The sequence below is a fragment of the Peromyscus eremicus genome, chromosome 7 (genome assembly GCF_949786415.1).
Source record: "Peromyscus eremicus chromosome 7, PerEre_H2_v1, whole genome shotgun sequence".
Lineage (NCBI taxonomy): Eukaryota > Metazoa > Chordata > Mammalia > Rodentia > Cricetidae > Peromyscus > Peromyscus eremicus.
The window spans coordinates 104,878,227-104,998,760 of NC_081422.1; the positions used below are offsets into that span (position 1 = coordinate 104,878,227).

The 120,534-nt window shown below is 41.6% G+C and overlaps 2 protein-coding genes across 25 annotated transcripts in view; both read left to right on the forward strand.

Annotated features, from left to right (window-relative positions):
* LOC131915694 (uncharacterized) overlaps positions 1–903 on the forward strand; it is a 5,469-nt gene extending 4,566 nt beyond the window's left edge. Inside the window, 1 exon segment of the mRNA XM_059269096.1 lies at positions 1–903. This exon segment is cut by the window's left edge and continues 3,797 nt beyond it. Coding sequence (XP_059125079.1) covers positions 1–818 — 818 coding nt within the window. The 3' untranslated portion in view covers positions 819–903.
* A 5,665-nt stretch (positions 904–6,568) lies between these two features.
* Lrrfip2 (LRR binding FLII interacting protein 2) lies at positions 6,569–117,211 on the forward strand. 24 transcript variants are annotated; one of them, XM_059268770.1, is made up of 19 exons: positions 6,569–6,824; positions 8,139–8,210; positions 29,886–30,032; positions 49,871–49,957; positions 58,325–58,369; positions 61,831–61,899; positions 79,751–79,795; positions 81,139–81,255; positions 83,918–83,989; positions 91,422–91,592; positions 98,530–98,622; positions 100,783–100,875; positions 106,320–106,421; positions 106,655–106,793; positions 108,651–108,700; positions 112,276–112,396; positions 115,077–115,156; positions 116,317–116,421; positions 116,984–117,211. In XM_059268770.1, the coding sequence occupies exons 3-19, from the start codon at positions 29,943–29,945 to the stop codon at positions 117,092–117,094; spliced, it is 1,590 nt and encodes a 529-aa protein (XP_059124753.1). In that variant the 5' UTR covers positions 6,569–6,824; positions 8,139–8,210; positions 29,886–29,942; the 3' UTR covers positions 117,095–117,211. The 24 variants fall into 24 exon arrangements, with proteins under 24 accessions (XP_059124753.1, XP_059124761.1, XP_059124759.1 ...); XM_059268778.1 differs by lacking the exon at positions 106,320–106,421; XM_059268776.1 differs by lacking the exon at positions 100,783–100,875.
* Positions 117,212–120,534: the final 3,323 nt, after the last annotated feature.

Sequence of the window (120,534 nt, forward strand, 5' to 3'; positions counted from 1 at the left end):
TAGTCACAAAGAAACTGTTGGAGGAAATCTTCCCAAGGTATGGGATGCCTCAGATATTGGGGTCAGACAATGGGCCTGCCTTCGTCTCCCAGGTAAGTCAGAAGGTGGCCAAACTGTTGGGGATGGACTGGAGACTCCATTGCGCATACCGCCCCCAGAGTTCAGGACAGGTAGAGCGAGCTAATAGGACAATCAAGGAGACTTTAACCAAATTAACGCTTGCAACTGGCACTAGAGATTGGGTGCTCCTACTCCCCTTGGCTCTTTACCGAGCCCGGAATACTCCTGGGCCGCACGGCCTAACCCCTTTTGAAATTCTCTATGGGGCCCCACCTCCAGTCGTGAAATTTCTCCATCCTGATATCTCATCTTTTGCTACCAGCCCCACTTTAGGGGCACATCTACAGGCCCTCCAGCTGGTGCAGAAGGAGATCTGGAAACCCTTGGCTAAAGCCTACCGAGAGCAGCTGGACAAGCCGGTGGTCCCCCACCCTTTCCAGATTGGGGACTCCGTTTGGGTTCGGCGCCACCAGACTTCGAGTCTAGAGCCACGGTGGAAGGGGCCTTATACTGTCTTGCTGACCACCCCCACTGCACTCAAGGTTGACGGGATTGCTGCATGGATCCACGCCTCTCATGTGAAGGCTGCCGGGGAGGCCGACTCAGCAGGATCCAGAGAATCAACATGGACAGTGTGCCGCACACAGAACCCCCTAAAAATAAGGTTGGCCCGCGGCTCCCGCGGCTCTTCTTCCTCCCCCTCTTCTTGCTCTCTGTCTACCCCCAGGGGATTAGGGCGGCAGAGAGCCCGCACCTAGTCAAGAAACTCACTTGGCAGGTCATCTCACAAACTGGGGAGACGGCCTGGCAGACGACCGCCCTCCATACCCCCTTTACATGGTGGCCCCCCCTAACTCCTGATTTCTGTCAGTTGGCATTGAATTCGGGATTTTGGGGGGTTGAGGGCATTAAGCCTGATGCCTTAAACTCCTCCATCCACCCGGGGGGGGTGCATTGGCCGGATCCGGGATGCCGTCACCCTCAAGCAAGATGTATATTCGCCCAGTCGGACTTTTATGTTTGTCCGGGGGATGGGAGGGGTTGGGCCCTCGCAAAGAAATGCGGGGGGGAAGGAGATTTCTTCTGTGCCAAATGGGGCTGCGAGACCACTGGCGCAGCATACTGGAGTCCAAGCTCAAGCTGGGACCTGATCCAGACCAATAGAGGTTTCAGGAAGGTTACAGGCAAATGGCCTTGCTCAGATGGGTCCCCCGAGGTCAGCCGATTCAAGCCTGGGCTTTCACTCCCCCTAAATATAACTTTCACTGGCCCGGGGAAGGCTGATAGAAACTGGCAACGGGGGCACACTTGGGGACTCAGGTTATATGAATACGGGTATGATCGGGGCGTAAGGTTCACTATCAGACTTAAGATTGAGGAGGCCTCCGCCCCCATGGGCCCCAATCAGGTTCTCTCTGACCAGAAGCGCCCCTCCTCACCTATTCCAGCACCCCCGAAGATTACCCCTCGACCCGGTTTGACTACTAGTCCAGGTATAACTCCAGCCACTACCAAGCCACCCCGACCAGGAACCGGAGATCGGCTCTTGGGTCTGCTAGCAGGGGCTTACCAGGCCTTAAACTTAACCTACCCAAATAGAACGCAAGAATGTTGGCTATGTCTGGTTTCCCAACCTCCCTACTACGAGGGGATAGCAACCCAGGGTAATTATATTAACGCCCACAGTCCCCCTCCAAGCCAATGTCTAGGGACAGCCCAACATAAGCTCACAATCTCAGAGGTGTCAGGACGAGGACTATGTCTAGGGAGCATCCCCCGCACCCACCAACACCTGTGTAACCGCATCCTGTCTGTAAGCGATGTCTCTGGTTATGTCACCGGCCCTAATGGTACCTATTGGGCATGTAATACTGGGCTCACCCCCTGCGTTTCAGTCTCGGCCCTCAATGCTACCTCTGATTTTTGTGTGCTCATCGAGTTGTACCCAAGGATAGTTTACCATAACCCAGAGGAGATTTACTCACACTTCGAACTGGGAAGGGACCTCCATCGATATAAAAGAGAACCGGTGTCCCTAACCCTGGCAGTATTACTAGGAGGGCTGACTATGGGAGGGATAGCGGCCGGAGTAGGGACCGGTACCACAGCCCTGCTGGAAACCCAGCAATTTAGGCAGCTCCAAATGGCCATGAATCAAGACTTACAGGCCTTGGAGGAGTCAATAAGTGCTCTAGAAAAATCCTTAACTTCCCTTTCTGAAGTAGTACTACAAAATAGAAGAGGCCTAGACATTCTGTTTTTACAGGAAGGGGGATTATGCGCCGCCCTCAAGGAAGAATGCTGCTTCTATGCCGACCACACTGGGGTGGTACGAGATAGTATGGCGAAATTAAGAAAAAGACTAGAACAGAGACAAAAATTCTTTGAAGAGCAACAGGGATGGTTTGAAGGATGGTTCAGAAGGTCCCCCTGGCTCACCACCCTCATTTCCACCCTACTGGGACCCCTTCTGATCCTATTATTCCTCCTGACGTTTGGGCCCTGTATCATAAATAGACTTGTCCAATTTATCAAGGAACGCATCTCTATTGTTCAGACTTTGGTATTAACCCAGCAATACCAAAGGCTCAACCAGACGGAGCCCGAGTCGCGCCACCAATCTTCCCCATGAATGGAGGATTCCATTCCTGAGATAAGAAAATGGGGGAATGAAAGACCCTCAGCCTCCCCGCCTAACATAACTTAGTTTAGCTGTTCTTGAATAAAGCCTGAGAGGTACTGAGGAGCTCAGTTAAAGGTCAGAAAAACACCCTGTACCCTAGACAAAGGCGTGGGCAGGCTCGGGGAGAAACCACGAGCTGTCCTGGGTTTGAACCTGGCCTCACTTGAATCATCCAATCAGAGCAGGCCTCATTTGCATCCTCCAATCAAAACCCTGTAACCAGGCTTCTTGTTTCTGTACCCGTGCCCTACCCTATAAAAACCCTCTGCTCCAGCCCGTGGGCGCGCCAGTCCCTTGAGCTTCTCGAGAGTCTGTGTCGCCCCGGGTACCCGTGTTCCTGAATAAAGCCTCTTGCTGTTTGCATCTGATTCGTGGTCTCGGTGTCTTCCTTGGAGGCAAGGGTCTCTCCTGAGGGAAGACTGCCTTCGGGGGTCTTTCACCGTATAAGCAGAAGTTAAAAAAAAATCTTTCAAATGAGTAATTTTCAATTTTGTTGTCTGTCTGGAAATAATTGATTAACAGATAGGCTCTCACTTGTTAGGCAGGCTGGCCTAACTTTCAGTAATCCCTTGTTTCAGCCCTTCAAGTGCTAGATTACAGGAGTGAGTCACTGTGGTGGTCTGAACGAGTGCTCCACACTCATGTATGTGAGTATCTGGTCACCATTTGGTGGTCAGGTTTTAAAAGAAAATTAAAAATGCACACACACACACACACACACACACACACAATATTAGACTTACAAAGTGGCAGCCTATTTTTTTCTTGTGTATGTGAATAATGTGCATTTGTGTTCACATAACTTGTGGGTGTTTGCCACCATATTCATCGAGGCAGGGTTTCCCAGTGGAACACAAAGCTCATGGATATGACTTGTCTGGTTAGCCATCCTGCCCTGGAGACCCTGTCTCTGCTTTCTAATGCTAGCATTACAAATGAACTCCACACTTGCCTGGCATTTATGTGGATTCTGGGCATACGAACTCTGGTTTTCATGCCACATCAAGTGCTTTAGTTGTGGACCCATCACCTCAGCCCAAGCAGCCCATTAAAAGATCTTTCTATTCTTTGAAAATTTCATATATGTACATAATGTATTTTGATCTTATCTATCCCCACCCACTACCTCCCTCTACCTTCCCCCGGGAACTCCGAATCTATTCTCCTTTCAACTTTAAAATTACCAATTATTAGTTTTGATTTATTTTTATTATTTTTAATTATGCATATATGTGTGTCTCTGTGTGAATATGTACATATGAGTGCAGGTGCCCAGTGAGGCCAGAGGTGGCAGATTTCCCTTGAGCTGGAGTTACAGATGGTTGTAAGCCACAGAATGTGGGTGCTAGGAGTCAAACTTCAGTCCTTTGAAAGAGCAGTATGTGTTCTTAACCACTGAGCCATCTTCCCAGGCCCTGAGTCCAATTATTGTTGGCCATCTGTGCATAGGTGTGGGGCCAGCCACGGGGGCATGGCCACATCTACAAAACAGTTGCTCTCTTTTCTTCAGCAGCCAACAACGGTCAATAGCTCTTAGTTACAAGGGTTGAGCTCTCAGGGGTTCCTCCGCCATCCATGCTGAAGTTTTGATTGGCTTGATCTTGTGCAAGCAAACACAACTTTTAGCAGCTTATTTTTAATGTTTGAACTAATGATGTTTCCAGATATGTGTTCCAAACAAAGAAACATGGTATTGCTTTTGCCAAGACAAATTTGTCTAAAAATATGAAAAGAAAGAGAGACATGAAAAACACATTAATGCCATTAAGAGAAATTTGTGTTAAAAATATATCGATTTTCACCTATTACAATAGTAGAAACAGCTGGGTGGTGGTAGTGCATGTCTTTAATCCCAGCACTCAGGAGGCAGAAGCAGTCGGATCTCTGTAAATCTAAGGCCAGCCTGGTCTACAAATGGAGTTCCAGGATGGCCAGGGCTGTTAACAAAAGAGAAACCCTGTCTCAAAAGACAAACAAACAAACAAACATAATAGTAGAAATTAAAAAGTATAATACCTGAATCAGGCAAGTAAACACAGCAATGAGTATTTGTTATTAAAAAAGGAAAAATTTTATTTCTTGGCATCATCAAGGAAAACTATGATTTGTTGTGGAAAGAATAAATATGTACAGATTCAGCCATCTCATTCTCCAAAACTGCATAAACATTTGCAAAAATTTCCTTCATCTATTAATATGTCCCCAGAGCAGCCAGCCCACACAGACCTGGGGCAGTCACATGTCAAAATATTCCATAAAGATCTGGGAACAGATATTTTTGGCAGAAAGAAACAGTTAATGTGCAGAGAAAGACTGCCTACGATACAATCCAGGGTCATAGACTGAGTCAGGAACTCCTTGTAATGTCAAAATGTTAGTGTTAGTCTACAACATTCTCCGCAATATTTGGATCATTTGATCTCAGACTCTTACAACAAGAGGAGCAGCTGTTGTTTTTCTTGCCAAAGAGATGGCAAAATATGAAGGAGCGGTAAGAGTGAACTTCTAAAGCTGCTTCAGAACTCTACCTCAATGCCTATTTTTACAGAAAAAGAAAGCTAGGTGTGGTGGCGCATGCCTGTAATCCCAGCCCTGGAGAGGCTGTCGCCTTAGCCGACCTGGTGAGTTCCAGGTCAATGAGAGATTTAATGTCTTAAAAAAGAACCAAGGAGTATGGCTACTGAGGAACAACACCCAAGGTTGTCCCCCATGTATGCCAAGTGTGTGTGTGGACAGACAGACAGACACACACACAGTTTGTCTTAGCACACTTTCCCCTGTGTGCTGAACCTCCAGGATTGATGCCATAGTGGCAGCCCCAAGAACGTTAAAGTTGATCAAGCCTTTGATGTCTCAGTGGGAATGGGCCACCCAGAAAGTCCTTCCAGAAGCCATTAGACAAAATCCTAACCTGGAATCTGTGGGCTTCTTCGTGGGTTTCTGAAATCTGCAATCTTTGTAGGTGGGAGGTTGAGTCCAAGAGCATTTTGTGCCCTTTCCCCCAGAAACCTGCTCAGCTATCACTTCCTGCCAGAGGTCTTCTCTGATCATCTCCCCCAGCCAGAGACCTCACCCTCAAAATTTTCTCCTCATTGCTTGCTGCTCTTTCCACGACAGCCTGTCATTACCTTGTTTATCTGCTCAAGTTCATCTACTCAATTAGAAGGTAAGTTTCTCCGAGAGCAGGATCTGGTCTTCCGGTGCCTTGAACTTTGAACCTGCTGGGTTTCCAGACACTTTGGGATTGAAGGACAGGTCCACGATGTGGTATGTACGTGTGTATGTGTGTGAACGGGTCTCAGTATGGTGATTCAAACTCCCGCGCTCTGCTACAGGCTTCAGGGTACCTGGGACCACAGGTGTAGGGCATCGTCCCTGGCTTTATGGTGGGAATGGAACCCAGGCTACAGGTGTACTAAGCGAGCACCCGATCAACTGCGCTACAGCCTCAGCTGGGAGTTTATTTAAAATCAGGTATTTTCATCTCGTTCAGCCACACCCACCCTCCACATCCTTTTCTACAGTCGGCGCGCCAGGTGTCTCACTTACCCCAAGCCCTCCCGCCAGACCGCTTAGAGACCAAAACTACGGTAAGTACGGCCTCGAGAGGCTCCGGTACCAACTCTCGGGACCACGCCGGGCCTGAGCGAGAGCGAGTCGCCTTCCCTGCCACCCGCTCCATCATCCGATGCGACCCCGGCGCTCCGCGGTCCAGGCTGTAAGCCTATGTGTGGCGCGCGCCCGTCCACCCGCCGCCCGCCACAAATACTTCCGGGTGAGCGGGTCGCCGGCCGGTGGCCCCGCCCCTCTGCCCCGCCGCCGCCGCCGCCGCCGCTGCAGCCGCCGCTCGGGCTGCGGCTCATCCCGGGTCTCGTCCGCCGTCCCGGCCGCGGCGCGAAGGGCACCCTGAGTGTGACTGCACGACCGGCCGCGGCGCGAGGAGCCCTTCTTCTGCCTCCCTGCGGCCCGCGCGGTGGACGGTGTAGGGACAGAGTGTGGCCGCCGCGCCCCTTCCCCGCTCCCGGGCGGTCGCTCCGGCCCTTCCGGGCGGCGCCGCAGCCTCAGCCCGCTCCACACGCAGGTAAGAGCAGGCGACGGGCCCGGCTGTCCCGAGGAGCTGCCCCGGCGCGGCTCCGGACTGGGGTCGCCTAGCGGGTCGCCGGCACCCGCTTCTCCGGCCCCCCGCGAGGGAAGAAGGGGTTACGCCCCTTGGACCGGGCATCACTTGGGACAGCTGGGTACCCCAGCTCCCGTTCCTCCCAGCGCCACACTCCCTCAGATTCTGTCCTCAGTCTGTCCCGGGAGGAGCCGCCGCGGGAACGGTGTCAAGCCGGTGGAGGGCGTAGCTTTTTTTTTTTTTTTAATGAGATTCCCCCGTTCTCTTGCTTCCTTCTTGATCTGAATTGAAGCGCGGGCTTAACAGGCTCAGGGCAGGACGGTTAGGGTTAATGCTTGACTAATACGGGGCGTTATTTACACCCACATTGTGAAGTGGAGTTCCATAGTTCCTGTCAGGCCTGGTTTGCCTTTGCTGTGGATATCCAGCAGGAAGCAGGGGACATAAGAAAACCCAAAGGAGAAAAGTTCAAATGTTTGCTTTATGTGTTTTTTTCCCCCACCCCGAGACGTACAAACAAAATGCTGGAATACAGCTAAAGGGCATTCTAAACTTCCATTATTTGTAGCTCTTTTTCATTTTTCCATTTAGTGACTCAGCATTTTTGCCACACAGTTTTTGTACAGTAGGTTGACTCAAAACTGTGTAAGGATAACAGAGTGACTGCTATTTGTGTCGTGTTATCACAATGGGAAGAGATGCAGTAAGGGACCCAGGAGATGGAGTGCAGGGTTTGGATGGATACATTCTAAATCAGTGTTTGACATTTGCCCCCCACCCCCCAGTGTGTGCTCCAGGAGTAGGTGTGAAAAGCTGCAATTACTGGAGAATGCATAATGTTGCAAGGAGAGTTAGTTGGCCAAGTTTACCATGGCTTGAATGTCTTGCAGAGTTAGCCCGATTTAACCAACATCATGCTCTGTTTAACAACTACAGAGAGACGATGACCTCGTATTTAATACACTCATACCGAACAAGAATTTCGGAAAGTGTGATTCATGTAGGAAGTTAGGTCACACTCAATGTGTGAATCATTGATACAGATCTTCACATTGAAATAGTGGAAAGCCAAGTTTGTTTCTCCTCATTTAATTAGATAATTTTTACTCCTTTTATAGCAAGGGATGTATAATGTTTGGTTCTGTTTGTTGCTCTGTGGTTATTGTCATGCACTACGGTATGGAAATAAAACTTGCAGAATGTTTTGATTTATAATTCTTTGTTAGTTACTAAATGGACTGCTGCAATTTAACCCCCTCCCCCCCTTTTTTTAACCAGATGTGGGAAGACAAATGAAGGGGTTTAGATGCCAAATAAATGTCAGTGGGAAGGAGAGCTACCAACACTAAGGTACGAAAAAGTACTGTGGAAGAGTCTGTTCTATATAAAATAGCTTTTTGAGTGGGAAGCTGTAGCACTTGGCATTCTATCCTGAAAAATGTTGAATGAGACTATACTAACTTCTGTTCTGTTCTGGAAGGAATTGTGTATTGAAGTTTTGGTTTATTTTCAGAATTGACTAATTTCAAACTAGAAGTAACTTTATTGCAGCAGTGTAATTTCATCATTTTAGTCTTTCACAATGAGATGCAAAATAACTTTGAATCCTATAGTTCTTGATAGTGATGACCTTGTTTACCCGTTTTGTTTTTGTTTTTAGAGACCTGCCTATTTTACTTTGATTGGCAGTTAGAAGTCCTGTTGATCAATTGGAAAGTAATACCAAGTTTACTTTATTGTTGTGCCTTAAGACAGACATTCCTTTAATTCTTTGGCTACATTTTGGCATCTTTTTCACTTTGGGTATCCATTCTTATATTCAGAGTGTTCCCTAATGTTGCTTTTTGTTTTTGTCCAGCTGATAGGATGATGACTTAAGAGTTTCTGTTCCTTGTAAACAGAGATTTCCCTTTGGAAAATCCCTTGTGAAAGCCTTCATCGGGAACAGTCTTGATGCATAAATACATAAGGGAACTCTTTTTAGGTTAGGATTAAAGCATCTCCGTAATAAAGGGAAAAGAGAAAATATATTTGGCAAGGTATCGCTCTTTTACAATACAAAATTTTTTTTTCATTAATTTAGGAAGAAGGAGGGAGTGATTTCTTGCAAAAGTCTTTGTGAATTGCTAGCCTGTTTCTAGAGTGAAAAGGAGCAGAATTGATATGATGATGAGATGGGGTGATACTTCTTATGCATGGTGCGGGCATTGGTGAGGGTTGTTTAAAAGGAAATAAAATTCTTCTGTCCTTTTTCAAGGAGTGCTATCTGTTGTCCCTATAAAACAATGTGGTTTGTAGTCTTTTCCTTTTAGATAGTTGTTTTCTCTCTGGAGAGCGAATGGAATCGATCCCTTACCTGGGAAGACATACTACCTTATCCAGCTTGCAGATAAAGAATACTCTGATCATCATTCAAAGCTCAGCTTTTAAAACCTTAGAGGGAATTGAATAGAGCAGAGTTTTCTCTGTGAGTAAACTGTCTTAGTCCTTTTCTCCATTTTCCCCCTGAAAGCTAATAGATAGGAGGACTATCTTGGAAATGAGTGACTGACATTGCACTCTGCACTTTAACCTTTCAAACTTTTGGTCAACAGTAAATTAGTCTAGACTTAAAAACAATTATATTTTAGACTAAAACCATAAAATATAAAACTGGGCTTATGTGCTATATGTTTTCGTTTGTTCAGTTATTTGCTTATTCTGTGGTTGGCATGGGGAGCTAAGAGAGAATGCTCTTTCTTGGGCAGTCACTGAGACTTGCAACCTGCGTGTGCTCTTGTTTTAGTCTAGGGGTAGGGAAAGAAATAGGTAAAAACAGCGACTGTGGAAAGGGGGACAATGACATACAGAGGAAGAAATGCTGGTGGTGTGGGCTCAGTGACATCTGTAGACCTTTCAAAGATTGATAGAACATGGACTTCCCATACACCTATCTCCTGTCCAAGCTACCATGGTTAATGGGCTTTTTGTTTGTTTCCTCCTCTGAATTCTCAGGTACATACACAGTTGCATGTGTTTACAAGTGTCGTTTACCTGTATTGTATCTGAGATATTTTTTCTGTATAAGCACCTACTCCAATCTCATTTTACTGTAAAAAGACTGGATTTATTAATTTTTTATAGTTTTACTAATTCCCTACTAGTAAACATTAGATCATTTTTGTTCTTCTATAAACAGTGCTATAAGAAAAACTTTTAAACAAGTATTTGGCAGTTTATAAATATATCTGTGGAATGTAGTTTTGAATATATGACTGTGAGGTTGATACTCAGGTTGTGAACATGAGAAATTCATTTTATGCTAGACTTTATTTTATAATAGAAGCTAATGTTTTCTCAGCCACAAGAGGGGGAAGAATTAAAAATTACTTTATTGTGAACTGGGTTCATATCATGCATCTGTTGTTAGCATTTGGGAGGCTAAGCCAGGTGATTGAGAGTTTGAGACTACCATGGTTTATACAGCATGTAATAAGACCTTGTCTCAAATAAAATTGCAAATGTGTTTTATAAGTCAACTTAAGATAATTTGGAATATGATTAATTCGAACTGGTAAATGTCAAAATACCATAGTTGAAGTCTGGTGTTGACAAACACAAACCACTTATATTTGGTAAAATGGCTGTACCTTATAGGCTTGTTTCAGAGTTTATGTTTTCTGTTAATTAAAAACTTTTATATAGCTGGGTGTGGTGGTACACACCTTTAATCCGAGCACTTGAGAGGCAGAGGCAGATCTCTGTGAAGTCTATATAGCCAGGTCTAGGCCTGCTAGGGCTACATACAGAAAACAAAAAATAAAAAACAACTTTTATATAGTTTGTTTTTGCTCTGCTAAAGTTAACTGGTATTAGTCATAGGAGAAAGAAATGACCCACCGTTTCTTCATTTTCCATATCCTAGTTTGTCTGTTTAAAGTAGAATACATGATGGAACCCAGAAATTCCTTTGCAATCCAGGGCACTGTTGGTGGATTCCCTTGTCAGAGCAGGAAGTAGGTATAGATTTGGACTTTATTCTGCAGAGTTGGTGCTCAGACTAAGGGAGTTTCAAACTTTAAATTTGGAGTTCTATAGGTGACTCACGCCCAGGGTGAGGTCCAGGAGCCTTTGTCCTTTTGAAATGAGAGACCAGAGAGAAATAACTACCGAGAGGCTCAAGTGTGGTGAAGCTGGAACTCCTGAGTGGCACTTTCCCTGGATGGTGTCCAGGGTCTATTTTGAGGCTCTGTCAAAACTTGCCTGACAGATCTACCACATAACCGTAATCTGGCCTGGCCCTGCTGCAAGTCAGGAAGGCCTGCGGTTTAGGGAAAGTGGTAACTGCAGAAGAGGGGGTTATGAAGATCATTTGCCTCCAGAAGAGTGAGGCCACGTTTTGGGGTGAAAATCTGCTGAGCGTGTATATTACATAGCCTAGCATCCAGGTGTTTTCTGTTATTTATTTATTTACTCATTTTTGGAAAGTTTGATTGCAGAGAACTAAAGAGGAATTTTTTAGAATAATGTGCATGAGGGGGAAACATAGGATTGTCCCAGCTTAATGTTTTATAATCTGGTTCTGGGAGCACTTGCCAAGAATCAGTCAAAATAATTGACTCTGTGTGTGTGTGTGTGTGTGTGTGTGTGTGTGTGTGTGTGCGTGCGTGCGCGCGCGCACGCGCGCATTGTTATTGCTATAGGGAGGTCATATAGTTGAAATGGTCCAATTCAGAGTCCTTCACATTTGCCACTGGGATCTTGGAATAACGACTGTTTTACAGGAGTTTTTGGTGTTCACACAGCTAAATTAGTTTCTTATTCTATTTTTCTCAAGAAACTGTTGTAAAATTGTATCTTTTATTTAATATTTTTCCATTTTATTTATTTTGTATGCGTGTGGGTGTGGGTATGTAAGTTAGAGGACAATTTGAAAGAGTTGGGTGTCTCAACATATGGCTCCTGGGGATCAAATTCTGGTTGTGACATTTGGGGCAAGCAAGTGCCTTTACCCAGTGAGCCTTCTCCTGGCCCTGAAGTTGTACCTTTAAACTCTTGGTTTTCAGCAGACTACGTAGTTATCTCCTTGTGCTGTGTAGTGCAGCATGAAAACCGTGGCGTTGTCTATGTTTAGTGAGCACTTAGGTTTAAAGTTCTTTAGGTGACCTCACTTCTTTGACTAGAAAGCTGTTGAACAACTTACTGTTACACCCTGGGACCAAGGTTCATGTCTCTGTATTTCACTGCTGAGCTGTATTACAGTCAAGGGTTTCTGAAGGATTCAGCTTGCAGATATAATTTATCGATAGTTTCCTGGTCACTTACATTAGATTAGATTGTTACATCAGGAATTTAGTTGTGGTGTCATTAGCATTTCATGATGATGCCCTTCGGGTTCAATGTAAGGAGAGCAAAATGAACGATAGTTTCTTTTTCTTCTGTTAGTTGGTTTATTCCTATCATCTCTCCCTACTTTCAGACTTTCTCCCCTAGAACAGTAAAGCAAAATGAAAAATAAAACACAGGGTGAGCTGAGAATGGTAAAAGATCGGGAGAAACCTTAGATTGCATATCAAGGTGAGGTGGTATTGTGTTCCCCGAAATATTGTGCACTCTAGTAAACTTATCTGGGTCAGAGACAGAACAGCCACAATATTAAACATAGAGGAGGATAGGCAGTGGTAGCACACACCTGTAATCCTAGCATTCCAGAGGCAGAAATCCATGTGTTCAAGGATACAGACAGGCATGGTGACTCATGCCTTTAATCCCAAAAAGCGAGCCTTTAATCCCAGGGAGTGATGGTAGAAGGCAGAAAGATATATAAGGCGTGAGGACCAGGGACTAGCAGCATTTGGCTGGTTAAGCATTTGGCCTGGTTAAGCTTTTGGCTGGTTAAGCTTTTGGCTGGTTAAGCTTTCAGGCTTCTAGCAGCAGTTCAGCTGAGATTCATTTTGGATGAGGACTCAGAGGCTTCCACTCTGAGGAAACAGGATCAGCTGAGGAACTGGCAAGGTGAGGTGGCTGTGGCTTGTTCTGTCTCTCTGATCTTCCAGTGTTCACCCCAATAACTGGCCTAAGGTTTGATTTTATTAATAAGAACTTTTAAGATTCCTGCTACATCAAGGCGTTTTTATTTTCTGAGAAGTGAACTGCCACCTCTCTGTACCCTACCACGAACAGATCACAGTTCACTTTCCCGTCGTCTTCACTTTGAACTTTGTATATACCTTAGGGTTTCTTCGTATGAGCATCACATAACTAGTTTTGATGTAATTGATATATTTAGTGCTTTTGAAACATTTAATTTTTAAGCTAATTGCAAGCAGTTTGTTATTCTTTCATAGTCCCACTTTCAAACAGAAACATTTTAACAGCTAGGAATTAAAGTATACTGTCTACAGACAATAGGATGTTAGGATACTTATTTTCCTGTTAAATGGTTTAAACAATCTATGTTGAATAAAATTGAATAAACTTAGCAAACACATGTTGTTACTATTTTTTAAATTAAGTACTCCAGCTGAGTGATTCAATGCTTATAGGGTTAAAGATAGAAAAATATTTCCGTTTCAAATGATTTTTTTCCCATGTTATGGATAATGCTTTATGTGGACAATCAAGGAAATGAGGTCATTGTCTCCTTGTCTTGCCAAATTCATCCCTTGCAATCCATCCCGTTTTATTTTTTTGATTGTGGTAAAACTTAAATAACATTACCATATTGAGTTTTTCCATTCTTTTCATTGTGAAAAATGTATACAATGTAAAATTTAAGTCTCTTCCACCTCATTTTTTGAGTGCTGAGGACTGGGTCCAGGACCTTGCACATGCTACCCAAACCCTTTGCCACCCATCTCCACCCTAACCCCTTAAACCATGTGTAATTCTACAATTTCGTGGCATTACAGTACATTCAAATTGTGGTGCAGCCATCCAAACATCTATCTCCAGAACTTTTTCATCATCTTGAACTGAAAACTGCCCATCAGACCGTACTACTCACTTCCTCTAACCCTTGGCAGCCACTTTGATACTTTTGGCTCTGTGATTTAACTACTCTGCTCTAGCTACCTCACATACTTCTGGCTTATTTCATATAGCATAATGCCATCAAAGTCGTTCATGTTGAAGCATGTATGTTTGACTTCTGTTGATTGCCATGTAAGTCTCCCACCTTGTGGTTATTGTGAACAATACTGCCAAGGACATGGGTATATGACTATGCATTCAGATCCCCAGTTGTTATTTAGTGTATATACCCTGAAAGGGAGCTGCTGAATTATGATAATTTTATGTCTAAATATTTGAAGAATCACCATGCTGTTTTCCACAGAGGCTCTACCATTTTTACATTCTGTCTACCAACACTTGTTATTTTCTCTTTTCTTTAAAATTTTTTTTTTTGGTCATAAAAGCCATATTTTTTTCTTTTCTTTTCTTTTCTTTTCTTTTCTTTCTTTCTTTTTTTTTTTTCTTCGAGACAGGGTTTCTCTGTGTAGCGTTGCGCCCTTCCTGGAACTCACTCTATAGCCCAGGCTGGCCTCCAACTCACAGAGATCCGCCTGGCTCTGCCTCCCGAGTGCTGGGATTAAAGGTGTGCCCATCACCGCCCGGCTTTGTTTGTTTATTTGAGACAGAATTTCTCTGTGTAACAGCTCTGGCTGTCCTGGAACTCATTTGTAGACCAGGCTGGCCTTGAACTCACAGAGATCCACCTGCCTCTTCCTCCTGAGTGCTGGGATTAAAATCGTGCACCACCATAGCCAGCTTTCATGAAAGCCATCTTAATTAGTTTGTGAAGTATATCTCATTGTGATTTTGATTTGTATTTTCCTAATTACTAATGATGCTGAGTATCTTTTTATCCACTTATAGGCTACTTCTATCTTTGTAGAACATACTGGCCTTGCTTTTGCCTCTTTAGTGCTGAGATTAAAGTTGTGTGCCACCATACACCATACCTGGCCCATCTCTTAATTAAAAGTTATTTTATGTGTATAGGTGTTTTGCTTCAGGTATGTCTATGCACCATGTGTATGCAGTAAGTGCTCTTGGAGGGGGGCCAGATGACATCAGAGCCCTTTTGAGCTGGAGTTAAGATGGTTGTGAGCTGCCATGTGAGCTGCCAATCAAACTTATGTTCTCTGGAAGAGCAGCCAATGCTCTTAACCACTAAATCATATCTCTAGTCCCACATCTTTTAAAAAATTAATTATATTAGTATTTATTTATTTAGTATACACATACACAGACACAGACACAGGGTAGGGGTATGTATCTGGGTGCATGTACATGTGCTCACAGCATTCATGTGGAGGTTAGAAGACAACTTTGTGGAGGTTCTCTCCTCCCATGTTTACTTGGGTTTTTAGAATCAAACTCAGGTTATAAGGCTTGGTGGCAAATACCATCACCTTCGGAGCCATCTTACTGACCTTGAATTTGTTGTTGTTATTGAGTTTTAGTTCTTTATATATCCTAGATACCAACCCTTTATTTACAAATGTTTTCTCCTGTAGATTGCTTTTTTACTTTGTTGATATGATAGTGTGCTTTGATGCACAGAAATTGAAATTCGGTGAAATCTAGTTTGTCTATTCCTTTTATTGCCTTTAATTTTGTCAAATTTAACAAGAAATGTTAAATCCCATGTCATGATGATTTTCCTGTGTGTTTTCTTTGAAAAGATTTATAGTTCACATATTTAGGCTTTGATGCATCCTATGTTAACTTTTTATGTTTTGGTTGTGAGACAGCCTTGGGCAACCAAGCTGTCTCACCAGCCCATGAGTTAACTTTTGTATATAGTGTAATCTAAAGGGTCTGACTTTATCCAAGTGTGAATTTACCAGTACCACCATTTATTGGAAAAATGATTTATTCTCTTTTGGATGGTCTGTTGGCAATCATTTGATCATGCATATAGAGATTTATATATAGGTAGGTCTGCTTTATGCCAGTAACATACCATTTTAATTACTGTAGTTTTGTAATAAAATTTTAAATCAAGAAAGGTTGAGGGGAAAGGATTCACTTGGCCTAAAATTCGAGATCACAGTCCATTATGTGGGAAAGTCAAGGCAGGAATTTACAGCCCACATTCCACCCACAGTTAAGAGCAGAGAGAAATGAGTGCATCCATGTTGCTGACCTGCTTGATAGCTTCTTCACTCTTAATAGAGTTCAGGGCCCAGCCTCAGCAGTAGATTGAGTCTTAAGATAATCCCTTACAGACAAGCCACAGGCCAACCCAAACTGGACAGTTACTCAGTTAAGACTATCTTCCCAGGTATGTCAAGTTGTCAGTTAAAATTAACCAGCATGTTGAGCTTTTGATAGAATTGCATTGAGTTTGTAGATTGTTTTACCAATTTTGCTGTTTTAATAGTGCTGTCTTTTAATCTGTGATGGTGTCTTTCAATTAATTTATGTTTCCCTGATTTCTTTTGGCAGTATTTTCAATGTATAGACTTTGCTTCCTTGGTTAAGTTTATTCCTAAGTATTTTATCATTTTTAATGCTATCATCAATGGAATTGTTTTCTGAATTTCCCTTTTAGATTGTTGGTGTATAGAAATCTGTCTCTTTCCCTTCCTCCCTGTCTCCTCCTTCCCTCTTTTCTCCAGGGGAACCTCCCCCCGCCCTTGTGTTTGTATTAGTTTTTGTATTCTCTAACTTTGCTTAGTTTTTCTGTTCCAAGTTTTAAAGGTCAGAACTACTGTGTGCAGTTACACAAACTTAGTAGCTTTAAACAGCCTGTATTTGATCTCTGTTTCTGTGTGGCAGGAGTCAGAGGTGGAGCAGTGGAGTAGGTTGAGCTGGCTTCTCTGCAGCGTGTTGAGGCTGTACTGAGGGTGTTGACTCGGCTGAGTCTCACCTGGAGACTTACCTTGGAGAAAATCCACTTCCAAATTCATGTAGGTTGTTGCCAGAATTGATTTTCTTGTGGTTTAGTGTTGAGGCTTCTTCCTCAGCTAGAGAGCACTAACTACAGGCTGTTGTCAGCAGCTCCTGGGGCAGCCTGCAGTTGTTTGTAGTTCCTGCATTCCATCAGGCCACCACAGGGAAGGCATGCAGCAAGTCAGCTAGCACCATAGTCTTCACAACGTAATGCAGTCACAGGTGTGCCATCCTATCACCTCTGCCATATTCCGTTGGATAGAGGTGAATCATAGGTGATATTTACACCATGATAATTTACTATCAATGATATTTACACCATGATGACCACTAGAGAGGAGATTCAGGGCAGGGAGCCACTGAAGAATTTGTTTGCTATAGCTGGTTACAAAAACAACACATTGTATATACCCCCTTTGTTTAAAGAAATGTATACTTTTAAATGTTACTCTTTAGAATTGCTGTTAGTTTTGTTGTGATTTTGTAATACAAATTTTTTTTAGAGATAGGGTTTGACTGTAATTTGTGCTGTTTTGAATTTACTATGTTGCCTGCACTGGCCTCTAACCCGTGGTGATCCTCTTGATTCAGCCTCCCATGTGCTGGGAATATAAGGCATGAACCACCATTCCTGGCTTTCATTTCATCTTTCCGTTCTACCTTACCTCTTTGTAACATTTTAATTTTGAAGTCAGTAATTGATGTTTTCATTATAATTAGATACTGTTTATTACTCAGCTGCATATTATATTTTGATGCTTTCTAAATTTTTTATTAAAAATTTGCATAATTTTTCTGTTTATCTGTTGCTTCTACTCACATGCTCCAACAGTTTTTCATTTTTTCCAGAATTTTCTATATTTATTAACATGTAACATAAGTAGCAACTAGTTTATGGAATATAGAAAAATAATGAAACAAAAATTTTTAAATAATAAAATGAGCATCAATATTCTCATTACTAGGCTAGGAAACTACACATGCTGGTTATCTGGGATGGTCCCTCAGGATTTCCTCCCCTGGTATCTACTGTTCTCCACCTGGTCACAGTCATAATTACACATCAGTAGCTCTTTTGGGGGCCACTGCTCCCCAGTTACTGTGGTTTCCTTCACTCTTGTATGCATTCCTACTCAATATGCAGTTTAATTTTGAAAAACTAGAAGCTTGTGCCACCTGCTCTGTGTTTTAGAACAGATTAATTGCTTTTTGTGGTGCTGAGGATTGACCCTTGGGCTTTTTTGCATGTCAGGTAAGTGTCCTGCCACGTGTGACATCCATGACTTATGTTAACCACTTTAACAATCCCTAGGTCTCAGTGACTTAATGCAGTCAAAGCTTCTTTTTCCCTCACATTTATATCCTTGTCTGCTGTAAGTTTGGAATCAGTTCAAGAATTAGCCTATTCCTCAATCACTGAGGGATTTTGGCTTTATATCTAGGGACTTTTCTATCCCTAGGGCCTTGGAGGGCCTCACTAGTGCTTTGCATCTGACTGGCAGATGCCAGGATAAAGAGAGGAAGTGTGGTAGATTTCAGAAAGTTTGATGCACACCTGGACCCTGTGCTCTTGCTCATACTGCATTGATAGAATGCAATGAAATGGCTGTACTCAGCTCCAGGAAGGATGAGACCATAACATAACTCTGGGGTCCAGGCGGAAAAGGGGAACAGCCTGGCGAATGGTTAAGCCAGTCTTTGCCACAGTGTGTCTCTTTGAGTGGTATATTGTTTGGCTTTGGAAAACTGAGTAGCTATGGAAGGAAAATCCATTTTGCCCACTGCTAACTAGATGAAGGCTCCCGAGAGTGGAAAATTGGAAGAGTCTTCCTCAAGCCCTTCATGGGTATAGTTTTGGGAAAACTTGTTCATGAGTTCTGAGAAAGACATGGCTCATAATAATCAAGCCGTCTATTGTAGCTGAAATGTTTACAAGGTATTAATAAAAACTTGGAAAAATGTGGTTAGGGAAGCAGACTGCTTGGTATGCTTTTTGCCTCTGAGCACATCATATTCTGGTTCTCGGGGATAGTTAAAGTCAAACACCCTGTTGTGAAGTAGGTCAACCTATCTAGGCATCAGAGGAAGGGACCATAACTCAACATGGGGTCAAGGCAGACTGAATTTGGATGAAAACCTTCACAAGATTTAAGTTAAAGGGACATCCCAAAGACTGGGAGTCTAGTAGTGACAGTGGTCCTCTGTTATGTTTTTTGAATTATATGGCTTCAATTTGTATTTTTTTTTTTCTGGAATAGCCATCATCCCACTAATGACCCCTAATGTTTTTTTTTTGTGTGTGTGTTACATTTATTTCTCATATGCTTAGGTCTTTTAATTGTCCTCTTTGATTTAATGAAACATTTTGATAGCTTATTGAAAAAACTTGTAAAATAGGTGAAGTTTTTTTAAAAAATCACTTTACAAATTTATATTCTGTATATGAGTGCTCTGCAAGTATGCATATGTGAGTGCTCTGCATGTATGCATACTCTGCACGCCAAAAGAGGGCCTCAGATCCCTCTTCTGGGATCTGGTGGCTGGGAATTGAACTCAGGACCTCTGGAAGAGCAGCCAGTGAGTGCTCTTAACCTCCGAGCCACCTTTCCAGCCCTGAAATAGGTGAAATTTTGAGCCCTTACATATCTGGAATGTCTTTCATAGTCAAGTTTGAGAAGAGTATGGCTTGATTGTGGGTTGTCTGTGATTTTGCTTTATGAATTTATCTTCTTGCTTCCAGAACTCGTAGAAATCGGAAGGCATTCTAACTGTCAACTTCTATGTGACTACTTTCCTAGTCTCAGAGGCCTAGCATCGTCTTACTTCCAGTGTTTGAACTCACTGTGCTAACTCACTGTCGCACACCCTGGTGTGAATCAGACACTGGTGTTGAACAGGCCTTTTCAATCTGGCAGTTGTCCTCAACCGTCCATGTAGGAAGGTGTACATGTTTCCTTGCTTCACAGCCTCTCTCTCACCCTCCCCCCCCATCTTCCTCTCCTCAGTTTCTCAGCTGTCACCACTGCAGACCCTACTCCTTGTCCTTATTTAAACTTGGAGTCTTCAGTTTGTCTTTTTTTTTTTTCCTTCTGTTTCCTGTACTTCACTTTCCACTTTGTCTGAGGTTTAAAGATTATTATTATTATCATTATTATTATTATTTTGAGACCAGGTTTCTGTATGTATAGCCCTGGCTGCCCTAGAACTTGCTTTGTAGACCAGGCTGGCCTTGAACTCACAGAGATCTGCCTGTCTCTGCCTCCCGAGTGCTGGGATCAAAGGCATGCACTGCTACCGCTGCTGCTGCCCCCACCACCGGGCTGGGATTATTTCTTACTTATCACACCATTTATCCATTTAGAGCCATAGTCTTTGTGGTGGTTTTAATGCATCTACAGAGCTCTTCAGCCAACACTACCACTGTCCGACCCGAGAAGAAACCACTCCCTGGACTCCCTCCTTTAGGCTCTTAAAGGTTGGGTCTGCTTTCTGTCTTTGTGTGCCACCTCTAACGGACATTTCCTGGAAATATCCGCAGTATGTGATCTTTGTTTTTGGCTTGGCGTGGATAGTGTCTTGGAGGTCTAACTGCATATTATATGGAGAACTTTAAGCGGTGTTTTTGTTTTGTTTCGGCCTGGCCCTCATGCCTGTCATTTAGAGATGCTGCACAGCTCTGTAGAGGCCAGACTACTTATTTCTTGTTGGAGTCACTCTCTACAGGTCCTTATGCTGTGACAGTCACTGCTGGCTATCCCCAGTTGACTCTTCTCTGCTTAGCTTTATGCATCTTAAACATTTATTGAAGTTACAGCCTCCCACTGTTACCATGCCTCAAAACTTAGGATTTATTGGAGTTTAAGAAAGTAAATGAAGTAATTGTGGTTATTCTTCTATGTATAACTGGAACTCAAGTCTTAAAATTTTTTTTATTACATTTATTTGTGTGCTTGTGCATATTTGTAGTACTTGTGTGCCATGATGTGGCTGTGTAGAGGAGTTGGTTCTCTCCTCCATGTGGGTCTTGGGGATTGAACTCAGATCATCAGGATTGGTAGGAAGTGCCTTTACCTACTAAGTCATCTCTTTGGCCCTCAGCTTTTTATTTTAAAGACATTAAAACATTAGCAATTTATGTTTGAAGTTGTGATCATATGTGTATAAATTAAACTTCAAATATGGAATTAAAAAAATCAAACTAATTGAAGTGAGGATCCCCACAGTCCCTTCAGTGTTGGAGGTCAAGACCCAGGGTCTGTTACGTGCTGAGCAAGGTCTCCAGCTGCCCTCCTACCCAGCTGCTCTATTTCGTTGTGGAAGTTTGACTGGTAGGCCTCACTTTTTCTGTAATAAATGGCCAACAGAACCAGTTTTAGTGAGGCTACTAGTTCTCGTTTATTCATTCCACAGTTACTGTACATCTTGCTGTGCACAGGCCACATGACACAAAAACACGGATAAGGCTGGGTCTTTAGCTCGGTCATGGAGTGTTTACCTAGGTACGCAAGGTGGACAAGGTACAGAATTTTCAGCCAGCTGTTCTCGTGGACTATTTAGTTTATTGCTGTAGTTTCAATGTTGGTTGTTATAAGTTGATTGTTGCTTTTTGTATGTGCATTATGTGTGTGTGATGTTCTTGTGTGTATGTGTGGGCATACACGTATGTGGAGGTTAGAGCTTGAAGTCTACCTTATATATTAAGGCAGTGTCTGTCTGTGGATCTGGAGCTCGCTGACCACTTATCTAACTAGGCAGCTTGCCCCAAGAATGTGCTGGATTACATGGGGGCATGGGTGGAGAGGGAGCCGGGGACACATCCACTCGTCCTTTACATAGCTGTTGGAAATTCAAACTTCTGTTTTCACTCTCTTACAGCAAGAGCTTTAGTTTCTGAGCTGTTTCTCCTCAGCCCAAAGTTGATGCTGTTCTGCTAGGAAGCAGCTCTGTTACAGCTGTTAATGTGAAGGTTTAATCAGCAGCATTTAAAGCTTAAAGGTGAAAATAACCTTTGCTGTTATTTATATGTACACAGTTGAGCACATTGGCCCGCTTGTTTTGTATGCCATTTTCCATCTTTCTACTGAATAGGCACATTAAATTTGCCTTTTCTTTTTCTGTTTCCCTTCAGTTTTCTGAGGCTGCCATTTATTACATCATGTTCATCAGCTGTGACTTAAAGCTATTCATGTTAGCCTGGGCCGTTTTCTGTTTTTTTTTTTTTTTTTTGAGCTGAGGATCGAACCCAGGGCCTTGTGCTTGCTAGGCAAGTGCTCTACCACTGAGCTAAATCCCCAACCCCCCATTTTCTGTTTTGTTTTATTACAGATTAAAAAGAAATTGGAAGTCATATTATTCATGTGATTTTGTTTTCTTTATTATTAATCTTTTTAATCTAGTTTTAAAAGATTTATTATGTGTATGTGTCTGTGTCAGAATCTACATGTAAGTGCCAATGCCCTTGGAAGTCATAGTTGGATCAGAAATGCACCTCGTTCAGTAAGAGATCTAAAGCGGTGTCGTTCTTGTTGCCACAGTCCTGCCTCAGCCTTCCAAGTGCTGAGATCATGGCTGTGTGCCACCACACCTCACTTATATTTGTGTTTGAAAAGGTACACTTTCTCACCTTCCCACCCTCAGCTCAACTAAAGACTAACTATATCCAGAGAATTGACTTCTGAGCTTTCCTCTGACACTTTCTCCTTGATACTCAGATTTCACAACCTTTGTTGTGATAATGATTTTCTGTCGCATGTAACAATTTATAGAAACTTACCTGTTTGAGCTTCTAAATGACACTTGTGACATAGGAATGAATTGAATAAAGAAATGCAAGACCTACACATTGAAAACATGTTGTAGAGCAAAATCAAGAGGACCAAGATGACTGAAAAGAGTCCCATCATTTTGGGTTGGGGGTTTAATATTATTAAAGTTGTACCTAAGTGACTTATAAAGCCATTGTAATTGCTGTTATAGTTCAGGGTGACAAACTGTCTTAAAATTTCTATGGAAGTGCACAGGATTCGCATGCCAGAAATCTTAAAGGAACAGGTTATAAGTTGGATGACTTACTTTTTCCAATTTTAAAACATTATACAGGGGGCTGGAGAGATGGCTCAGAGGTTAAGAGCACCGACTGCTCTTCCAGAGGTCCTGAGTTCAATTCCCAGCAACCACATGGTGGCTCACAACCATCCGTAATGAGATCTGGCGCCCTCTTTGGTATACATAATAAATAAATCTTTAAAAAAAAAAAAACATTATACAAAGCCACACAAATGAAGATGGTGTGGAAGAAGCATAAAGAAAACTATATAGATTGATGGTATGGGACCAAGTACCCTCAGATCTGCCTTTACTTTTATAGCTAGGTGATTACAGAGTTCTAGAGTTCTGTTTACTTATATTATTAGTTTGTGTGGTGGGAATGGAGCGTGTGGGCGAGCCATGGTGCAGGTTTGTGGTAAGAGAACAACTTTTGTGGACTTGATTTTTTTTTTCCTTGTGCCTTTCCATGGGTTTTGGGAATTGAACACAGGTCCACTGGCAGGCTTGCTTGGCAAGCACATATATCCATGGGGCCATCTTGGCCCACCACCTGATTTTTTATAAAACTGTCATGGTATTTTACTAGAGAAAGAGTAGTCTTTTCAACATATAGTGCCAGGACAAGTAGATTTTCACACCCAAAAGAATGAAGTTTGATCCCTAACTTATGCCATATTCAGAAGTTAACTTCATGAATAATAGAAGCAGGAGTAAATATTGTGGCCTTGGGATAGGCAGTGGTTTCTTGGATATAATACCAAAAGAAGCAACAAAGGAAAGATAAATAGACCTTCTTTAAAATAATTTTTTCTTTTTATGTGTAAGAGTGTGTTGCCTGCATGTATGTGTACCATGTGTGTGCAGTGCCCACAAAGTCCAGAAGAGGGCATCAGATCCCCTGGGACTGGAATTACAGAGGGCTGTGAGTCATCATATGAGTGTTGGGTATTGATCCTGGGTCCTCTAGTGGAGCAGCCAGTGCTATTACCTGTCAACCATCTCTGGAGCTCATGCTTCCCCCTCCTCCTTAGTAGAGCATCCTTACAGATAGGTAGGTGGAGGCCCTGCAGAGATGGCTTAGCAGTGAAGAGTGTGTACTGCTCTTGCAGGGACCTAGGTTTGGTTCAAAGCGCTCACACCAGGTGGCGCACTACCTCTTGTAACTCCAGTTTTAGGGGACCCAAGACTCTTCAGCCACCACAGGCACATGTACTTACATGTATGGAGCACATACACTCATGCACACATATATACACAAATAAAAATAATCTTCAAAAAGATGGATAGGCCGGGTGGCGGTGGTGCACGCCTTTATTCCCAGCACTCAGGAGGCAGAGGCAGGTGGATCTCTGTGAGTTTGAGTCCAGCTTGGTCTACAGAGTGAGCTCCAGGACAGGCACCAAAACTACACGGAGAAAACCTGTCTCAAAAAAAACCCCCAAAAACAAAAAAGATGCATAGATATAGTATAGGTACTTTCTCTCTTGACATTTTTTCCACTTTGATTTTCCCATTCTCTTTTGTTCATCTACAAGGCAGTGAATGGCCATACAGTACAAAAAGTGCCTTGCAAATTCTTGGTAGACTTTTTTATTTGTTTTTATTATTATTATTATTTTGTTGTTGTTTGGCTGGTTGGTTTTTATTTTTATTTTATTATTATTATTTTTTGAGATGGGAGTCTCACTATGTAATCTTGGTTGGTCTGTAACTTGCTATATAGACCAGGCTGGCCTCAAACTCAGAGATCTGCCTGCCTCTGCTTCCCGAGTGCTGGGATTAAAGGCATGCCTTTAAAATAGCAGGTATTTTTTTAAATATAGAACAAGTAAAGCTATATGACATATTTTATAAAGAAAAAAAACCCTCCATATTAATTGTGTCAAAAAATTTTAAATCAATTACATGTTTCTTTCTTGTTTTTGCTTTCAGCTTTGTTCTTTGTTACTTGGTTTATATTGTTCACTTTCACTTATTTATAGTATTTTTTTATTGTGTGTATGTATATGTATGGTATATGTGTTGTATATACACATGTGTGTGTGGTGCCAGAGGAAGATGCCTGTTGTCCTTCTCTGTCAGTTTCCACCTTTTTCCTCTGAAACAGGGTCTTTTGCTGAACCTGGAGCTAGGTTGGCAGCCATCAAACCCCAGTCATCTTCCTATTTTCACCTCCTGGAGTGCTGAGATTTCAGGTACAAGGCTACACCCAGTTATTTTTTACAAAGGTGCTAGAGATTTGAACTCAGATCCTCATGCTTGCATACTAAAGACTCTTACTTAGTGAGCTGTCTCTCCAGGCCTGTTTCTTGTTTATTTCAGTTAAGTCTCTATCTTTAACAATATGAATCCTCCCCCCCCCTTTCATTCTCTGAGATACTTCAATAGGCATAGAGAAAGAAGGCCTTTGAACGACCCTAGCAAGTGGTTTGCTTATCAGGGTGTGGAGAATGCATTTATTGGTAAAAGTACATCATCCAACTTCGGGTTCTCTATGATTGATAACCAATTATTATAAAAGCTGTCTCATACATATACACCATTACTGTTCATTTATAGAATAGCAGGGTTAGCAAGGAAGGAAATGCACCCTCACTGGCCTGTCATCTTGTGAAGATAGGAAGCAGATAGATTATCTGTTTTGTTGAGTGTGGAGAATAGTGTATGTTTAGACCACAAGACTTAAAAAGGCATTTTTACAGTTCTTAGGGTAGTCCTGTGAGTGTAGCATGAGCCTAGCAGAACCATTGTAGGCTCTGATTTTCTTTGGAGAGTGAGTTTGTGTTCAGTTTCCCTTCCCTTATTCTGAGAAGTCCTGGGGTTTTGGCTTATATAGTAATTTTTTGTCTTTCATTTCTTTATTCTTTTTGAGACAGAGTCTCACTCTATAACTCAAAACACCTGAACTTGAAATCTTGAGACACATGCCATCAGGCTTGGCTACATTTAAAAATTTTTTGTACCTTTTTCTCAGTTTCTTGATTTTTATTTCTATGGATTTTGCAAATGACTTACTCATTTTATATATTGATCTCATCTTGATATTTGTAGGATTGATGTCTTGAACTAATTCCTGTTGTTCTTCTCTCTCCCCTGACTTCTCTTTTAATTTAGGGAATTGGACCATTCTTTCCTTTGCCAATCACTTTTTTTTTTCAAGTGCATATATAACTATTTGTATGAGATTACCTTTACTTTTAATTTTTTCAAATCAAGTGTTAAAAAAGTATAATTCCACCGGGCGGTGGTGGCGCACGCCTTTAATCCCAGCACTCGGGAGGCAGAGGCAGGCGGATCTTTGTGAGTTCGAGGCCAGCCTGGTCTACAGAGTGAGATCCAGGAAAAGGCACAAAGCTACACAGAGAAACCCTGTCTCAAAAAAACCAAAAAAAAAAAACCAAAAAAAAAAAAACCAAAAAAAAAAAACCAAAAAAAAAAAAAAAAAAAAAAAAAAAAAAAGTATAATTCCTCAGTTCCCATACCTTTTGTTGACCTAGTCATTCATTCTTCTCCACCATTACTTTCCCCAGATGTGTTATTTAACAAGTTTTAAAGCCCACAGGAAAATTGGAATAGCTGTAACTGAGTACAATAAACTTGCCGTCACTTTGTCTTACTGCTGCATAAATAAGCAGCAGACACTGGCATGTTTCAACACTGTGTGTTTTAGCCTGCATATCATTAGCTGAGTTTAAAATTTGTATAGAGATCTTGTTTCTTTTGAGACAAAACTTATGTAGAAAAATCTGCACAGATTTTAAGTATACCATTGAATAATTTCTTTAGTTCTGTTTCTGTGTAGACTGGTTGCCTTCTGCTAAGGAGATTGAAAAACTTCGAGGCTGCCATCTCCAAACTCATGTTTCCCTTTATGTTCTAAGAAGTGACTTCAAATATCATAAAACACTTAATAGCCTTTTCTTTTCATTATATAAATGTCATTCACAGTAAAATGGTTATAGTTAAAAATACTTTAATTTTGCTGGGCGGTGGTGGTGCACGCCTTTAATCCCAGCACTCGGGGGGCAGAGCCAGGCGGATCTCTGTGAGTTCGAGGCCAGCCTGGGCTACCAAGTGAGTTCCAGGAAAGGCGCAAAGCTACACAGAGAAACCCTGTCTCGAAAAACCAAAAAAAAAAAAAAACCTTTAATTTTATCATAAATTATTCTTTGAGTCAACAAAAGTCTTTAGCTTGGCTAGTGCTATCACATGTGCATGCCGAAGAAAAAGACCTAAGACTGTCTTTGTTTAGTTAGAAGCCTAAAACTGTGGTCAGCACAGTGATACAGTTCCATAACCTCAGGTGCTCAAGATGATGGGTAGCGTGGTGAGGACCCATCTTCAGAGAAAGAAAGAAAAGGGGCTTGAGCATACAGCTCATTCATATAGTCCTTGCCTTATCTAGTCCCTTGAACTATAAAAGAGCACAGTCTAAAATTGTAAATAAAGATGAGAAATGGCCTGTTGTCAGTTTTGTAAGTTACATAAGTAAAAGAGGTAATTAAAAACACTTTATATAGCCAGGAGGTGGTGGCACACACCTTTAATCCCACACTCAGGAGGCAGAGGCTGGCAGATCTCTGAGTTTTGAGGCCAGCCAGGTCTACAGAGCGAGTTCCAGGACAGCCAGGGCTACACACAGAAACCTTGTCTCGAAAAACCGGAAAAAAAGAAAAAAAAAAAAAAGAAAAAAAAAAAGGTACTTTCTGGAATGCTTAGTAGTTTATTAAATGCTTGCATCTATTGTGACTCATTTGAGCTTTCATGGAGAAAGATTGGAGACCTCTAAGAAAGCTCCTCCCTGCTTTTCAAGAAACAGTTTATCAGTTGTTCCTTGCAGAGAGGAAAATTTGTTTGCTTTCATTCAAATATGATTTATCTAGATATATTTATTATAGTGAAGAGATAAGTCATCCTCAGTCTTAATTCGTTGTTGTTTCTTTGTTTTTTTGAGAAAGGATCTCACTGTGTAGCTTTGTCTGGCCTGGAACTCAGGCTGGCATCCAACTCACAGAAAAATTCATCTGTCCTCCCTCTGCCCCACCCAATTAAAGGTGTGTGCCACCAGGCCTGGCATCCACCCTTACTGACAAAGGTAAGCCAATCTGGGACTAGAGAGATGTCTTAGCAGTTGAGAGCTCTTTCTGCTTTCAGAGGATCCAGGTTCAGTGCCTGGCTCTTGGGTGGTGGCTCACAACATTCTGTAGCTCTAGCTCTGGGAGATCCACTGCCCTCTTTTGGCTTCCCCAGGCACCGAGCACACATGTGTTACATAGACATACTTCAGACAATTACTCAAATCTTAAATAAGAAGTAAGCCAGCTCCAAGTAATAAGTCCTGTCAGGAAAGATAAGACTGGCATGAATTTTCATTTGGAAAAACATTTTTGGTGGGGTGTTTCTGCTTAATTTTCTTGAACCAAGTAAATAAAAGTACATTAAAGTCACTTATATTTTTAACATAGCCTGTTCTAAGGGGGCAAACTAACTTGGGGATCTTGGTGTGTCATGTTGTGATGAAATGTCTCCAGTTTCTTCTATTGGAATTAGGAAAAAAATATTTAGACTTACTGGGCGTTGGGTTAAAGGAGCTGTTTCTCAGCCATGTATCTAGAAAAAGGGGGTGCCATATAGTTTGTCATGCATTTTCTACTCTGTCATGGGGAGATTTTTGGGGTGGGCATGATAGAAATTGAACCCAGGGCTTGACACATTCTCTGCAGCTGAACTAGACCCTCTCACGGGCACCTTCAATCTTAGGTTAGGTTGTCGTCATCATCCTTGTTATTAAATTCTAGAAGTTTGTCTTTCTTCTGTAAATAGGTGTATCTAATAACAATTGTTGTTACTTATGCCAATAGTTTTATTGGCATATATTTATTGTACATAGGAACATTTCATACATATATATATACACACATATATATATATAATATATTACTATGACTGTTCTCTCCTTTGCGCCTTCCCCTTTCTTTCCCCCATGTTAGCTCCCTTTGTTCCTTTAGACAGTTTTGCTTCTACTCTCATGTGTGTGTGTGTGTGTGTATATATATATATGTATATATATGTATATATATGTATATATATATATACTTGCAAACACACACACATAGAGGTGGATTTTTCTTTTGGCTGCTAGCTCACAAATAATGACATGGAGACTTATTATTAATTATGAAAGCTCGACCTTATCTTAGGCTTGTCCTACTAGCTCTTATAGCTTAAATTAGCCTGCTTATATTAATCTATGTTTTACCATGTGGCTTTTTACCTTTCTTTCATTCTTTGTGTTCGACTCCCCACATCTCCATGGTGTCTCCTGCGCACCTCCATTATCCTCTTCCTCTCTCTGCCTGGAAGTCCCACCTGTCTCTCCTTCCTAGCTATTGGCTGTTCAGCTTTTTATTATATAAATCACAGCAGTATCTCTTCACAGTGTCCCAATATCCCACAACACATATACATGATTTTGTGTACATAGATACATTCTTAATTGCTTGGCTGCCTGTTTTGTTACTCTGTCTTCAGCACTTGTGGTACCTGGCAATAGCCAGAACACAGATACGACGGCATGAACAGTGGTGGTTATAATCAACTGCAGAACAACAGACCTTCAGTTAGTTGTTCTGTGTGTTGTGATTTAATTGGAATTGGTTTTTAAATCACACTAAAAAGCAAGTTTGCCTTTCTGTTACTGTACAGCTCAATATTAAAGTCTTGTCAGTATATTCTAAAACTTTAGGCTGAATGCCTTTTCTGAAATATCTTTCATGATTAGAAATAGATTTTAGAAAAAGCTACATTAATTTTATATTGTTAGGTACGATTACAGCTTGATTACAGTTTTCTGAGCTAAGATAACATGTTCTTATAGATTTTTGTGAATAGCTTAGTGAATTGAAGTTAACAAGTTGGTAGTTGATATAAATTTAAATATTCTAAAGTGCACTGAAATAATTTGTAGTGAAAAAGGAGTTCAGTTACTGATGTCTTTGAGGAGAGATAGAATTGCAGTGTCATAATTGAATGTTTAACTAAGCCTTACGACTCCACAAGGAGAACATCCTAACTTACTGTTTCTGTTTATTTCAGGGTTGAACACGAGTAAACTCATTTTTCAGAGTTAAAGAATTATTTAAAAAAAACAAGATGGGGACGCCTGGTTCCGGAAGGAAAAGAACACCCGTAAAAGATCGATTTTCTGCCGAAGACGAAGCTTTGAGTAACATCGCTAGAGAGGTGTGTACTGAGGAGCACATGATGCTCCCAGGGGCTGGGGCAGGCAGGCATTTGTTTGTCAGACAGCAGCCGTGGCATGGCTGCTGGGAATAAGACATTATGGTTGGCCTCTTACATATTAATCAGTCTGTTCTGGTTAAATGTTCTTAGATTTGTATCCCTTCTGAATTCAATTTTCTGAGACTTCATCTGAGATTAATTTTTCATTATAATTATGTGGATTATATATGTTTCGGGCATGTCACTTAGGATACTTAGAAGTTTGGCGTTCTGAGAACTGTGTTATGACTCGCTGGGCCTCATAGCTCTCAGAGCTGCTGCTGGGTGAATGTTGACAGAAACTGCAATCTGAGGTTGCTTTTTGAAACATTGCAGTGGTTGGTTATTTATTTATTTATTTATTTATTTATTTATTTATTTATTTATTTATTTATTTATTTATTGTTGTTTGTTTGAGAAATGGTCTCATGTAGCCCAGGCTGGCCTTGAACTTCCTATATAGCCAAGGATGAACTTTGAATTTCTAGTCCTCCTGTCTCCACCTCTCAATGCTAGGATTACAAGCGTGTGTCATCATATCTGGCTGTTATGGTGCTGGAGCTGGATCCCAGGGCTTTGTACATGTTAGACAAGCACCACCAACTGAGCTGGATCCTGGGCTGTGCTGGAGTTTTTGTGTTTAATTCTTGTAGATACTAACAGAGCTTCTAGGGAGTTTTTGTTTCTATTTGTTGATAACTCCAGGCGGGGCGGGGGAGGGGGGATGAAGAGGGTAGGGGAATGGGAAGGGACATTGCTTTTGGATTCTTAGCAGCATTTCCTGTTGTATGTGGGTATTTAGGATAGCTCTCAGCTGGGATTTCTTCTGAGGCGCCAACTATGTTTCAGATTATGACTGTAGCTGCAGACTTGACCTTAGTAAAAGACTCATTCAGGATTAGCATTGTTTCCTTTGGACTCAGTGTACATAGTCTTTGTTTCCTCTTGAAAGCTAGTTAGCATTTGAATTTTAAATAAAAACATTTAATTGTGATTTTATTTGTATGAAATATCAGGGTAGGCAAATCCATAGAAGTTGATGGATTGTGATATCAGAGCTAGGAGCATTAAGGAGTGACTTCTCAGGTGTATGGGTTTCCTTGTGTGTATGATAATGGAAACTTCTGGACTTTGGTAATAGTGATGATTGTACAACTCTATGATTATACTGAAAACACTGAATTATATACTCTAGAAGGGTGAACTTTTAGCAGGTATATATAAAACTGTTAACAACTTCTTCAATCAGGAAAGTTGGCAGTGAGATCCTTTTGGTATTTTAATTTGAACTCTTTTGTTGTTGGTATTTCACAGTTTTTTCTTATGTAGCCTAGCCTGGCCTCAAATTCCCTATGCAGACCTTGAAATTCTGACTCTCCCCAGTCTGTCCTGCCCTACTCCCATTGTGAACACGGGGTTGTGTCACCACACCCTTTTAAAATTACTTCTTAGTGTGTGTGTGTGTGTGTATGAGTGAATGTGTGTGAGTGCGCGCGCGCGTGTGCGCGCGCGCGCCACAGCATGCCTGTGGAGGTCAGGACAGATTTTAGAAGTCATTTTTCTCCTTCTACTGTGGGATCTGGGACTCAAAACTCACATCATCAGACTTGTGCATCAAATGCGTTTACCCTCTGAACCCATTGCTCTTCTACCCTATGTTTTTTAGGGAGAGTCTCTCACTGAACCTGGAGCTGGCTAATTGGGCTAGACTGGCTGACCAGCAAGCCCTGGGGCTTCCCTTGTCTTTCCTTCCTCAGTGCTGGGATTACAGGTGTGCACTGCTTTTTTATGTGAGTCTGTGGGACCGAGCTCTGGTTTTCATGCTTGTTTAGCCAGCATTTTAGTGTAGAAGCCGCATTTTGTAGAAGAGCATTTGGAGTAACATTACCTAAAAGTTGAGTAGGAGAGTACTGAAGTAAAGAAAAGTTACCTAAAAACTGGCTATAAAATTATTTTAGAAGCCAGATATTTTTTGGCTAAAAATGATATTTTAAAAATGAAAAAAAAGTCCTTTTACAGTATTTACATAAGTTACATACTTTTAGGTAAAAATTAAAATTACTGTACTGTTTGGTTTAAAATTGGAGGTGGGTAGGGGAGAGGGTTTGGTAGTAAAAGCATTTGCCCCACAAGCCTGGCATGTTCAGATCCCAGAAATTCATATAAAGAGCCAGATGTGGTAGCACACATCTGTAATCCTTTCATACTTATGCTGAGATGAGAGGAGGAGGCAGGAGGATTGCCTGAAAGCTTGAGGGCCAGGTAGCCTGAAGTACATAGTGTAGCAGAAACAAGAGACCCGGCCTCAGCAAGGTGGAGGGCAGATCCACTCTGCCCTCACATGTGCTCTGGAGCATATGCGGATATACCACCACCACCACCACCACCACACACACACACACACACACACACACACACACACACACACACACACACACGCCCTGGAGCATGTGTGTGCACACACCACATACACAGGGGGATAAAATCGATTTTTCTAAAAATATGGGAGTATTTACCCTCCCCCCTTTTTTAAACAATTATATATGATGAGTGATACTCTGAGAAGAAATTGAAGCCACTAGAAAGAATTGCAGATAGCCATTTTTTTCTGTAAATATATTTATTATCATTTTTTAGAGTCTCATGTGTATTCAATCTCTTGCTCATAGCCATCCCTCGTTACCCCCAACTCCTCCACAGCATCCCCCATCTCCCTCCCAACTTCCTGTCCTCTTTTTTTTTTTTTTTTTTTTTAAATAACCCTCTGAGTCCAATTAGTGCTGCCTGTGTGCACACTGGTGTGGGTGCACAGGCAGCCTACCAGAAATCACACCCTGAGAACACTGACTCTCCCTTTCCCAGAACCCAGTTGGCAATAGCTCTTTAGCTAGGGGTGGGGCCTTGTGAGTGCCTCCCCCATTTATGTTGAAATGGTGACTGGCTTGATCTTTTGTAAGTCTCATAGGCAACCACAGCTGCTGTGAGTTCCTTAGTGGCAAGGGCCCTGTCATGTCTAGAAGACACTGTGTTATATCAGTCTTCCCTGATCTCTGCCTCTTAACAATCTTTTTTTTCCTTTAGGCAACCTTGATTCTTTTTAGTGGCTGTGTAATATTTCATTGTGTATGTGTTTGTTTGTTTGTTTTGTTTATATGTTCATCTGTTGGTTCTGCTTTATTGGATTGTCATCTATTGCATAAGGACATAATAGCCATTCAGGCATCTAGGAGAACCAGAAGTTTGTGGGTTTTGGTTATAGATTAACATCCTGAGGAAAAGAGTACAAAGAGGTAGATTGTGCTTAGGTAAAAAGACACTTTCTGGCAGTGCTTGATGGAGTGGCAGTCATAAGAGCTGGTCAGAGCTGATGGTGACGTTGCTACTCTGAGTAACTGATTTATTTTTAGGTCATGGTAAATAAAAGATTAAAAAAACTTTTGGCAAGTACAAAAACTTTCTTAAAATGTGAAGAATTACCATAGTCAGAAGGAATTATGAGTATTAATTCCAGCTTTCATTTAAGGCTGTAGCTTCTTTTTAAAACAAACATGAACTTTGGTTTTTTTATTTATTGTTTTTTGTTTATTTCTCTGTTTTTGAGACAGGGTCTCTCTTTATAGCTCTGGCTGTCCTGGAACTCACTCTGTAGACCAGGCTGGCCTCAAACTTACAGATCCATCTGCCTCTGCCTTGATGAAGGCATCTGACACCACCTGGTTGGTTTTGTTTTGTTTTTTAAAGACAGGATCTCCCTATGTAGTGCTTTCTGACGACTGGGAGCTCGCTGTGTAGACATGGTCCACCATACCTGGCAACGTTGAACTTCTGATATTCATTCAGCACACATTTATTGAGCACCTAATTTGTGTGGACACTGCTATGTTTAGAGGGTATGGAGCTTCTAGCGTGGAGCTTAGATTCTAGAGGGGAAGTAGACACTGAAGACCATGTAATGGATTCTTCCTCAAATTTCAGATACTTAGCGACTTCTTTGTCTTGAAAACCGGTTATCTGTGTGTGCTGTAGTCACTGGCATTCCTAGAATTGAGGAAATATGTCATATGTGTATTTATAACTTTGTTAAGTGCTTTGAGAGAACAGTAAACAGTTTTATTAAGGAGTACCACAGGGGACATGTTTGAAGGCCTTGGGAAGGCTTCCTTGGAGGAAGTGGCCTTTCACCTGAGGTTTGAAGGATGAGGGATATCCCCCAAGGGAAAGGGAGTTGTCAGAGAACTTTTTGCAAGCTTATGAGGCTGAAGGAGTGGAGAATTCAAGGACTAACAGCAGTGGCTAACATTCATTCAGTGGTCACTATTGTACACTCTCTCAGTCCTTTGGTGAACAGCCCCAGGCCTTTATACTTCACTTTTTCATCAGTGAGGAATAGAAGCCATGGGAATGTCTAGTAACGCTGCCAAGGCCATGGTGCTAGAAAGGGCTAGTGCTAGAATTTCCCATGGTTCCTGCCCTCTTAACTATGGTGTCTCTAGTTACCTCAGGGTGACAACGGAGACAGAGGAGAAGAAAGAGGAATTAGGTAATTCAAGTTAGTGGTTTGCAGCTAGGGGCTAGTTTTGTTCCTTGGGATGTTTGGCAATGTATGTAGACATTTGTATCTGTCACAGCGAAGACTGGTGTGGGGAAGGTGCCCTGTGTCTGTCACAGTGGAGGGTGGTGTGGGGAAGGTGCCCTGTGTCTGTCACAGTGGAGGGTGGTGTGGGGAAGGTGTCCTGGCAGTTGTGGGTAGAGGCTGAGGATGTTGCTAAACTTCTCAGTGCACAGCCCAAGGATTAGCAGGGATGAGGCTGAGAACCCTGATGGTAGACTCTCAAAGATTATGTTTAAGAGATTTAGTCTGTACTAAAAGCAGTGGGGGAAATGTTGACGGTGTTTTGCAGGGGAGTGACATGATCAAGAGGATGGTTATTATAGGTTGGAGATTGTATCAGAGAAGAGACAGTGGTGGTTGCTAGGAGATGAGTCATGAAGCACAGGTAGTGGGGTGGTTGTAATGGGGAGATAAGTAGTTGGTGCTTGTGAATGGCTATGGACGGGTGGCAGAGACAGGACTCTGGCGAATGCATCTGGATAGATGGTAGGGAGCGGCAGGAATGAGGGGAAGAGCATGACTGCATGTTGGCATGTGTTGTATTTCATGTGGCTATGAGATGCCCATGTGAAATTTTCAGAGGGTGATTTGAGAATATGGACAGTGAGCTCAAAGGCAAGAGGTGGGCTTTAGCAGATTCTTGATACTTGAATCTGCTGTTGGTACATTTAAGTTACTGAATGTTGTGTGGACGTCATCATCTAGGGAGAAAGGGAAAGATGGGTTCTCTTCACTTGAGTCCTAAAGAGTTCCAGGTCAAGTTTTATCTTAGACCTATTTTTTACTTTATGTATTTGATTCAGATTATTCTGTGCAAATTGGATTTGTCAGAAAAATAATTCCATATGATTCAGAATTACTCCTATTTGTAATTTAAACATGTTCTCAATGTTGGTTCACAAAATTCATAAATGATTATGAAACAGGAGTCATTTTTTCAGTTATGAGAAGTGAATGTTTTTTCATTTTTTCTCAATTAAAAATAATCAAAGTCCCTGCCTTTCTGCTTACTGATTACTTTACTAGCACATCCTCTGAAAGAGCAGGCCAAAGTTGTGACTTTACCCAGAATTTTTTCAGGTGCTTTGGTACACGAGTGGAGCCAGTCTCTGCTTCTCCCTTATCCTCAGCTGAGGAGAGAAGGGAGTGATGGAGCTGGAACACCTCTTTCTCAAGGTCTGCCCACCTCCTGCTGACTTGTCCCTGGTCCCGGGAGACCAGCCAGTGTTGCTCTCAGCACCCCACTGTCCCCGTTGGCTGCTGTCTGGAGTTAAGGGAGCATTATGATGCTAAAGGACTCATTCTGTCTAGGTGTGCTTAGACATTCATCGTCCTCACCTTTGCCATTGGCTCCTTCAGTACAGTACTGTGAACGGGAAGACTCCCCACTACTCCTGTATGGTGACTCACATTCCCTCCCTGGCTTCAGTTGTATCATTGCAGATCTAATGTTTTGCTTTTCTTGGGCTATTTATTGGTTGGTATCCAGACCTCAGTAATTAAACTTCTTAACCTTAGATTTCCTTTCAATTTGGTAAAATTGTTTTTTAAAGATTGTTTTTTACTGTCAAAAGTTCCCTGAGTAAAAAGATGGAACAGTTGTTTGATATTAGGAATTGAGTTAAATTTCCTAGAATGAATTTATTTATTTATTTATTTACACAGGGTTTCTCTGTGTAGTTTTTGGTGCCTGTCCTGGATCTCGCTCTGTAGACCAGGCTGGCCTCAATTCACAGAGATCTGCCTGGCTCTGCCTCCCAAGTGCTGGGATTAAAGGTGTGTGCCACCGCCACCCAGCTAGATTTTATTTTTTTGGTTTTATCTAATACACATTAGTGCTTATGTTCAGAAAAATTTAAATACTTGTCCTCAAGTACCAAAAGCTTCTTTTAAAAAATGGTTAATACAATACATTTCAAGATCTAATTAAGAAAAATGATATTTTACATTTTGGATTGAAGGAAAGTTGCTAGGAACATGGAGTAATAACTTTTATTTGTTAATTTGGAAACCATGGCAACACAATAAATATTATGTCTCTTAATTTGTCTTTCAGTGTTCTTTTGGCCTGAGTGCTATGGAAGAATAAACAAAGTTAACACAGTAAATGCTGAGTATGAGCTACCTGAGTTAGTCATTTTTCTTGAGTGTTTCCCGTGGTTTTTTTTTTTTTTTTTTTTTTTTTGGGGTGTGTGTGTGTGTGTGTGTGTGTGTGTGTTTGAAACACAGTCTCATTATATAACCCTGTCTGACCTCAAATTTATGATCTTCCTACCTCAAGCTTCCAAGTTGCTGGTATGGTAGGCCCATGCCTTCATACACCTAGTGAGTGAGAAAAGATTCACTCCAGGTCAGGCTGGCCTCAAACTCATAATGGCCCCCATGCCTCAGTTCTCCGATTTTGTACTTTGAATCTCAAGTATCTTTAGGTACAAAGATGTGAAATGTGGAGAACTGCTGGGCTAGTAGCTCCTGGCCTACAGTGTGTACAATGGGAGGAGGTGATGCTGGAGGAATGGGGCCACTCAGGAAGGGATTTTTCTGCTGAGGAATTGGAATTGACTTTGAGAGCTGTGGGGCCATAATCAGATTTGACATCCAGGGTAATAACCCTGGCTACCATGGATGTGTCTGGAGGAGAGGTCACAGTGAGAAAGTGGCTGTGTGCATCTTGTTGGGAGATGTGAACTTGAGGAGGTGGTGACAGGGAAAGGAGATGTTTGAGGTTTGGCAAAAGTGATATCGGGTAAGTGGGTCTCAGGGACTAAGTTGTGTAGGGAAGCTAGGGAAAAGGGAAAGAGTCTTCATTTCATCTTCTGGGTAATGGGAAGTAACAGAAGCTATAAACAGAAGGCAACTTAAAGGGGAGATTATGCATTTAATTAGGGATTTATTGAATCTAAAGTTCTTGTGGGACACTATCCATTTTTAATAGCCTATTAGGTCAGGATGGTGGAGAAAAGCCTGTCTTGGACATAAAGATTTGTTGACTTTTATCAACTGAGGTTAGTATCACCCAGGAGGGAAGACAGAATTAAAAAAGCAGGAGGTTAAGCCCAGAAACTCTGGTTCTGTTCAAACTTGAGGGATCTAGGAAAGAAATGTGTGTCCACACAGGATTCTGAAGAGGGACGTTAGAGAACACAGAGGAAAACCAAAGGCATTAGTGCTGCAGGATGCCAAGAGCTTTCAGGAGGAACGAGGCCTTAGTGATGCCAGCTTTCCAGAAAGAAGTGAGATAAGAACTTAGAAATTCCACTGGGTTTGGTGGTTAGAGGTCATTAGTGACCTTTGCCTGAGTAGTTTCAGTCCAGTGATTTGGGCAGAAGCCAGACTGTAGTCATTTGAACCAAGTGAGAAGTGAGGAGGGAGGTATGTGAAAACGTGGCTGCAAAGAGAAGACTAGATTTGAACTGGGCTGGGGACTTGTTGTTACTCACCTTTTAAAGATGGGAGAGACCTTGGATCCAAGGTTGATGAACCAGTAGAAGAAGCTGAAGACAGGAAAGGTGGACAGTTGGGCAGGGTCCTGGGTGGGTGAGTCCTGTATGGCAGTTTGGAGGGGATGTGTTGAGAGTGGTGGGCTTGGGGCAGCATTGACCCAAAACAGTGTGACTTCAGAGAGAGGAAGAGGGAGAGCATAGGAACTGGGAGGGCTGTCCTGGACAGGATGATGTGGAGGGAGGGCCTTCTTCAGGCTACCACCTGTATTTTCTACTTGAAGCACATTCTTAGACACATTTGAAAGGTTCCTTCTGTTGTGGAAAAGCAGTGGTCCAAGAGTAGAAATACTTCATGTAGGAGAGAGAAGAAAAACTATATTGCAGAACTTTCTCCTTGGAGAATGAAAACCATTTACATTGTATTTTTTAGAAACTCTCCCCTTCCGGTTTATTTAAAACAGTCTGTAGTAGTATGACACAGTTTTGAGTGGTACTATTTTGTTTCTGAAAGCCTCTGTGGTTCATTGCATACTTAGAGTATATGTCTTCAAAACAAAACAAAAACACATATCTGTTTGTGTTCACTAGGTACTCTTCATAGCTTTGTGGACCTACTCCAATTTATAGAATGCATGCATGTCTTGTGTTGGTTAACTCTTTTGCCTCTGAATTGTTAGATACTAGATTCAGACTGTTTTTAACAAACATACCTTTGCTCCCATACCAGAATAGTAGTCTCAAGTAAGATGTGCAGGAAGGATTTTATCGAAGGAAACGGTGAGCACTGCCCAGCAGACCAAGCAGGCCCTCCTTTGTTGTCTGTCCAGTGAACACAGTCTATAACAGGATTGACAGGCCTCAGGGGAGCCTCTGATTGCAATGCTGCAGGGAACCACAGCAAGTTTAACCTAGTCCCCATGCCTGGTAAACTGAAGCAGTTAGAGAATGCAAATTTAAAATGCAGAAAGCTTGTGAATGCTTCTGGTTTGAGAAGTTTGACTGTCCTTGTTTCTTGGAGTTTCAGTAGGTTGACCCTATAGTAGATAGCGGGTAGTCTCAAGGAAGGGAGAAACTGAAATTAGAATTAGGAAGCTTTAAAGACTCTAAGGTAAAAGTGCTAAGAGCTGTTGGGAAGAGGGGGGTCTGTTGGAAGGAAACCAGGGATGGACTTAGGAAGCTAAGAGGTCCTGAGACTTGGGATTAAGTGGGGTGGTGTGGGCTCCATTGCTGGAGACTGGGGACTTGGGAAGCGAAGCTGCCCACTGGTGAGGGTGGAGTTGGTTTCACTCACTCTAGGTCTACACTAGCTCATCCACTAGGTGGTAGAAGTGGAGACTTTGATTATGGCTGCGAAGTCAGTTTGTGATGCTGGATTTGAGTCCTTCTCATTGGCTCAGAGCTGAAACCACAATCAAAGATGAGGACAAAGGCTGGGCATAGTAAAAGGAGATTATCTATATCTGGGGTAAAGGAGTGGTCCTAGAACCGATAGGACCAAAACAGTGCAGTTCCAAAGAGAAGAGAACCAGGGCTCATTTGAAAACCTCCCAAAGCAAACCTCTGGTTTGTCTGAGGAGATGGGCTCAGACTTGATGGTTAAGAGTATGGACTACAGTATGAGTCTTAGGATGTGGTTCTTGGCTCTGGTATTTGCTATTAGGTGATATTATTAGCACGTATTTGTCTTCTGTATCTCAGAGGTTGATTTTGTGGATTAAAAGCAACCAGTCATCCAGCCTTGCTAGTGCTCAAGTGACGCAATCAGGGCAGTGTGAGATCTCATTTGCCCACTCTTTGGAAAGTGTGGCTTTTGTTTATTTGTTTGAGATAGAATCTTGCTTTGTTGTCCTTGCTGGATTCAAATTCCTGGGCTCAAGATCCTCTGGCCTCAGCCTCCAGACTAGCTGGGACTATACTTGTGCCCCACTGTGCCAGGTGCAAGTTTGAGTTTTGATTGTGAGGAGATTATTCTGATAATATTGTTTAATTTTAGGTAAAGTTATCCCTTAACAGACTTACTACAGTTTGAATTGGATTCTGACCTGTTTTCATAAGCGTGTTTCTCAGACTGTGTTCCTAGACCATGATGTTTAGTTAATTAGGGGTTATTTAGTAATTGGTCCAAGAAATGCTATATATTCTCTGCCCCTCTTTGAGATCCCTAATGTTTGTTACTAAATATTCTGATTTAAAAAGAAGTTCAGTCCAATATTTCCTAAACCTTCTAGGTCATAAACTCTCCTTCCTCTAGTTTATACATTAAACTTTGTAAACTAGAATTTTGTATATTTTAGTATTTATTTAGCTTGAACTCTCTCTGTCTCTCTTGCTGTTTGTCTCTCTCTTTCTGTATGTGTGTTTGTGTGTACTTGTGTGTGTCTTTAAGACAGGCTCTCATGTAGCCCACGCTGGCCTCCAACTCACTATGTCGACAAGGAGGCAGACTTTTGATCTCCTACCATTATCTCCTGAGTGCTTGGACTGCCGGTGTGTGCCTCCGCACCTCGGAACTTAGGTGGGTTTTGTTGCATTCAGTCTTATCTACTCAGAAAACATAAGGCATAAGTCAGTGGGCCAGAGAGATGGCTCAGTGGCTAAGAGCACTGACTGTTCTTGCAGAGGACCAGGGTTTGATTCTCAGCACCCACATGGTGGCTCCTAACTGTCTATAACTCCAGTCTCAGTGGAGCTCACACCTTCTTCTGGCCTCTGTGGGCACTGCATGTGCATGGTGCACAGACATACATACAGGCAAAACACCCATACACATAAAATACAGATAAAGGTAAAGCTGTGCGGGGTGGCGCACACCTTTAATCCCAGCACTTGGGAGGCAGAGGCAGGCAGAGTTTTGAGTTGGAGGCCAGCCTGGTCTACAAATCAAGTTCCAGGACAGCCAGGGCCGTTTCACTGAGAAACCCTGTCTCCAAAAACCACACACACACACACACACAAAAGAAAACAAATCAAATCAATATAATTCAGTGACCAACACATATGGCATTTTAGGATATTGCATGCTTTTAAAATCTGCTTACTGGAACGTACGATCGTCATCTTTTATCTAATTGCAAAACATTTCATCAGCTCCTGAGAATGCCCTTCTTAATTAGGAGTTCCTCCCTATCTCTTTCTTCCCTGGCAACCAGTAGTCTAGTTTCTGTCTGTGTAAATTTGCTTATTCTTGGTGTTTTATATAAATAGAGTCATGGGTGTCACTTTTCATATCTGTCGTCTTTCACTTAGCAAAGTGTTTTCAAGGTTTATCCATGTTGTAGTCTGTATCACTCTTGTGTTTGTTTTTATGGCTGAGTAGTATTCCATTCAATGGATCCTCCACATTTGTTTATCCATTTACCAGCTGTTGGAATTTGGTGATCTCTGCATTTTGACTGTTATGAGCAAAGCAAAAGGAAACATTTGTGGGGACATATGTCTTCATCTACCTTAGGTACACACACATCTAGAGTGGGTGCTGGGTTTCTGACAGCTCTGCATTTAAATTCTAGAGAAACTGCCACACTTTTCCCAAGCAGTTGGACCATTGTATACCTCCAGCAGTGCTGTGCGCATTCTGATCTCTCCACATTCTTTTTTTTTTTTTTGGTTTTTCGAGACAGGGTTTCTCTGTGTAGCTTTGCGCCTTTCCTGGGACTCACTTGGTAGCCCAGGCTGGCCTCGAACTCACAGAGATCCGCCTGGCTCTGCCTTCCGAGTGCTGGGATTAAAGGCGTGCGCCACCACCGCCCGGCTCTCTCCACATTCTTGCCAGCTCTAGTTACTTTGGCTTAAAAAATAATTTGTTTTATTACAGCCATTCTAGTAGCTGTGAAATGGTGACTCAGTGTATGTGAAGTCTTTTACCCTCTTTTTCCACCTTTCTCATTAAACTTTTTTTTTTTTTTCTTTCCAAACAAGTTTCAAAATTTGTGACACGTTTTTGGTCAAGTTCTTTCCAATAATGAGCACTGACTGAAAACAAACAACAGTAATGACTCAAAACTTCCATATTCAGACAAACAAGTGTCCACACAACATTCTTTCTGAAGATTTTTCCAGGCCAGGCTTCTATGAGATGTTCTCTTTCCACTAATTAGGTAACAAGTGTTAGAGATGAATCTCAGCCTGCCCCTGAGCTCCCAGAGCACAGTTAGTGGCCTTCCCAGCTCTGGCACCTTCTTGGAGTATAGTCAGTGAAGTGTCTTAACACACATAATTGCTGGGGACCTTACCGATGGCAGCTGCACCAGCTCTCTGGAACTGAGGACTGCCTTCCGGCTTTGCACCAGAATGTCGATGACTCTTTCTTCTCTTCAGCGAACTTGCAGGCAGTGAGCTGGGTTAGAGGCCAGTGGAGGGGCAGAGCCTGCATTGATTTGGCTTGGATGGTTCAGGATAATCATGAACAGTGAGGACAGCTACTTCTAGTGACAGGTCATTGTTTTGCTGTCCCTTGCAGCATTACCAGGACAAACATTTGATGGACAGCTCTCTCAGGAGTAGCTTCACTCAAAGCCTCATGGTGCATCTCAACACCCTGTACTTCAGTTGTGACATTGGCTGGAGAAAGGCAGCGACCATCCTGTGGTTGAGAACTCCAGTTTCCTTAACTCACAGGGACCATGTCTATACCACCAGTCCTGTAGACACTGTGGAAGGGCAGGCACAAAGGCTTGCTGTGGACAAGTTGGTGGCAGGTGTGGTTCCACTTGCATTGCCACCTTGCGAGTGACATTCCGTCCTGTGAACCAAGGCATGTTAGCACTTGACTTAGGCCAGGAATTTGGCCCAAATGCTGCAGTGTGAGGGTTATAGCCCATTTCTTAGTGTAAGAGCTGCCTTCCTAAAAGGCTGTTCCTCTTCTGGCTGTTAGTGTTTCATACCAAGTGTGTAAGCTAGAAGGTATGCTCATGTGCCTGACAACTTTTTTTAAATTTCAAAACAGGGTTTCTCAGTGTTGCCCTGGCTGTGGGAACTCACCCTGTTGACCTGCCTGGCCTTGAACTCAGAGATCCATCTGCCTCTACCTCTCAAGTGCTGAAATTAAAGGCGTGTGCCACCACCATCCAGTGGTCTGCCAATTTTTTGAGAGACCAGCTTTGAATTTGCCAACATTAGCAGCAACAATCAAGACAGCATAGGCATCTGTAATGATGGTACCTCCACCACATTTGCAGATCAGTTGGGCAGTAGTGTTAGACCAGCCCGAGGTTGGTAGATGAATCTCCTTTCCCATTTTGATTTAGGTAGTTTTCATGGCTTCTGTGTTCTGTTAGCGAATCCATTACAGAAACCTTAGAGGTTTTTTTTTTTTTTTTGTTTGTTTTTGTTTTTCCTCAGTGAGATCTCTTTCTCTGTTCCCTTGCTGTAGGACCTGAATGGCTGAGTTCAAGTGGTCCTTCTGCCTTAGCCTGCTAAGTAGCTGAGACTAACTGAGATTACAAGTTCATGCCACAAGAAATCTCTATTTAGTCCAAACTAGCCTGAAACTGGATGTGTAGCCCAGACTGACTTCAAATTCACAACTCTCCTGCCTCAGCCTCCTGAGTGCTGGGATTACAGTCACACACCATCATACCCACCTCCAGTATGGCTTTAATTTACATATTTTCTAATGACTAATGGTGTCTAGGATATTTTTAGTTTTGCCGTTTGTATATCGTTTTTACTGAAGTGTCTATTCAAATCCAGTTTAAGATTGAATTATTTCAAGCCGGGGGTGGGGGTGGGGGTGGGGGGTGGAGGGTGGGGGTGGTGGTGGTGGCGCACGCCTTTAATCCCAGCACTCGGGAGGCAGAGCCAGGCGGATCTCTGTGAGTTTGAGGCCAGCCTGGGCTACCAAGTGAGTCCCAGGAAAGGCGCAAAGCTACACAGAGAAACCCTGTCTTGAAAAACCAAAAAAAAAAAAAAAAAAAAAAAAAAAAAAAAAAAAAAAATGAATTATTTCTCCCCCTGATTTTGCAGCTCTCATTTCCTCAAATTCCAAATGTCCATAATGAGAAGTTCTGATGATAAAGGGAAAAAAAATCCCTAAGACGAACTCGCTCAGACCGTAGTACCCGTGTGGGTCTTCCCTGTTCCTAGAAGTGCTTCATTGTGCTTCCCTGTTCATTGTGATTGTGACGGTTCTGAAGTCAGGAGTGAATAGGTTCAGAAGGCTTATGAGTTTGAGGTCACCAAGAGCTAGGCTTTTTGTTGCCATTTTGTTTTTCTCTTTGCCCCCAAATTTAGTCAGAAATGTAGTTAAACTCTGTCCAAGTTGTTTTTACTTCTTGTGTCACCGTTTTTTTTTTTTCCCCCTTCCTCTTGAGTTTCTGCACCTGTTCAGTGGGTACTTGTGCCTCATATTTGAAAGCACAATAACCAACATCACTTGTAGAAATCTGGTCCTATGACCTGGCTGCACAGGAAACTTCTTAACCTGAATTTCCAATTCCTCATTTTTTTTTTTAATTAGTGTTAGGAGTTGGAGTCATTTTACACTAAAGAACATAAATGATTCAAACTTCTGAATACTTACGATTTCATGTGTTATGATCACTTCTGAATACTTACGATTTCATGTGCTATGATCACTTCTGAATTTATCTAAATCTTTTTTTTTTTTTTGCTAAAATACACACGACATAGTGTAGATGTAATTCTAAACAGTCTTATTTAATAAGAAACACAGAGCCAAATACAGAGTTAAAAGCCCAAGAGGTCAGAGCACTAGCGAGTAGCCTTTAGCTTACCAGCCGCTGCCATCCTTCCCCTGAGAAAAGAGACCTACTTCCTGTGTGTCTGTGTTTTTATTGACTTTCTGTTCTGCCTTCTCATTGGTTCTAAACCCAGCCACATGACTTCTTCGTCACTGCCTGTCTATACAGACCTCCAGGTCTCTGTGGTTGGTACTTGGATTAAAGGCGTGTGTCTCCAAGCTGGCTATGTCCTTGAATGCACAGACTCTGTCTGCCGTGTGATTGGATTAAGGGTGTGTGCTACCACTGCCAGACTTCTGCTAAATGGCTTGCTATTAACTCTGACCTGCAGGCAACTTTATTTATTAACATACAAATAAAATCACATTTTAGCACAAATAAAATATCACCATAACATAGAGTTTACTATGGTAACCATTTTGAGTGTGCATTCCTGCAGCATTAGGTACATTTATATTTTGTAACTGTCACCTTGATCCTTCTGCAGAACCTCGTTATCTTTCAGTCTCAAAACTGTCCCCGTTAAACACTAACTCCTCACTCCCCATCTTTCCAGCCCTTAGCCATCACTCTTCCACATTCTGTCTCTATGAATCTGACCTTAGGTACCTTGCATAAGCACAAGGATGTACTATTTGTCCATCTGGGTCTGCCTTGCTTAATTTAGTGTCTTTACAAGATGCACCCATGTGGTCATATCTTTTTTTAAAAATTTTTTATTACATACCAACCACGGATCCCCCCTCATCCCTCCTCCCGCTACCTCCTCCTGTCCAAACCACCCCCTGACTCATTCTCTATCCCCTCCTCCAAAAGGGCAAGTTCTCTCATGGGGGACAGCAAAGCCTGGTACATTAAGTTGAGCCCCTCTCCCCTGCCCCAGGGTCGAGCAAGGCATCTGACCATAGGTAATGGGATCCAAAAAGCCAGTTCATGCACAAGGATAGATCCTGATCATACTGCCAGGGGTCTCCCCAACAGACCCAGCCACACAGCCGTCTCCCGTTTGCAGAGGGTCTAGTTCAGTCCCATGCAGGCTCCCATGTGGTTCTATCTAAATGTTCTTCCTTTCTAAAGACTGAATAATATCCAGTCATGTGACTGTAACATAATTTGCTAATTCATCTGTTATGGACTTTTGGGTTGTTGTCACCTTGGGGTTTTTCGGAATGTGACACTGTAAACATTGATGTCTAAATGTCTGTTTGAGTCTCTGCTTTTAAGTCTTTTGTATGTTTATCTCTCAGTGGAATTACTTGGATCAAATGGTCTTTCTGTATTTAGTTTTACCGTTAGTTTGAACGTAGTTATGTTCCATTTATTATGTGTGTATGAGAGAGGTGTGTAGCAAAATAAACCTGTAGGAACTGTTCCATGGATTATATTCTGGGGTGAAAACACTGCTGTTTCTCCCTAGAAACTGCTGTCTGTGCTCATGATTGTCGACTTAAAATTTGGCATGCAGTTTCAGAGTGCACGAAGATTTTGTCTGCTGGGATGCACTCAGCCTCGGCTCCTCAGGCTGCTTGAGCAGTGTATAGGAAGAAGCAGATAAAGTAATTTTAAACCCTGTTTCTGTATGTGCAAAGTGTGGCTTAAACACTATTTCCACAGAACTAGATGGAGTAACAAAGGGATGAAAGTGTGTGTGTGTGTGTGTGTGTGTGTGTGTGTGTGTGTGTCTGTGTGTGTGTCTGAGTGCATGGTTTTTCCCTTTGGTTGTTAAAGAAATGTCATTGAACAGATTCCAATAATCTATAATTTAGGTTGTTAAAAAGTCTCATTTTAGTGTAGATTTTACAGAATTGGCCACAGATCTTGGAGAGATGAAATCAGTATTTTTGAATTAAATTTGCAAGTAAGACTACAAGTACAAAGCTAATGTACCTAGAATGAAAATTCTTACTTATTGCCATGGCTATAATTTAAAATACTTGAAAATTTTATTACTTTGTAGATTCAAATGTATTTGCTATCTACTGAAATGTAACTTAGCCTTGAAGTCCTTTTCTGTGAAGGACAAACTCTAGTAAGGAAGTGATGTCTGCTCATAGTCCATGGGGTAAAGAAGGGGGATGTAACTTGAGGCAGGAATAGGTATTTAAAAAGGCAGGGGCCAGTGTCAGACTCTGGTAGAAGACTAGTTCTTTTAGACACATCTGTGGTTGCAGCTTAGTCTATAGATTTTAATTTATTTTGTAAGCTTTTGCTACTACAAGACCTGTTTAGCAGCCTGGGGCATTGCCAGAATGGCGCAAATAGGAGTTAACTGTTACCTGTGTGCTGCTAGGCAAAACTCATTTCTTCCTAGCATTTTTGACTCCCAAACATGAGAGCAGGGCAGAGGTTTGTCATCTCACACTGTGTATTCTTAGCACCTAATATAATTGCTTATGGAATAGATTCTTTTAAGCACTGGCTGAATCTATTCTTAGGAGATTGGCATAAATATGACAACATGGAAAGAAGCATCTCCTGTAGCTATCCAGGGGCTAATCTGGATTGGAGTAAGAATGTGGCCAAGGACAGGAAATCACTACAGAGCAGAAACCAGAGAGATTTGAAAGTTCCACGTGGCACATTGAGCTGTTTATGAATTTCCTTGATATTCTGGCCTTAACCTGAATTGCACTTGTTTATTTAGGAGATGTTGGGGCATGAAAATTGTGGGGTGTCAACAGGCATGCACTTCTAAAAGATTTTATGTGTAGAGTTGTTTTGCCTGCGTGTTTGTCTGTCTGCTACTTGGATGCTTGGTGCCCACAGAGGCCAGAAGAAGGCATCAGATTTCCTGGGACTTGAGTTACAGACCGCTGTGAGCCACTATGTGGGTACTAAGAACTGAACTCAAATCAGCCAGTGCTCATAACCACTGAGCCATTTTCTAGCCTCTATTTTTTTTAAATTGTTTTAAACATACTTTGTGTGTGTGTGTGTGTGTGTGTGTGTGTGTGTGTGATAACTTGCCTAAGTCAGTTTTCTCCTTCCACCATGTATGGCCCAGGGATTGATTGTCAGATTTGGTGACAAGGGCCTTTACCTGCTGAGTCATCTCCCTGTACCCCCTTTAAAGACAAGATCTCTCTGTATCGCACTGGCTGGCCTAGGACTCACTGTGTAGACCAGGCTAGTCTTGAAATTTCATTGAGTTCCTACTGCCTCTGTCTCCTGTGTGCTGGGGTTACAGGTGTATGTCACCATACCTGGCTTATAATTTTAATATAAAATTATGAAGACACAGAGAGATAAGAGTGTATAGTATTTATGAAAGATGTAATGGGAGTAATCATCATATATTGTTGAAACTCCTTCCTGGGGGATGTAAACAAATGTCTAGCTCTTTATTGGAGAGTACCAACAACAAACCAAAGTATGATTCTATTAAAGTTAGTCAGGCGTACTTACAGAGCATGGTCAGGGAATTATTTATAGGAGCAAAGCAGCCATACCACCCCAAAGTCTCACCCTGTGGAGAATGGTGACTTCTGCAGAGGTGCTTCTGTGGAGTCTCCCTGTCAGTTAACCTTCCACAGTTTGTACTCTAGTGCTTCCTGAGACCATAGGCTCTGTGCAGTTCAGGGCAGAGCCATACTCAGTGGGGAGGGGAGAGGGAGCAGAGACTGTGTTTAAGATACGAGGTTGAGGGCTGGAGAGATGGCTCAGCAGTTAAGAGCACTGGCTGTTCTTGCAGAGGTCCTGAGTTCAGTTCCCAGCAACCACATGGTGGCTCCCAACCATCTGTAATGAGATCTGGTGCCCTCTTCTGCTTTGTGGTAGAACATTGTATACGTAATAAATAAATCTTAAAAAAAAAAAAAAAAAAAAAAGATATGAGGTTGAGGGAGTGACGGTCCTCCCCACCCCTCCTCCTGTGAGGGAATGCCAGCAGTTAACAGGTCCCATCTTGAGCTGCTCTGATGAAGATGATGACTTCTGCTCCAAGGATAATACTAGACAACATCATAGAAAGCAGTATTTTAGCTGAGTGAGAGACAATGGGAGTACTTCCTGCCAGGCAGATAGTCTATGAGGAGAGGCTTAGAAAGCTGTAGAGTCCAGGCAGAGAAGGAGATGGGGGACTGGTCCTGAGTGTGAGGAGCCTTGTTTCTGCTTTTGCCTGCTGCTTCAGCGTGTGAGTCCCTCCACTTCTTACTTTAACCACAAGCATTGGGAACCAGTAGAGGATTTCAAACTGCCAAGTGGCATCAGAAGTGTCTTTGTCAATTTTATGGCTACACAGAAGATGAATTATAGGGCAGATTCTAAAGGGATGGATTTTGGAGGTGGTTGTAGTCCAAGCAGGAGATGGAGCTTTCCTGCTGTGACTCCATTTACATCAAATGCCAGGATAGCTGATTATTAGAGATTAATGGAGTTGCCAGGATCTAGTGGGGAGATATATATAACAGGAAGGAATTATTCATGTATGTGGGCTTTTCTTTGAGGTTCTTGAGTTAATAGTGGTAGTTTTACAGTCTTATTAATGTACTAAAAAGCACCAGATTACATTCTTTAATAAGACTGTACAACTATTACTATACCACCCTGAACATACCTGCTCTGATGCTTAAATGATGTATCGATTTAAGAGGGAGGGGGAGGGATGAAGGAAAAGGGGAAGGGGCGGAGACCCTGGAACCAGCAGAGTTCAAGACACTCAGTGATAGAAAGTTTAAATACTAGCAATATTGAAAATGAAGTAGCAGCTGTTCCTCAAGTTTTTAGTCTGTAAGATTGAATTGATAAGGACAGAAATATGGGAATAGAGCAAGTTTGGGGAAATAAGGAGTGAGCTATGTATTAATTGTGCAACCAAGGCCAGCACCTAAACATAATGGCCCTGATTTAAAGAGAGAGATTTCAGACTAGAGAAAGAGGGAATTGAATGTATGGAAGTTGATTGAAGTCAGTCAAACTTGTTGATAGATGATATTTTCTTTTTCCAACCTCCTTGGAAGACATGTCCTGTTGTTTCTTGTTGCCAAGTCTGGTGTATAAGTGTTTTTGCCTTTGTATAAAACTGAGCTTTATGTTACTTTTCAGGCAGAAGCAAGGCTAGCAGCAAAGCGGGCCGCCCGGGCAGAAGCAAGAGACATCCGCATGAGGGAACTGGAACGGCAGCAAAGAGAGGTAACGAGAAGTGTCATCTTAGCCTGTGTGTGTGTGCATGCGTGCGGTGTATTGGAGTGAGGGATAAAAAACAGGTTGGATGAAGGCGAGATCTCACCATCTCGAATCTCCGTTTCCAGGGTTCAGGAGTACAGGCGACTTTAGTGAGCTACAAGGCTGAGATAATATATAGTGAAATCCCCAGGTTGGACACCCTACTTTCTCTTCAGGGTGCTGTCTCCTCCACTTGAATGCAGATCTAAGTCTTGCTCTCCTGGTCAGCAACTGCATTTTCTCTTTAGATAAACCAGTTAAAAATGAACACAAAGAGAGGAGGGGGCATTGCAGACAATAGATAAAAAGGGTGGGTTGTTAAAAGCACTCGGTCCCCAGGGTGGCAAAACTAAAGACCCTTGTATTCTTCACTTCATAATCCCAATTCTCTGCTTTCAAAATAACCAACTTAGGAAGTCTATTTGGACATTTTTCTATATTTTCTTAATTACAGCAATTGTTATCATCCTCACTGTCAATCCTGCTATATTCATAGAAGACCTCTCTAATGGGTCTTTGTGTTAAATGAGGACTGGCCTGGAAGTTTTAGAATGGAAGGTTTAGTTTGACATGACATATGTGCAGATCCAAGTAGAAACATCGCAGCGAACCTTGATCTCCCCAGATAGCTAGCTGAATCCCCATGCTTACCATTTTGAGCATATTTAGTACTGTAGAAAAATGTTCATATAAGAATGTGGGGGAAAATCCCAAACTATAAAATTAGTAGAACACCCCAAAACAACCAGTGCCAAAATATAGGCTCAGAAAGAACTGGTTTAATCAGTACTTTGGTTTGACAGTATGCAATTATAATTGGTCTTATGTTTTTCTGTAGTCTACAGATTTATATTATGCTTTTGTCATCAGAAAAGTGGAAAAAAGTAAAATAGGTAAATGGAAATTGAGCTTAGATGACATACTTGTTAACTTTTCTTTCTGACATTGACTTGGGTCTGAAAATTCTCACAAATATTTTGATACTGTATTTATAAAGGGAAAACATCTGTGGAGGATTAGTAAGCAATTTATTTTGGTGTTACTGGTAGATTTTCTATTGACAAGTTAAAAAAAGAAATTTATATATTTGTGGTCTATGCTGATGTAATTTTCTCCCCTTAGTTACAGTTTCAAATATTGGTTTGAAATGTAATGCCCCTATGCATTGTCTTTATACTCTTAAGATGTTACTAAATTATAAATAGAGACAGTTATTAATAGAAATTCTATCTATGCAGTGAACCATGTGTCTTTTTGTTACTGAACTTATTTAGCTTAGTAATTTCTTGTATTTTCAAAGTGTAAGCTTTGAGTTAACTACTATTGTGTCAGGCAAGTGTATGTGATTAAGATTTTTTTTTTTTTTTTTGAGAATGCAGTGTATTGAAAACCATTCAGTTTATAAAACTTTTGTATTCATAGCCCTCTCATCATTGCTCTGAACGGAAATGGGGACAGATTCAGAAGTGGCTGGTAGGCCAGGATTGCCTGTCCTGCATGCTGTGATAAACTGTTGAACTAATGCAACATTGAAGCAAAACATTGACTAACGGTTTGCAAAGTAGGCGCTTGGTCTGTGTGGACCTAAAGGTCACAGAGTAGCTGTTGTGTTTATAGTAGTTGAGATGAGTATTCGAGTCCAACCATTTTCTTTTGTGGTCAGTAGCCTCACTTTCAACTCATGAAAGTCCCAGATCAAGAAAGAATGAGTAAATGAATGTGTGTTTTAGTAGTTTAGGCCAGACTAGAAAATCTTAAATATAAACAAAAACATATATTGAAAGTCTAATATTTCATTTCTCTATTCAGGGACCGTGAAGATAACCATTTAAAAGAATCATTGATATGTATGTAGCTTACGTAGTCAGAGTATTAGACTTAGGAGGTTTTTGGTTTGAGGTTTAGAATGTAGTTGGTTAACCTGAGTCTTGACTAATAGCTAGGTTTGGGCATATGTGGGAGTTTGTTTCAGATGGGAGTAATTGTTACTCCTTACTACTTCTACCCCTGTTCTTTACTCCTTTCTAATGGATTCTTCCACTGCCTTCCTACCTTATTCTTCGGCTCCCTTGTTTGTGAGTCCACAGTTATCATGTGGATATTCTTGATATAAACTATGTATGTGGCTAGTAAATTTTTGGTGAAATCTGTAGTGTATGACCACACATAGGATTCTGTTGCCTATGATTCCTTTCATGTCAAATATTTCCCTTGATTCTCTTTGTGTGTGTATGTGTGTGTGTGTGTGTGTGTGTGTATACTGAAGTTTCTGTCCCACCTGGTCCTGCAGCCATTCAGTCCCACATAAACACACAGAGGCTTATGTTAATTATGAACTGTTTGGCCTATGGCTCAGGCTTGTAACTAACTGCCCTTAGGCTTAAATTAACCCAAAATTCTTGTCTGTGTTTAGCCATGTGGCTTAGTACCTTTTCTCAGCCTCTACCTCTGCGTCAGGCTGGCGGCTCTCTCTGCCTTTCCTCTTCCCAGCCTTCTCCTAGTCTGGTCACCCTGCCTACACTTCCTGCCTGGTTACTGGCCAATCAGAGTTTTATTAAACTAATAGGAGTGACAAATCTTTATAGTGTGCAAGAGCATTATCCCACAGCACGTGTGTGTCACACTTGGCTTGCTGGGATGTGAGTAGGGAGTACTAGAAACACGAAGCTCAGGAATGAAGGAAGCTGCTGTGTGTCAGCACCGTGCTGGAGCTTTTTACCTTTCTTTACCATAGGGGACATTCTCCATTTTATAGATGTGTTCTTTAGTTTTTTTTTTTTATCAACTTAAAACAAATCTAGATATACCTGAGAAAAGGGAATCATAACTAAGGAATTTCATCCATCAGATTGGTCTATGGCCATGTCTGTGGTGCGTTTTCTTAATTACTAATTGATGTAGATGTAGGAAGGCCCAGTCCACTGTGGGTGGCACCATCCCTAGGCAGGTTGGCCTAGCTGTATAAGAGAGGTAGCTAGCTGAGCAAGCCAGAGGAGGCAGCATAGTAAGCAGTGTTCCTCCACTCTGCTTCAGTTCCTGCCCAGACTCTTTCATTGATGGACTGTCCCCAGTAAGCCTTTCCTTCCCTAACTTGGTTCTGGTCGGGGTTTTATCTTAGCAGCACAAAGCAAACTAGGACCAGAGATGAGCAGGAGAGGTTTGGTGATGGAAGGAGCCCGTGTAATCATGGGCAGAGTTCAGAGTTTGAAGGTAGGAAGGAGTGCCACTCTGCTGACAGAGGTGAAGCAAGCAAGGGAGGGCCGGAGTCTTCTGGGTCTCTATGCAGTCTTGTGTAGCTAGCTTTCTGTTTCTTAGGACTCTGGTTTAAGTTGCATGCTTCAGTCAGCAGCATGTTGGTGTGTGGCTGGAAGAGTAGATGCTGTTCCTAGTGTTTTCTGGTCTGACACTGAAGGAGCAACTCCAGCCCCAGTTTAATAATAATATTTGTAGACAGAGAAGGTGGATAGGCATGTTCTTGGGGCTGTGATTTCCTTTTACTAAAACCATTTCGCCTCACTTTAAGTGAACTTTTAAAAAGAGTGTGTTTTATTTTCATTAACCTAATTTGAATATAACAAGATAATTTTCCAGGAAGTTTTTTAAACTTTATTAATTCTTATAAGAAACTCAGTCATCACATTGTAGAATCTTTGCTCCATCTGTATTGTGCCATTACCAACATTGGCCTTTTATCCACATTGAGAATATTGGGGCTCACTTAGACTAGGTAGAAGCTCTGCCACTGAGCTTTATCTACACCCTGCTTTTTGTTTTTTGAGACAGAGTCTAAGTTGTCCTGGCAGAAATAGTCTGCTGGTCATGAACTTCCTGGTCTGGGTACTTATGTTGTCATTTATGATAGTGGCCAGTCCTTAGACAGCCAGGGAGGAAGAGACGCCCAACAGTTTGGGCTAAATATGTCCCTGTCACTTAAGGCATTGTCATGCTTGGGTTGTTCAGTCCTAATAAGGCCACCCAGGATTATGACAGTGGTTGTTTCCTCGTGACTGAAGGGGATACTCTGCCTTGTATTTAGTGCCCAAGAACACAGTTTGCTGCTGTCTGTCTTCTTAGCTTCTGGTGCTGTTACTTAAGGACAAGCCACTGGCTGTTCTGTGTAGCACTGTAGATCCCCCTGGACAGCGAAGAGGGCTGCTCTTCCGTGGAAGGAAGCCCTGAGTTTGTTGTTGCTTCTGTGTGATTGGGCCTTGGCAGGGTGGGTGCTGTGGTGGATGTTGTAGTCATGGGTCTGTGGTCTGCTGAGTCTGAGGATCTGAATGCTGACTCCAGCTTTATGCTCTGCGAGATCCCTCCTTAACCCTCCCCTGTGCTAACTTTCTATGCTGAAGATGAGGGATCAGATAAGACCCTCTCCAGGGATTCCAGAGCCTAATATGGTAGCACCTGCCTATAATTATGGCACTTGGGAGGCAGAGGCAGGAGGATTGCCATGATTTTGAGGCTAGCTTGGTTTACTGAGTGAGACGTGTCTCAAAAAACAGAATTCTGGAGTTGTAACCAAGATCTTTTGTTCTAATTTCGTCACATTTGCCACATAACTGCTTTTCACAGTCAGGAGATAATTGAAAACAGCCTCGGTGCTTTGCCTTTCTGCAAGTTAGTGGTGCTGCTGAGAAAAGAGGCTTTTCAGCTGTTAAGGCATGATAGAAATTTCTTTGTGCTTTCCGTACTATTTTACCTGAACATATATTTTCAAATTGGCTTAGAGAAATGCTGTGCATTTTGGTAGCCTTAGTCATGTGCAGGTAATTAGATTTACATTGATTAGAATCAAATAGAATTGGGAATTTAGTTTTCCAGTTGTGCACTGTATTAGGGTTTTCTAGAGGAACAGAATCCATAGGATGAATGTCTATAAAAGAATTTATTAAATTAACTTACATTAAAATGGTAACGGCCTCACACTTGAGAGGCTGAGACACAGGTAGTTAGTTACTCGGTCTTTTTCACTGAGTGCTTCAGCAGCTGAGTCCTCTCACAGGAGCTGTTTTCTCGCTGTTGGGAGCTCAACAACTTGGTATTGATCTGTCCACCAGAGGGGTGTCTCACCAGTCTGGATCTGGTGCTAAAAACCTGGAAGGTTCCCAGAGAGCCATTATTCCTTAAACTATGCTGGAAGCCTGGAGAGACTGGTTTGCTGTCAGTGAGGCAGCAGGGGCAGGAGGGTAAAATCAGCCCCACAGTAGAAGGGAAGGCCAAGTTACTAAAGGCATTGGTTTCCTTCTGTCATGCCCCTTTTTGTCTGAGCTGCTGCCAGAAGGTGCTGCTCGAACTCTGAGTGAGTCTCTTATATCAATTAAGGTGGGACAGTTCTTCATTTGAGGCTCCCTACTCAGGTGATACTGATTGATTTGTGGCAAGTTGGACCATCACACAGTTCCAGCATTTCAAGTACTCAGCCATATGTGGCTAGTGGGCTACCATAATATCACACACATAAACTATTTCTGGCATCACTATTGGACAATGCTAGTTTAAAGAATGGCTTTTGACTATGAAATAAACAAGCCATATTTTTTGTGCAAATGAACTGGAAAATATGGAACATAAATTTCACTCTATAGTCTTTTTAGGTCCAATTTTCTTTCTTTTCTTTCCATTTATTAATTAATTATTTTGCTGGGTGATGTGGTGCTACACACCTTTAATCCAGCACTTAGGAGGCAGAGGCAGAAGTATCTCTGTGCATTCAGAGCCAGTCTGGTCTACAAAGCAAATTCCAGGACACCCAGAACTGTTACACAGAGAAACCCTGTCCCAAAAAACAAGAACAAAAACAAGAACAAGTTGTTGTTTTTTTCTCTATTTATTCATGTTTTATTTTATGCATAAGTACTTCCCCTGCATTTATGTATGCAGACCATTTGCATGTCTGGTGCCTGAAGTGGTCAGAAGAGGGTATCAGATTCTCTGGAGTTACAGATGGTTGTGCGCCTCTATGTTGGTACTGGGAATCAACAAGTACTGTTAACCACTGAGCCATCTCTCTAGCCCCAGTATCAAATTTTCAATAGAATTAAAAAGAAAAGCTGCTTAAATATAGGAAGTATACCAGTATTTAATAAGATTTTATTATGGAGTGTAGCTAGAGTTTTCCTGCCTGGCCCACAGTCAGGACAAATCTCTCTCACTTGCCAGTCCCACAGCCACTCAGACCCGACCAAGGAAACACAGAGACTTATATTGCTTACAAACTGTATGGCCATGGCAGGCTTCTTACTAACTGTTTTTACAGCTTAAATTAATCCATTTCTATATATCTATACCTTGCCACATGGCTCATGGCTTGCTGGCATCTTCACACGCTGTTTGTCATTGTGGCGGCTGGCAGTGTCTCTCTGACTCAGCCTTCCACTTCCCAGCTTTATTCTCCTCCTTGTCCCGCCTACACTTCCTGCCTAGCCAATGGCCAATCATTGTTTTATTTATTGACTAATCAGCAACACATTTGCCATACAGAACATCCCACAGCAATGGAGTGATTTTGATAATGATATAATTGCAAATAATAGTGATTCATGTGTCCTTATCTCTTTGGGGACGTGTTCTTCAGATGGGTTTTTGTTGGTCTGTTTTAGATACAGGGTCTTAATTATGCAGCCCTGACTAGCCTGGAACTCACTTTGTAGACCATGCTCATCTCAAACTCACAGAGATCTGATTGCCTCTGCCTCTTAAACGCTGGGATTAAAGGAATGTGCCATCACATCTGGCTAGATGGCCTGTTTAGAAGTGCTCTATGGTTGGTGGGATGGAAAGGAACGATAGAGTGAAGGGAGGATCCCACCTTGGATATCAGCTTAGTACCCCAGATGACACTGAGCGGCATGCAAAATTAATTTGCCTGTGTGATACAGGGCTTTCTAATTAGTTTGGAATCAGTTACCACTTAACACTGTATGCTCTGTTCTGCTAACTCACACGTCTCCAAGACTTTTGTGACATCACTTACGAAAAGTATAAACTGGCAATTAATGCCTAGAGATCACAACATCCTGTTGGAAATCAAGTCACCGAATCCTCATGGTATCTTTGAACAGACTTTGGGACACATTTTTATCAAGTGTAGCAGTATATACAGTGGATGTCAAAAGATGATTTTTTAAAAAATGACACGCAAAGATTGAGACCAAAATGAAGCAGTAAACTGTGGCACTTTGGTTAAATTACTGTTTCTATTCTGAGATGGATGGCCAGAGATAGCCTCATCTGGTTTTCAGCTGCATAGTGGTCTAGCTGGATTGCTATGGAGTGTTATATATAGCATTGTTTCATGTTGAAAGATAGCATTGCTGTTGATAGGTGAGTCCACCTAGACTTGTGAGGTGGTGTTTTTAGTCACAGTGGAAATTACTTTAGCAATTTGGATGTTAAAATTCTAAAAAATCAGAAATTCCGTACGGTGTCAGGTGACCATATTCTGGGGACTAGCTCTTTGCTACTCATGACTCAAGCTTTACTGTCTCAGTGCTGATGGGCAAATGTGGAAACACTTAGAATTGCACACAATTACGTGTACTGTTAGGTGTAGTCAGTCTCTTTATAATCTGCTTAAGGAATGATTTAGATATCAACCATGAAATATTTATGTTATTTCTTAGTAGTTTATCACATTAACACATGGGAGTGTATTTTCTTATTTCTTTTATTTTTCAGTTAGAATAGTAAGAGGAGGGAAAAATAAAAAACAAAAAACAAAAAAACTTCCTTACAGTGAGCACCAAACTACAACCTAAGTATTTTTAAAGCCATGTACATTCTTCTTTATACATTTATGACAAAGAAAACATTTCGTCTTGCCTGTGTAAGCTAGCACTTACAATGAAAAAAATAAACATCTGCTGTCAGTGCTCAATTCAGCATCTGTTTGCTGAGCACTATTGTGTGTTTTAGTCTCCGTATGTTGAGCTCTCTGGGCCACATGTATATAATAAGTGCTTAGACACATCCACACCTACTGAAATAAAAACACCACTGCTGTTGTGGCTGCCTTTCCACCCAAAGCATGTGATGCCACCAAACTCAGCTTTGGAACTGGTGTTGAAACCTGCTTCTTCTAAGAAGGTATTGCTGTGCTTTTGACGGGCTGATTTTTGCTCCTTTGCTCTGATAAACAATTACTTGTTCAGTGATTAATTACCCATGTGCTTTCTTCTTTCCCAGGAAGATTCAGAGAGGGCCAGGCATTCTCACCGGTCTGGCCATCACCGTCCTTATCTGGTTTGTAGTGACATATAAACCTGCCTGTAGTGCTGTTCCTCATTGGCTTCATGTAGCCACAAACTTTTAATATGTTTCTTTTATTTTTATCAGGGAGTTGAGGATACATTGTCTCTTCGAAGCCTTGGCAGTCACAGGGTTAGTATTCTAAGCTGTTAACACAGAATAGCAAAGCTTTAACAATGAGCTTCCCTCAGCATCAGTGATTATCTGAGCAATCTGACAGTGCCCACTTATGCCTTTACCTTTAACATAAGTGAACAACACTGGCCAAGCTCTTTAATAGAAAGAGATGCTATCTCTCAAATTATTGCTAGAAGCGAATCAATTCTAAAATCTTGAGTATTTTTATCTTACCACAGGTCTGTTCTTGTTTTCTGTAGAAATACCTTTGATTTCAGAAAAGTATCACAAAATGATAAGACTGAGTTTTATAGAATAACATCTGCTTTGTCCTAATTTTTAGATTTTTCCTACTTCCATATCTTAAACTGACAGTCTATCGAATGAGCGTAGCTTTGGGGCTTGTCTGGCTAATTACAATTATAATTACATGGAATTATTGACTTGAAAATTTTTCTTGCCATATGTATAGGAATTATGCTTTGACATTTTAATTAATATTTTATAATGTACCAACCTTTTAGCATAGATCATTATAAGTAGAGTGATGATTTGCTGCCTAAAATCCTGTGTGTTGTGCTGAAGCACAACCTCTCCTCTTGCTTCTTAAACAATTGTGCCTTAAAACAGTGTTTTGCATTTGTATTATTTTTTCATCAGTAAAATCATCTTTCATATCAAGGGGCGTATTTGTTCTAACTCTGATTTCCTTCTTACTTTATATGAAATGTACTACTTAAGCTGTTCTGACAAACCAGGTATTAACATTTTTATAATTGTAAATTCTCCATTACACTCCAATACATTATTTTCTTTTGGTGTATGCATTCTATTGTGTTTCTAGAATAACTTTATAAACTAGTTTCAAGTCATAAATGCTCTGTTTAGTTATAAATTGTAGATTTGTTTTTATAGTATTTACAAATATTTGAAGAAGTTTAAGATAACCAGTGGCTTAATAGGGGGCTAGAAAGCTGATTCAGCATTAAAAAGCAATTCTTAGCACCCACGTGGCTGCAACTCACAACCATCTCTAACTCCAGGTCTAGGGCATCTGATGCCCTCTTCTGGCCTCTGCAGGCACCAGAGATACACAGTGTGCACATACGTACAAAAACACTCTTTTAAATATGTTTTGTATGTGTGTGAATGTTTTTTAGAAGGAAAATGTATGAATTTGTCATGCTTGCTGCTAGAGGTACTTTTTCTTTCCTCTTTAAACAACTTTTTAAAAAAATTATATAATGAGTCTACCAACTTGACAATCAAGAGCTATGAAATATTCCCTCTTCCCTTTGTGACCGGTTTCTTTGCTTTCAGTTATAATGCTCATAGTGTGAGTTTTCACAATTGATTATTGAGATGAGCATTTGTAAATTTGCATATGACCTTGGAGAAGCTGGATTATGTTAGTTGATCTTTAAGTTTGACCTAAGTCAGGGTACTTTAAGTCAAATCTCCAAATAAAAGAAATCTGCCATTACGCTGATAAGGAACTATTTACCTGGAGTGGGTATAAAGCTACCAGGTAGATATCCCTTTAATGGAAATTGTATCAGTAAACATTAGAAATACAGTTTTAATTCTTCTTTTTAAAAATTATGGTAGCTGTAAAGATGTGTTCCCATGAGTAGAAGAAAACTCTTCGTGTTCTTTGAGGTTTGTTTTAGGTGTATTGGTGCTGGAGTTCATATCTGTACCATGTGTGTACAGTGCCTTCCGAGGCCAGAAGAGATTGTCAGATCCTCTAGAACTGGAGTTACAGATGATGTGAGCCCCTGTGTGAGTGCTAGGAATTGAACCCAGGTCCTCTGGAAGAGCAGGTAGTACTATTAAATGTTGAGCCATCTCTCCAGCCCCGACTTTTTGTATTTTTAAAAGTTAATATAGGAGTGCCAAGGATATAGCTAAATGATAGAGTTCTGGACTAGCATGTGCAAGGACCTGGGTTTAATCTCCATCACTGGAAGGAGAAAAACCTCATGTGAACTTGAAAACTAATAAAGGAGGCTGTATTGTCTTATATGTAGGTGTATGTATTCAACATATTTTACATGTATAGACCTTTACAAAATTAAGTCTGAAAGCTTATTAATAAATTGTATTTCTTTTTTTTTTTTTTTTTTTTTTTTTTTCCGAGACAGGGTTTCTCTGTGTAATTTTGCGCCTTTCCTGGGACTCACTTGGTAGCCCAGGCTGGCCTTGAACTCACAGAGATCCGCCTGGCTCTGCCTCCCGAGTGCTGGGATTAAAGGCGTGCGCCACCACCGCCCTAAATTGTATTTCTTTTAAACAGTGTTTTTTTTGTTTTTTTTTTGTTTTTTTTGGTTTTCCGAGACAAAGTTTCTCTGTGTAGCTTTGCGCCTTTCCTGGAATTCACTTGGTAGCCCAGGCTGGCCTCGAACTCACAGAGATCCGCCTGGCTCTGCCTCCCGAGTGCTGGGATTAAAGGCGTGCGCCACCACCGCCCGGCGTGTTCTTTGTTTTTAATGACTCTGGGGATAGAACCCTGTTCCAAGTGCTCCTCCAATGAGTCTGGTCAACATGTCCCAGCCCTCGAGATAATTTTTTTTCTGTTTTGTTTTAATTATATGACATTAGGAATTCCAACCATTTGGAGTTTTTGTTTGTTTTATTTTGGTGATGGGACTCAGGGTATGTGGTAAACCGCTCAGCTATCACTAGCTCTGGATTATTGGCTTTTAAAATGACTTTACCATTTCCATTAATCTGAATATGTCAGACAATTTTTGTTCTCCGTAAAAATAAATATGATGGTCTAAAATGGTGACCTAAAAATTCTTATGGTTTACCATATAATTTAGAGGTTTCAGTGTTTCTTTGTGTTTTTAAACTTAAGAGTTATGTATTTAAAAGACTCACACTGTCTTCACATTTCTTTGGTTTTGAAACATTAGCAGTATGTGGATGTGGGTCAGGTGAACTTAGGGTTTTATGCTGCATCTTTTAGGACTGTGAACTTTCCTTTTGGCCAGTTGGTTAGCCGTCAGAAACTACTCTGTTGGAAGGTGCCCTACCAGAAGCTGTGTGGGCTGAAATGCTATAGACATTAAGACTAAAAGTCAAAAGGACAAAGTAAGCCTGAGCCTGAATCTAGGCTTAGGAGAGGGAGGAGTAAGTCAAAGTCTTGGAGTGAGAAATGAAACCTGGTGTGCTTGCTTGTTACGTAGAAAAGATTGCTAATAATATGGATACTAGTAGCTGCCTTAAAAAATAGTATAAATGCTTGATTATTGCTTTGGGTACTGAATACAAGAAGACAGTAGTAGAAATCTCAAATTAGGAAATAGTGTGACCTTGAATCATAGGATAATTGCTATTCCTCATTAGTGGAGATTTTTACTGTTCAGTTACTGTTCATTTAGTTCCTTGTATATTAGTGGTTTGAAATAATTGTGGTGTATTCAGTTTTTAAATTATTCTTTAAACTTGTCTTTTGTTTAATTTCACTTAAGAGTTCATCGAAGGATATTACTGGGACACACTGGAGCAGAGCCAGTACACCCAAAAGGAGAGACATGATGGTGTGTAATTCTGAAATGTGTGGTCTTAGATTTTTATGTATTTATTGTTGATTTTCAGTGTTTTGGACATAGGAGTAACAGAAATAGTCTAGTAACACTTGAGAGTTTTTACTTTGTTTTCCTGTGAAAAATTTAAAGCAAGTTTCTCTGAGAATTGAAACTTTTTCCCCTTTTAAGTACTGTTCTAGTTTTCCTTTCTGTTGCTGTGATAAAATACTCTGACAGAAGCAGCTTAGGGGAGGAAAGGGCTTATTTGGTTCACATTTCTAGGTCACTGTTCCATCATCGAGAGAACTCAGGGCAGGAACTCAAGCAATAGCTTGGAGCAGAAACCTGGAATAACGCTGCTTGCTGGCTTGCTCACAGACACGTGCTTAGCTAGCTCGCTGGGATGGTGCTGCCCAAACTGGGCTGGGCCCTCCCACATCAATTAATAAGACAACACTTCTCCCTCCCTCCCTCCCTCCCTCCCTCCCTCCCTCCCTTCCTTCCTTCCTTCCCACTGTATGCCCACAGGCCATTGCACTAGGCAGTTTTCAATCAAGGCTTTACTCTCAGATAACTGTGGGCTATTCAAGTTGTCAAAGCTCTCTAAGAGAAATAGGTTATAATAGCATCCTTGGAAGTCTTTTAGCCTGAGTCTTTAATGTTCTCTATTTTCCTTCTTTTGATAAATCATTTGTTTTTAAGTGACATTGCTACCAGCTGCCATTTATCAGAAAGATTCTTTTTGTGTGCCCAGTTGTTAATGTATCCACTTCATGGATTTCTCTACCATATATATTCTGGAATTTTAAAAACTTAGCTGGACCTTGCATTATATTTTGAAATAAGTTTTTTGATTCCACTTGTTAAAAATCTTTGCCTTTGTAAAATGCCCAGACAGCTCCAGAGAGGGTGAGAAGGCAGATTTATGTTGTTGGGGTAGGATAATTTAGGTGTAAGGATGTGCAACTTAAGTACTGTATGGTACTCTATGTTTTGGTCATGGATTTTTTTTTTTAAATAAAAGAAATACTTTGGGAAAAGAAATAAATGAAACTTCTATAGAGAAGGGCCTTGATTTTCAGAGAAAAGTCACGTACAGCATTTTCAGTGAATTTATACCAGTGGTAGAATTGTACCACAGCCTTGTATTAAATGGAATGCATTTTTGAGGTTTCTGCTCTAAATTAATACAAATAGACAGGCTTTGTTTTATTTGAACTATTATTTTAATGTCTTACTAAAATTGGATTGCATATTTTCATCTTCTAGGATATTTTAAGCTTTATAAAATTGTGAAATATATTTTATTCCATTATCTGGTCTATATGTACAGATTTCTAGTTCTCTGTGTATATGTATGTATGTATATATGTGTATATCTAGATATATAAATGTATTGAAACAAGTTTCAGAAAATTATATATAAAACTAAGTATATGTATGTATAACAGATACTTGTTTTTTATTTTTTTGAGATAAGGTCTCGCTGAATGGCTAGGCTAGCCTTGAACTCAGTTTCCTACTGCCTCAGCCTATTGAGTGCTGGGATTAGAGATGTGTGCCACCATGCCTAGTCCTGAAGTGGTAACAGCTCTTCTGTGTACAATACACTGATATTTTTCTCCTATATTTTATTTGTTTAACTGTCAGTTAAACTCACTGAATTGACTTTAAGAGAGAATCAACTTAAATTTAGGAAAATGTTACTTTGGGTCAAATTTTTAAATAATATTACCAGAAGCCCTAAATCAGTATAAGAATGTAAAGAAAGATATTTTTACAAAATAGTATTTTTAAATGCTTTGTGATATACGTTTACCTTCAAATAAGATTGTTTAAAAACTTGTAAGCTAGAATGCTGAAAAAGTGTTGTTAGGAGACTAAATCCATTCATTTTCTTGGGTTTAAAATATGATGTGCACATTAAAGGAATCCACCTGGAAATGTGCATTCTCTGGTCTTATTAATTTTATATAATTTTTTGATTTGTATTTAATGTCATTTGCTTATCTACTGTGCATTCCACATTTTGTTCTGGCCAAGTTTCTCATTTTGTTGAGCATTTCCTTGAGGAAATGCTTTTTAGGTGTGTGTCTTTAAGGTTCAAGGAAAGGAAGTACCCTTGCTTTGATTCCAAGATTATTCTTTTGCAAGCCAGATCAGCTATGTGCTCTTCCTTGCTTTTGCTATTTTTCAAACGATGGTAAACAGTGGCAGCAGTCACAGAGATGAGGAGGAAAGCATCTTTGACCTTAAAATGGTTTATACTTCACATTAAAACTGCCCTTAGGCTGTATTGTTCCATAATATCCTAAGGCTGAATCATTTTACCATTGCTGATTCTGAATTTTGTTATTTGAAAGGAAAATGGAGGCTGAGGTGTATCTCATGATAAAATGCTTGCACAACATGGATAAGGCTCTAAGTGCAGCTAGAAGTTGGGGTGGGAGAGAATACAGCCTTCTGTATGTTTAGGATGGGGCTATGGGTGCATAGCACTGTGCCTGGCATAAAACAAAGTTAATTACACATGCCATTTAGCAATAACTTCTACTAAAAATGTAAAGGTTATATCTAAATATAATAGCTTTTGCATTTAATAATATTTTGCTTTTGAAGTATCACTGTGTTGATTGTAATAATGACGAATATTGCTTTTTTCCCCTGTGTTCCTGACTTTGGCAATGCAACCAACTTTCTCGCTTTTCTGAAGTGCAGTATGATAACCTCAAGGACAGATCATCAAGGCTTTCATCATTAGTATGTAGTGCATGACTTTGTGTTACGCGTGAGGCTTTTCTTTCTAAACACCAGTTGTTGCTAATCATAGATTATGACTAACTTTCATGGTTTTGTTAGGATCTTTTTGGGGGAAATGTGTAACAAAACAAAAACCATTGTTTTTGCAATTGTGGCATAATCTGTTATTGGAATAATAGTTTTTCCCATAGACTTCAGGATCAGGCTGAGAGCATGGCTCAGTGGTAAAGCGCTTCCTTAGCATTGCAAGGCTGTATTTGCTCCCCAATACTACAAAAACCAAAAAACAAAAAAATGCATCAAATGGATCATTTACTGGAAGAGCCAAGAGTTCTAACTCAGTAGTTCAGTCGTAGTTCCATCTTCTAAAGAAGAGCTGGTTCCTTGTGCTCACCTACTGCATAGGAGGGCTGGTTTGCTTATTTTTTAACTTTCTGCTTATTTATTTTGATTGTGTATGTGTGTCACATGGCACACACGTGGAGGTCAGAGGACAACTTGGAGCTGTTTCTCTCCTGCTACCATGTGGATCCCAAGGATTGAACTCAGGTCATCTAGCATCAGCCTTGGCAGCAAGCATCTTCATCCTCTGAGCCATCTCTCTCTCCAGCCCCTCTGATAGTGTTCTGATACACCTTGAGCTACAGTAGCACAGACCTGTGCTCATTTCATGTGTCATAGGCTGGCAGATTACTAAATAAAACATCCAGCAGTGAGGGGTGGCAGCTGAAGATGCCCAAGAGTTTTGGCTTACATATTGAATTAGCTAAGGAAGTCAAACTGGCTTGTTTTCTTTGGGTTATGATTATGTCGGTAGATTGCCCAAGTTTCTAGACTGCGTAGTTTTCACTTAGATGTTCACAGTAAAGTGTACAAGAATATTCACAATGAGAAAAATGAGGTTATCCTTTCTGTTGAGGATCTGACTGTGTGAAGTGGTTTTCCTAGGACAGCCTGTTGTCCTTGGCTGGTCTAGGGTACTTGCAACTGCAGTCTCACTACCTAGATTGAGTTTATTGTTCACTGGTTGTTGAGTGATAGTCCTGACCTTTGTCCCCTTGGGAGAGGTGATGTTTTTATATAATCACCTTTTCAAACTACTTTGTGTGAGCTTAAGTACATACATTTTAAGTATTTCTCTTCTGAATGGCATATGCCAGGGATCTACTAATTTGGCCTGATGGCTGGAGAGATAGCTCAAGGGTTAAGAGTACTTACTGCTCTTCCAGAGGGCCTGAGTTCAGGTCTCAGCATCCATGTTGGCTAGCTCACAACGACCTCTAACCCAGTTCTGGGGATCCATGCTTTCTTTGGCATTTGCACACATAGACCATATACACACAAACACACACACACCCAAGTTAAATCCCCCCAAAGAGTGTTGTTTTCAGTAATGAAATGTCCTTTTGGCTTACTTGCAGCATTGTTTTTGCTTTTAGATACGATGACTAAGTTAGGAGGAGGAGTAGACTCTCGTCACCTATAGCTTCCTAGAGGAAAAGAAGTGGGGGACGAGACTCAAGTAAGGTGTATGTATAGTGAAGGTCCCCTGTAGTCAGATTTTTCTTTGGGCTACCAGCTCACAAATAATGACATGGAGACTTATTATTAATTATCAAAGCTCGGCCTTAGCTTAGGCTTGTTCCACTAGCTCTTATAACTTAAGTCAACACATTTATTTTCATCTCCATTCTGTCATGTAGCTCATTGCCTTGTCTCTCCATACTGCCCATGCTGCTTTCTCCATGGCTGGCTGGCAACTTAGCCTTGTTCTTCCCAGAGTTCTCTCTGCCTAGAAGTCCTGCCTATACCTCCTGCCTAGCTATTGGCCTTTTGGCTTTTTATTACACCAATCACAGCAATACATCTTCATACAGTGTACAGATATCCCACAATAGTCCCCATAGGCATTCTTCTGACTCTGTGTCCTAATTAGGTTCCCTTTAGCCAGCCAGACTCCAGGTTAGTTAGTTCGAGAGGTAAGAGAGGGTCATGTGTCTCCAGACCACATAGCTTAGCCTTCCAAGTTTAGTCCATTTGTTACTGACAGGAAGTAGGTTGCATGCATACTACACTGTATCATATGTACCTTTGCTATTATTTTATGATGAATTTCATTCTTAAAATCTCACTACATGACCATTAAAGTTAACTTACAATTTTTACTTACAGAATTATTCTTACAGTCACAGCTATGGGATGAAGAAGCGATCTTCTATTTCTCATAAAGACCCCTTGGTTAGTTCTGCTTTGGAAGTTTGGTCTAGTGGTGATATTATGGACAACACCAAATTACAAGTGGATTTCATTCTCACAGTTTGTTTTTAGAGACTTGGAATGTATTTTCTGGTAGAAACAGTCAAATGTGTGATAGAGAGTTCCCATGTGAGAACTCTCAAACCCTTTCACCTGTGTGATTGCCCTGCAGAACCAACAGGCTTTCCATTACAGTCACCGGGGTGCTCAGGACCCTCTTTCCCTTAGTGTGCTCTTGGCAGAAATGTAGTCCCTGGCTCTCTGCCAATTCTGGGTTCCGTTGGAGCATTGGGAGGATTTTGCTAGAAGGGAAGAGGGAGGGAGAATGTGGCTGAAGGCAGATTACAGAGAGGCCTTGGTGTATGGGACATGGCAGTTTTGTGGCCGGGTGAGGTGTGAGTGATGGCAAAAGGCAGGACCAGGAGTGTTGCGGGTAGCGTAGAAGCAGGGCCCTGCAAGTAGTGTCAGCAATAGGAAAGGAAGACGCTAAGCCAGGGATTGTACCTTTGCTTAACCCCTAGCTAGCAAGATGGGGGTTTGATAGGTGATTTCTCTAATCTAGCAAATTATAGAAGTGCTAAATATTCAGTGGGCCTCGGTTTTGCAGGGGTATTCTTAACTCTAGAATGAGAATAACTCAGTTATTTGTTTTTTATTTTTATCTGAGGGTGTTTTATCTTGTTTTTAAAGTAATACATAGTAGTGACCTTGTTGGAAGTAGCTGACCTTTAGTGCCCACCCTTTACAAGCTGTGACCCAGGGCTTTAAAGGCATTGCCCTGGGGAAGGAGGAGCCTCGACAGTATCAGATTTTGCCTGTGTGTTCAAATTTTGTCTTGGTGTGTGGTTGCATCAAAAACATCTAACCTGAGAAAAATTGTTAAATTTTGATTTTTGCAGAGTGGCCTCTATTTTGACCAGAGAAACTATAGCAGTCTTAGACATAGCAAGCCTGCCTCGACCTACTACTTTCGGGTTTGTCTAGTCTTTTGGTCTCATGTATCTTCCTCACCCTTAACACTTCTCTAATCCCCCATTTTGCATTTTGACCATTTGTAACTAATCTGTGAATGGTCTGGATATACCAGTTTTGGTAACTGATTCATATAGTTCTTGAGTGTGTTTTCAGTGAGAACTGTTAAATCAGTTTGTAATGAAGATTCAAACAGAAAAAGAATTTGTACAGTGAACATTATGTTCTACTGCTTAGATTATATAGTTTATTTCCTAGTGTCATAATTATTTGTCTATTACTTTATCATTCCTTCTTTTGTTTTTGTTTATTTGTTTGTTTTTAAGACAGTCTCACTATGTGTGTAGCCTAGACTCAAACTCAAGATTCATCTGCCTCAGCCTCCTACTTGCTGATGTTAAGGTGGGGACTACAATGCCAGCTTCTGTCTAGTTTTTTATTCATTTCAAAGGAAGCTATAGGTATAGTCCTTTCCCTGATAGATACTCTTAAAAAGTTGACACGTGAAAATAGAAGCTATGTATAGGATGAGAGGGATGTTATTACTTGTTAGAATATTAATGTAAGCCAGGCATCGGTGGCATACACCTTTAATCCCAGCACCCGGGAGGCAGAGGCAGGCGGATCTCTGTGAGTTTGAGGCCAGCCTGGTCTACAGAGCGAGATCCAGGACAGGCACCAAAACTACACAGAGAAAACCTGTCTCGAAAAAAACAAAACAAAACAAAAAGAATATTAATGTACTATTAGAATCTTGTTTTTCTTTTGTCTGTTTTGGGGTTTTGCTTGTTTTTGAGACATGGCGTGTCTCTGTAGCCTACTCATCCTGCCTCAGCTACCCATGTGCCAGGGTTGCAGGCTGGTATCACCATAATCATCTAGAATCTTGTTTTTTTCCAAGACATTGAACATTCAAAGCATACTGTAATGTGTAGTACCCAGTACATTTAAAAGTATTCAGGAATGGGAACTAATCTACATGGTAGAATAATTCATTAGCACATATGAGGCTCTGGATTCAATTCCGTGCACCGGAAAACACAGTCAACTGAAAAACCTGCCTGCATATACCATTTCACTATTCTTGTTTGTCTAGGTTTAGTGAAAAAGAACTGAAAATTGTGTCTTAAGTGATACCAGGGAAAGAAATGTAATTTCTTTATAAAAAGTACTTTTAGTGCATGGACTCAGCTTATCTGGTTAACTAGCATGCTTTTGAAAGATAGGCTTTCAAATCTATTTGGAAAAAGATAGTGATAACAGTAACTAAGAGCTCACTTACTTGTAACCTGGCCAAGACCATTGGGAGTCTGTCACAAAATACTCGACAATGCCCCAGGAACTACTGGTGACTGGTCTGAGGCCACCATTTGACATACTCCCACTGCCACGTCCCTCTTTCCTTCAGTGCTTTCCTGGGTCCCCGTCTCACATCCTGCCAATCGTTTTCTAAAACTAAGAGGTTGTACATAATGATAGAAGACTGCTAGCGCTGATTTCCTTTCTTACCCCTAACAGTTTGCATTGCAGTGACTTCTATCTTACTCATGTGTTTTTACACTACTCTAAGCACTTGGGGCTTGCTAATGAGTTATGGAATCTATAACCATAACCTAAAGTCTTCTGCCTGCATGCTGGTGAGGTGCATTCTCCTCTGTTTCTGTTGTTGCTTATTTCTACTGTTCTGCCTCTCTTTGCAGTCTTCTTCCCTGTGCAGTGACCCGCTGGGGACATCTCCGAGTAAGAACAGGGTCAGTACTTTTGAGGAGCATGTGACCGTCACAGCTGCCCCGCCTTTCTTTAGGTTTAATTAGTTCACTTATTCCGTAGGCCTCCTCTACTGCAAATTCTGGTCTGCTGAGAAGTACCAGCCTGGTTTGTATTTCCCTCTTCCAGTGTGTGCTCTGTGGTAGGGCCGCTGTCATGGTGCTGACTGAGCTGTGTGGCCTTTCTGCCACATGTACTGCGGAGTACGCTGCCTGTGCTTGGGTTACAAAATCCAGGGAATGAAAAATAATCCTGTTCTCTTTGCCAGCGTAGAAATGGATGACTATCTGGTAGCTTATGTTAAGAATCTGTTTCCTTGGGTTCTGCCACATTCACTTAGTTTTCTTTGGTATGGCTATGACCCTAGGCTGTGGCAATCAAAAGTCGACTAAGCAACCTGAGTTCAAAGCATAACCAGCAGCTTGTGTGACATGCTGGCTGTTGGTGCTTCTAGTTGTTTGACATTCTGTGACCGGCTTCAGAAGACTGGGGCCCAGACTGCTTACCCCTGTTTACTTCCTCACTGTTTGTTCTTTTAAGAGAATAAATTAATTAATATTACCTTTCTCAAGTTATTACATGAGGGTGAAAGAAAATATTGTAGTGTTTTTTTTAAACCAAGTATATTGTTGAAGTTATAATGAAACTGGTACAGTGAATCTTGTATGTAAGTGAAGATAACACATCATCCTCAAACATTTTTTTGAATTATGAACTGCCAAAATAATAAAGATATTTTCAAAATAATTCCAGTACTAAATAAATAAGTAATATTCTTTTGTTCTCCAGGCATCATTGTATGATGGTGGATTATATAACCCCTATGGTTCTCGAACTGTAAGTCTAAATGGGAAGGGGATGGATACAGGAGGGGACAAGAAGTCATTTAGTCTGGCCCTATACTAAAGCTGTGACCCATTCATTGAGCCAGCTGTGAGAAAATGACTACTGGAGATTATGAGTTAACATATGAGGGAGTCTATAGAGAAACTTCTTGGGGCATCTCCTCCCCTGTTGAGGGTGGGTGTGAGGTAGAGTGCCAGGTGAAGAAAAGCAGCTATTTTCACCTTGGGCTCCAGAGTCAAGTTAAGAGCAGGGTCACTGTATTCCCAGCAGACAAACTGAGCTGGCCATTGTTGTAAAGCCTTTCTTCTTGGAAACTTTATAGCCATCTGAGTACAGTTACTACTCATCGAGAGCAAGTTCCTCCCGAAGCAGTCCTGTGGTGAGCTCCCCAGCTTCTCTGCACACTTTAGGCGTGTTTAGTTGCTCTGCATTCTCACTTTAGAACAGAGTCGTGTGTTTCATCATCTTGTGCATGGATTATGTGCTTCCTCGTCCATAAAAATCAAATACTAATATGTGCTAATTGACTGTTTTTGTGTGGACCCAAGTAATTTCTTAACTGAGTCTGGAACTGAGGCCATTGGACAGGCTTAAAGTTTTTGTGGAACCCTTTGCCTTTCAAGTACTGATCATTCCTGTCGGATGTGCCGCTCTGGGCTCCCCCTGCGTATGTTCGTGCACTGCCATTTCCCTTGATTAGCAGCCCTTCTGTCTGTGGAGTGATGGGAGAAGTAAACAGACCCATTTAAAGCTTGTTCCGCACCACTACCTACTCTTTCTGGGGCATTACAGTTTATTTTGCAGTTTATGTAGGTAAGTAATATTTGTAAAGAACAAGTCCAGAGTAGAGTTCCCCAGCAAGTCCTTACATGTAACCTGTTCACAGTCATGCTTTCAGAGATGTTTTGGACATGTATGAGTGCTTTTCATTTTGGCCACAAATGGCTTCCTTCTAGTATGTGTTACTCCTCTATGTTTTCTTAAGGTATCTTTCTGTGTCAGTGCATACAGATTTATAGCATCTTTTTTTGCCATTATTATAATTATTATAAACAATTAAGCTGTGCTCCCCTTTCAATTATTTTCTCTTTGAGATAGTTTCATATCATCACATCTTTTTAATCGCAGTGTACTAGCTAGTGAATGCATAGATATCCATTTTACAAATCATTTTACTATTGATGGTTATTGAGATGGTCAGACATTTTCTATATGTACACATGAGCTGTGCATGCACATATGGAGGTTGGAGGTCGAAGTCAGGTGTCTATGCTGTTACTCCTCTCTACCTTATTTGTTTAGACAAAGTCTCACTTAACCTAGAGATCACTGTTTTGGCTAGACTGGCTGGCCAGCAAACCTCGGAGAGCCACTGTCCCCTAGTGCACACACTGTCACACCTGGCTTTTACATGGGTGCTCGGAGTCCAAAGTAAGGCTTCATGCTTGCACAACATCTCCCCAGCCTTATGATGAACATTCTGACATTCTCTCTGTCTCTGCCTCTGTCTTTCTCTTCCTTGCACACCCATACACATGCCCAGACAGTATACTTACATGAGTACATCTGTAAGACAAATTGTGTATCAGGAAATGTTAAGAATGTAAGAGCATATGCATTTTTAATTTTTTTTTTTCCGAGACAGGGTTTCTCTGTGTAGCTTTGCGCCTTTCCTGGATCTCGCTCTGAAGACCAGGCTGGCCTCGAACTCACAGAGATCCGCCTGCCTCTGCCTCCCGAGTGCTGGGATTAAAGGCGTGCGCCACCACCGCCCGGCAAGCATATGCATTTTTAAAAATAGATTATTTTTGTTTTATGTGTATAAATGTTTTGCTTACATACGCATGCATGTATCAAGTACATGCCTGTGTCCACAAAGGCTAGAAGAGGATATTGTATCCTGGAACTGCACTTATAGGAGATTGTGAGCTACCATGGCTGCTGGGAACCAAACCTAGATTCTTTGCAAGAACAGCAAATGATATTAACTATTGAGCCATCTTTCCAGGCGTCCTATTTTTTCAGGCTGGGTCTCACTATGTAGCTCTGGATAGTCTGGAACTTACTCTGTAGACTAAACTGGCCTCGAACTCACAGAGATCCATCTGCCTCCGCGGCCTCCTGAGTGATGGGATTAAAGGTGTGGGTCACCATACTCGGAGCATATGCCTTTTAATTTTGCTATATATGACCATATTGATAACTAAAAAGACTGCACTCATTTACATTTTCAAAGCAATTAATTAGGTGTGTAGGTGTTAGTTATTACTATCTTATTATTCTTACAGATTATTCCAAACTGGAGAAATTAATAATTATTACTAATCATTAAGATTACTTTGTATCAGAGAAAAGATGAGTTCTGTGGGCTTTCTTTTACATTTATGTTTGTAGTTCTTGACCCTCCAGAATGGCAGTTCTCAGAGATACCACCCTTGTACTTAATAAAACTAGCATGGGTGTATTTAGGGCATAATGCCTTTTTTACAAAAGAAGGTGTTTACTCTTAACCAACTGTATACTCACATATTTTTAATATGTCAAATGTAGTGTCCCCCTGCAAAAATTTTTGATAATTTTTGTATTTTCAAAAACACAGCAGTTCAGGTCCTTGCCCTTGTGTGCTGGCTAGAATCTGTCTCATTTGCAATTTGGGTTTAGAATGACTACCTTAGTGATGTCAAAATGACATCTTAGTGACATCAGAATGTGGATAAACCAGTATGCCAAGGATGAGTTCTGCAGTGGAGTGGGAAGGACACGGTCCTGTGAGGGGATAAGAATAGTACTGTCACCGCCAGCTGCACAGGAATGAGTACCAGGAAATGAGTCACCGCCTCAGGCTTTGCTGGTAGGAACTTCTTTGACATATGTTATTTCATTTTAAAACATTTTTTTTCTTTCTCAAATTGAAATCCTAAGTGTATTTATTGATCTCTCAAGGGACTTTACAGATCTGCAAGTCGAAAAAACCATGACCTCCCTAGCTGATTTTGTCTAGTTTACTTATACCCTTACCAGTGTTTAACTTAAATAAAAGAGAGTTTTGCTTTATTCTTTGTGCTTTTGGGAAGTATCTTGATTTTCAGTGATTCTTCTTCCTTATGCCTTAAGCAGCTTATCTCTCTAATGGTGCACAGTGGCTCATGCCGATTAATGCTGTGTAGAGTGGCCTCCTGAACTCGCGCAGTGTGTTTGTAGTCTGTGAGACCGTTGTGGAAATTGAATCTTTTTCACTTTCTGTAGTCCATCGATGATGATACTGCAAGCATTGTGTCTTCTGAGCGTGCCAGTCGTGGGCGAAGGGACAGTGTGGTGAGCATGGTCTGCATGCAAACAAATACAGCTTTTACAGTGACAACAGTGTGTGATTATGTGAAATTTACTGCAAAGTAAAATTCGTGTTTTCCTTAAATACAGTTTATATGAACAGTTTGCTTTGTAATGAGTCATAGACTCGTGTGTCTTATGTACAAATCATTTATTGAAGACTTTCACTTTATTTGCTGTTTTTTTATGTACACATTTTATCTGCTTGTTTTTCAAAATGAGCCTTTCAAAGCAAGAGTCACACTTGTACCATTGTATAGTGCTTGTGTGTAAGACTGTGACTTTTGTCAGCTGTTGATGGCAAGATTTAAAAACACTAGTTCAGACATTTTACCCAGTTAATCATTGTGGACATGGTAATAGTTTCATGTTAATCTTTAACGAAGCTGGAAATTTTGTGGAGTGGCATTTTTGTTCTCTATAAGGAACTGATGTGGAAATTAGAGTAGAGGACTGTGTGTCAGCTTGGAGCTAGAATAAAGAGGCCTTGAAGCTGTAATTCCTTCCAGAAAGGTGCAAGCTCAATTAATGTGGACGATTGTAAACCCAAAGTTCTCATAAAGGGAGCACCACATGTTTGTGTGAGATAAAGTCTCCTAATTAAAGCATTTGTGGTCCCTTAGCCATCCAGGTAATGCTCATACTTATGGCTGAAGGAAGCACCTTGGAAGCAGTGGTGTTAAGTGCTAGGAGTGATGTGTCAAACCAAGGACAGACCTCTGACTTTATGGAGCTTGTGTCCTAGTAAGACATAGAACTAAATTAGTGAAGAAAGGAACACACAAGGAAGACAGCTCAGGGTGTGAAGAAAAGAGCAGTTGAGTGTGATGGAGAGAGGACCTTGAGGTGATGGAGGATCTGTGAGTGACCCTGGGAGAGCCCTCAGAGACAGTGCCTTCTGATAGAAGAGCTCAGCTGTTTGAAGAGCAAGAGAAGGGACTTCTCAGGCTGGGCTTCCTCATTATTTTGTCCAACAGTTCCTGATATGACAAGTGAAGAGAAAGAAATTAATGTGGAAATTGGGTATTGCCAGAGTTGATAGCTATAAGGAATTATAATATTGTAAAAATATAGTAGAGATTTGATAGTGGCCCGGAGCACCGCCCCCACCAGCTAAGGTTCCCAGTGCTTCAGTGTGGAAGGTTTGCTTGTCATGAGCTCAGGCAGAAAACGGTGTAGAGCATAGATGTGCAATTGATACCGATGAGAGAGCTTACTTTAGGGAGCCGTGACTTCACTTAGGTGCCTCTTTTCTTTTGTACTACTTGAAATAGCTTGATTGTAAATGTTTCCTCATTTCGTGATACTTTCTCAAACATCAAATGAAGATGGGCACACAACCCCCAGTTAGCTAGTGTTTCTTTCTTCTTTCTAACTTCTAAAGCTTCTCGTTTTCTCTGACTGGAAGGTCTCTGCTGCTGACTATTTTAGTCGCTCCAATCGTAGGGGGAGTGTTGTCTCTGAGGTGAATGACGCCGGCATCTCAGACTTGACCAGCGTGAGTGTATTGCATGGGGTCATTGTGTTATCCCAGGCATGTGACTAACAGCTTATGTAGTAGCTATTTTTAAAGTTTGGAATTTAATTCACTCCTTAGACATATTTACTTGATCATATTAACCTGAAACATAATTATTTTGGAATGTATTTGTTAAGATGTCTTAAAATCCCTCTTTCTTTTACCCTGTGGAATCCCCTTATAGAACTCATTAGCATATTCAATGATTCCTAATATCATGCTAATTTTGTTTGGTTTTTTTTTTCACTGTTCTTTTTTTCTGAATTATTTTAGAGCCAGTCCATTTACATCATGTCATTTCCTAACAGGTAGTTGATATGCATACCTAACCTACCGTTCCTAAGGAAATAAACAAGTAGTTTCCTAACACCAGCTCACACTTGGCCCATATTCAGGTGCTTTTGGTTTACTTTTTGCCCCCTTCTTGTTTTGATAAGTCTATAAAGTGTTAGAATTTCAAAGATGAATAATAAAGAATGTGACTTGGTATAATGCCACTGATTTTTAGTAGTCAGAGAGAGGCTGAAGGGGTTTTAACGTGGACTCTGGATTGGTCTGAAGCACCCTTCCTGGTGCTTGGGGACTGAGTGGAAGTAGAATGTCCTTGGAGGCACCTGTGGGTGCCACCCTTCATGTACTTTGGGACCTGCCTGCTGAGCTCATCTCTCCAGCCCCTCCCCCACTGGCTTGGCGTCATGCAGACAAGCCCCATTCTGATGGTCCAGCACTTTGGAGAGGATGAGAGGTAGCAGTTCTTCTTGGAAATGCAGAGATTTTTTTTTTTTTATTAGCACTTCACTTATGAAGTAGCTAGTTCTGAACTATTTTAATCCTCGAAAATCTTAATTATTTTAATTGTGGTCATAATTATTCCACATTATTAGCTTAAACCTGGCCATACAGCAATCTCATCTTGCTATGGATTGAACCAAGGACTTGGTTTATTATGAAATTAGAAGCTGGTTTCCCAGTTATTCTGAAATGTTACCTATTTTATTAACCTGCTTAGTAACCTCTTTTTAATTTTTAGAACATTTTCATTTATGTTTATGTGTATGTATGTTCATGTGAGCATATGGCATGGAGCACATGTGTAGGTCAGGTGACAGCTTGCAGGAGTTGGTTTTCTCCTTTTATGTGGTCCTGGGGATCACATGTCATGAGGCTCACTGGCAAGTGCCTTTTACCTGCTGAGCCATCTCCCTGGTCCATTGGTACCCGCTTTTTTTCCCCACAGATATAATTGAATTTACTGTATGTACCTGTTTCTTAATAGCTTGTTCTCTGTTAGTCTCACAATTCATGATGCCCGAATAGGGTTTGTATCATTTGTACATTTCGTTCTTGGCAGTTTGCTTTAGTAATTATATAGAAATGAAGAACGTTACAATTTGTCTCTTCCTGCCTCTATGAATTAAATACCTCTTTAATGTAAGCAAAAGATTATTTAGAACAGGGCTATTAAATAAAGTCTTCCTGTTATTTCATAGCCTGAAAGCCATCGCCTTTTTAAGTAGTTATAAAATACCATTAATTTTGCTTTCTGATAATGTCCTCTAAACAGGTGACTTCTCTAATTTAAAAAGCATATGCTTTAGTTCACCTCATTGAAGCAGATGTAAAAGGGATTTATATTGGTCCATCTGTCCCTGTCCCCGGCTCTGCCTTTGCAAGATGCTTTCTAGCTTCCATTGTGGGCCCATTGTATGCTCACAGGGTGAGAATCCTGGCTCCAGGAGGGGCTGGAAAAAGGTGCCAGCCAGCCAGTTCTACAAGACGACAGGATTCACATGCTGTAAGCTCCAGTCTTGCTCTGTAGATCAGGGTAGAGTAAAGGAAAAGAAATGTGTACTGGCTTACTGTTCATTGCACCAGTCTTTTGAAAGAAATCCTTAACCAGATTCACTTCCAGAAATCATTAAGCCCATTGTCCTCTTTCCTTCTATGGTTATGGAATCAGATCCACTTTCTGTGTTTTGTTTTTCATTAAACAAGTTTTAGATAACCTTGTCATTATTAGCTTGAGCATTCTTAATACAAAAATCCAAAATTCTTTATGTTCTAAAATCTAAAAGTTTTTGAGTACCTTCATCGTGCTATGTAAGCTGGGTTGTTATAATATATCAAATTAACTTATGTGTATAAAATGTGAAATGTAGATGCATTCTATGTTTAGACTTAGGTACCAAGATATCCCAGTATGTACATATGATTATTTCTACAACTGGAAAAAAATCCTAAATTTGAAACACTTCTTTTCCCAAGTATGTGAAATGAAGGACATTTATTAGAAGTTAATGGATAATTGTGACCTAGTGAATACATTTAACAAACCGCACTGTAAACACTTTATTTAGAGTATGCTTTTATACCTTAAGCATGATTAAATTTTATTGCATTCAAAAAGGCTTTTCAAGATCTATCTGGCAGGTACTTTCAGTCATCATTATAGACATTAGCTTGTCATTGCAATACACCTCTATAGAGTCAGCCGCAGAAGTGAGACCGAAGGAGTCTGGCCAAGTCACTGCAGCCAACATGACTGGACTGCGGCCTGGCTGCTTTATGCTGGCTTCACGATTCTTGAAGGTTTGGCGCATGATCAGTTTGCGTTGCGACAGTTGGGATCTATTAGAATACAGTGAACACGACAGAGTCAACATTGTGGTGGCTTCAGTGATGCAGCTTCTGAAATGTAAGATTATTCCAAGGTGATGGTCTAGTAAAATGGGTGAGTTTGGGGTCATTTTTATAAGAAAGGTGAGATAGAGAGGGATTTCAGATGGACTTGAATATTTTAATTTTGAGTACTTCTTTTCTCATTAACTTACTAGCAGAGAAGAACTAGAAAGTACTTATAAAATAAGGCAGTTTATGAAGATACACTTCTTTACTTTGAACGACACTAACTACTGGGCAGTGCTTTTCACCAGTGCAGCTTGAGAGGAGTTCTTCCTCATTTAGTGCAGAGAGTGGCTTTCATTGCTTGCTTGTTGTAATACATTTTGTGTTACTTTTAAGTAAATCCAAATAAATTTAAATGATTTCCTTTTGAAAGTATTACAGCAAGAAGTGAAACATCAAAACCCAGCATTTGTATTACCAGTAAGAGTACTAGTTGAGTAAAAGGTCTTTATTAAACATTGATAACTGGGTAATAAAAAATATGCTAGAAACTTTTCCATGTGAGGAGGTTGGGTTAAAGTCATCTGAGCAAAGGCAGAAATGCTTCCTGTTTAGTAATTCACCAAAGAAGGTTTTCAAATCCCCTTTCTGGATTGGGCTGGGAAGGTTGATCTCAGAGATCAGGACTGGGAATATTTTATTTTCATTTAGTTTTAAGTTCCTATGTCACTTTCCCCACTAAGGCTAATAGTATATGCAAGTAAATATGCATGCTGGAGTTCATGAAACATGTTCAGAAACAGCTGGAACCGTTAGTAATTGCTTAACCTCCAGCAAAGTTTCCCACCTCGGATTTTTTTCCCTTAGCTCTAGTTAGAATTTTGGAATAGATCTTTAAGGAACCTTCCTTCTTGAAGTGGGTCTGGGAAGCCAGGGAAACCCGAGTTAGCAGCAGAAGATAGGTTAGTCTGACTGTGGCATGTTAAGATAATGTGTCACTGTAGAGATATTAAAATAAGTGAAGCCTGTGAGTACAGATGGGTGGAATGGATTCTGAGCCCGTATACACTAAGTGCTATTCCTTGTTTGAGTACAGAAAAGGAAATGCAGATACAAGGATTGCATGATCGAGATCAGACAACAAATGGATTGGTGTCTCAGTGTCGGGGGATAGGAAATGCTATGAGGAGAAATGAAGTAGTCTCAAAACTTTGAGGCTTGGGGGGGAAAGCAAGGGAAAAAGAAGATGGAGAATGTGTCTGCGACATTGTTGTTAAGATTTTGAGAGACTTGGGATCGATTGTCCTTGGCAGAGCAGGGACTGGTGGGGAGAAAGGCTGATTTCTTATACCTTTTTGTACTGCTTGAGTTTGCCGTGTGTGTAAGAAAACATATGTGTATATAACCTGCTATGGGCATTCAATAGTTTTATGTGTGCATTTTGTGTCTTAATGTTTAAAACATTTTTATATTGACAGTTTCAGTGCTCATATTGAGGTTTGTATATAGTTTTCTTTGATGTATTTATTAAATACCATGAAGAGAAAAATCAGTCTAAACAATCTAAAATTTTGAGTCTATGCAGCTTGCTTCCGGTCTGTATTCCTTAGACTATGAACTAAAAATTCTTGACATTTTGTTACAACTTTTATTTCAGTTTTAATGTGTTTACTTTTGATTCTACACATCACTGAACTTAGAAAGCCCCATTGAGATTGCTCGTCTCCCCACAAAACAAGTCAGCATGCTGTACATCTTCTTGATCCTCATCTCTCTTTTTTTTTCTAGTTGGATGAAAAATCGGACAAACAGTATGCTGAAAATTACACAAGAGTGAGTATAAAATTCTTGATAGGATGGAGCTCTCAAGGTCAGCCCTGCACTTCCTGTGACTCGTTCCTCTTGTCCAGCACAATTGGCCAGTTGAGCTGCCCTTCCCATTGTCTGTTTCCTGTCCTTGACCCCTCAGAATTCCTCCAGCCTTAGATCATGTGAAAGCCCTGGGAAGAGAGAAGCCTCAGTTTTATTTCACAGGACGTCATCCCTAAAGCTCTTGGCTACTCCTTTGAGTCCCACTTTCTAAAAACTGATATTGAGAAACCATTAAACATGAAAATGAAATATCTAGGAACGGACCAACAAACCCATAGCTTTGATTTTTTTTTTTCCTTATAGCTAAGTTACTTCTATAAGGAAAGTAGGATAACTCGGATGTAGAGGAGTGACTCTGTAGTAAAGTTTCTATTTTCTAAACATATTTTTAAGAAGCCAGGGAAATTATCTGTTAAATTTTATAATGCAAAACTGTAAGCCTATGCAATTTTAGTTTTTTTTTAGCATTCTAGAAAAAGCAAAATAATATTCAACCCAAATAACCAACACATTTCGAAGTAGCATCAATGTAGATGTTTTGTTTGGTGATGTTTGAGTCAGGGTCCTGGTATATAGCCTAGGCTGACCTTGACTTCCTGCCTCAGCCTATTGCTGGCATTACAGTACTGCACCACTGTACTCTATTTAGAAATGATTGTGATGGTGTACTTCATGTACTCTTTTTCTGCAATAAGCCCTCAAAATCTGGTGTATATTTTGTACTTATATCTCTTAACTACACTTCAGGTGGTTTCTTATGGCTCTTGACAAGTATTCCAGGTAACACACATCTCCTCTATTTATTAGTCAGGAGTGGAGCTTAGAGAGAACAGTCTAAATTCATAGCCATGTACAGTGTTCTTGCTCTTAGCTACAAATAGGTTCATCTTTCTCAGCAGAGATGAGCTGCTTAAGCAATGTTAGGATCTAAGGTAGGGAAGTGCTAATTAGACATTAGTTAGGAACAATGTTGTTCTAAAATTACTTTACATTAGCCTGAGAGCTCACCCAGGTAGTGTTTGGATGTAACAAAGATAAGCCTATAATACAAAAGCTTCTATAAAAATTATTTCCACCTTTGAATTTTAGATTCTGGTAAAGTGTTTGAGATAATGAAATGATACTTTATATGCCTGGCCTTTTTCTCTCTCCAAACCAATCTAAATTGCCAACGTGAATTGCACTTGGTAACCTCTTGACTGCATTGTTTGAATGTTCATCTGAAGCTCTCACCTGCTTCTACCACTCTGCCCCATGTTTAATCTTCACAGCAAACGTGTCGTGCCATTTTCTCTCTTTTCCAGCCTTCTTCTCGAAATTCTGCCTCAGCAACGACACCTCTAAGCGGGAACTCATCCAGACGGGGCAGCGGGGACACCAGCAGCTTAATAGACCCAGATACCTCATTGAGTGAACTTCGGGTAAAGCACAGTTTGTCTGCCTTTGCAAAGCAGCCTGGGTTTCTTTGTAGTTTGTGGAGCTTTTTAACATTTAATGTGACTTAGGAGGAACAAAATAGGGTTTCTGTAAAAACATGGTTGTCACATCTCAAAATCCCACTTGGATGTTTCAGAGCTGAAAGGAAGGGGATTAGATCATTCTTTTTTTCAGTTATCTTTTCTGAAGATGTGATGGCATTGTAATGGATTCTGCCAGTGACAAACAGTTATGTAAAATATGTGAAAGTAATTCTTTAAGAATGATCTTGCCATGTTTTAACTGGAAAATATTTGGATTTACAAAGAATAGCAGATTGTGGACCTTTGGAGCCGTTCTCATACTGGGTGCTTAAATACAGTTTCTCAGTGTTTCATAGTGAAGTATGCTATTTGGACAACAGAAAAAGCTGAGCTAGTGGACAGTTTACTGGATCCATTAGTTACATCTCCATCATTATTAACCCTTTTATTTGGAAGATGAGGATGTACCAAAAATTATTTTGACTGTCTTATTTGCTGAATCTGTTATCTGGGTCAAGACTTGTGAGAAAAACTGCATTCATTCATTCATTCATTCATTCACTCACTCACTCACTCACTCATGTATTTGAATACTTGGCAGTGGATATGTAGACAGTCAATCATATTTTGGCCTTCAGGAGATCACTGAAAAGACAAACTTATTCGAGCCAGTTAAACCAGCTAATAGTATACAGCAATACTAAGAACAGGTTAAGTTAGTTCAGAAAGGCATCGTGTAAATTGGACTAGGAACAGAGAGAGCAAAAGGCTTTTCAGAGAAGCAAGTTCAGAGCTGTCTTGAAGGGAGAATAAAAATAAAGCAAGGAAGTTCAAGTCTCTCTTGGATGGATTCCGAGAACTTGAAGGTTATTGGTACAGAAGACTTGCCAGAGCTTAGGAGATCAAGGAAGGAGGGGTTGCTGGTGAGGGAAAGAAAGCAGGGGTGGGGGTGAGGGGTGGCGATGGGGTGGGATCTAGGGGCACAAGTCACGGCTGTGCTGTATTGGATAGGAGAGCCGTTCTTAAAAGTGACTCTAGCCACAGTCCTGCGGGAGCATTAGATGGCAGGAGAAGCTGGCCCGGCCTGAGCCACCGCACGGTGGGCAAGTGCAGAGTTCTGGGGAGGAGGTGTGAGCTGCTAGCCCTGAGGAGGAGGGTTTGCAGCACGAGGACTAGGGTAGCAGAGTGAGTCGAGAGAGATGGAAGAGCCAATGGTACCCGTCTTTCTTTTCCTTCTCTTTTTGTAGAAGGGAGGTTGCTTATGCTTCTGTGGGTTGGCTTGAGCAGGTGGAAAGGGAGGCTGAGAGTTGAGGGAGAGCAGAGGACAGCTGACAGCAGTGTCTAAGGCAAGAGGAGATCGGGCTTACCATGCCGTTCCACTGCCACCTAGCAGAGGAGGGTGACTGTGGCCTGGAGCAGTCTGTGAAATTGCAGGGCAGCGGACAGGAGGAGGTGTAGAACAGCGGCCGGGGGGAGGAGGGGAGTTGGCAGGGCAGTGCAGCTATGCTGTGGAAGATGTCAGTTCCTTTGAACTGGTGACCAGGCATAAATGCTGGGGACACAGAGTTTGAATAAGGAAAAGTCGTGCCTTTAGGGGTTGCATTCTAATGGGACAGCAGGACACTGAGACAACTTCTTCCAGTCTTGGACTTAGGTAGCTCTTATCGTAGTACTTAGCATTTGTTTAATTTTTTCCCCTTGAAAGAAAATCCTCTGAGAAGAGATGAGCTTTTGGGTCCTAGTGCCTGACTCCTGATGGGCCCTCGTAAAGTGTCCTTTGAATGATTCGATGAGTACAAGGCTGGCTAACCTACCACAGACGGAGCGAGATAGGCAGGGAACGCACAGAGCAAGATGGTCTCCATCAGTCCATCCTGTCGCCATTGCTGCCCTCAGAGTCCTGTTGCAGTTACAGCCGCCTTGACTTTACACGACATGATTGGACACAGGAAATAATATTTTCCATTTAAAAGCTGGTCAGTTCTTTTAAAACAATTTATGGAAACATTTGGAGCAAATGCTCTTCTCATCACTTAAATGTATCCATCCTCTGAATAGACTCTCATTGGAAATTGTTTTCATTGTGTTTAATTTCCTTCTCTTTCTCCCAGATTAATGTGCCCAGTAACTAAGTGATTTTAAGTGACTTAGTTTTTACACTGTATTTTGGTTTTTGAAACTTATGCATGAAGAATAAAATTTGCTTCCAATTAATTTACTATGTATTTTACTAGTTGTAAATGAAGTGAAGTATTATACTAAAAAAATTGTGATTTATAAAATTAAAAACCTTATAATTTAAAAATGTTCGAATTTATATACATTTTTATCATATATATATACACACTTATATATGTATTTATATGTATATATATGTATTTATATTCCTGCTCCCATTTTCTGATGCTGTTTTCAAAGGATTCACTGCTAAGAAAGTATTGATACTAGATTGATTTCTCTGGTTCCACTGTCATTTGAAGGATTTGCCTCTTGCAGTGGTTTGGGAGTAGGGGTGTTTGCATTTGTATATTTGGATTTCTCTAGCAAACTAAGTTGTACTTTCATCTGATTCCTTTGAGTTCTGAGATATATTTTTGCAATGGTTCCTTCCTATGTCCTGCAGGACATCTATGACCTGAAGGACCAGATACATGATGTAGAAGGGAGATACATGCAGGGGCTTAAGGAACTGAAGGTACAGGGCTCCTCATTGCCCACGCATGCTCTGTATGCAGAAGTGTTGGTAATGGTGGTTCCAGAGTCCTATTAACCTGCTGCTCACAGCTTTACTAACAGCCTTTGTCCTTCAAGCATGTGCTTCACTTGCAGTGCGCAGGAAAGGGAAGCTTGCAGTCTGGGCTTGTGTTTAAATGTTTAGTGGTTTTGGGGAAATCCGAGCAGAAGATAATATAACTTGTACTTTTATTATTTTGACACAGGGACTCTCTGTGTAGCCCAGGCTGGTCTTAAACTTGTGGTCTTCTTGCCTTGACCTCAGTGCTGGGATTCTAACTGTGTGCTGCCACAACCAGCTCCTTACAATTTTTACGACTTGTAAAGTAAAAAGACCCTTGGGTCTTAACCCTATAACATTAGATAAACACCTAAAAATATTCTGAGGACATTTTTTTTTTAATTGAGAACTAGACCTTGAAATTCTTCCCAGCTCAATGAAAACATTGCCTGATTCTGTCATCAAGTCCAGTCAGTCTTAGAAGTGGAAGGAGGAAGCCTTGTCATGTCCTTTGAGAAGAAGGGACCTAAAGGCATACATACTGATTCTTTTCTTACCTGTATATAAGTTAAGATTACTTATATTTAGTGTCTTAAAGAATTCAGAGCTGCCAGGCAGTGGTGGCACACGCCTTGAATTCCAGCACTGGGGAGGCAGAGGCAGGTGGATCTCAGTGAATTTGAGGCCAGCCTGGTCTACAGAGTGAGTTCCAGGACAGGTACCAAAGCACAGAGAAACCCTGTCTCGAAAAACAAAACAAAACAAAACAAAACAAAAAAACCAACCCCCCCCCCAAAAAAAAAAAAAAGAATTCCGAGCTGGCAAGGTGGCCCAGTAAAGGCGTCGCCACCAGGCCTTATGTCCTGAGTTGGGTCCCTGGAACCCACATGGTAGAAGGAGAAAACTGGCACCTGCAAGTTGTCCTCTGACCTCCACATGTGTGTCCTGGCATTTGTGTCTATGCACACACACACACACACACACACACACACACACACACACACACATCAATAATAAATGTAATTTAAAAAAATTTAAGAGATCTAATCTTTACAAAAAATAATTTGGAGGTCAATTTGAATGACCTTTATCTATTCCCACAAGGATGTCTGTACTTGCCAGTGTAAATGTGTCAGGCAGGCATTTGGTTGTACCTGGCATTTGGTTATGCCCCCCACCCCATGTTTCAGTATAAAGTTCAAGCTGGATATTGTAAAGAAACTAGAGATTTCTTTAAACATGACAGGCTTAAGATCCAAACACTAGCAAGTCTCTAGAAGAGTGAAGGCAGGGCATTCCAGAGGTGACTCAGCACATGCCACATATCAAACAGGCTTCATGATCTGAAATAACTCTACTGCCAATCACAGCTTTCATGTAGGGAGTATGGTCCTAAAGGAATTCACAGTGAAGACGTGGTACCAAAAAGGACGAGCATCCATCCTGTGAGGAGTGCCCTTGGGGTGAGGATGTCAGTAAACATCAGGAGAGCTCAGTCAGTGGATAGGCCCATTTATTTTCACTGGTCTAAATCTTCAGGTTTAATCCTACCTTTAGGGCTCAGTGGTATAACTTACGTCTTGCAACAAGGAAAAAACTCAGTACATTAGAACATCCAGGCAGCAATCAAGTGATTCAGAGGAATTCCTAACTGTTGTTTGCTTCATTAAAACATTGTCCTCATATTTTATATCTATCATTTATTAAATTCCTTGAATAAAAATACCAACAAATTTGATTTGAAATTAGAACAGGTAAGATGCCCTCTTTTAATTCTTATCAATGTATGATTGAACGTGGCTTTAGATTTCTATTTATCCTTGAAATGATGGCAATAGAAATGTATGTGGTTGATGACTGACCGTGGTGTTGTGGCATCTGCTATTAAAAAGGGAGCTGCTTCATTGCGCACAGCATGGTTCGTGGTGATTCTGTTTACTTTCGGAGTGTTTGCCCTAGACCCCGCCACCCTTCCTTCTATAAGGAGTGCTATAATGTTTGCCCTAGACCCCGCCACCCTTCCTTTAATAGGGAGTGTTATAATGTTTTCCCCATGCCATAGAGTATCCTGATGGTATGTACTATTGCTCAGAAAATATAGTTAAATGTATTAAAAAGCATAAATCATATAAAAGATCTTTAATGATTCTATAAAGGACTAAATCCATTTAAAAACTATTAGGCATAATTGAATTTTAATACAGAATTATAGAGATAAATAAAAGAACACAATTTAACTATTTCTAGTGTGTACAAGCTTTTCATGACATTGAAAAAATAGGAAGCTGTGGAACAAAATGTATGTATACAGTTTGCATTAAACTAGGCAAGAGGGTATGTGGACACATGTGAACAGGAAATAGCCCGAGTCATGGCTCTGCTGCCTCTGCAAGGAGAGTAGGCAAGGAAGAATTTTGCTTTATAATTTTTTTCTCCCCATAAAATCTTACCACAATTTTTGCTTAGGTATTTTTAAGAGCAGTTTTTAGCTGGTAGTTAACATTTCAGAATTATTAAACATTTTCTTAAAACCTAGTGTTACATGAACTTCTCTGGGCACGCTTACTATATCTGGTCTACTCACCTCAGATAGGGCACCAGAAACAGACCAGAGTAGTGATTCTCCTCCAGCCTAGCTTGGTGAGCTGGTGAGCTCCTGGGGCTTACTTACAGGGGCATGGGTGACCCCCAGACAGTTCTATCACTGGAATGTCAACCTGTGAGGGATTTAGGCTTCCCCATAGCTGCATAGATGCCTCCCTCCAGTTCAATTTCCAGTCTGTGTACTCCTGCACCTCCCTAGATGATATGTATCTGGGGCAGAAGTACATTCAACTGCAGGGAGGTGCAGAGAGCAGGGAATGCTGGGAATTTTAAGTGAGGATCTAATGACATCTCTCCACTTTTTCTTATGAGAGAATGTCAGTAGGCCTAATCTTTTTCTTTTTCTTTTCTTTTCTTTTTTTTTTTTTTTTTTAAATAGGTGTATTTGTGTCTGTGTACTTGTGTGCATGTTCAAGGAGGCCAGAGGTGCTAGAGTTACTAGGAACCACACTCAGGTCCATTGCAAGAGCAGTATGCCCTCTTAACCACTGAGCCATCTCTCCAGCCCCAACAGGCCCAATCTGTTGTGGTTAATTCCAACTGCTCTGATTAAGATGCCAATGGCCATTATTCTGGGAGTGATAGTGTTCCACAGTGATTACTGTCTGACCAACCTGCAGTCCTTCAGTCTCTGTGTGGTTTTCATCTGTAAGATGAGGAAGGAGTTACCTACTCAGGGGATTGTCTGTAGTAAGGCAATGTGAAGAGCTTGAAAAATGTTCAGTAAATGCTGTTATTATCAGGTATTAGTTATGACATTATTCAAGAACCTTAAAACCTAATGCATTTGTAGTTGACACTGTTTCATATCTGAGTACTGAACTAGAGAGAAGTGTTGGTTTGTCAGACTGTTGATTGGGCCTGAAGTTGGCTTTTACTGTTTGACTTGTTCCAGTCATGTTAGCACTGATGATTTGATTTTTTCCTCCACAACTTAATAATTATTGTGCATCAGATCCTTTGGGCATGGTGTGTGTATTAGTCAGGGTTCTCTAGAGAAATGTAACTGATAGAATGTGTGTGTATGTGTGTGTGTATGTATGTGTATACACAAACATGTACACATACACACTACACATGAATACAATTATATGTATATTTATATAAATGAGATTTATTAGAGTGATTTACAGGCTTTGTGGTCTGACTATTCCAACAATGGCTGTAATCCAAGAATCCGATAGTTGTTAGGTGAGGCTGGATATCTCAGGTGGTCATCAGTATATGCTGGAATCCCAAAGAAGTAGTCTGTAATACCAGTGAAGGACTAACCTTGTTACCAAGACTGAAGACAAGCAGGCAAGAGCAAAGCTCCCATTTTCAGTGTCCTTTCTATAGGCTGCCACCAGAAGGTGTGGCCCAGACTTAAGGTGGGTCTTCCGACCTTAAATGATCCAATCAAGAAAAATCCCTCACAGGTGTACGCAGCCACTTGGGTTTTAGTTAATTCCAGATGTAGTCAAATTGACAACCAAGAATAGCCGTAACAGCATGTGTAATGCCACATGCTTATAATCCTAGCACTTGGAAAGTAGAGGCAAGAGGAGCAAAAACTAAGGCCAGCCTTGACTGTGTGAGCCCTTGTCTAAAAAACAAACTGAAGTCAAGGTGGGGTAGAGAGGAGAGAGGAGAGAGGGGAGAGAGAAAAACACCTCTGGATGAACCAGACTCAGTGGTACACACTCCCAGGTACTTGGGAGGCTAAAGCAGGAAGAGGACATGAGCTTGTGAGTTCAAGACCAGTCTGAACAACATGGCAAGAACTCCTATCTTGAAAATAAAACAACTGTAAAAAAACTTTGGGTAAACAAAACAGCAAAAACACAAACTATGAGATTTCAGATGCCAGGATCAACCCTAAGTGTGTATAAAAATGTAGAATCCAGAAATTCCTCTGGAAAGTTGAGAGGCACAGCTGGGTACTTCCCTTAGGCAGCTAGAGTCTCTGCATCCTTAGCTGTTGCAAGCTTCAGCAAGCAACCACATGATCTAAGCAGAACAAACCCAGCTCCGAGAGATGAAGGCACAGTTCGGGCTTTATGTCTCTGGGGACCCCAGCCCAACTTTAGCATCCTTCATCTTCTAATCTCTGAAAGTATCTATGCCTTTACAAGGACTTGACGTTTTGGTGGCAAGCAGTTAAGATTAATCAGGTCCTTAGAATGTGCTGGTCACCATCTCAGCCTTTTTGTCAGTTTGTTGTCTTCACTCACCTAGGATTTGAGACATGGAGAACAAGAGCAGTTCATCTGTCTTTGTGTAGATTGTCTGACATAAGTACTGGTTCATTTTTATTGATTAATTTTGTTTATGACCTTCCAGACAATGTTCTTCTGTTCATACCTTTTATTTGTAGGAGAGTGGGAATAGATATATCTTTAAGTCCAGAAAGAACTGTTGAATGAAGAGTTAATGGACTAGGAGAAGGAATCTTACCAGCTATAAGTTGGTTAGTATATGAAGTGTCCACTTCATGCAGAGAACTAAGAATAAAATCATGAAGGTACTGAATTCAAGTACTCCCAAACAAGTAAGAGGGTTCTGCAACTGGGTTATGAATGCTTATTAGGGGAATATCTGGGCATAGATAATCAAAGCCTAAACATTTACACCATGGCTTCAAAATGTGGGTATACACCAAAATCAGCTGGAGCTACTTAAAATAGAAATCTCTGGTCTCTATCTCTGGATTTGCATTCAGTGGATCTGGGATGGATTGAAAATTGTGTTTTCATGAAACTGACTCAAAATACAAGCAAGATTAGGATATTTTTCCACATTGGCACTTTAAAAGTCTCCCTTAAAAATATTTTTATTTATGTTTGTGTATGGGTGTTTGCCCACAGAGGCCAGAAGAGGGCATCAGATCTCTTAGAGCTGGAGATACAGGTAGTTGTGAGCTGTCTGTAGTGAGTACCAGGAATCAAACTTGGGTCCTCTGGAAGAACAGCTAGTGTTTTTAATCACTGAACCATCTCTCCAGCCCCACTTTTAAGAGTCTGTTTGTGCTTTTACAGGGAAATCATGCTGTACATATTCTACATGGACCTATTTGCATCATGTATTTTGTCTATATGTCTAGTTTTTGAGCTTCCTTGGATTCTGTTACGCATGGAGTCACACCCCATTTTATATGCTACTGAACTGTGATAAGGATTTTTTTCCACCGTTAGCTTCTTAGATGAAATTTGGTATTATATGAATAGATACCATTGAATTTGGACCTTTCTATAGTTGACTTTTTAAAATATGCTTTTAGTTAAGTGTTCTCAATACTATTTTTAATCATACCTGTATTCAGTTCTGGTTTGTGAGGCATAGAATTACAGAATCATATAGTTAGAGCATTAGACTCTAACTGCCAAACTGTTTCTATAGTAGCCACATCCACTTCCACCAGCAGCATAAACGATCCAACTTCACCATACCCTCCCCAATCCTTCTTTCTTTCAGGGGGAAGGAGCTTGCTAGGGATTGAGGTGGGAGTCTCTTCTACTGAGCATTTGCCCTCAGTCCTGTGTCTAAAGATTGATTACAGACTCTAGCCATTTTAGTAGATGAGACATAGGCTCACATGGGTGGTTTTGGTATGCATTCTCTAATGAGTAACGATGCTGAGCATGCATCCATGTACCCCTTGAACATCTATGTGTATACCCTCTTTGGGGATCTGCCTATTCAAGTTGTTATCACCCTGGGTTTTAGACCTTTTGTTGTTGATTCTGTAGTGTTCTGAATGGAAGTCAGTTGTCAGAACACTTAAAAGTGCTTCCCCCGTTTTGTGGGTTGCCATTTGCAGTATAAAGTTTTACATTTTAATAAGGTCTCCTTTTTCTCTTTGGCTGAGAATGCTTTTTGTATAATTTTTGTTTAAGAAATTATCCACCCAGAGTCATGAAGACTTACTTCTGTATTTGCTTTAGAGATCTTTGGTTCATTTTGAGCTAATTTTCATGAGTGGTGTTAGGTAGTCATTCGTCTTCATTCATCAAAAGAATGAAGTTGTCCCAGCATCATTCACTCTTTCCCTTTGCATTATGTAGACACCTTTGTCAAAAACTGATTATGTGTAAGGTTCTGGTCCTAGGTCTGTTTTACTGATTTTGGTTTGTTAAACATTTGTACTAGTTAAAAAAGTATCTCCAAAAGTGATTACTTTTCTAAATGAGTTTTTCTTTTTATCTTTTGATAAGTCAATAGGCAATTACAATTACCAACTTACTTGTTCTAAAAAAAAAATGTATATGCTGTTTTAGGTAAAAGCTTTTGAATTATATGAAATTTCAGGCACTGTGCAATAGCTCTGTAGTAATTTAAAATGTTCATCCCATTCACATTGGCATTATGTACACCGAGGAACTCCTGGAAACAAAACCCCAAAGTGGCCGAATTTAGAGAAGTGTGTGGGTTGCACTGTGAGAGGCTGTGTTCTCTCGAAGTGCTGCATTCTGAACACCAGACACTACTTGTTAAAAACTACAGGAGACACTCTCTGAAAGTGTTAATGATTCTGTATTTTCTATTTCCTAAAAACATACATTTTCTGCACACCTTTCCATCGCTGCTTTATTTTGTGTTCTTGGCATGCGAAGAGAACACTTCCCAGAAAGGCAGCATTGGTGTCTTATCATCCTTCTGCTACATGTGCACGCTACTAAACAAGGAGTCCCTAGCCTGCTTGTATTGTGTGGAAATGCTTCTTCATGTGCACTAGGCCATACTTTGCTCTTGTTCACTCATCTGCAGCCACCATGTTGTAGATATCGAGCTGATGGTTTTTGTCATTTAGGAATCTTTGTCTGAAGTAGAAGAGAAATATAAGAAGGCCATGGTGTCCAATGCCCAGCTGGACAACGAGAAGAACAACCTGATCTACCAGGTGGACACCCTCAAGGACGTTATTGAAGAGCAGGAGGAGCAGATGGCAGAGGTGTACAGAGAAAACGAAGAGAAATCAAAGGTAGCTGTTCATCTTGTATACCCTTTTCTTGGTTCAGAAAATCAAAGCCTAGCATTTAAAGAAGATGGGCTTGGTGGGAAACTCCAGAACTGAGTAGTCTGAGAAATTAATTAGTCACTGCCCTATCAATTGAAATTTTTTTGTTTTCTAAAGGAAAACTTTTATCCTTTTTTTAAGTTTTTAAAAACTAGATTACAACTCAAGTATTATTCTTTTAATTATGACAATGACATTAATTTGCTTCTTTCTTTCCATTTTAAATGGAACAACATAGAGCTTAGTGAGATAGGGAATTTTTCCTGTGAACTTCTAAGTTCTCTAAGAGATTCCACTTCCAAATAACCACTTAATTAGAAGCAGCGGTTTAAAGACGTGAGTCAGGAACTGACAGATGTTTTCTTAAGAAGTTACATACAGTTGGAGCACAAAGGCCACTGAGTGCCAGGTCTGCCCTTGGGCAACTGCAGCAAAGAAGCTGGGTTCTAGTAAGAGTTGATTGGACCTGGACATTTTAAAGTGTTGGTGTCTAAGCAGAGAATAAATGGATATTATTGCTAGAGATTAGTTACTGCTGTATTGCCAATATAGAAAAAAAAAAGTAAAAAAACAGTTTAGGAAATATGTATTGGTTGAATTGTTGGAAACAGTCAATTGTACATAGTAAAAGGAATAACAAGTTGTATAAGTGTTTGATGAACTTCCATAGTAATGGTGTCCAGTGTAGGCTCACTGAACTGAATTTACTGCTCAGGTGTGAACATTAGTGACATGTAGGAGAGACTGCAGTTATGAGGACAGGAGATATATGGAACTCAGTTTCCTCTGTCTTTCTATGAATCTACAGCTGTTCTTTAAAGGCCTATTTGAAAATGCTGCTGGGGTGTAGATGTGTGAAAATAAGGTATCTTTCATGTTAGGTCAGGATGGGCCTTGAAGAGGATGCTGTGGTGACAGTGAGTGCTTTACTCTTTGGTATTCTGTCCCAGAAACCAGTTTTGAGGTTCTGAATCATCATCTTTGCTTGTTCCAAACTGATGGTACCTCTTGCAATAGAATGCCCATCTGCACAGAACCCATAGAGGCCAGCTTCTCTGATGTACTTCATTATGGTAGCAGATGCTGAGAGCTCTGTACATCAGCATTGTTAAAGTTGTTACCAACCCTGGAACCCTGAGTTCAGTTCTCAGGACCTGTGTGGTGGATGGAGTGGACCAATTCAATGAGTTGTGCTCTGACCTCCATTTTTTCTAATACACAAATAGTGGAAAAAAAAAAAGTGTTACACACACACACACACATATTTGTTTTTTAATACACAAATAGTAAATATATATATATATGGTTTTTAATACACAAATTATATATATATATATTTATTTATTGGTTTTTGGGGACAGGGTTTCTCTGTGTAGCTTTGGGCCTTTCCTGGATCTCACTCTGTAGACCAGGCTGGCCTCAAACTCATAGAGATCTGCCTGGCTCTGCCTCCTGAGTGCTGAAAAGGCGTGTGCCACCACCGCCTGGTGTAAATGTATATTTTTAATTTAAAAATGTTTTTAGTTCTTGTCGGTATCATAATAAATGCATCTTTTATTTATTCATTTTCTTTAGGTTTTTGTTTGGAGACAGGCCTCATACACCCAGGTTAGCTTCAAACTTGCTAAGTAGCCAAAGATGATCTTGAGCTCCCGTGCCTCCTGCCACACCAGTGCTCGATTTCAGTCGGCACTGCTGTAGCCAGCTTATTGGCTCCGTCTTTAAACGTCTCCGTGTCTGTTAGCAGCAGAGCACCTGACTGGGAATGTGTGGAACGTATTCTCAGGGTTGGGGACATAACTTAGCTGATAGATGCTTGGACACCTTGCACCTGTGTAAAAGCCTGGCAGGGCGGCACATATCTGTGACCACAGTGCCGGGGAGTCACAGATGAGTGGATCCCTGCAGCCCACTGGCCAGCCAGCCTAATGCAGTCGATGAGACGAAGGTGGACACCAACTGAGAAAGAGCCTGACATTAACCCATGTCCTCCACACACACATGCACACACATGCAGCTACATCCATTCATACATGTGCACACCACAAACATACAAAAGCATTATTTTCTTAATACTTATTTTAATAAGAAATTAGCTCACTGACATTTAAAAACATGTGGTTAAGCATACTTGCTGTTCTTCAAGGGGACCCAAGTTTAGTTCCCAGCACCCACATGAGGTAGCTCACAACTACTCGCAACTCCAGTTTCGGGGTATCTGACACATGCTTCTGGCCTCTGTAGGTACCGGCATGTGGTACACATACATGCATGCAGATATTCACACATACACACAACATAAAAATAAGTCTTTAAATTTTTTATTGATTTTGAACACAGAAGAAGTATGAAGAGACTCTAATGAGTCCATCAGCTTCCCATTGCTACTGTCGACCCATAGTTAGCATGCCCTGTCCTTTTCCTGTACTCTATATTAAATTCTAGGCATATAATTTTAGTAATTAATCTTGACAGACTACATATTGGAAAACATGCAGTGACAAACATCTCAGGGGCTGGAGGTGGCTAAGCAGATAAAGCCCCTGTCATACAAACTTGAGGACAGGAGTTTAGATGCCTGGCAACCCTGCAAATACCAGGAGAACATGGCAGACCACTGGGAATTCTGGGAGGCAGAGACGGGAGAACTGGAGAAGCTGAGTAGGGAGACCAGATGAATCAGTGAGCTCTGGGTTCAACGAGAGACTCTGCCTTAATATAAAAGGTCAGAGAATGAATACCTGACATCTGCTGCAGCCTCCACACACACTTGCCCATCTGACACCTGTGAACATGCGCTTGTGTGCTCTCCCTCTCCCTCTCTCTCTCTCTCTCTCACACACACACACACACACACACACACACACACACACACACACAAAACCAGTTCACACTTGAAAAATTACTATCAACTCCTTTATATTATATACCCAGTCACTGTTAAAATTTTAATAGTTTTAAAATGCCACACACAATTTTTCTTTTTTTATACTTAGAAATCAGAAGCTAGCCATGGTTGTGCATATTGTAATCCTAGCACTTGAGAATCTGAGGCAAGAGGATCATGAATTTATGGCCGGCCTTGGTTACACTGAAAACCTTTCTCAAAACAAACAAAACCAGAAGCTGGGTATAGTGGCACACATCTTTACTCCTAGTGCTGGGGACACAGAGTCAAGAGGGCATTTGTGAGTTTGAGGCCAGCCAGAGCTGTACAGTGAGACCCTGAGACCTTGTGTCATCCCCTCCCCACAGCCTCTCCCAGCCACACCCTCCCAGGATCCAGATAAGTTCCACACTTTGAAATGAGTTGCTGTGTTTTAAGACTCATCCAGTGTAGATATTGAGGAAATTTGATTGCCTGTCCCGAGGCTTGCTGTTCTGAAAGACGTTGCCTCCTCATTCCAGGGCATTGTTCATGGGCCCCGGCTCTTTGGTTCCTGTGAACAGGCTGTCCGTGTAGAGATGTCACCAGATGTAACTGGAGCCTGCTCTAGGAGTGTGCTTCTTCCTACAGAGCCCCTGGAGCTGGTTGTCGGTCCAGGGTGTCTGATGCCCTCTCCTGGCCTCCACAGTCACCAAGCAAGTGATGCACAGACATCTATGCAGGCAAAACACCCATACATATAAAATTTAAAAAATGACCCAATTCATATACAGCTTCCCATTTAAAGTCTGATTCAGTGGAGTTTAGGATATTCACAAAAATGTGCTTCTATCACACCCACAGAGAGTATTTTCATTCTCCCAAGTAGAAGCTGAATACTCCCTACCCATCATTCTACTGTGCTTGATCCCCTGGCCTCAAGTAACCACTGACCTTTGTATCTGTGTAGATTTCCCTATTCCAGACTTTGATATTAACAAAATCATAAAAGGAACTCGTTCAGGATTGTCATCTTACACCTAGTGTAGTAATACCGAGTCACCCGTGCTGCAGCACACACAGTTCTTCATTTCTTTGATGGCCTGTTAATATTCCATTGTTAGGGTAGCCACATGTGTTGGGAGGTCCAGCAGCATTAATTGATATTTGGGTTGTTGTTCCCTTTGGCCTTTTATAAAAAAGGCTGACGTGAACATTGTGTACTTTTGTGTGGACACTGTTTTCCTTTGTCTAGAAACATAGGAGTGGGATTGTTGGGTCCTCTAGCAACGGCACGAACTGTGTGAGGCGGAGCAGACTTTCCAAAGTAGTGTCAGCGTTTCAGTACATTTTACTGGCTACACTCTTTGTCCACAGCCTCTCCAGTGTTTACTACTGTCTGCCTGCCACGTCTAGCCATCGTAGTGGCTTTGATCTGCATTTCTCTGATAAAAACACTGGTTTCTAGTATCTTTTCATGGGCTTATGGTTTATCTTGAAATCGCCCATTTTAAAATTTTTATTACTGTTATAAAACTATATTTCAGATAAAAGTCACTTACCAGTGACTTACAGATATCTTCCACCATTTCTGTGGTTCTTTTTAACTTCTTATTCTTTGTTTATTAGCTTATGGCATCTTTTTTTGTCTTTTTATCATGTCCATCTTTAAAGAGGATCTTCATCTTTCATTACCTAGATAGATAATTTGCATAGTTTTGGAAGTTAAGATAAAGACTGCTTTGCCTTTATAGTGTCAAAATAAGGAGTTGTTGTGCCCTCACAGTGACCAGTCGTCTTCATCAAAGTGTCTTTTTGAAGCCGAATTCAGTGTTGGGTGTGACAGCTTTTGTTCCTGTTGATGCTCAGATTTTGCCACTTCTGGCTATTGTGAGCCTCTTTTGGGCTGATTCTCAAGTTCTTTGGGAGGCTCACTGAGAGCCTCCATGCTTTCTGACAGAAGAACGTGCTTTGGCCTTATCTTTGGATCCATCCTTTGTCCAAGCAGTCCTCCATCTCTTCCCACGGGCCTAGCCTGCTCTTGCTGCTCAGTCGATCATTTCGTAGGCTCCTTAGTGGAAATAATGTATGTGGGTTTTTTTGTTTGCTTAAATGACAAAATACATTGTGCTGTGATGGTTCAAGTTTATATTTATGACTCTAGGGATTGTCCTCAGTCCCTCTGTTCTCCATCTCCTTTGTGCCACACTGCAACTTCTAATTCTTCTTGCTTTATTCTAGGTCACTCAACAGAGCAAGACTAGGTCACACTAGTGTAGTTACCGAAAGGAGTCATACATAGTGTTTGGCTTGGCCTTTACTCTGGGACAGAGGCTATGCATAGCCAAAATATGTTTTTTAAAAGTTACTTGGAATAGTTTAATTTTTTTTTAAAAAAAAATTATTATGGTAAAAATCACACCACAATAAACTTACCATTTTAGCTATTTTAAAGGGTGTCATTCACAGTAGGATGTTATATATATTTATATTGTGTGTGAAATCTGTACATTTTATCTTGCAAAAGTAAACTCTAAACAGTTAAATAAATAGGGACATTTGACCCTTTCCCAAGCCCTTAGCAGCCTCCATCCTGCCTTCTTCAGTATGTGACTGACTTATAGTACTTACAGTTAGTCCCCAATGCTCATGATAAGAGTTCCTTCTCTCAAAGGCTGAACACTGTTCCCGTGTCTCTGCTGCACTTTACCCATCCGCTCCTCTTTGCCAGGTATTTGGGTTGTTTCTAATAGAAACTGGGCTTTAAATTGCCTGACTTAGGTAAAAATAGGTAGATATGAAGTCAAAGGAAATGAATTCAGTTTGTCTTTTTTCTCATCCTCATTTCCCTTTTCTTTGGAGGAATTCTTTTTTATTTTACTTCTGTTTTTTAAAAGATTCTTTCCTTTTATTTAGTGCATGTCTGTGTGCCACATGAATGCCTGGTGCTTGTGTAGGTCAGAGGAAGGAACTGAATCCTCTGGAACTAGAGTTAGAGATGGCTGGGAGCCACCACGTGGGTGCTGGGAACCAAACTCAGGTCCTCTGCAAGAGCAGCGAGTGCTCTTACCCGCTGAGTGATCTCTCCAGCTCCAGGAAATTCTTTTTAAGTTTAGTGATTCATCCTTTATTTTTATAAGCCAAGAAGATATGTTAGCCAATGTTGATTAAAAACACACACAGCATTTGAAATGCATCTAAACACATGTGTTTGTGGCCCTCCTTTCTTAGAAAATAGCAGCACAGTGTAAATGCTGTTCTGCTTGTAACACACAGATCTTCACTCCTTCCCACGCTCTGGCTATTCTGTTGTGCAGACACTGCTCCACTAGACCCAGTTCGTGGACGTGCTTGCTGTCCAGAAGTCAGCCTGCAAAACAAGCAGCTGCTTGGATGTTCTGTGGTTTTATCAGTGTGTCTGTGATAGAGAGCCGTGGCGGGTGGATCCACGGAATTCTCTTTTGTAAGCCACGGGTGACGACACACCACTGTGTGTCTCTCTCCCTTGAGCATGTTTTACAATGGAGCTGTTCCTGTCTTGTTTCCTGGGCTTTAGCCTGGTTTTCCATGTTGTCAGTGGTTTGTGTTCTTGTTGTTATTTATTATCTTATTTTAGGAGTTCTCCAAATGGAAAAATAGCAATAAATCTTTGTCCCAGAATATAAATTATAATTTCTTGTGTAGCTTGTCATTCCTATCTTTACTTTGTGATATCTTTTGCTATTCTAAAAATTGTAATTTTTATGTGGTCTCTTACCCCACTTACCCTTTACTGGTTTTGGATAATGGAATCATTTAAAATAGTTTCCTCTACTCTGCAGTTACTCATTTTTAAGAAGTACCTACAAGTTGCTATCCCTTCTGCTGCCTTTCTTGCCCTTATCAGACAGGATGGAGATGGAGAGTGTGACCCTTTCTACCAAATGCAAGTCATTCATGCAGGCCTGGGTAGCCAGACTTGGTCTCGGTGCTAAATTACATATGTTCAGCTTTGTAGCCCTTGACTTTATAACAATATCATTTGCTTAATAACAGGAGTTAGAAAGGCAGAAACATATGTGCAGTGTGCTGCAGCATAAAATGGATGAACTCAAAGAAGGCCTTCGGCAGAGAGACGAACTCATTGAGGTATGTATTTGAACTGTGGAAATACTTAATTTTGAAAAATAGATGAATTGGATAGGGTGGTGGTGTGTTTGTTGGGAGAATACAATGCTGTAAAGCAGTGGTTCTCAATTTTCCTAATCCTGTGACCCTTTACTATAGTTCCTCATGTTGTGCTGATCCCAACCATAACATTATTTCATTGCTACTTCATAACTGTAATTTGCTACTGTAATATAAATATCTGCTTTCTGATGGTCTTAGGCAACCCCTGTGAAAGGGTCTCAATCCCCAAAGGGGTCCAAACCTACAGGTTGAGAATTGCTGCTATAAAGAGTTTACTTATATAAACATTTGTCTCTCTCAAAAATTTTTCAACATGAAATATAAAGGCAAGTTTAAAGAGTGAATGCTTACACATTCTATAAAATCCCCCCTTTAATAGCAGGATTTTTGACCAGTGTCTTGTATTCTTAAGCACTTTTCCCTGAAGATACCATGAGATGTTAGAAAAGGAAGCAGTATAGGGTCTATTCTTTGGGTCCTAGTGCATGGCATCCTGTGGGGCGTGATTCTTGAGGAGTAAGAATCTTGATCTCCACTCAAGTTGATGCATTCGAGGTAGCTGAAGAAAAGGAAGTTGTCAAGGTCTCCCCCTTGTACTACAGCACCTCAGCTCTCTGTGGTGGAGAAGCTCTGTACCACACTACAGCATCCCAGTGTCAAGGACAGTGGTCGGCAGCAGCGCAGTTCGCGCACCGCCCTGCTGTGGTTAACTGCCTCAGTTTTTATTAAGAAGTACACAGCAAAGGATAGATAGTAAGGCTGGATTTCTGTAATTTATCACCATGTTTTCTTGAAAAACGAGCCTACGGTGCTAGATCCAAACTTGGAAAGCCTCAGTCTTTTTGTGCTTACAATTACTACCTTTCCATATCAGTAGCTATTGGTCATGCCTGGCTGAAAACTGAGTATCACACATAATGCCTTTGGGTCTCCAGAATTAAGATTTGCACAATCAAGTGGAGAGTGTGTGAGGAGGAAAGTGTTGCTGGCAATTTGTCAGTGACAAATAGGGAAAACACAGTAAGAGGTCCAGGATAAGCACTTGCTCTGGTTGCCTTTCTGTTGCTGTGATAACACCCATGGCCAAAAGCACTTAGGTGGGGAACGGATTTATTTCATATATTTTCAGGTCACAGTCCATCACTGAGGGAAGTCAGGGCAGGCACCTGAAGGCAGGCCTGTTTGCTGTTCCACACAGCATTATCTCCAACTAGGGAGCTCACTCACAGCCAAGGAAGTGCACAAGAAACCATGGCTAGCTCACTGACTGGCTGAAGCTTACACTCCTCATTCAGCTTCCTTATACAGCCCAGGCCCATCTGCCCAGCCAGTGGAGAGTGGGCTGGGCCTCTCACATCAGTTAGCAATCAAGACAATCCTTCACAGACATGCCTCCAGACCTGATAAAGACAGTTATTCACCTGAGAATAACTTCCCCCCAGGGGATTCTAGGCTGTGTCCGTGCTAACTAGGATGACATCATTACCCATCAGAAGGCTTGTTTGAGAGCTGCTAAAAACTCATGTTTCTCTTATAGTTTATGATATTCTTGATATCTCAGTTTTTGCCAACAGAAAGTCAGAGTGATCAAGCTGAAGATATGTCTGTCCTTATTTTAGTTCTGCTTTACCAAACACCATTCAAGTCTTCAGCTTGCTTTCTGTGGTAAAGGATCATTTGTTCATAAGTAAACACAAGTTTCCTTTAGCAAATATAAGCGGTTCCATGTTTGGGTAGAAAGGCAATTATCACAGGGTGAACATGTAGGAGTGCTGTGTATAGGCAGGAACACAGCTGGCCAGCTGCCTCAGCTGCTGTTGGAACAGTTAGTTTTTCCCAGTACCCTTTCAGACATTTGCCCTGCCCCCTCTTCTTGTGCTGGTGATGGAACCCAGGGCCAGTGCACACTCAGCACGCTCTCAGCTCGTCCCACTGCCTCACTTGCTTACTGTTGGGCAAGGCAGTGAGACACTGGCTGTCACCTTTCCCTGCTCTGTTGACCATAGGCCCCCCCCCCCCCCTTAAAATCCATCTGCCGTGTCCTCGTTCTGTTCTCCTTCTTCTAATGCCCTTGCTTTTTCTTTCTGCTTTTATTATTTCCCTCCCCTTCTTCTTCAGGAGAATCAGCGCCTCCAGCAGAAAATAGACACCATGACAAAAGAGGTGTTTGACCTCCAAGAGACCCTGCTTTGGAAAGATAAAACAATTGGGGTATGAGAGGAGATGGGGCTTTGGAGAAGTTCACTCCTGAGGAATAGACCAAGAAAGTGTAGACAATATGAATAAACAGAAGACAGACTTCCCTAGGAAACCTGGTAGTGTGCCTAGAGAGAACTTCTCTTTCCAGACTCCATTCTTGTGATGCTCAGAAATAGAAACCTTTGAAAGAAGTGTTCTTTATTTTCCAAGGATTCTTATCCCAGAGCAACCACAGGCATCTAATTCAAATTCTGTGGGTAGCTGGCTATTTTACCTTACAAAAGTATGGATTAAAAAGAAGTTGGAGGTGGAAGATGGGGAAAACGTTATCATGTAAATTGTTGGTGAATAAAGTAGGAGGGGATTACAGATCAGTTTAGTGATGGAAATGGATAGGAATGTAAGCTCACAGGGCTGCCAAACTGTGACACCATCTCTAATTATAACCCAGCACTCCCCAGCTTGGGGCCTGGTAGGAAAAACACCCTCACTACTGCTTTGTGTAGCATTGCAGGTACACTCCAACCATGCTGGAGGGTAGCAAAACTAGTCACATCTCTAGTTCCATAGGGCAGAAATGTCAAGAACTAAAGGTACTTTTAGATAATTTTCTGAAGCTTAAGTTACCAAATTTCCAAAAATCCGCCAACAACTAGAAAATCTTCCCAGGGGACATTCTGGTTGTGAATTACTTAATTTATATACATTTTTTCCTTGGAAAAGTGAAGTGATATGGGGAAGTGGGCACACAGAGTAGGCAGTTGTGGAGGAAAAGTTGAAAATGTACATCTTGTCTGGGATGGCCATCTCATGAGGCAGGGAGGCCTGGGACTTCTCATTTGTATGGCTTTCTTAGCAGTTTAAACTGGTTATCTTGGACTAGCTTAGTAGCTAGAGTAAAACTACACACCCCCTAAAGGAGCTCATTAAAATAGACCTTGGTTTCCTACAAGAAAGACATGCCAGTGGTGGTTGTAGTGGCACAGCCTTTGATCCCAGAATTTGGAGAAAGGCAGGTAGGTGGATTTCGTGAGTTCTAGGCTAGCCTGGTCTATGTATTGAGTTCTAGGACAGCCAGGGTTACCCAGTGTGACCTGTTTCAAAAAGAAAAAAAAGAAAGAAATGTCTAAATATACATGCTGATGGCTAAGATATAAATTACTTGGCTTTTAATTGTCTGAAGTTTTTTAGAAGATGTATTTAAAGAGTAAACTTTTACAAACTGCTGAGGTAGCTCAGTGGGTAGAGGGCTTGCCTTGCAAGTGTAATGATTGATCTGGATTTCCAGAACCCACCTGAAGGTGGGAGGAGAGAAGAAAGTCCACAAGTGGTCCTCCACTTCTACTGTGTGGGTGTGCCTACTCATACATCATATACATAATAGTACTGTTTTTGAAAAATTAAATGTTTATTTTGAGGAAAATTAAGATTCACATACAAATGTATGAAATGATACCAAGATATGCCCACACACTCTTTGCTCTAGAATGCCACATGTTGCAATGCTGTATGTAGTACAGTGTTACAGCCAGGACATGTCTGTGGACAGTGAAGATAAAGCACTTCCTCTTCTCCTTTTTGTAGATACTCACTCTTCCTACTCCTGGCCTCCAGCCCTCAGAGCCACTCTGTCATTTTGCCATTTTAAGAATGGTGTAGCTGGGTGGTGGTGGCACACGCCTTTAATTAATCCCAGCATTTGGGAGCAGAGGCAGGTGGATCTTTGAGTTCAAAGATTTACAGAGCTCTAAACAGCCAGGGCTATACAAAGAACCCTGTCTCAAAAACAAACAAAAGGAATGTTGTATAAATAGAAACTAACAGTGTATAATATATTTGGACTTAGATTTTTTTCATTCAGCATAACTCAAAAAGTTTATCTAATTTTAACAGTAGTTTATACTACCCTTAGCTTTTCTTTAATTGTGTTTATTACAAATAATGATCTACCATCTTAACAGTTGGACAGTTCAGTGGAGTTAAATTCACCTGTATTGCTGTGCACTGTTCCCATCCTGTCCAGCTAATGGAATGGCACTAAGCAATGCCATCCACCTCACCCCTGCCCACCACCGCTCCACTCTGTCTCCAGGTTAATACTCTAGGTTCCTCAATGAGGTGGACTCACATAGCACTTTATGACAGGAGCACAATATCCTAGGGCTTTAGAGCTTCATCATCAGCATTGAAGGATGTGTCAGAATGAGTTGTGTGTGTGATCTTACTATGTGTAGTTCAGGCTGACCCTTCCATTCCCTCCTAAGTTCTGGGGTTCCAGGCATTCTTTACCTACACTCAGCAAATATCCTTACTTTTTGAAACTGAATGGACAAATGTGTCACATTTCTCTCTCTCTCTCTCTCTCTCTCTCTCTCTCTCTCTCTCTCTCTCTTTTAAATTTTTCGAGACAGGGTTTCTTTGTGTAGTTTTGGTGCCTGTCCTGGATCTTGCTCTGTAGACCAGGCTGGCCTCGAACTCACAGAGATCCACCTGGCTCTGCCTCCCGAGTGCTGGCATCAAAGGCGTGCGCCACCACCGCCCGGCCACATTTATCTCTTAATTGACACCTGGGTAGCAGCTTCCACCCCGGCTGTTGTGAATATGCTGCTGTGCATATGTTGTGCAGGTATCTTATTCATGCTCTGTTTTAAGTTATTTGGGGTGTATAACCCAAAGTAGAATTGCTAAGTCATTTAGGAACTTTGTTTTAAGGACCAGCCATTCTGTATTCCATAGCACATTCCTCTCAGCAATGAGCAAAGGATAGAATTCCTCCACTTCTTCACCAACACTTGTTACTTCTCTGTCTGATGTTGTTATGTTGTCTGTTTTTGCTTTTTCCAGTCTAAGGAAGAGAACCCAGGAGCTCACACCTGATAGGCAAATGCTCTACTATTGAGCTCCATCGCTAGACATGGTTTTTTTTTTTTTTTTTTGAGACAGAGTCTGTGTATACCAGGCTGAATCCACCACACCCAGCTTCTCTTTTACTTCCAAAGGGCTTGCTTTCAGTACCTAATGCATCACTCATCTTCAGGTTTATTTTCAAGAATAAAATCTAATAACTTAATCAAGAAACAGGTCCCAGGTTGAAACTGAGCTTTCTCTCACTTTTCCTTGGTGACATCAGTTCCTTTATCACTAGCTTCTTGCAGGTCTCTATAGGTACTCAACGTCGAATAGAGTAGTGCACATAAAGGGCCTGGGCTCTGGGCCAGCCCGCATCCGTTAATTCTCATTCTCAATAACTGCAGTTATTGAACCTGTTGCCTAGCATTTTAGCCTGTTCCACATCACTGTTTGGCTTTTTGATGCTAAAATTAGATGTTAGATCTTTGACAAAGGATTATTTAGATCTCTGGAAGGATGTCCTTTTTACTCTTTAAAAATCTGCCTGCAGCCGGGCAGTGGTTGTGTGGTCAGGCGGCACAGAGGACTGCAGATCTAGAGCACATATGTTTGACACAACTATAAAGGTGTTTCAGTAGCTTCCAAGCTTTGTGGTGAAATGAACAAATACACAGGATATATTTTATTTTCCTAACTGTAATTATAGGAAGATGAAATTTTAAAATCTAGAAGTAAAACAAGAACCCAGTACTATAATTGTGGAAGGAGACATAAAAGCCACATACTAGTGTTTGCTAGAATTCTTAACTTGAGATTGGTCTATTCCTGAGAGGTCTTTTGTATTCAGTGGGATTATTGACACAGCATATCGTGAAAGTGACCATCTCCTCAGCTTCATATTGTGATTATAACACAACTGCATGGCATGCTTTTGTAACACACATGTAACCTGTGGTGCAGGTGACTGCCATGTCCATAACACACATCTAACATAACCCATATGGTTTGGGTGACTGCCTGCAGATCAGAAATGTTGCTGTGCTTGTTCTAATGTTCATTTGCTGGTCAGGTGGTTAGGTAATTGGAGATCCATTAGATGTGCGAGTTTCTACCACTATAGAAAGGAAGGTAGGGATTGACATTACAGTGTGAAAAACGAGGAGAGGGCCTGCCTAAGGGGCACATCCCCAGCGTTATGTGGGGTGACCATGAAGGAGCAGAATGCAGACTGTATGCAAGGTGTTAGGAACAAATGAACTAGACTCACTTCTCCCCTGGAGCTGCTGTAACTTTGGACAGGGAGATGATAAATGCACTCCAGAAGGCAGAAGCCAGGGCTCCACCACCAGATCAGTGTCTGCTGTCACAGGCGGTGCAGCACAGTGGGGGTGCTGTCATGCTTACTTGTTTCCAGTTTGGTCATAGAATAGGATTATAATGGTTTTTATAAAAATTACTCAATCAGTGCCAGGCATGTTGACATATGCCTGTTAATCCCACTGTAGGACCAGGAGTTCAAGGTCAACCTTGACTACATAGCAAGTTGAAGGCCAGCCTAGGCAATATGAGATCCTCTAGAGATTTAGCAACAAGGACAACCACTAAACACTTTCTAGCCATTAGTAACTAAGCAGTTGACCTACTTTTTGACCTGGTGATCAAAGTTACAGCTTACCTTATTGGGTTAATGCTGGAGAAAACATGAGATCAGGAGAAATAAATAGCGGAAGGGTTCTGGTAAAGACAGCCCCTGCCGCCAGGTTCCCGGCACCTGCTTTCTTCTTCTTCGTGTTTGCACGTGGTTTCAGATTCACTATTGATGACCAGAGTAGCTTCCTCCTTCTGCCTGTGCTGCTGTCCTGAAAGCTCTGATGCAGGGAACAGGGAGGCTCCCGAGGAAAGCCCACCTGCCTTTCCCAGCCCTCCGTGCAGCCTGCCAGTGCGAGCAGTACCCCAAGCCCAGTGTGCCTCCTGAGGGGTGCCACTGTTAGGCCTCCTATTTGCCAGATGGGTGGATTCTGATATGTCAAGTCCCCAAAGCTAGATTTGAAACTCCTGACCCACTCACTTGATTAGTATAAACTAATTTTTATCAGAAAACCAATTAACATAGTAGGTTGTAGAGAATTCCTTTGGAGCTGAGCTGTCTTGGGCCAAGTGGTAACTGAGTATCTTGCTAACACTGGAGAAGAAGCAGACAGCCAGTATTTAAATAACTTATCCAGACTTGCTCTTTTTCCCAAACCATCTTCATTTTTAACAAGCATATTCTTAACTAAACTACTTCTGTTAAAGATGAAATAAAATGTGTTGGGTTTTTGTTGTTGTTGACCAAATGAAAATGTACTGAGGAAATTATGCAGGAAATATTTGTGTGTAAAGATGATCTTCATGTGATGAGCATGTCTTCCAAGTTCATGCATGAGGGCTCTTCTCTGTTTCAACCATTCTGCTGCTGTGCACACAGGCTGCTCCCTCCCTGCCTGGCCACTGTCTCCACACTTCTAACCTTCTGCTTGTAGGCCTTACCTGCTTATTGGATTAGTCACCTTTCTCTTGCTCTTTTTCTATGCTGTTCTTTCCCTTGCTACCCTGCCTAAAACCAGGCCCTAGAGAAACAGAAGGAACACATTACCTGCCTCAGGAATGAGCGAGATGTGCTCAGAGGGGAGCTGGCTGACCTGCAGGAGACAGTGAGGACGGCAGAGGTACGTCGGCCTGGGCCTTCTTCCCCTGCTCTTGCCTTAGTTCTTTGCTGCCCAGAAACAACAGCCTTGATACGATGGTGGATTGAGCTAGTTCTTCCACAGAGGTATATCACATAACTAATCTAACTAGTTCTTACCCATGGCAAACAAACATTGTTGCAGAGATGCCTCAACAGAACTTTCAGTTTCTGTGTGGATTACTGCTTGTAATGGTAGGTTTTTCTTCCCCACAGAAACATGGCTTAGTTATAATCCCAGACAGCACTCCCAATGGTGATGTCAATCATGATGAACCTGTTGTGGTTGGAGCCATTACTGCTGTGTCTCAGGAAGCTGCTCAGGTCTTGGAGTCAGCAGGAGAAGGGCCACTGGGTAAGACACTGCTTGGTATTCCGTTTTAGATTGATGTTGGGCTTCAAGCCCAGGGTAGGGGTGGGAGGCAGTATACGGCTATTTCGACAAGAATCTGGACACATTGTCTCTGACATTCTTGATCTTGGGAAAGCAGAAATGGAGTCATCGTGTGGGTTAGCACTGATGGAAGCATTGCAGGTGCATACACATCGCCTTCCACCTACAACAGACTTTGTGCAGAGTCCAGCTGCCCATCCCAGGGGAGCTCAGGGCTGTGGCGACTTGCTAGCATGGGGTTAGCTTCTTCCTCGCCCACCTGGATTTAGAGTCTAAGCTTACCCCAGGGCTCTACAGCTCTTTGCCACCACTTTTCTTAAAGCGAGAAATGGATGATGGAGAAGGCACATATTGAAGTGTGACTTCCAGGGCAGGATTCAGGCCTGTTAAAATTGACCCTTAGAGAATCTAACAACACCTCTCCAGAAAGTCACAAAGGGGCCCAGCCACTGTCCCCACAACAAATCTAGGGGAAGAGAAATAACACAGATAGATACCGTGCCATCAGCTTACATTAATTTTTTAAAATTTTTTTAATTTAAATTTTTTTCTTTAACCTTGTTTGTGTGTGTAGTTTTCTTTTTCTTTTCTTTTCTTTTCTTTTTTTTTTTTTTTTTTTTTTGGTTTTCTGGGACAGTGTTTCTCTGTGTAGTTTTGTAGTTTTGGTGCCTGTCCTGGATCTCGCTCTGTAGCCCAGGCTGGCCTCGAACTCACAGAGATCCGCCTGGCTCTGCCTCCCGAGTGCTGGCATTAAAGGCGTGCGCCACCACTGCCCAGTGTGTGTAGTTTTCTTAAGGGAGTGTGAGGCACTACAAGAGCAGCACAGGCTAAACTGTCTTAAAGTTAGTAGGCATGTTGTCTCATGTAGAGTTCTAGAAATAAAATTAATTGTTGATAGAGGATGCAAGTGAGCTAGAAGGGAAACCCATGCAGGCATGCTCACCTTTGGCATTTGAGATGACACTGTCATTCGCAAAGCCCAAACTCAAAAACCATACAAAAACAAAACAAAAATCATGTAAGTTTACCATTTTGTTCGTTCCCTTCCATAGCTGTTACAGCCTGATAGTGGATAGAGCTGAAGACAGCAATGGGCAGCTCTGGGGTTCCTCCACCTCTTTGGGTGCTAAGGGAACTGGAACTGACATGTCCGCCCCTCATTTATTATGGGCCATTGGCCAACTGTGAGCTGCTGCTTATCTGAACTAGTGGTGTCTCCTCAGCCCAGGGGGCCTGTTCCCGCCTGGAAGCAGCAGCCCTGTGCATCTGCCCCAGGCTGGAACCCAGGTTCCCTATCCTGGTTTTCTTGTGTTCATCACTAGATTAGCCACAGGTTTAAACAATAGTTGAAGCCACTCCAGGTTTTCTGATCCACGAGGCTCTCTCAGTTTCACACCAGTTTTAGAGCTCTCACTCACCTGCTCCATTGGCCATCGCAGGCTCATTGGTGCCAGCATTATGCAGGGCCTTGACCCGCACTCCCGGGCCCACTCCTGTTCCGTGTTCTGCTCCCCACCAAGGCTGGGAGCCTCTGAAGACAACTGGGAAAAGCTTGCACGTTTTTGCAACAACAACAACAAAATGGTTTCCTCTGGACTCCAGTTTGTGTCTAGGCAGAAAGTCGCTGCTCTGGGAGCAGATATTTGATGTCATAACTGACCAGCTAGGAATATGTTTGGGAGAATAAAGTATTCTTTTGATTGGAGTTAAGGCCTTTGCTTCTTTTCATGTTCAGAATGTAAACAATGTAATTTAGTAGATGCTGGCTATTTGTGAAAACCTTTCCAAGTCCAGTTTACAGCTTCCCACTTGTTCCAGATGTGAGGCTACGGAAACTTGCTGGAGAAAAGGAGGAGCTCCTGTCACAGGTGAGATGTCTGCTCATCTGAAACCATTAGTTCATCTAAGATAGGCAGTAAAATGCTAATAAATTAAATGTTCACTAGAAATTAGATACATTGCTGGGTGTAGTAGTGCACACCTTTAATCCCAGCACTTAGGAGGCAGAGGCAGGTGGATCTTTGTGAGTTTGAAGCTAGCCGGTCTGCATAGTGAGTTCCAGGACAGCCAGAGATACATAATAAAATAAAATAAAATAAAAAGATATTTCTTAACTTTAGTACTCAAGTAACATTTAAAGGAAGAAAAGCTAATTGATATTGTCTTTAAAAATGTATGGGATGCATACAAAGCTGGTTGCTCAGCCCTTCTACCCCCACCCTGACCATCTCTGTCCTCTCTCAGCTGTCCCTTCGTGAGAGTCACTGACTTCATGATGCTACTCCTTAAAGGGACCATCTGTTGACAGTCCTCTGTGGAAGACAGACCTCTGCCACACATGTGCATACTTCCTGTTCCTGTAGCCTCTCAACAGCCAGTCTGTTTCTCTCTGCAGGACTCTGAACGTTGGCTCCATAGGGAGCCATCCTCTGTTCTGGGTGGCTTTTCTTGTGTTTATCATACTGTTAGCCCGTTTTAAGCAGTAGTGTAAGCCCACTCAGTTTTCTGATCCATAGCAGGTTCCTTGGCTCCATCTTTCAGTCTCTGACCGCCCAGTCTGAACTAGCAGCTTGTTCACTCTGTGCTGCTGGGACTGTCCTTCAAGCCTGTGGGGACTTTCTCTGCCTGTGCTTTGGGTTGGCTTCCCTTTTCTCGGCTTTTCTCCTTTCCTCTTTCATTCACTCTTATTTTTTATATTCCAGTAGCTTCCTGAGGAAAGAGCATGTGGGCTGGTAATTTCCCATGACTTTGAAGGCCTGAACGTGTCATTTTCCCTTAGGCTTTTAAAAATCTCTTCCTTTATTGTCCTGTCCTTGAAGATAGTTGTTCAGAATTGTGAGGACAGGCTAGGAGATGGCTCAGTGAGCAAAGTGCGTGCTGTGCAGGCCAGACGACCTAAGTTCAATTCCTAAAACCCACATGAAAGTAGCACATGAGAACTGACTCCTCCAAGTTGTCCTCTGACCTCCAGAAGAGTGTTTTTGTGTATGTGCATGAACACTCAATAAATAATAATAATAAACAAATTTGAGGACATTTTGAGGTTTGATCTCTCATAGGTGATGTTTTTCTTTTCCTCTGTAAGCTTCTGTCCTATTCTCTTTCTCTCTAGTATCTTGAAATCTCACAGTGATGTGTTCAGAAGTTTTCAAGCATGATAGCAGCCCCTGTTGATTCTAGTCTTTAGTTTGGAAAAACTTGAGTGGTTTTAGTTACTCTTTCCTCACTCCTATTCAGTCAGTAAGCAAATGGCAAGTGATACTCTACTGTTTAATACATTATTCATGGCACATAGGAAATTTGGATGAATAATCAGATTTGTGGGTTTATTTGAAAAATCCATGCCCTGGCAGGCCTTAGTAGAGAGAGGTCAGGCAATAGAATTAAGCTGTGTTGTATGTGAAGTTTCTGTGAACACATTTATCATGTGTTTCTCTAGTGACATTCAGCTGTGTGGCAGGCATGTAGTCAAGACAGACATAGCTAGGACAAGGGATGTGGTGGGCATGTAAGACTGTGGTGATCAGGTTGGACCTAGAAGTCAAGCTGAGTGAGCGGTGTTGAGAGGACATCTAAGTAGAGATCAGCTGTAGTAGAAAGAAGATAGATTAATGATTGGAAGTGAGTGTGGCTGAAGGATATTCAAGTTAGGGTATAGAGAGAATGAACGGGGGGGATCAGCAGTCGTGGTTAGAGTATGTGGAACTAAATAACTTAGGGAGTATGGCTCTCTAATGTTGAAGTCTGTTATTATGTGTTACATGAAGGCCAAGGGCAAAAAGAGGTAGATGGCAGGATCCTTGAAGGGGAGGTGTTCCAGAATCAGGGGTGCATTATGGGAGCATGTCACTACTCTAGATGTGTATTGAAATGGCCAAGATAGAGGGTAGTTTTGGGAGTTCAAGTCAGGAGCTAACATGACAGAGGCACAGTACACCAGTGAAGATGTGAGGCAGTTAGACATGAATCTCAACAGGTAAGATTAAGAATGGGGACTTCTAGGGAGTATGAATAGGATAGTTCAGCACCAGCAAGGAAAGCCTGAGAGCACTATTCCATTTCCAGGCTGAGGTAGGAGCCTGTGAAGACAAAAGCTGTAGTGCTTAGTGGGGCTCTAAGAACTGCAGGGCTCTGTGAGAGTACTAAGGTGAAAAGTGTACTCTGAGATGAGGCTGTGGCAGGAGCATCAGCTGGTGGCAGGCTGATGCTTCCAGAGGCATTGGAGAAGTTTGTGTGTGTAGCGGGGTAAGGTTAGGTATGGCACAGGGCCTTTGGGTTAAGAGTGCTGAAGAAGAGGGATGCCCCTTTTGGGGTGTGGTAGAAATGATGGGATAACAACCCAATTCTCTCAAGGCAAACCCATAAGTGTGCAAAGGGCAGAGGTGCCTGGGAAGTATGCATTCACTGAGTGTGAAATCAGCACTTGCCTTTCCCATTGGACAGTGGCAAAGCTTGTTCTCAGCTTCCTTTTAATCTCTGGCAGCAGAGTTAAGGAAACTGGGAAAGCCAGACATTTGTGCTTCCAATTAATTTGAATATTTAAAGTTCTCTAAGTATTCAATTTATCTCTAAAAAACTAGACAAAAAGTCCTATCTACCCATGAAAGGATTCATTTTAATAAGACTAAGAAAAAATATTCAAAAGTGTACTGTTGTGTAAACACACACAAGTAAGTAATAAAGAGTAGAAGTCTTTATTGAGACACCTGGTTTCTGAGGCCCATTCCTTTCTGTTTATATCAAATGCCTAGAGCCATTCTTGTCTTAGGAAAAACTGTTTGAGTGATTTGTATGACTTGCTAAGAATAATAAGGATCTGCTCTGTTGTATGTGATGGCCACTGGACCAGTTACCTCCTTTAAGAGAATGGGGTTGGAAGCTGGTAAAGGCACTGCAGCAGTAGCTGTGCAGACATGTCCTGGATTTGAATTCCCAGCAGTAGGCACTGCAGCATGTGTCTGTAATACCAGCACTGGAGAGGTGGACACAGGAGGTTCACTGGAGTTTGCTAGCGAGCCAGCCAGGCCAAATTGATTAGCTTCAGGCTTGGTGAGATCCTTGTCTCAAAAACATGAAGACCAACTGAGGAAGGCATCTGATGTAGACCCCTGGCCTCCATATATGCATCGGCACATACAAACTTAACACTTATCTTCCATCCAGGCCTGGTGACACAGGTCTGTAATCACAAGTACTTGGGAGGCTGAGGAAGGAGAATCACAAGTCCAAGGTCTCCCTGAGCTGAAGAGTGAGTGCAAGGCCAGTCTGGGCAACTTAGTGAGAACCTATTTTAAAGTAAAAAAAAAGAGGGATATGGCTACAGCTGTCGTAGTGTTTGCTTAGCATGCCTGAGTCCCTGGGCTTCACCCTCAGTATCCCCAAAGAAAGAGATAAAGAAACAGACAGACACTGATCTCACTGGTGACTTTTGCTTCCATTTCAGATTAGAAAGCTAAAGCTGCAGTTAGAAGAGGAACGGCAGAAGTGTTCCAGGAATGATGGCACATCTGGGGACCTGGCAGGACTGCAGAATGGCTCAGATTTGCAGTTCATCGAGATGCAGAGTAGGTACCAGACAGGCCTGGTATGTAGCATGTATCCCTGGAACAGAGGTGGAGGTGGGCTGCTGGAGTCCAGGAGAGTGGTCCTGACCTCTTAAGAGCTGAACAGGGACTCTGCTCACCTGTGAGTCCCAGGGATGGCATGGGCCAGTCCCTGCCCGCATGTGATGTCTGAGCGCCTGTGTGGGTCCCTCTTCCATTTATGCTTTTTCTTTGGAATTCATCTTGGAAAATTGAAAATTTAAGACCAGCTTATTAATGTTGAGTTTCTGAAATTTACTAGTTTTTAACAAAAATTCATCTTTACATGAAATTAAAAGCAAGGCTACAAGATATAGTCTGTTTATACAAATTCTATTTCCTTTCCCTTTTCACTTTTGACCCCATATTGTTGGTTTGTTTGAGAGAGGGTCTTTCTACATAGTCCTGGCTAGCCTGAAATCACTATGTAGACTGGGCTGGCCTAGAACTCAGAGATCCACCTGCCTTTACCTCCCAAGTGCTGGGATTAAAGGCGTGTGCTAACCATGCTTGGCCCCATATTGTTTTTAAGTGTCTATCTACTGTATTCACCCTACATACCACAGTAGAGTTGTCCCAGCATCCATTCTTATTATTGCCCTGTTGGTAGTGATGTGTCACTTACAATAAGGGGCTTTTATTTTTGTAATTTGTAGGGGCTTTACTGATAATGTACTTTAAAATCTTGGCTATCTGTGTCCCTTTCATATTAACAATTGGACGGAGGATGAATGGAAGAATTTGGGGGTCGAAGCTTATTAGTAATAACTTATGTGGTTAGTATTACCTTTTTTGGACCTCAGGTCTCTCATATTCCTTGATGAGTAGTTTGTTCTAGAATCTCACTTTGGTGGGACAGGAAGGTGACAGAAGGTAGGAAGGCTAGTTAGGAGCCTGGTAGGGTAAGCTTGACCAGTATAGTGGATGCCAGTAGTCCCAGAGGGCACAAATAGATTTTGAAAGATTGCAAAAGCAGCAAATTTGAAAGGAACCAAGCTGAAGAGGAACAAAGTAGCTTTTGTGTGACTGTTTCCTGGAGCCAAGCAGGTGTTAGAGGTGGGCTTTACAGGTGGAGGTTAAATGACCTGAGCAGCACTTGGCAGCCAGGACTGACTGCCGAGGACAATGTGAGCAGCTGCTAGCTCTGAACAGCAACTGGACCTGTAGTGAGTAGGGTTTAGAAACATACAAGAGTGAGTGAACAGACTTGTACACAGGAAGGAATCAGTGTTTGAAAGTGATAAAGTAGCTGCACATTTTCACAACCAATAGGTTACTGGAGATTTGAATATAAAAACAGGACTCTAACTTCTCTTGTAGAGCTCATGAATGGAAAGTTCTCTCCACGACCAGAGGTGGCCCGGAAAGATAGCTGCTCTATCCATTTTTTGAAATAGTCTCATTGTGCAGCTCAGGCTGGCCTCAGACTCATGATCCTCTTGTCTTAGCCACCCAAGGGCTAGCATTTGGGGTTACAGGGAGGTGCCACCTCCTGTGGTTCCTGTTAAGGTGATAGTAACTGTCCAGTCAGCAAAACTGCTTGCACTGAACACTGCATAGGTAGGCCTCCTATTGTTCATGTGGAAATAGAGCAATGTTCTGGAGTTTTTTTGAATTTTTCCTTTGGTGACTTAGATGTATGTTCTGTAGACTTTGCAACTGTATAATCTTCAAAGGGTGAAGACTTTAGGATCCTGGTGGGAATTTTAACCCCACCCCCATTTCTAAACTTCTAAGCTCTTTATTTCTTGGGAATGATGTACATCTAATGATTTGTAGCTAAGCTCTTTATTTCTTGGGAATGATGTACATCTAATGATTTGTAGCTAAGCTCTTTATTTCTTGGGAATGATGTACATCTAATGATTTGTAGCTAAGCTCTTTATTTCTTGGGAATGATGTACATCTAATGATTTGTAGCTATACCTATAACATCACCATATTATTGAAAAGCATTTATCTCAGCTTTATTGAAGCATAGAATGCAAAGCATTTGGCTAGGTCCATAAATTTAAGAAGACTAGGCAGGACCCCCTCTTTACATACACAAACAGTATTACAGAACATAATTATAAAGAGAATGCAGATAAAATGAGCAAGGGAAGAAGTTACAGTTCCCGAGTTATGGAGACGAGTGCATCTTACTGAGGCTGGTAAATAATTGAATCAGTGTGTGAGAGAGCAGAAACACTGCCTGAGAACTAGAAGGTATAGGGCTGGGTTCAGAGAAGCAGGGGGCCCAGAGGCTGCAGGGGCCATTGCCACCCTGTGAACTTCCTTTCTCAACGCTCTGTTCACATGCATTTAGAGCAGTGGTTCTCAACCTTCCTAATGCTGGGACCCTTTAACACACTTTCTTATGTTGTGGTGACCCCCAACCATAAAATTATTTCATTGCTACTTCATAATTGTAATTTTGCTACTGCTATGAGTCATAAATATCTGATACATGACCTCCAAAGGGGTCTTGACCGACAGGTTGAGAACTACTGATTTGGAGGGAAAGAAGAACTTGTTTGGCCCTAGGGATACTGCTGAGCGGAGGTGCAGGAGTTATCTTGTAGTACATAGAGTCCAGAACCTGAACTGCATGTCCTCTATATGCTACTTCACAGCTTCAATTCTGGAGATGAGTGTAATTCATTATTATCTTCTGTTTTAGGAGATGCCAATAGACAAATTAGTGAATACAAATTCAAGCTTTCCAAAGCAGAACAAGACATAACCACCTTGGAACAAAGTGTAAGTACTTCTGTGAGGCAGCAAATGATTTAGATGCCATCAAATGCTATCAAATGCCTCTCAGCCTCTTACATCAAAGTGGTTAGACCTTTGAATTTCTGTAGGTGGCCTCGGCCACTGGATCTCTTCAAACGCTCTGCATTACAGCTGAAAAGCCACCAGAGCACACCTGGTGGGGAAATTCAACTTTGTATTTGTTCTAAAGATGGAGGACTGGGCCAGCAGGATGGCACAGCAGATTACACTTGCTGCCAAGCCTAAAGATCTGAGTTTGATCCCCAGGACCCACACAGCTGTAGACAACTGATTCCCACATGTAGTCTTATCTTGTCCTAGTTACGATTTCTATTCCTGTGCTGAAACACCATGATCAAAAGCAACTTGGGGAGGGAAGAGTTTATTTCCTCATATTTCCATATAACAGTTCATTATCAAAAACAGTGAGGGCAAGAACTCAAGCAGGGCAGGAACCTGGAAGCAGAGGCCATGGAGGGGTGCTGCTTACTAGCTTGATCCTCATGGCTTGTTTAGGCTGCTTTCTTTTAGAACCCACAACAAATAGCCCAGGGATGGCACCACCCACAATGGGCTGGACCCCTCCCCCATCGACCATTAATCAAGAAAAATGCCCAGCTGGGTGGAGTTGGTGAACACCAAGTTCGAGGCCAGCCTGGTCTACAGAGCAAGTTCCAGGACAGCCAGGACTGTTACACAGAGAAACCCTGTCTCAACCAAAAAGAAAGAAAGAAAATGCCCTATAGATTTGCCTGCAACCGAATCTTACGGAGGGCTTCTCTCACATGAGGACTCCTCCTCTCAGGTGACTTTAGCTTGTGCCAATTTGACATAAAACGAGCACAGACCTCTATGTGCACACAGTAAATAAACAGGTGTAATATTTTCTTAAACATAGTACTTTGTAGCTGTCATTTTTTAAAAAGCTATTTCTAGAGAATTTTAAAACAGGGCCTCTTTAGAAAAATATTCCTTCTGTACATCTCAAATGCCTGAAGACTTAACATGGGAAATTGGCCCTATAGTGAACGACTCTGCGATTGTACTTCTCCTGGGCTCCTGGGCTCCCCAGTGACACTGAGTTTCCATCTTGGCTGCCAGGCAGTGGTGGCAAACCCTAGAGGCCTGTGTGCTCCTCTTTACAGATCAGCCGGCTTGAGGGGCAGGTGCTGAGGTACAAAACTGCTGCTGAGAATGCTGAGAAAATTGAAGATGAGCTGAAAGCAGAGAAGAGGAAGCTCCAGCGAGAGGTACTGTGCTAACACACTTCCTGGAGAACACATTCCTACAAAGAAAGTCTGTGGGAAAATTCTCACGACACAAGAAATCTTTAGTCAAGTGTGGGGGCGCATGCCTTTAATCCCAGCACTTGGGACAGAGGCAGGCCAATCTGTTAGTTTGAGGGCAGCCTGATTTACAGAGCAAGTTCTAGGCCAGCCATGGATACCCAATGAGACCCTGTCTCAACCAAACCCCAAAATAAAGGAACAGTGGAGTCACTTGCCCATCGTACAGACTTTGGACCTGCACAGTGGCTGCCATTGACTTTGGTAAGGCAGCATGTAAAAATGTATTTTGGGGTTTTGCTTCAGATGACATCAGTTTTTGCAGCCTTTACACATCTTGTTTTGTGGCTTTACAATCCGCAGCACCACTGTTGAGGCCTCTAGCTGCCTGGAGAAAAGTGGCAGCTGTTTGGGACCCCATGCATGGCTATCATTATTAGCAGGGCTCCGTTTCCCAGAAAGCAGAAAGGAAGAGATGCTGGGCTTTCTTCTGACCACATAAAGTGACTGTGCTCTTTGTCTCCAGCTACGGACAGCCCTGGACAAGATCGAGGAGATGGAGATGACCAACAGCCACCTGGCGAAGCGTCTAGAGAAGATGAAGGCCAACAGGACGGCCCTTCTAGCCCAGCAGTAGGCCTGGGTGCTGCTCCGAGGGCTTTGCCCGGAGACACTGACTCTTTTGTATATTGACACAAGCCCTTCTAGTACTGTCTGAGTCTCGTCATTAAACAGCCACCTTTGTATTTTATAATTTATGAGAATGAAGCAGGTTTAATCGTCATGAATTTGGATTTTGTTTGTAGCTCACTTCTATAGTGAGAACTAGTCTGTGCTTTTTATTTTTCATTTTCAACATTCTAGAATCACGTCTTCTCACCATCTTCCTCCAGCTGCCTCACTGACTGGGCACTTGGGAGGCCTTGGTGTGGGTTCTGGAGGATGGCCATTCTGAGTGCTGAGACACTTGCTAGAGACCTCAAAAACACAAGTGCCTTCTCCACGGTGTGATACGGGCTTCAGAGACCAAGTGGCCAAGATTCCTCCTCTTCTTACCAGAGCATTTATATTTCAGTGAGGAAGTATTCAGGGGTGGGAGTCTGTGTTTCACTCAAATTTATATGTTCGGAGGAAAAAGCCTTTTTTTTTTTTTGTAAGATATTTAAATTTATATAAAAATGTTAGAAAAAGATATGGGGAGTGTATATTAAACTTTATTGCATGGGGCAGAGGAAGTCTAAGCTCATACTCTTACAAGAGTAGGGTCCTTAGTCTCCGTATCCACTGTGCTGTTCCTAGGATTTTCATCTGCTGCTTATTTGTGAACTGAAACCTCAGACAAGCTTGAGGGCTTGGGGGGGGAGGGCAGTGCAGGCAGGTAGGAAATCTGCCTGGAGAACTATTAAACACACCTTTCTGCCAGCCAGGACTGGTACCACAGTTATGGTTACAGACACTTTTTACGACAAATCATGTCAGCCATGTATGGTCCTGTCTTGCCCTGTTCTTTTCTCAAGATGAGATAATCCAGAGCATAGAACTTTTTTTTATTTAGTTTTTTAAGAGACAGAGTCTATGTAGCCCAGGTTGGCCTCCTCCTCCTAGTCATCGTCATTGGGCCTCTTAGAGTGCTGGGATTCCAGGCATGTATCATCCATCATGCCTGGTTCTAGAATAAAAATGCTTAAGAACTTTAATTTCATTTTTAAAGAGCCCAGTTCAAGATATTCCCTCCCCCTACTGTAGCCTCTTCATAGGGTTTGCGATTCTTTTGTCAATCAAGGTGGTTTCATGGGAATGATTACTGTAGCTCAAAGTGTTTACAAAGAAGCTATATTGAGGAAAAGTCTAATGAATCAAAGCCTCTTAATAAATCTAGACTTGCAACTAGAGAATAAAGTTAACTAAAAAGTGAATGATAGTTGTTCCCTTCTTCAGTCACTAGCCCTTCATTCTTAGGATATGGAAACTGTCCTGAGTTGAGAGCATCCTGTGCATGTATTTCCTAATGGGAACTGTAGTTGTATAGGTAGGGGCGCGAATGCAGACTTAGCTTATCGCTGATCAGGTGATCCAGCTCTTTACATGGAGAAGGTACCACTCAACCTGTACCCATCCTGGGCTCATGAACCTCTCCTGAGAAGCCCTGGCCCCAGTTGTTCTAGTCTTTTCCAGGTGAAATGGCTGTTTCTTCCCTACAATACGTTGTTTTCCCTGGGCCCTTCTTCATTGCCTCCTGTGGTCTGTGCTTTACTTTAAACCCCTAGGCATTCGTTCCTAGGCTGAGTGCTGTATTTCTGCTGAGGCAGGGCTACAGTTATCTGGATACTGAAGAGCTTTATTTTTATTACTGGTTTTAGAGAAAGCCCTGGCTAACTCCCAGTATACTAGATTTGACTACCCACCCCAGCAAGCCACCACAGTTGAGTAGTGAAGGCAAAAAAAGATTAATTTCACATGGCTGTGTTGGGAAGAACAGATAAAAGGGTTCTGGAACCCCAAATTAATTTCAAAGTGTTAACAGTTTAAAAGACGGAACAAAGGAGACAGTTGGGGTATGCACTGCTGATGAAGCAAATCATCTTGGCAGGCCAGTGGTCTGGCTGGTAATTAAGTTCAGGTCCTGTGAAAGGCTCTGGAGAAGTGGTGCTGACATCTCTTGATGGTTTCTATGACATCATCATTTCCCCCTCCAAAGTGCAGCCTCATTATTGTTAGTAGTTTCTCATTTTGAGGGATAATCTGTCCTAGCAGTGTTACTTGGGAGTCACCAGTCCTGTTATTCCTCAATTCCAAAGTAACTCCCAAACAGAATGACTTAGGAAGAAAAAAAGATAAAGCCAGAGAAGGGCAAGATAGTTGCTATCTCTTTTGCTTCCCCAGAATCCTCCAAACCAGAACACCTAGAAACACGCTGAGAGCCACTAGGTGGGCTAGCTTAACTCTGACCAGTTAGAAGGCTGGGCAAGGATGCTCTGAATTTTGTCCCTACTAGTAAATTAGCCTTGACTACGGACAGTAAGAGTCTTCTTACTTCTCTTACTGTTGACCGAATGGATGGATTGATTTGGCTCCCAGTTTAAACTCCATCATGACAGGGAAGGTGTGGCAGAATTCATGGGCAGGATTTGGCAGATGGTTCTCAAGCAGGGAACCTTTTCCTTGGCACTCTGTTTACACTTGTCAAGAGAATTTGCATCTCTACATGCTGGAGCTTCATTCAGTGAGTGGACCCTCAGGGCACCTTTGCCAAGGCCCAGCACAAAGTGTAAGGTCTCTCTAGCTCTGTTCATCTCTAACAATTATGGATTCTTTGTCTACACCCTCCTTTTCTGCAACTTTAAACATGTTCATCCTCCTTGTTCGTGTTTTTTCTCACCAGACTGCGTAGTTTTCATCTTTCTGTTTTGCATTGTCATTATCAACCTCAATAAACACAGTGATAACCATGACACCACCCAGGGGTTAAACTTTTGTCTTGAAATTGCCTCTGCCAAACAACTTAATCCATTACTTTTGAATTCAGCCTTACTCAAAGACATGAGAAAAGACGAAGCCAGGTCTTTGCCAGAATGTAACACAAGTACCCTAGATCCCACTCCAGTCCTTGCTCCCCCTCTCAAACCACATGAGCCATGCCCCCACTGGCTGCATTTCTTCTACACTCCCACTAGAGTCACCCATTAAGTTCTGTTTACAGTAGTCCAGTGCTCCCTTGCCTTTAACTCCAGACTTTTCCACATCCCTCTTGTACACCTGTTCCAAGGCTTATACACCACATGGCAAGTTTATCAAGTCAACCACCCTTGGCTGTCCGTCCGTACTTGTTATACCAGTAACTTTTAGACAGGTTCTTACAGGAACAAAATTCATGGGCTGTATAAAGAGATTTAGAAAGAAAAGACTAGGCAGTCCAAGGATGGTGTCTGCAAGCTGGAGAGGTAGAAAACTTGGTAGCTGCTCAGGTCACAAGGCTGGATGCCTTTGTAGGCCCAATCTGGCATCAAAAGCCTAGAAGGTCCCTGGAGAGGAGTCTTGGTATTGTTTCCACCTTGGAAGGGTGAAGAAGACTCTGAA

Bases quoted from the DNA above. Each gene is read 5' to 3' on its own strand.
- Lrrfip2 (XM_059268770.1), top strand. From the start codon at position 29,943: ATGGGGACGCCTGGTTCCGGAAGGAAAAGAACACCCGTAAAAGATCGA. The intron at 81,256-83,917 runs GTAAAGCACAGT...TATGTCCTGCAG, and splicing joins CCTCATTGAGTGAACTTCGG to GACATCTATGACCTGAAGGA. The intron at 108,701-112,275 runs GTGAGATGTCTG...CTTCCATTTCAG, and splicing joins AGGAGGAGCTCCTGTCACAG to ATTAGAAAGCTAAAGCTGCA.